We start from the raw sequence: 106757 nt of genomic DNA on the forward strand, positions 1-106757 counted from the left end.
CCAACTCCATATTGAAATTAAATGAAATGAGCAAATATTAAATAGGCAGCACCCTCTTGGTAGCTGTAGCTGCCTCTTGCTATTCAACCAGAGCTCCCACAGAAAAACAGATAGTTATACCTGAATATGCAAGACAGCATTATCCAAATGTACATCCTATCATGAGATCTGCTCCATTAAACCACTCCATGGTCGCCCCCTGCAGAGAGGCTGTGTAGTGCTTAATTGCTCTTAATAGCCACGGTTGCTCCTGCTTTCATTTGTCTGTGGTTTATGTTTTCCTTATGGGTGTAGTGGGACAAACAGTCATGTTGTTAATAATGCACACAGAATGCATAATCCATAACAGATACACTATCAAGCTTATTATTGTAATTATATACAAAATAAAGTGACCACCCTGCAATTTTTACTCAGGCAAAGTAAGGAGAAGATTTTTAATTCCTCTTGTGTGCTATGATTTGACAGCATCCCAGATGCAGCTGGTTTGTACTCTCTATCAGTGGCAAAGAAAATATTTCTGTTTACATCTTCCTCTTAAAACTTGCTCTAAGCTTCATTGTGTCCTCACATTTAAGGTCCTCCCCAACATGCAGATTGAATGGAAATTCTTCATTTTGTCTGAATATAACAAGCTACTGAACACCTTCCTCAAGGCATGAGGCAGTTCTTCTTTGTACATATATTAGAATTCATTGTATTGGTACCCATAAGAGTTAATACCTTTTTGGTTTTCCATTAATTCATATGCTACTGCAAGTGCTTTGTTTACATCTGCATCTCGATGGCTCCATTATTTTGTCAGCCAGAGCTCTTAAATGAGAACACTTGTTGATTCAAAAATTAATGTAACCAAATTGCCTCGTCTGGAGAAATGAGACTGTTGCGATTATTTTCTTCTAAAAGGGTATTTCCACATTGCAGTGGAAGGAGTTTGAATTGCATGTAAGATGACAGTTGCTAGTATTTCCCAAAGCACTTTACAGACACCTCATTTTGCAGGAGAAGTGACATAAGCCATCTATGATTTTCTCAACACGCCAAAGGGGGACCCAAGCTGGAGCAGAGATGCTCTGAGCTGTGCTTTGTCTAACAGCTCCATTGTGCCATTCTTGCTGTTGCTAACTAATGAGAAGACTCATGCTTCAAACCTGCCTCTCCAGACACACCTTACAAAGCCCAGTCTTCCATCAGTTCAGGTCAAACCTGGCATTGTGGGAATGGAGGAGTTCTGTGGAAAAGTGATGTGCAGCGATGACTGCCTTGTGGGAACGTTCCCTGGAGCATCCCATACCTTCCCCCCAAGATGCACAACAACGATCAGTGGCTATTTACTCCATGGTGCATAAATCTGTACAGACACAGCTGGATGCCAGCTGCACTTTGCATTTGTTCAGCTACCCAAGTGCCTCCAGAGAGGTTAATCTGAGCTACAGGAACTCCAGTTAGCAGCAGCAGGCAGGTGCAGAGCCTCTAGTGCATAAAGTGGAAAGGAGAAGCCCCGAATCAGAGCTGATTAGCTAAAGAGCCATGTTATTCCTGACTTTTGGATCATTCAAAAACATTTGAGATCATTAATAATTCATTTGCAGATGTAGCAGAGCTCTAAATGTGGCTGATTAAATGCATTTGACGTTTCTCTTGAGAGAGGCTGTTATTCCAGGAAACCACTTGGCATCTGCAAATGTCTTGGAATTAGTGTACTCAAAATTACAGGTTCACTCACAGCATTTTCCCTTGTAAAGAAAGGAAAGTGACCTCTGATTCCAAATGTAATGTACCCTGGTGAATAACTATAGCACAATTATTTTAAGTTCCCCACAGCCTCAGCAGATCTGCTATGTAATGATGTGATTCAACACAGAGAACTCTGCCTTCCTCTGCTAAGAAAAAACCATGCAGACATTGAGCCAGGCAGGTCCTACACACCAAGGAGAGCTTAAAAAGTGATTGTTTGGCAACTCACAGCTCCTACAATTGCTGCTCTGTGATATGCTTCCCAAAAGCCTTCCTGGCATCTGCCTAAAAATAGAGCCCATGTGTTATCCCGGCAGAGAAGCCAACCTCTCTTGGGGCACCTTGGTCCTCTGGGTCGGATGAGCAGGATTCAAAACAGGATCTAAAAGAAATAATGAGCTTTATACCACCTTTGCATTTCCCTGATTAGGTCAGCAAACCTGGGTCCAGTGGATTTGTTTGGCTTCATGCTTATGTTAGAGTAAATCTCTTCTGGTGTAGCTGTGGGGTGCATTTTGTGCCACTCCACTTAAATGTTTAATGAGAACTAAGGATTTATGCAAACTTGAGCATGCATTTTTCAAGTGGGTCACCCACATCAGGGCAGTTTTCCTACTACTCTGCTTAGTGCAGTCACCACCAACGGGACATCTCATCTACTGCAAACAGTGGGATCCTCCCCTGACAGGACTTTGCTCAGTGTCACCCTGGTAAAGCCTTTTTGGGTTATTTTCCTCTTGTCCTAAGTTCATTCCAACACACAGAAAGGAGGGACACTGCACCTGTCTGTTGAGATCTCCAGGTGAAACATACGGTCATTCTTTTTTGTCTATTAAAAAAGAATGGTTTTGTCATTCCAAACCCATATTTCCTTCAAGTGGACCTTTTTTCCTAGCTCAAATTTCAGATCCTATTTAGTTTCACACTGTAAATCTGTTGACCCTGAATGCAAAAAGAAGCTTCCCATTCCCACTTTTCTCTCTCCTCTTTGACCTAAGAAAAGGTGTGAGACTGTCGGATGAGATGCAACATATAATTTCTGCAAAGGACACATTTTCTACCATGGCTGCATGTTTTGCCACCTGCTAATAAATGTCATAGAGCACAACAAACCTCTTAGACATTACCAGCACTTGTACTCCCATATTAAGTATGTAAGAGTCAGGCCAGGAACAGCGTGTACAGACACTCAAAAAGATAAAGATAAATCACCAAAGGGGATAAATCCAAAATTCCTTGCTTGTTATTTATGTGGCATAACCACAGGAGATGTGTTAAATCCCTGCTAGTAAATTTTGGGATGTAAATGTAATCTGACAGGAAAACTGTTTTCTGCAAGGTTAAATTTATTCAGATCCAACACACTATCAATTGATTTTTTCCTTGCAAACACGGATGCAACAAGGTGGAAACTTTCTGCTAATGACTAACACACTGAAAGAGGCTAAGCAAAAAAAAAAAAAAAATCAGAAACTACATCTACCACCATATTCCACCAGTTAATTTAGGCAACATAAATGTTACTGTGCAAATTCACAAGCCCATGGCCAAGTCTCACCCATGGCCTTGGACTTTGCTTTCCTACAAGCAGTAGTCAGGCTGAACTTTGTTTACATGTATTTTTGGTTTTCTAATTTCTATTTAAAACATACCAGCCCCCGGGCCCTCTCCTCACCAGAGTGCACAGTCTGAAGCTGGTGCAACCACAGTCACACGAACCTTTAGGGATGGCTGGGGCACAGTGGCTGCTTTAACACCACAAGGTTCTGTATTCTGCACTCCTGAGCCTCCTCCCCATGGCAAAGGAGCTATTTCGTCCAAAGGATCTTTCTCTGCTGGGAAAAGCTCATGGATATTTCTATTCTAGAAGAAATATTGTTGTTGAAAATGATGCAACTATGAAAAACTTAAAAAAAAAAAAGGAAAGTTACAAATCCTCAAACTTTCTTACTTGTTACTGTCTTAGTTGTTACAGAAATACTGATTTTGCTTTATTTTATGTTGTTTCTCCTTTGCTCCTTTTAGGGTCAGCACACTGCACTTTGCTGATGCCACACAAGAGTTCAAAGCTACTGTTAGCTTTCCCTTTCGGCAACACTTTTTGCATCAATCTTACTCATATCTGACACAGTGCAGGTAAAATCCAACAACTTCCCCCAGCTCCATGCTGCATGGTGCTATTTGGTTCTCTGGCGGTAAATTTGGTGACATCTCACGTAACAAGGCTGTATTTAAGCTGAAGCTTCTCCCCAGCCCAGAGAAGAAGTGGGGGCAGGAATCAGAAACCCATCCTGCACCACGGACAGACCAATGCTTGACCAATGCTGCCTTGAGAGCTCCAGCTCCCCCTCCTGAGCGTGGGGGAAGTCAGGGACACCAGTGTAAATACTTTGAGACACAGTGACAAATGTGTAGCTAAAACATACAGTTTACTATGTAGTTAAACAAACCACTTTGCATGGGGAGCCACAGAGCAAGTCTGGTTTTCTTCAGCATTCCTGTGGCCGTGAAGTTCCTTTCAGGTTAGTGCAAGATGCCCTCTGTGGAGCTGATCACTGCTTCATGCATAGATGGCCAAATCAGACTCCAAATCTCTTGGCTCCAAACTAAGATGTTACTTATAGATCTCCCTCAGCCCTCTGCACCTGCCTTTCAAACAGGCTGAAGTATCAACTCTGAAAGTACAAAACTCTGTTCAGGCACAGATATGAGAACAAAGGGGATGTTAAGTAGTTTGGACATTAAAAATATGCTAAGATAAATTGTGGCAGGCAGGTCAAGTCCCTGAGGAAAAATATTTTGACAAAAGCCTTCCAAGAAAATTCCAAAGTACAATCAGTAAAATCAATACTATGCTCAAACACCTTTTCCCATTCATCCAATCCACAAGTAGGCAGCCAGAAAATCAGATTAGCTTTATTTCATTAACCCTGCTAAAGGCAACATTTACATTTTTAACTTAATACTGGATGCTCACTGAAGTGCTCTCCAAAGCCAGGTGATGAATGAGGCTGGGGAGGCCTCCCATCCCTGTCACTTGGCTTCCACCACGTACTAAGGAGAAGATAAATGGTAACTGGGAGCCTGGCCATGCTGCAGACTGATGGAGCTGTCTGGGGAAAATGGGACTGGTGATTGCCTGCAGATCAGCATTCCCATGGGCAATCTTAGGCTTTGGGAGCCTTCTATCTTTGAGCTGACACCTCGGTGGTTACTTTCTTGGCTAACTCATTTGTTAATCAGGTTGTGTAATTTCCTTTCCTTCCATTTACCATCCTCCTGACTTAGCTCAGTGTATGAGTCAGTAAGCCTGGCTTAATCATCTTCATTATAAATTCTGAGTCTATTTTATTGCTGATAAAGTTCTTGCTGACCAGCTCCTATAGCTAAAATATCCAAAATGGAAAAAAAGGTGGGACTTCACCTTTGGCTTGTGGGTCTTTTTTTAAAATTAACTTCTGCCCTATAGCACCTTTCCAAAGAAGCAGACAAAGCAGCAGCAGACTGTTTTATAAATAAAAAAAGGATGTGACCTTTTAAAAGTACATACTTTATATATCAAACTGCAAAGATAAAGTAGAATTTAGTCATCCTATGCCAAGACTGTTGACAATTTGGCTTTTTCCTAAGGAAATGACTTTGCTTGTAGCTCACCTTTTATAATGCACACTTTTCTCCCTGTGAAATTCATTACCCAGTACTTGATCTCCTCTGTAGCCTAATGCTGATGTCCTTAGGAAATTACTTTTTTAACAGTCTTCTTGAAGAACATGTGTTTTGTGGCACCTGAAAATAGATGTACTGTAAATCTAGGCTAGATGCATATTTTACCTATTCAGCTGTACATTTCAGTAGCTGTGGCTTTTATGTGTGGAGATGGAAATCATTTAGAGTCATTTGCTTGACAAGATATGCTTATTTGTCCTCCTACATATCCTATGAGTACAAGGTTGGATTTATAGCTTGCCTTTCTTACTTTACATCTTCCAAAAGGCAAGGAACAAGGAATGCACTACGTTATTAAGACTTGATGGGTGGGCACAGGAATTGTAGTGATACACCCCCCTTATAACAAAGACTATTGAGATGTACAAAGCAGCAGGTGCTTTAATTCAGGTGTTGCTACAGACAGGACAAAAAAGATAGAAAGCGACCAAGCAAGCCCCTGCTTGACATTCATAGGTTAGGAATGAAGTGTGGGGGACCTTTTCTGCCACCAGATCTGACTTGGGCAGCAGGAGATGGGTCTTCAGCTTGACTTTCTCACAAGGGTGGCACCAGACCTGGCTAATCAGTGCTTCTGCTACTTATCCAGGTTTCTGGTAAAACAAACTTTAGCCAGGGCTGCTATTTCCCCAAAAATACATGACCTTTGGAATTGCAGAATAATTTGGCTGCCTAAAACTGGGCATCCACATTAAACCAGCTTGTCTTTCGAAGTTGCTATGCCTTGGCAAAGCTAAAAAAACATTGAAAACATCAAGTTTTGCTTTTCTTATAAATAGATGCATTGTGTACTGGGACAACTTACTGCAGCTCTGCTGACTTCACTGAGTACAGAGCCATCTCGAGAAATGATTACATAGAGCCAAATTATCTCCCATATCTATGTCCTGTTTGAGTGTGTGACAATTACATATGCATCCAGCATCTCTGGTGAGCATCAGTCCCTGCCCAGGGACTCCTGGAGGTGCCCAGCTCACCTCCTCCCTGAGTCCCAGGGAGCAGCAGGCAGCAGATGACTGACACAGCATGGGAACATGCTTGTGACAGGACCACCTCCCCTGGCACAAAGAAGAGGAGAGAGAAAGGAGAAAATGTCTGAAGTCTCTTTGAAGACAAAGATGCAGCACCCTTTCATAGGGGCACCCTAAGAACGCTCTCACATATCTCCTTGAAACCCACTCACTGAGTATTTATACAACCTCTCTAAATGGGCAGGGCACAACTCTCCTGTGGGCCCTGTGCCATTCCCACAGGAGCTGGGCTACCTCAGGACAAGCCTGGGATCTCGGCTGGGGAACCTCACCCTTGGGTGCTGTGCAGGTGGGGAGCCCTCCCAGGGGACAGGAGCTGCTCCCAGCTGTGGTGGGCAAAGCTCCCCCTGCCCTTCCTTGTCGTGGGCCACTGCCTTTGGGCAGGCTCTGGAAGGTTCCTTTCTTCATCAGCCTGATCAGCTTCCTGACTACCCGGGTCTGGGGAACACAGAAGGTAGTGGCTGGGGGCACTTAAGGACAGATATGCTTATAGTCTATCCATGTTACATTTTCTCCAACGTTTGTATGAATCAAAACATTAACAAACCCCAAATGCTTCATTTCACACAACACAAATTTTTATACAGCTCTTGAAGTTGTTTTTAAAGCTCTTCTATAAAATGAAGTACAAGTTGAGGATAAGAACCATCTGAATATAAACTAAACTATAGTCTCTTCTGAAAATTCCCTTTCTGTTTAGCTTCTGAGGGTTTTTTCCTGTTTCAAGAATCTGCAGACTGCTTTACTCAAATGAGACTGTCATTTTTCAGCAAAAGTAATACCTTGTTTCAAGAAAAGAAAATATTACCCTCCTCTTTAACCTAGAAAGCAGAAAATAGGATGTTCTTTCCAGCGTTTCTATGGTTGACAGCATCTATAACAGGCTTTCTGCATTCTGTCTTGCAAGAGAATTAGTGAAGAATTAAATATAATATAAACACGTTGAGACAGAACTACAGCCCAGTGCAAAATATTCTGCATAAAAAATAAAGTATCTTCCCATCCAGGAAGGTACTGTGATTCCAGAAAAGTCTGGCAGGCACCATTACTGATAACAGCATATTGCAGCCATAGTTCTGTTCCCCAGAACTAGTCAGTTTGCTTCCTTCACCTGTAATTTGAAATTTGATATAATTTTCAACTTTGAATGCTGGGATAACAGTTCAACGGACTTATGAAGTTAATTTCTGGAATCCAGTTCAATTTAGCAAGTAATTTGCAGAGCCCAGCTCTGATTGCAGCATATTTTTCTGCCCATTGCAGAAAGCACAAAGAGAAGAGGAAGGCAGACAGCAGCATTAGTGACCCCAAGTAATCCTCTCTAACACAAAAGGCAATTGCAAGTGAATATATCAAAGTGTTGAGATGCCAATTAGCTACTTTAATGCAAATCATTCTTTTATTTATAGGGTGGTTCTTCCTTAAACCTGAAATTGCTGTAGCTCTAATGGAGATAAATGAATCACAGAGTCGGGTTACATCTGCAAAGAGTGTTCTTGAGTCTAACCTGATGCTACAGCAGTTGCAGGAGATCTGTGCATGTGTGCATTTATCTGTCAGTTGAAGCAAATCCCACTTTCTGGTGCTCACAGGGCTGGAGGGCATTGAACCTGCTCATTGAACCAGCCACAGCTCTGGGTTCACCAAAAGGGGGACACATCCCTCCTCTTCTCTGCTCTTTGGAAAGGCTCCTTTAGGTGAGTTCACCCCTTTCTGGGCACTTCATCATCTCCTCCAAGCCCAGATCTGAATCCTGCCTCACTGGAGCAAGCAGCACAGCAGTTTGGTGGGGCAAATGCCAAGTGTGCCTGTGTTACCAGAGGGATCCTGATCTGGGAAACTTATCCATCTATTCCCATCAGACTGGTCCAGCCACTGGTCCCCATGTTCCTTGCCCGCCTCTAGGAATCCAAGTCTTCAATGCAGCAAACATAAGCCAGCAAAGAGGAAACACGCTGTGTTATATTTAAAGACAGATAGCTGGAGGCTTTCCAGAAAAATCTAGAGGTTTTTGCACTGCTGTTTTCTTTGGGACACCTAAGATGAAGCCAAACCCACAGGGTCAGCTTTCTGCACTACAATGAAGGTTTCTCAGCCATTCCCCCCAGTGTCCCCCAGGAATACAAGCTCTTCTTGCCCAAGACTCGGCACCTCCAAGTGCTGCTCCTCCATTTCAGCATGGGCTTCCCGTGCACCCCACCTGCACCGGCCACACCACCCCACCATCCAGCCCTGCTGGAAATTAGAAAATGGCATCTGAGAGTCTGTGGGCTACTGCAATAGATCCACAGCAGTCCAGGAGGGAAACAGGTCCATTGCTGGTCAGCTTGAACAGACAGTGCTGCAGTCCACACTGGCAGCAGGAAATATCTAAGAGACAGCAGACTGACAGATGATGCTGTGCAACGTACACACAGGCAGAAACAGGCTGATCAGCTCTTGGCTGAGGTCATACAACACAGTAAATACAGAAATGGGATTATAACTGCATCAGCTATGGCCTTTTCAGTTCAGATTCTAGGAGTGGAAGTACTAAAACGTTCCCACAAATACTCTGGCCAATTAGTTACCAAGTGTTTCTGTGATACCTAAAGCAACTTCACACATCAGAGTATTTGCTGTAATTGGAAAAATATTTAATTTTCTTACATTCTCATTTCATCCTTTGCAGGGCTGTAGCAGAGTCCATTATCATGTGCCTAGCTATACCCTGCTAATAAATGCCTACAGAGAAATTTAAGGCAAAAAATATGATTACATTGAGCTCAGTGGGAGTCCACCATTGCCATCAGTGTCTCCCAGACTTTGTCTTGGTCTTGAGAGACCATGTCTGTGAAATATGCCCTGTCCCTAAGGCAAAGCTCTAAAGCTCCCTCCTGTTTCTAATCCTATTTCTAAGCTTTTAAATCTTGTGTTAAAATCTGCCTTAACTGGGCATTAAGTTCCAAACCCTTTCCACAGATCTAGAAAGGATTTCATTATGTTCCTACATTTAAAACAGAAAAATTGTTCAAGTTTTTGGTAAAAGCAACATAGCTGTAACAGGACACAGCTACCAAGTGGGAGTTGATCAGATGACACAGTCGGTCCCAGGACTGGCTCCTGGGAATCTCTCCACCTGCAGCTGGGGAGGTACAGCCTAAAGGAGGCTCATTAGAAAGCAATAGAACTGAAATCACCAGGCCTGTGTGGTCACTTCCAGGGACTCCCAGCAGCCATTTCCATGTCATGATGTTTTCCAGCGTGTGCAGAGGCAGACTGGTACTGCACCAGTCCTGATGAGATGTTGGCTCCTGTTGGCAGCAGCAGCTGCCTCTGCAACATTAGTCATTTACGCAGGCACACGCAGAACAATTCGGGGAATTTAGGAGAGACAGCAGCATAAACTGTTCTTCAATTTCCTATTTTGTTATCTCTCTATATTTGGTTTGCTTGCTTGTCTCATGTCTCCCAGGCCTGATCTCAAGAGTGATTTTTCTGCCAGGGTGATTTCTTTCTGCTGGACTATCTGCCTTTCCCAGGCTGATTGTGCAAGTGGAAATAAAATTCCATTGAAACAGATTCATTAAAAGAAGATTAGCAAGATTAGTTGAACTATAACTGGTTTGTGCCTTCTTTGTTGAATGTAAAGAATTGTGCTACAAACAACAGAGCCAAGGGCCAGCCCTTCTCTGTAAGCATCCAATATTGCTCCATCTATTCTGGCCCTATCAACAGCTAGGATGCCAGTAAATGGATGATACCTGCTGTAAGGTTCTGGTGCTATACACTCACATGAACTCATAAAAAAGGACTTTTGTGCAAGCAAAATTTTTCAGTCATGCACAGTGATTGAAACTGCTTTGTTTTGTGAAGGTGGACTCAGGGTCACAGCTCTCACTGGCACAGCATACCAGCAAAAGGGGGGCTTCATTTGTAATGCACTCAAGCTGTAGAGTTGCCAGTGACTGTTTCATGGCTTTAATCGAAAGACAGAGGTATTTCTAGCTTCCCTCACACTTTTAGAGCTGTTTTCCAAGAGCTACTCATGCCACTCTCTGAATTGCTTGGGCAATAGGTTTCCCATCCAAAAGCTCTCTGAGAGCTTTTGGGATTGCCTGTGGTACTCAGCCACGAACAATTGCTGGGACCTGTGCCTTCTCCACCACACACAAACCCATTAGTAGGAGCATTGAGCACCCTAACAGGAACCAAGCATTTTCCCTGGCACCAGAGCTGGAGGAACATCAACACAGCTGTAGCTGGGCAGAGGCAGTGGGATGTCTCGCAGTGCTCTGAAACAAAGGCAGGCTTATTACATCCATACTGCCCAACACATCCCTGCCTCTCCAGCATGTCTCATGGACTGCTCCTGCTGCATCCAGCCAGCCTCACTCACTGCCACAGTGCTTTCTGCCACCTCCTTGTCCCCAGCAGGAGAAGGACTGGCAGCAGATCCTCAAGCTCCATGACAGGAGAAGGGGACAGAGGGTGTTTCAGTATTTGGGGACTGGAAGAGGTCAGGCCTAACCAAAAGCTATGGATCTCACAAGAAAAAAATCCTCCTGACTGACTCAATTACACAGGAAACCACTACTGTGGTTGGTGCTAGACAGGCTTTAGCTCTTCCTAGAAACAGCTGTGATCTTCCCTCTTTGCATTTTCTGCTGCCTGCTTTTGTTTCCAGCTGAGGAACTTTAAAGAAAGAAAAAGAAAAAGAAGAAAAAGAAAAAGAAGAAAAAGTAGAAGACAAACAACAGCAGAGAAAGAACAAGCCTGAAGCACAGCAGGTCAGGAATAGCAGAGAGAGGGCAGATCAGGAGCTCGTGTTCTTCCCATCTCAGAGTACATGAGCAGTCAATGACATTAAAAGCAGCAAACACGGAGCTGATGGAAGGAAGGATTGTTTCAACTAACTAACACATAATTAGACAAAAGAACTCAGTGCTGTGGATGGACTTCCAGGGTAAGGACATAGCAAAATTTGAACAATTATCTGTGTAGCAGGAATAACAGTTTTAATAGCTAACAGTCTTGTGTGGACATGATGTAACACAGGGTGTTTCCCACTTTAAGCCAGTCAGGATTAGGAGAAGCGCTGTTAGAAATGTCAGCCAGGCTGCCCAGGCCTGCTGCTGCAAGGTGCCTGGAGTGCCCACTTGCTGAAGATCCACTTGACCAGATGGACCGTGGGCCTGCTTTGCTGTGGCAACACTCTGCCCTTTTCCCTGTTCCATTCCCATTATACCTCTGAGCACAACAGTGGCCATGAACCAATCCTACTCCTCAGCTCACCTACCTGCACCACACACCAGTGTCTCTGTCTGGCACCTGTGCCCATGTGCACCCACCTTTGGGAAGGAGAGCGAATCAGAGTATTAAAACGCTTAGGAAAGTGTTTAGGAAATAGATTTCATTACAGTGTATGCAAACTCCATTTGCAGCTTGAGCACACAAGGCTATTTATGAGAGGAATTTGCTGCTAGAGATAATGAGCCAGTTTTCAGCAAAGTGTAAATCTGCCGGCTGCTTGTAGAGGCTCATGGGCTGTCAGAGCACAGATCATTGCTACTGAGTGCTCTGCTAATACTGTAAACAGTGATGACATTTAGAGTATTGTTTAACTGAGGGAGGAGATTTAAGTCATTCCTATAGTAATACCTAATGGGGAGTAAACCTCTGCAGATCATATCTCACAACTCTGGCAGCAGTTTGCAACGTCTTTAAGCTACATCTTTAAATTATGAATAATGCCTATTAAAAAATCACACCACTTAATTGTGGTAAACATCTCTGGGTAAGATGCTGCCAGAAAGATTAGAGCCCAGATCATGAATGCAGGATCTGTCCTCATCCCATGGAACACTTTCTGAGATCGGCACACCATTATAATAGTTTATTGCACCTCTTAAAACCAACACACTGCAAAGTGCTTCCCACCAACAATCTTTTCACTTAGGATTTGATTTAAGCCCCTTCTAAGTCAGAACATCTGAGAGCATGAAGAATTAGTAGGATGTGCATTTTAAGGAAGTCTTTTGTAACTCTGAGAAAATTATTTCCTCTAAGCAAAGATTTACTTATCTTGTAGCAAGGTAACTTACTTTGAGGAATGCAAGATGAGCATGAATACTTTTTTCTGTCCCCATAGCAAAGAGGAAGCCCTTGGTCTGTGTCCCTGAAACCATGCTCACGTCTGTGTGGTTATTTCTGCAGCAGTGCAAGAGGTGTGTGAAAGAAAGCCTCTGGGCAGTGCCAGGATATGTGAAAATTTACCTAAAGCCAGCTAGTTTAGCTTCAAATTGTATTTAGCTTTCAAGTTAAAGTGCAAAAAACTCATACACTCCTAAAGTCAGTGTGAAAGTTGGGGCATATGTAGCCCTAAATTTCAGTAAGAGCAGAACAAGATGTATCCTTTTGTCCAAATTTGTGCTGGTCCAGCACCTCTTCCCTGTGAAGTCAGGGAACCAGGCAGAAACAGCCTCTGGCCATCTGCTCACTGTAGACACTGCAAACCTCACAGGAGGTGAAAGCTGGTGAGAAGGAGGCACTTCTTCAGCACAGCAGTGTGAGATCTGAGCTGGGTGTACAGTGTGGTGGTGAGATCACTGGGGGAGTCACTGGAGGGATTCAGGCTTCCAAACCCAAACAGGCAATCTGGTACCACAGGGCAGGGGTACCTGCATAGTGGGGCAGGACCAGGGCAGGGGCTCAACCACAGGGATATTTCTTATCAGAGAGAGTATGTGGGACTTGCAGGCACTCGTGGTGAGTGGGAAAAGCAGTGTGGTTCTGCTTGCCCTTGCCTCCCTCCATCCTCCAGCTGGAGAGAGGTGGAGGGCAAGCACAGTGGCCAAGCCAGTATTTCACTCATCACACAGACTAAAAATAGCTGCTGGCCTTAATGCAGCCTTTTTCTCTGACCACTGTCTTCTTATCAGCTGCATAAAGGCCAACCACTCTCTGTGCACCACAGAGCAAGAGAGAAATGCTGAGCCCAACTGCCAGGTCACTCATTTAACCTCAAGAGTTTCATCTTCTGACTGTCTCCATGAACAAGGAGTGGGAACAGGTAGGTTAATGCCATCAGTGAATTAGCAGCACCATCCATAGGCTTGCAGAAGGAAAGAAAACCAGAGCAGTACCATACAAAGAGAGGAACTTCTGGCAGCTTAGCAAAAGCTTTCTGGAAGTGTAGGCAGGCTGCAGGCAAGCTACAGACAAGCAGAGTAGTCACAGGACATGGCAGACACCAGTTTTTAATGCATTTTTACTCAGGGGATTCAAGTCATGTTTGCCTCCCCCCTCTCTACTCTAGCTGATAGAGACATGCCTACAGACAGCAAGAGTTTTTGAGGTGTGACTGAAGAATCCTACAAGAATACACCTATAATAAGAATATTTTACACCAATATTTAATTTAGCAGTTTGCATTTACCACACACTACCAACATTAAAAGGAGATGAACTGACAAACACACCAGCTGCACAGCATCCATGATGGCCAGTGTTCCCTTCCAGCAGATTATTTCCCCTGTAGAAGCCAGCTGCCAACAATATCAAGTTCATCTGTTTGGAACATTAACTCTCTCCAATTCCTACTTTCTTAGTGGGCCTTTGCCATAGAAACCTTCCTTAGCAACAGGGAGGCAGAGCAGCAGCAGCTTCAGCCAGGGACATTCATGAGGCAGCCCTGTGTGGTACCATGCCTTGTGCCCTGCCTCCCCAGCTTACCTTTTCCAGCAGAATCAGGGTGTGAGGCAGGAGGGAAATGGCTGAATTGGAAAGTTGTTTGGGACCACTTAAAAATTGCACTTTGATTAAGTTCTCTTGGCCTGGTTTATCACCCAGCTCACCCAAGGCAAATGGTTTGCCCCTGCACAGCACAGCTGTGCCAAGGGTGATTTCTGATGTTTGTGGCTGTGGGCACAGGAGCTGACAAAAAGAATCAACAGGAAAGCAGGGAGAGACTAAAGCTGGAGCATCATAGGCTCAGGAGCCACTCTGCCAAAGTGAGAGAGAAACAAGTAGAATGGCTCAGGACATTGAAAACATTGAAAACAGCACAATCCTGTCTTGCATCATCCTTTGTGATCCTCACTGGCCAGTGGGCAATGGTCTCTGGTGTGTCTAAGCCTAGGAGCAGTACTGCTCTCTGAGTGATGCTCAGATGCTCTACCTTATTCCTGCCACCCATTTCTGCTGTATCTTGACTTGCTGTTTCTTTTTCTGGTTCAAAAAATCAGTATTTGCCTCTCTGATGGGAGGGATGCTACAAAGAGAAGAACAGTGGCTGCATGAATAAAGGGGCAATTCCTCAGCCCTGTACCCTCATGAGCAGACGTCATGCAGAAATGCAGGCAAGAAAAGCTGGCATTTCAAACTCCTAAGCAAGCAGGGTCCAGACTGTAAAAGAAGTGGTGAAGGATCAGGGTATTGTTACTGTTGCCATTGTTACTGCTTCTATATCATCCTTCCTTCAGGCCTGTACCTTTCTATTCCCAATAGCTTTATTTTGGCAGGCAGATAAAGTGGGATGCATGTTCCTCTGAATTTTCCACTTCTTTCAGGGAAACAGCTGCTCTGCAGACAGAGGCAAGTTGGCTCTGCCTGTGTTGTAAATTTCTGAAGTGTAAATGTCTTGTCAAGGGTAAACATCTCAGCACAGGTCCAGAGTCAAGCTAAAGCCAGTGATACACACTTTGGTTGTAGAGCCTGCTTGTGTCCAGCCACCTTGGAGGCCAAGTGTCCTGACAAAAACCTTCCCAAGGACAAGTCTCAAGTATTGATACAGGCACTTACCACCACTTCCAGTCTTAGGAACCTGTACCTTTATCCTTCCGTTCTCTGAGTCATCCTGTCACAAACACACCACGCAAGCACCCTGCTGCTTCCAGCATTACACCATGACTCACTGGTAAACCTGCACTGCTCTCACTTCCAATCCTCCCTGCCAGGCTTTTCATTATCTGCTCTGCTGCCTGTGGGACAATCATCTCCGGGGAGAGCCCGGGTGGTCTGCACCTCAAACCCCCTCTCCCCTGCTCACCTGTCAGCACAGGACACAATTAACTGCCAGCAGCTGACCTGAATTCACAGGTCTGGTTTGTAGGGAATAGGGAACAAACAATTCATCCTGCTTGTCCTCTACAGTGGGAACAAATACTTTTATCATTATGGGTCACAGAATTTGTGGAACTTCTGTTACATATACAGGAAAACATTTTTGTGTTATTTTTTGTTTGCTAGTTTGGTTTCATGTTTTAATGTTTTCTAACTTTCATTCAGTGACAAACATTTCTGCTCTTAGATGAGGAAGTATTTGTTTATGCTTCTGACTAAAACTAACGTCCTGAGAGGGCTTAGATTTAGCACATTCATTCAACACCCAACTGGGGAACTACAGCCTTGACTTACATGATTTATTTGGTATGTTTGATCTTGAAGACATTTGAAAACTTGATCAAAGGCTACTATTTATAAAGTCTGTTTCTCATAATATAAAGACACAAATCTAAATTTTTGGATGAATGCTTACTGAATTAAATAGAGAAATCTAATGGTTTTTGTTACACATGCAAATATTCTCACACAGAGCTATGAGTAATTACACATAAAAAGTTCATGGAAAAAAAAATCAAACATGCTAAAGGTTGACTGTAACATATCTTTCACCATCAAAGAGAGAATGTTTCAAGACATAGAATATTCTTAACACAAAGTCAAAGGCAAACATTCCTTAGAAACAGGTCACCACCTATAACAAGGATAAGGTGTCAAGACTGGGCAGTGCCTAATTCCCAGGAATTAGTTACTGGCACATGCTCAGGTACCTTAATTCCAGTGCAAGTAGTTCAAGAAAATGGACTTCCCTTCAAATCTAGTTTACTCCCTGGGTCTGCACATGCAGGGCAGGTAACCCCAGCAGACCTTTGCTTCTGCAGAGCCACATGTGCTGATGTCAGCACTCGCTCTTGCAGGGAGCCAGGCAAAGGCAGCACAAGGCACGGACAGCAGAGAGCTCCCTTTTCTGCAGGCAGGAAAACTCCAAAGACCTGGCTTATCCATGGAATGAAAACACCTGGAAATATGATCCAGCATAATGCTTATCCTCAGAGCTTTATTCTAATCACGGCCTCCCGAAAATGTTTTTTTTTTAATCTTTTTTTTTTCCTCAAGAAACATAAACAACAAAAAAACTGTAATTCTTCGTAAGTGCATTTGGAAATAATTTCTACCATTTCAATTCTGATAAAAGAAAAACACATTACAACTTTATTCTTTATATTTTTTTGTTCAAAGAAGGAATAATTCCTGGTTTGCACATAAACTGTCAGGACAAAATCTTCCCCTCTACGAGTTCTAACTTCTCCTTTTATCTTATTTTTTCCTTTTCCATCACTACAAAGTTCTCTGAGCTTACAGACACACAGGGTATTGGCAATGGCATTTCTCCTTCACTATGGCAGCCATAAGGAGCTGTATCTTCACAGGGGAAGGGGAACAAGGTTCCCATTTATCTTGCAGGTGCCCTGTTGGAGCTCTGCAGAGGACAAACTCTTGTAAGCAGATGGCTGAAAGTCTCCATGCAAGACAGGAGAGATCCCCCACTGCCTCCTCAGACCTCACACACTTTTTAATCACAAAGTAAGATGACCTTGGCTCTCTTAGCACATTATTTTCTGCCAAAATTATGAAACCCAATTAAGTTTCACAACTGGGTTCAAGCACTGATTTCCATTTGGAGGGCTGGGAAAATTCACAGCAACCTACAGCTTCCATGCACGTGGTTCACACTTTCTCCACAGGCTGAGTACCAAATAAACAATATGACTAGGATTCCAGTGGAAACCTGAGTAGCAGGAAGGAAGTAGAAAGCGAACGGGGCTCATGGATGCAGCTATTTATCCCTATTTATCTCTCAATTTTAACCCTTTGGAAAGAAGAGATGCAAATCACAGCTTGATTCATGGTGGCACTGATGAGGCTACACAATGACTGGAGCCCATCTCATGCTGGGTGGTGCTTGCAGTGTCCCTTGTATGCACTAAACCCTGTCACAGATGGGAGTCTCATTCCTTGGAGATTTTGATAACTAGGCAATCACACCACATATTTGTACACACTAAACAAAAAATGTACACTGCTGTCTGGCTGACTTCTTCCTGCCCTCTGCACACCTAGCCCTCACTCTTTCTCAAGTACCATTTTATTCAGACAGCTATAGTTGTTGTTGCATCTGCATGAAGCAGAGCAGCAAAGCAACCAGGGCCCACGTGCCATGGCAATGGCATCAATAGACGGGCCTGGAAAGAAATCTGACCTCTCCACAAGAATTACTTGCTCGAGTAAGTAATTACCAGCTCAGTCCAGTCTGCTGCTGTTCAGCATCTTCAGCAGAGTCCATCAGCTTCTGCAACATGCTGAAAGGACACAGGTTTTCAGGGAGAGAGGTGGTAGATGTAGCCCTGAGTCTCTGTACTGTTTTGGTTAATCAGGTAGTTAAACAGAGCAGTTTGCTTTGGAAGCATCAAACAAAGCCCAAAAATCCCCTAAAATCAAACAAATCTACTAAGTGCATTGGGAAGAACCAATTTTTAAATATTATTATTTTTAGAACCTGTATTAAAGACAGGAACAACAACAGCCACTCTACTCCAAAATGCTCTGGAGCTCCTCCTAGGGGTTGAGATACCAGCACAGCTCTTCTTCAGCCTTCCCAGAGCACTAAAGAGCCGATCCCCTTGTCACCCACCTGCCATGCCTCCTTAACCGGGCTACAGGCAGCTCTGAGATAGAAAATATTCATGGCTAGCCAGGAGGCTTGCTGGAAGGCGAAAGTAAAACCTGAAGAGCACTTCAAAATTGAGTCTGACTTCAAAGAGCCCTGCTGGGGGACCTGCACCTGAAGCTTTTCATGTTTTCTTGCTATGTTTGACTGTTTATCATTAAACTATTCATTCAGCCAGATCGGCACAACAAGCCCTCTACTGGATCTTAGGCTAAAAAGAGTTCAGCCTGCAAACATAAAAAGTAAACACATAATCTTTCATGAAGAAAACTTTGATGTATCTCAAAATAACATATTTTCAGAAGTAGTTACACAGTTACCCTTTTTCCTTCCTGTGGGCTTTTCAAGACTTAATAAATCCAAGAGCTCTTATTGACCAGGCACAGCAGGTGCATACATTGGAGCATCTCGCTGGAATCCAGGATGAGAAAATTGGCTCTGAATTCCTACTACTGCTGGAGCACCGTGCTCAGGGTCACACAGGAAAGCCTTCTTCTCATGCATCTGTGAGCCTAGGAAGCTCTAAGGATAGAAACATCTGCAAAATTTTCAAGCAACCTGATTCTCAGTGAATCAGTGAAACTTCTGATTTATACCATCATGGACTTGTCTCGATCTCATTAGATTCCAAAATTTAAATTGAAACACGTACAAAGCTTTCTTGGCTATCTGCTCATCCTTGTAATATGGCGTCCATGACCATAGTATTGGAGTGCTTCATGATTTTCAACATATTTATGCTCACAGTGCCCCACTGGGATGGAGAAATGTAGGTTTTTCTTCCTTTTATAGACTGGAAGCTGAAACATAGATAGACCAAAGAGTTTGATCCATTGAAGAATACAGGATCCATAAGGACTAGACTCCAAACCCGAGACCCTGAACCTGTAAGTGTTCAAAGTTTACCCAGTCCTTAAGCAAAAGCTTGTCTCAAATGCTTGGCGTCATTGTCAGACCTTTTTCATATCATATTTCCTGCTGGAAAAATCACCCATCAGAAATCAATGCTCAGTATAGAAAAGAAATCAGATGCTCTGAAATTACGAAAGCAAATCAAGTCAGAGAATCCTGTTCAGGGCAATGAGGCACATCAACATTATTTATCCTAACAAATAGGCCTCTCTGGACCATGCAGAAATCTCCAGACTCTCTCCCTTGGCATCAGCAGCACCCAGGCCAGCATGAGTCTATTGGAATATTTTAAATTTGCCTTACCTTCTCAGACATTTAGTGGGAAAAAGTAACAGAAAGTTATAGCTGAAAGGGATATTATGTGGCTATGTGACTGTCACATAATGGAACACTCTCTTTAAGTAATTGCGTAAAGAGCAATTTTGTGGGTTTTATTGAATAGCTCAAGAAAATTTAAACCTCCATAAAAGGATAGTGAAAATAAAAAATAACTCTGGTACAGGAAGACATGTCCTCACATAAAGAATGCTAGAGGTACAACATTTATGAACCTATTTGAATTTTAACTTTTTCAGAAAACATTTTAAAAGGAGTAGCTTTTGTTCAGATAGACCAATTATTTAGTACATAGCATACAAGTTCTGAATATTGTACACATATGATATGTAGCTGCATTCAGAGCTATATAAAACATAATGGAAAGAAAAAACCCTGTTCTAAAAAATATTATCTGTCTCCTTGCCACTTTACCTACACCTACATCACCTACCTCCACTCATACACTTACCACTTTAAAAATCAGACAGATTTTTGCCCGAGATACTCCTAACAGAAGTGCCATCCAAAGAGAGAAAACATAAAGGTTACATATGGTTTTTGTTTTGGTTTGTTTTTTTTATTTTGTTTGGGTTTTGTTTGTTTGTTTGTTGGGGTTTTTTGTGTGTGTGTGTTTTGTTTTGGGTTTTTCCGTGTTTTTTGTTTTTTTTATGGGGAGCATCACCATCAAAAGATTCAGCCGTTTACCCCCATCTACCCAGAATCACTTTGGCAGATCTGGAGAGCCGGCCTTGGCCCCCTTGACTCCCAGCCCTCTGTTTAGTCAAGTGCTAACAGAAGTTATTAAACATGCCACTGAAGACAAAAGCACTAAAAACACACACACCCTGAGACAGGGTGTCAAAATTTAGACAGACAGGCTGTTTGGTTCTCTAATTTATTTCCTTTAGTTTTCCCTCTTAAAGGTAATATCAACATCACATCTTTCTCAAGGTAAGGATTTTTGCGAGCAGGGCTATTGTTAATCTTGCTGGGGAAAAAACACCAAGCAAACAATGACAAGCATAATTCAGTTCAGTTCTCACAAGAAAACATATACAGTGGCAGGGAGCCAACTTCTGATCTCATTTACTCTGGGGCAAAGCCATGGCAACGGCACTGCTGAAGCACCAGAGCCTCTTCTGCTGTAAGGGAGATGGGCAGCCAGCACAGCCTCCCCGGACAGGGGTTTGCAGCATGGTGCAGACAGCCTCTCTCAGCAAATGGGAAAGATCTAGATTGGTGCTTGGAACGAGCAGCAACATGTTTATGCATCACAAAAAGATTTTTCCTGTCTCATTTAGGCATATTGCTGTTAAGCTTTTCAAGTAAATTCTGGAAAACCCAGGCAATGGTTTGAATTAGGCTTTGATTCTGTGCTAGAAGGTTTCAGTAATCTGTTTGCACTCTTCCTTAGGAAAGCAGGCCATGAGACACCAGGGTACTTACACACTTGCTTCAGCCAGATGTCAGCAAGACTTTGCCAGGTGCTCGATGCAGAAGGAGGTCAGGGTCAGACCCACTGCCCCCGCACTCCCCAGCACAGCTGCTTGGCTAAAGGCACCACACTGAGCCATCAGGGTGCCCTGCAGACTGAGCATGTTCTGTCTTGGGCAGCAGCTGGTGCCAGCTGGGAGATGTTCTGGGGAGTGCGGCAGCGCTCAGTGCTGAGTCAGACCAAGGGGGAATGACTCACCCAGAAACGTCAATGAAAGACAATATTTATTCTCTCCAGGCTGCCCTTGTGCTGCCTTGTGCTTTTCATCCTAAAGGCCAAGGTCCCTTTGCACCTTTCTAGACAGCAGCTGAACAGTTTTTAACAGCACAGAGTTTCAAAATGCTGTTCTTTCTCGATGTTTCTCTCATAGCAGATGCTTTGTTCTGTGCCTGACACAAGACACCGTGTCCCATTGCAGCAGCAGAAAGTGCAGCAAGAACCACAAAGGAGACTAGATGTAAACCAGCACCAGGCTTGGGAGGGTGGGCTGGCTGCTGGAACAGCAGACAGACACAGGGCAGTCTGGCTCCCACATTTGCACAACAAATGGCTGCACCTCCTCCATCCCTCCTCCATCCCTCTCAATTCTACTCATCTTCCAGCCTTGTGAGGGTGATAACTTTTTTTTGAGCAGCCTCATTACATCACTACATAGCATTTGTTCACATGTGTTTCCATACACTCAAATAAGGGATACCATCTGTAGACACAGTAAGAACAGGAGAGCTACAAAAGAAACAGAAAGACCAGAACTGAAGGGGATATCTGTGTAACAAACAGGGCTGTCAATCATGGCTTCAGTCATAAGCCTACCAAAAATAGCTGAAACACCTCAGGCCCACACTAAGGTATTTATCTGGCATTGTTTCATGACCATTTTACTTGACAGGTCTGCAGAAAAATCTTTAATTTTTATCAGCCAAGTGTAAATCAGGGACTGAAGAGTAGGCGACTACAAGTTGACCCTAATTTAGGACCAAACACCATTTAGATTAGAGACACCAAATGTCAAGGCTGATTTGAGGGAAGCCTAAGAACTGGAAGCACGTCCTACCTTTCTGATAATACTGGGAAGTTATTTTGCACCAGATTTTAGAGGTGGTACAAGGAACAAGAAACTTGCTTGCGTAATTTCATCCAGAAGAGAGGAAAGCACAAACCCCAATATCCCCATTCAGGCTGTGGCCCTAACATGTACCCATGCTCTGTAGCACAAGAGACCTCCAATCTTTCCATGACAGGACAAAACCAGGCATTCAGGGAACCTTCTCTTGGTCCTTACACTGACACTGAGAGTTTACTCAAGCCTGGCCAGTCAGGGAAGGAAGGAGACAGTGTGACATGCTTCTTACATCATCTTTTCTTTAGTCTGCTGTCCTTAATTTAGGTACCCTTACAAGTGTTCGCTCACTGCAGGTCACACCTACCCACCAGCACATCATTGGGATCCAAAGAGGTGCCAGTGAGGGTGTGTGTATTACAGCATTTTCCTTAGAGAAGGCACAAGTAGTTGACATTTTAATGGTATAATTAGCACCCATAAAAACTCTGTATTCTAAGAATAGTCACAAGAAACGGAAATATTGAGTGGGAGCTTATAAAATGCTATCAGTTTTGTCATCCCTTTGGAGAAAAGCCTGCCAACTGGCCTCAATTCATCATTCAAGGGTATAGTAAATGCTGGAAAGTAGCTTTTTAGAACAGTTTTACTCCAGCCTCCTCAGAAATCTAAGCAGTTTTTTATTGCTCTCTCTTTGAACAGCAAAGCTAAAGCGTGTCACCAGAGGTAAAAATTCTCAGGCTAATGAATGAATTAGCTAATTGCACTTGGCTGCCGTACCTGAGCATTTAAGTACAATGCAGCAGTAATCAGTAATCAATAGAGCTGACCAGGGTATGGCATTTGTACATTTGTATACAGGATCCAAGAAGCTGATGAATAGTAACTGGCACTGGAATTTGCACAGGTTCATTAAACACAAAGTTTTCTGCAGACGTGGGGTAGAATTCAGGGGAAAAAGACAAACGTGGACTTCTATTAATTTGAGGTCTGCTGGCCACAAAGAGCACATTTTGCAACCAAGAGTCAAAATTTAAATCCAAACTCACTTGTCTCCAAAGCAGTGTCCTTTTGCTGCTGCCATTTGGTTGCATGTCACGGGGCTGCCCCATTACCCGTCAGGCAAACTGATGCTTGCCAGGCAGCCCTGCAGAGCAGCCTTGCCAGAGGAAGGCAAGGCACCTGCACAGCATCCCAACACTGATGGCAACCAGTCTGCAGTCCTTCGCTTCATCAATGCCTGCACAGGTCAGTCAGACCTGCCAGTTTTCCTAGGTAGCCTAACAATCAGGTACCCCACTTTCATTATTGCAATGTACACATTCCCTTAGGTCCATAATCTTAATCACCCTTCAAATATTGTGCTGTTGATGTGGGATTTAGGTTTATTTACCACTTTTGCTCTTATCTCTGCTGTTCAGAGTGGGTAGATACTTTTGGATTGATCCAAGTCGCTGTTCTTTTTCTTTGCAGCCTAACACCCATCTTTATTCTGTGCATCTCTCTCAACAGAGGATTAGATGATAGATTTGCCTGGCTTTTGCACAACAGTTAGGTAAACATAAGAGAAGATGAAAGAGCTATTCAGCTGAAATGGCTTCTCCCTTCTTCCCAACACAATGTGCATTTTTCTCAGGACTCTGTGTTTCTAACCTACAGGTCAACCCCTGGTCCAGGCCTATGCTGAAAATAAGGAGTGGCCTAAGAGAACATAAGCTTCTCAGGACTCCTACATCTGCATCTGCTCATTCTCCCAGCTGCAGAGGTAGACTCCTACAGAATAAGCAAAGCATAGGTCCACTCTGCTTTCCATTTGCATGTAAGTTAAGCAATGTAGATCACCCTGAAAAACCCCAAACAAAATGGCAAAGGAATGAATTAATAAATCTTTTTCACTACAGTGGCTTTGAATTCGCAGTAAGGGAAGAAAGCTTTTGGGAAACAATTTATTTTTATAGGTAAAAGTCTTTGATTCCACTGGGAAGCCTGAAAGATTAGCTGCAAATTCCAGTTAAAGATATTGTAATAAAGATGAGCTAATATACAGCAAGGTGTGAGGATATGATGGTAAAGCAGTAGACTATGTTTTTAACAGAGTGCAAGGGACATTTACGGGAAGAACTTACAAGCAGAGAATCAAGAGACTAGAAGATGCAGTTTAAGGCACTGAAAAAAATTAATAAGGAAATAATTGTTATTTTTAACTCTTTACTGTATTTATGAGCTTTTGAATGCTTTATAGACAGTACTTTATAAAAGGGGCTTGGAAAGCTGCTTTGATTGCTGGAGTGGGAAAGATCACCTTAATTATTATCTCATCTCCAACTAGAGCTTAGACAGTTTCAGAGGAAAGGAAGTGCTCAACCTATTCTGAGATATAAAACATCTCACCAAATCACCTTAAGTGGTACCATTTCAAGTTATCATAAATTATTGCAAAGATTTCCCAAGATTAAGAGCTTGCTCAGTGAGAGGAAAGACACTATGGATTTCCTGTCCTCTGAGACACAGGACAGCCCTGACAGTGTTCCCTAGGATGGGGTTCTTAGGAAATACATTGAGTATTAAACACAGCCCCTTCATGGAGGGCTGATCACACACTGCATGCTTACCAGAATATGCTATTTTGGATAGCAAAATTATGCTCCTACACTGGAACAAACCCAGTCAGGAAATTAAGAATTTCGTTGCTGCCGGTAGATGTTCATCATTATTAACCTTTCCCTGAAACTACCTGATCATCTATTGTTATCTTAAATAATTCTGCATTTTGAAAGAAGTCCAGACATAGCTGAGGCAGTTAATTACCCACAGAAAATGAAGGAACATAGTGCTCCTATGTAGTTTCCCATAATTCTGAGGTGTTCAATAACAAACTGGAATGGGAACTCATAGTCAGATTTCTAAAAAAATCCCAAAGCCTTCAGGTGAGAGACAAGAGAGTCTGAGAGGAAAAATGAAACACAGAGGAAAACAATGGAAGAGTACTCCACTGAAATTCAAATATCACAGTTTCTGACTCTGCTTGAAGGCAGTCATGTTTAATGCACAGCTCATCAAGCACAACTGTCTCATTCTCTTTGGAGCAGTGCATTTTCCTCCTTTTGGCAATGTGGGTTTCTTCCATTGCAGATCTCTGTGTTGCAACATGGCCCTTTGTCCCCTTGTTTCATCTTGAGAAACAAAACAAAAACACCTGTCTTGTTTCCTTTAGGGAGCTATTTTGTCACGCAGATTTTGAGGCAAACCAAAATGTGCAAACTTGCTCTAATTTAATTTTATTTGGAAAACTAACAGTAGCCATTACTGCAAATTTGTAGGGGAGAAATAAACTACACCTTTTTTGCATATGAAAATATAAGAAAAGACAGGCTCAAACTAGAGTGTCCATGGACAGCTCCAGATGTGAATACGTCCAGATTTCAAACAGTTTTGTAAGTGGGATTCTTGGCTAAGCTCACTAGAAATACAAGGGCAAGGCATGAAGATCCAGAGGAGAGGTAAACTTTTTATAATCCTCTAACCAGAAAATCATAGAATCATAGAATGATTTGGGTTGGAAGGGACCTTAAAAATCACCTAGTCCCAACGTCCCTGCCATGAGTGGGGAAAGGTATCAAAGTCAACATCTTATTAAGCAGGGCAAAGGAACAAATAGGAATGTTATATGACATGCTTCTGTTTTGTCTGCCACACAGATATTCTCTGTATCTCCCTAGGTAACTGAGAAACCAAATTGCCAGATACCTTCCGCTCTGATGTGCCAAATCCCTATCACTGCAAAAGCGCTAAATTCCACAACACCACAGCTGTGGTCAACAGAATTAGAGCTCTTAATAATAGGAAATGGAACATAAATGGCTTTTAGGCTTTCCTCAGATCCAAAAGCACGGATCCCTTCCATTCATTGCAATAGGAATAGTATGACTTTTTCTTTCAGAAAGATGACTTTTTTTTTGCTCTATCACTATATAACAGCGTTGATATTTGTCCAAGTCTTAAGTTTAAAGGTAAGTCATCTTCAGAGATATAAGCTATTAGTCCAGGAAAGATAGTGATTTAGAATTTTAAATCTTTTTTTTCCTCTCTCTTTATCGTTCCCTTTCCTTCCAATAAGTATTTGTCTGCAAAAGTGCACCTCCCAAGGGGTCATGTTAATATTAGAACAACACCTTAACTGGCCAACATTAGTTTATTTCAACACATACCAATCATTCCAGACCAGCTGGGAAACCTGTCTCTAATATGCCTCTACCCAACTGACTAAAGCACAGTTTGACCATAAAAATACATATTCCATCCTGTTACTAGCCACAGGTTGTGGCTCTGTAGGAAAGTAAACATCACAAGGTTATTAAATTTCTACCTCAAGGTACAACTGTGAAGAATGGCTTCTTAGCAACCAGAAACAGAGAAGCACCCTAATGGCACATTTTGCAAGGAACTACAAAAGCTCACATCAACCTATAACACCTAGGCCAATGCAACTGATCTCCACAAACAGCTCCAAACTTGTATTGACAGGAAATGATCAGATTTAAAAGCCCAACGTGTGTGACAAATATCTCAGCCCCCCAACTTCCTTGACCTTTCTTGTCCTTACCATCACCATCTTTTCCAATTGGATTTAAATGAGTAATCTCAGTTTTAAAAGGTTGGTTCAATATTTATGTTGGTTATTAAGGTCGAGGAGTCAAGAGATGAGAACGCTAATTTCTGCAAGCAGATTGCCTGACATTTGAACAAAATTGAAAATTCCATCAATATGGCACATTTTTCTTCACAAAAAGTTCATGTAATTTCTCAGGCATTAATCAGCAGACATCAGTCCTGAATGACAAAGAAAAAGCAACAACCTGGATCCTCTATGCCATGTCATCCAGTCTCATTGGAATGTTCATTCAAAGGGGAGTACAGATTATACAGCAGAAGGCAAATCCAACATAACCTGTACAGACCTCTGATCTGATTGGGAAAACTGTATGGGAATTTGCTTAATGGAGGGGAAGAATTCAGGGATGCAGGTAAAGCCACCACACAGGCATAGGAGAAGGAACAAATGGGTTGGGGCACAGAAGAACTGGCTGCAACAAGCTGTGTCCGTGATTTCACTAAGGCAACATGAGGTATGGAAAAGGAAGGACTATTCCGGTCTGCAGACTCTGGAACACCACATGTCTAGTGAGAATTATCATACGTCAGAGGCAGCAATGCTGTAGGAACAACCCAAGTTTCTGCCTGTTGCCAGAACAGGGCACATGAACTGGTCAAGGCATTGCCACATGAGAGGACTGGATGAACTTCAGTATTCTTTTAGCTGCAGCTTTTTCAAGCTTTGCTCAGCTCTCAGAACACCCACCCTCTCTTCCTTTGCTGCCAGCAGTTGTGAACCTTGCCTTCTTTTTTCCAGTTTCAGGACCTTCAGCCACATCAAAATAAAGCACACTGAGAATCTTTTTGGCTTGTCAGGATATGAGGAAATACACCCCTAAGTGTATATCATTCAAATAGTTATTTAATGAGTCCAGTGACTTGTGTGGAAGCTGCAGCAAGAGGAAATAAAGGCTTTTAAGGCATCTTCCTGATTGCTCAATAAATAGACCTATAGCACTAAGATGGTTCCTTATTACAGCATGTTAGAGTAACATCATCATGCTGGGAATCACACGTAAGCCAGCCAGCTCTTCAGCTGCACTGCAAACAAGGAGCAAACTGGGAATGCCAGGGAGGGAAATACATCAGACTCATAGATGAGAATAATCTCAGAGTGAAGCTGATTAGAAACTTTTAGAGACTTAAGTTGAAAAAAAGTAAGCCTTTGAAAATGCTCCAGAATTTCATGTATACATGAAATGTTGAGGACTACTGCACTCTTTTCCTTGAAGAATATTTTTCCTTTATAGGATCCCTCAAGAAATGTATGTGATGTTGGACAAATGTTAGCTAACTTGCACATGAAAAAAAAAGAGGAAGGAAAACAAATCCCCACAAACAGCAAAAAATCCCCCCCAGTTTCCATCTGCTGATTAATTACCAGAAATCATTCCCTTCAGCATACCAGCTGCACAGTCTCTCTCTGCTTTTTGGAAAGTCTTGGGCTTGTTTCTTTGGGTGTTTTTTAAAATTTCTTATTATGTGATTAAATACTGGCTATAATGTACAGAAAATATATTAGCCTAGAGTTCCTTGGAGTGATGAAACATGGGATATATGCTGCATTGCTGCCATGTCCTACTTTTGATGTCGCATAGACCTGAGGCCAGTCTATCCCCTCCCCATGGACAGCTCGGAGAGACCTGCTGGCCTGGGATAAAATCACTCTACTGTCCACCAATTAGTGCCTGGTTTTGCTGGTAAGAGCCTTCTCCTTGTGTTCTCCAGATAGTTGTTTTGCAATGCATTACAAAAGACAAAGACTGGGTACCTTTTGAGTTCTGTCCTTCCTCTGGAGTTCCATATCAGTTTAAAAGAATACACCCCCCCCCCCCAAACATATATATATGTATTTCAATTTTAGGGAAAGAAAGGTTACATGCACATGCTAAGTGAGTTAAAGCTCAATTATTAGCCATGTCTGATGTTTCAATATTTTCCAGGATTATTTTTTTTTGTCTAAGAGCAGACTTTGGTTAAATTTTAACCAAAATACAATAAACAGAATGATCATGAATGAAGCCTGAATATGGATGCCTCAACTTGTCCATTAAATCTACTAACACTTCCAGAACTTCAAGAAAAAAAATAAACTTAAGAAAGGGTAAAAGGGGCTGTTCTGAATTAAGAAACAATCAACGGTTTTCTAAGAACTGAATTTAAAATACCTGTGTTGGGCCATTTCCATACAGCCTAGTGGCATTCCTGGGATTTGTGAGCTCCCTCTCGTGGCCGCGTTAACAATTCTGGGCTGTTTTTTATCAGATCATCACTGGCTGTAGATTAATGCGGCACGAAAGGGCAGTTTGTCGTTCTCCGAGGCAGGAATTGATTTTAATCTCCTCGGCAGCTAAATGAGTCACCCGGGCTCCTGCGGAATCACCGTCACAGCCGGGGAGAGATGGATCTTTGCCGCATATGGGAGATGGGCAGGATACATAGACAGTGCCTTGAGGATGCAGGGCTTGGGAAGTGCTCCAGAGTGGGCTCCTACAAATCCAGGTTGGTATGGCACGGGCTACCTTGGATGCCAACGGCTGTGCTGGCCCAAGAGCAGGACGGCCTCCAGAGGATCATCAGCTGCCATTACAATGTGTGATTTCAAGGCTACTCCAGCAAAGATGTGCAGCACAGCACCAGTGAAGGGTGGGGGTGATGCAGGACAACCCCTGTGCTGCTCACCCCGGCACGCAGCAGAGCTTGGGGTGGCTGACAGTGGGCAGCACCAGCCTGGTTTCTACAGGCCAATTAATGAGTAGAAAGTGAAATATCCAGCTACCACACCTGCCTGTAGAATGGGCTACAGGGAAGTAACGAGCCAAGAGAGCAGCAGAGATTTGCAAAACAAATCTTACACATTTCTGAAACCAGAAGCCCCAGAGTTTGGAGGCTGAACTGAAAACTACCTTTTTAAAAATAAAAGGTCATATTGTGCAAGTGTACCATATGAGTTCTGGCAATGGATGCCTTTTAAACTGGCAGAACACTATTTACAAACTTATGGTATCAATTTGCAGACAGTCATTAAAGGCATGACTGAGATTTCCCATCTATTTTTAACGCAAGCAAAATGGAAAGACAAAAAGAAGAAAAGTTGTTGCTTCCACCCTAGATTTATTTTCCCTTCAAACCAAACACGTTGTCTCAGAAGACTGATTGTCCTCTTAGTATTAAAAGCTGGACTGCAGATTTAGTAACTCAGCTCTAGACAGATTTGGGTGGTACACATGGCAATAAATGAATTATAGCCATTGAAATCCTACAAAATTGCTAATTTTGGAACCTTATTACTAAGATTTATTGCAGGCACTGTGCCACAAGAAGAAACATGCTGTCCTGCAAGCATTACATAAATCCTCTATTACTACCTCTTAACACAGGAGTTCACCGAAGAAAAGTTCACTTATTAAAAAGAATTAATTAAAATTCATCAATGTAATTAATTTTTCTTGTAGATCAATACTATAGATCAGCACCTAATAACAAGACTATCAATATCTGGTAAAGCTCTGGGCCATATGTACCATAAAAACCCACACATTTAGTTTGTGCAAAAATATGTGAATTTACTCTCAGATCATCTGCATCTACAGTGCCATGGGCAAATAAGATGCTAAAATGCACACACAGCTACAACTCTTGCTGTTCTGTTTGAACTGGCAGTTATCTAATCGTGATGTAAAATTGCTTTTTCTAAGCTTGATCTGATCATGACAATAGTAGTTGTAATGGTTAGACCTCAGGCTTCTTAATTTAAAAAATGGTACCCCCATAATCTGCCCCCTTCCCCTTTCCTGTCTGCTGCCCCCCATCTCCCTCAGTTATCCCCAGGACTGCAAAGGGCTTCTCTCATTGCATTGGTCAGACTTTGGACCCAAGCTTTGAGACAAGTCCTTAGTCACAAGACTTGGTATCAAGATGCTGCAGTAACAAGTAGCTGGGGAAGTTAAATGCTTCACTTACAGAGATAGAATAACAACAAAGCTGCCTCAAAAGGCCCCACAACATAAGCTGTTGTACACACTACAGTACAAGCTCAGTTCCTCCTGCAATTATTTCACATTGAACAGCATTTTCCTTTTTCAGAGGTCTCAAAGGAAGAAGAAATAAAAAAAAAACAAAACCCCACAACCCAGAAGAAAGCCCAGACCTCTGAAAGGTGGACATCAGATGGCAGTCCTGAAAGCTGCAGTACCTAAGGAGCTGCTGCCTGCAGAACGGGCTTCAGCACTTCATCATGCCCATTTTCTGGCAGTTGAACATTGCATTTCACCATGGATCAGCTCCCCATCCCTGTGCCTGGCATGTTCATCTGAATGTTGGATCTCCTGCGTGTTGGACCAGCTCAGGAGCACAGGATGCAGTGCCCAGGAAAGCCTTCTTTAGGCTGTCTGCCCTGGAGCTGTATCAGAGGGACAGGGCTGGACCTCTCACAGGGGTACCTGTGCCCCAACACCACAGGTGTGCCCAGCCCTGCCTGAGCTGCACAGAGGCAGCAAGGGGAGCTCAGCATCACCACAGGCACCAAGGAACCTCTTGTAGAAAGCTTTCCACAGCCACATTATTCCTGTCTGGAAAACATCTGTTGATGCAAACAGAAATTGAAGGTTTCTCCCGTCACTCCCCCACCTTCCCCTCCCTCTATGCTGGTGTTTGAGAGGGAAAACAGATTTTAGAGATTACTCCCACCACCAGATCCTAACACAGATAATTCTCTTAAAAGGTAAATTTTGAGCTGAAAGCTCACACAGCAGAGAAGAGTTTAATTCCACGATAATTTTAAGGGAAAGGCAGATCCAAACCAGCTCTCCAAAGTACTCATTTCACCAGACTGTTTGTCTAACTCTGTCCTTGCTGAGAACACAGTCTGCAGAACAGGCTTGGAGCAATGTGATGGCAGTGATAGCTAGCACTGAGCAGGGAATTATGAAGTGCAGATGCAAAGTTTGGCTAAGACTTTCAAATGCTAAAAGGTTACAGTTGGAATCTGGTTTTTGGAATTATCAAAGTTGTAAGCTCTTCGAAATGTAACCATTTTTGCACATTTTAACACTGCATATGTAGATTAAATATTTTTTCCCACATTCTCTCTCAAGCAGAAAGAAATTAGGCAGACTAATAAAGCACACATTTTAGAGATGATGCCTTTGGGGAAAAAATAATACCCTATAGCTAATTTACTGAGAGAGATAAGTGATACTCATCTCCTTTACTACCTAGTATGATATTTAAAGATGCTGCAAAAACCTAATTACCTTATTGATGTGAAGCAGATAGAAGACTAAAACCTGTTTAATAGTTAAGCCTGTTGCTATAACAACCACATTTCAAGGACATGGATATACAAAAAACATACAACAACATCTGCATTAACAAAATGTCTCACTGCAATTGAACTCTACCTGGCAAAAGAACCAGTTAAATGTGAAACTTCTTCGTTCAAAAAGAGAAAAAATTAAAAGAATCCCATTATTTTGTTATTGTCAGTGGAATTCCATCTTTAAACACCAACAGCCTCTCCATGGGAGATTTGCTATTTAATTCATCTGGTTTTGGATTCCTCCCCAAATGTTTCCCCTCCAAGGACAAGAAGTGAACTTCAGTGTTTCCAACTCAGTCAAGCAGACATTTAAGCCTCTGGTTGTTTCCATTAAACATGTAGGAAGATTGCTTTGGATGTGTATTGCACCACTCTCAGAGATATGACTTCTTCCAGACTTCGCTCACGAAATTAAGAGAATAAAGTGCAGAAACAACTGTTTCACTGTAATGTAACATAACAGGCCAGGCAAGGAATCAGCAGAGTTTTTGTTTGTTTGTTTGACAAATTGAGTAATCAACTGGCACAACTTCTTCCCTTATTAGACCATTATTTAGCAGTCCAGGATAGAAAATGGCTACAGAATAATTTTTTTTTTTAAAGGAAGATGGTCAAGTTGAGGTCAATTGAGATGTGTTCAGTGATGTTCAAGAGCGTGGTTTTTGCTTCTCTGAATAAATATGAACAATTTTTACAGGCTAGGGAAGTTCAGCTCTACTTGAATATAATAATGCAGAAAGGACTGTTATGCATGAAACATACTAATAGCCACTGATTAAGATGCCAAGATTGTTACAGCAAAATGAAAAGTAAAGAGAAGCAAACTTTTGCATAATACTTTAAACCACTTTAAAGCTACCTAAATGGTTACAGTAGAAAGGAGTGGAGCTCATCCTGCACAGTGATTATTTCCACAGCTTTGGAAGATTTCGGTTTACCCATAAAATATCCCACAGCTAGAAAGACCAAAAGTGAGTTGGATCTAATTTAGGAAATAATTATTTGCAGCATAAAAATTATTCATCGTGCAAGTTTCAAATACATAATAAGGGCTTCATAATCATATTTCTGTTTGAAAAAGGATGAATACAGCTTCCTCCTAGTTAAATCTGTGCTTTGCAACACTAGGCATGAAACATGGCAGTGGAGAGATAAGAGGTGGTAGCAGTACTTGTACACCTCTGATTTACAAGTGTCTTGACATTTCTGTGCCCTGTTTCTCTGATCAGAGCATCTCAAGCAATATAACTCCAACAATAAACGCAAATTGCTTTGACTTTGTTCCATTCCCCTCTCCTCTTTTTCGGTTTCCTGGATTTACGCAATTGCATATTCTAGGAAGACAGCTTCAGAAGCAAGATTAAATTCAGCACAAGTTTCACAAAGCTTTCCAGAACTGTGACTTTGTTAATAATAAACACAAAATAGAGGTTTCTCTACAACTATCTTTTAGTTCTCTCTTGAAAATAGCAGCTGTTTACGTTATTGTTTTCATTTGACTGCACACCTGTTAAAGAAGCAATAAGAGCACTGGAAGCAGAAGTCAACAACTGCATTACATTCAAGGTTCAAGGTTTCTGGTTTCAACACAGACTGCATACTAGGAAGGCAGCCTGCCAAAGTCAGACCACAGAAAGAGATTTAGCAATAAAACTCACACTTCTTTTTTTTTCTTAAATGTAAACACAAACTCTGACATTAGAGCAAAACAGTAGAAGGCAACAAGAACATCATGCCATTAATGATGGAACAACACAAGTTGCAAACTTAAACAAAACTATTGCCATCCTTTAGATGAGCTTTTTAGCTGGATGAATTTGCAATCACCATCTTGTATCTGTTTCTAAATTCACTTTTAAAAACCAAGCACTTTTAGCAATCTGCTTATCAATTACCAAACCTACTCGACTCTTCCAATTCAGAGGTCTAATGGCAGGGGAAGGAAAGGTTAAATGTATCATACAACATGTTACAGCAGCTGTTAAAGCCAAAGGCTGAAATCCAATCCACTAGTGCAAAAGGGACAGAGCTGATTTATTAAATCATAAGATGAAAGCAGAAGGTGCTGCTGTGATGCTAACCACCATAATCAAACACTGCAAACTAGCAGCTCTTTGCTAAAAAATGTGTTAAGTAAGATTAAGATCAGAAAAGCTAAATGTAAGTTATTAATTTGCAAATGAGATCCAATATAACCAAATAATGCTTGTGGACAATGTCTGATTCCTATCATCTAAAGATCATGAGCACCTAAACTACACACGGAAAGCAAGTTACAAAATAGCTTCTAATTACGGGAAAAGGCTGACAAGAAGAGAGGAAATCACCTAATCTCTTCATTGACATGAACTGGTGTCACACTCATACCTCTATCCAAACTGTAGCCATCATCCTCCACACCTCACTCTTTTCTTCTTAAGTGTGAGAAGAGGTAAACCCTTATTCAAGCCAAATGGTATAGCTGAAAAAAAAATACAAGCACATCATCATTAGTTCAGATATTTTGCAGCCTTAAGCATCTGGAGGCCAGTGAAGAGCTACCTCCTCTTCAAAAGAGCAATTTCTCTAAGAGGAACTCAGACACGGCTGAGGCATGCTGAGCAGCCTTGGAGTCCCTGCTAGACCCTGCACAAGCAGTGGCAGGCTCCCAGCTGGAGGACAAGCAGCCCTAAGGCTATTCTGACATGTGCTAGACACATTATTCTATCTTCTTCCATTTCAGAGAGCTGTATTGGTTTCCCCAGCACTCATTTTCCTATTGCTCAGCCCTTTTAGCCCCCAGCACAATTTTCAAATTACAAACAATGATAAGAACAATGTGCACAAAGTGACTGATGTTAAATATTGTCATCTGTCTCCACTAAAACCTCTTGGTTATTCAGCATAACAACTGGCGAGAAGACAGATGACATCCTTTATATATTTCAGCAAATTTGCTCTATTATCAATTATTTATGCTCACTTTTGGTTAGAGACGTGCAACACAGCCCATTTCTCATTTTCCAAACTGAGGCTCTCAGGACTGGATTCAATTACAGCTAAATTATGAGATAAGGTTAGGGATAAATGTTGCCACCCTCTGACAGTCTTCACAGACTCTGGTGAGGCTGAATGTTTGCTTGTACGACACGAGAACAGGGCAACCTTCAGCTTCAGCCTAGCAATGCCATGATGAGGGCTGCCTTGGGGCCACACTGTGTAGAATAGCTGTCACTTCCACACAGGATCACAAACAATCCTTTCGTTCTGCCTGTACTGCCAGCAACACCAGTAAGTGCTACATGTTTCTCATGAAGAGGGAAAATGCTCCATAAAGAATTGTTTCACAGAAGCATTTGAGATGGTCAGAAATTTTAGTGCCTTGACTAAAAAAGAGAAGCGCACACCTAAAATATACATCCTAAATCATCACATTTCTGTTTCTAATGCAATGGTTGGTGAGAACTTAGCTTAGGTACATCATGTTCTCCTTCCTGAGCAGCCTTAGTCAAGATGCTCCTGAGGGTAGGAGACTGTTTCTCATGGATGTTAAATGGCTTAAGAGTATCATGGGCTACCACAAAAACAAGTTCATGGAGGGCAAGGAGAACATGAAGACAGAATTACAGCCTTATAGTATGTTGCCCTAGAGCAGACAGCTCCAACATTTCATGTGGAAAACAAGTACTTTCTGGGAAAAAGTCCCCATAAACCATCAATAGATTAAATGCAAAATGTTTGCTTTCATCCAGGTGTTATCCTACAGAAAGCAATGAGCAATGTATCGGGAGCGCAGCCGTGCTGCCAGCGGCAGGTTTGCTGTCAGGACACGCTGGCTGGAGGAGCAACCCCAGCTCTGGCAGAGCCGCGCTGGCTGCACCCACCCCAAGGTCTCCGCTACAGCCACTAGAGGTCAACACGATCACACGCTTGAGAGCCCCCAGCTCAGCCCGGGCAGGAGCCCGAGCTCGGCTGTGGCTCCTCAACATCTGCTGTTTGCGGCCGGCGGGGTCCGAGGCGGGCTGGGGTCGCTGCTGACCTCTGGGAGCAGTGAGGCTCCACCTGGGAAGCTTTAGGCACCTCCAGACTGCGCTGCTCCAGTCAGGACCTGCACCAGAACCATCCTGGTAAATAAGGGGATGCGCAGCCCTGTGGAGAGAGAGCAGCAAAACAGCTCGTGGTGCTCGTCAGCAGGTGAGGACTAACGAGCTGCGGCTGATGGTCTGCTTAAACCCTGAAATACAAAACCAGGAAACCCTTTTATAGAGAACAGTGACAAATACACTTCTTGCATATTCATATTCTCCATGATTTCCTGAGACAACCAGTATTTAGTTCAGGAATGTTATTTATTTTGTCTGCCCTAGGAGCTTGTTTAACTATCCAGCATTTTGGATTCTGAGAAATCAGTGGGTAGAAAAGGCATACACATTCAGTGGAAAACAGCCCTCCAACCATATAACAACCTCCAAAATACCATTTTTTTTCTTGCAAGGACTGACACAACTGAACATTGTTATGAATTTTTTTCTCTCTCATTTCCCCAATTTTACTGCTGCAACTTGATTATTTCTTCCCTGACTCAATGTTTGCTTTTCATAATCTGTCACTAAAGTTCCCATTTTTAAAAAGCAATCTGTTATTCAAACATAGAAACATTAATAACATCTTCCCAACTTTCTGTCCAACAGCATTTACATCTACGCTGATTTCCCCCATCCCAGTTAATTGTCACCTTCTTGTATAGTCTTGGGCAATGTTCAGCCTCATTTGAACTTCCTTCATTTGCTGCCTCTGTGAGATGAATGCCCTCTATCTACCACTGTATCAAGGGAGGGAACCAAACATGGGATAAGTTTTAGCAAAAGACAAACATTACAAAGTTTGCCCACACCTTTATATTCCACCCACCTCCAGAAAAGAGCAAGTCTTCAACAGATTTTTCTCAATAAAGATGGTTTTAAAGTGCAGGTAACAGCAGATTCAAGTTATTGCTGACTTCTGAAAGCTTCCATACTAAAGGAAAAATATTATTATGCCTTTTTATGTTTTCTCCTTATTGACATGCAAGCATTATAGATGAACTGCTATCTGAATTGTGGCTTATTGTAGAATGCAAACTGAGACCTATGGTTATACTAATAGCTTTTCAAGGTCTTTTTATAACAGTAATTCCATTTTCCTGGAGTAATTACATATACTTATTAAACACTGCAAACCACTTTATAGTTTTAGTAACTTTTAATTCCACAATGCTTCAAAAAATAAGAGTCCATATACAATTTTTAAGTCTAGAAACGTAGGATAGTTAATTATTAGAAATTTCATAAAGAGCCTTGATATTCTCCCACCTATTTGAAATTAAAAATATGAAATTATTCTATTGATTGGTAAAACATGTCTTTTTAACTTTTTTTTCCTTTTGCTATTTTGCAGTTTATTCTTGTTGAAGAAAAAACTAGGAACATGTATCTTAAGAGACCACAGCAAAAGTACACACTTGTTTCTAGAAAACAAAATGTGCTTTTGACAAGGAACTGTTGCCTACCCTGCCTGCTGAAGGTTTTGTGCTGTGCATGGAGAAAGGCTCTTGGGGCAGCAGGATGGTAGGCACCTCAGAAGGAGGAAAGTTGGGCTCCCTGCTCCATTGCTGCACTCCTTCCTTGGAACTTTCTAGAGCAAGATCTAGAAAGGAACCGTGGGCTGAGAACTCAAGGGTTAGAGTGATTCCCCAGGAGTATGTTCCTATCCACCCAGTATCCTCCTGTTTTGCTGTCCAGTCCTGTGCTGGGCACACCAGTGTCTTCCAGTGTGAATCACTATGCCATCCATAGCCCCTGAATGCTTTCCTGTGGCTTCTCCCAGCTGTGAAAGTCCCCACTTGTAGTGCTGGCAAAGACAGTGAAAATAATGAATGCAACTCTAGCAAGAAGAGGCACAGAGCGTGGAACGGGGAAGATCGTTTTTGAGTCCAGGGTTCACATGTATTTCAGGCATGGGTTTAGCTACTATAAAGAGTTTGAAAAGTCTTCTCAGACCTCATGAATCATTCTCAGCTAATGAGAGCACAGTGTGGCTCAGCTATTAAATAAACATGCGTTATCTGCTCTTAGCCCTGGCGGACGTGACTGCGGGGCTGAAACGAATCAGCAGAGCTCCCAGCTGCTTGAACACGCAGGTAGGGATTAAGTTTCACTTTGCTTTTTTGCTGTTGTGTGCACTGATTTATTTGGTAACAGAAAGACCTCGGGCAAGACAGTGCCAAAAGCACTGCTGAGTTCCTGTAAGGTTAAATTCATTCTTTTGCCAGTAAGATTTTAGTATGTTATAAAAAGAAAACAATGTGGCCTTGCAAACCTCTCCAGGTTTCTCCCTACTCTAGTTTTGAGCCATTAGGTCCTGAAGGGAGGACAAACCAGAACTATATATATCCCAACCAGAACTATATATCCAACTGTATCACATTTAGAAAAAAAAAAAAAGTAGAAAACCCCACCAAAGCTCTGCCATGTTAAAGGTTTTCTTTCTCACTTTTTGTTGTTTGTTTTTTTCTCTTCCCCGCTGCCTGTTCATTTCTGTCTGCAGACAGATACTGAAGACTTAGAGAAAGACATTTCAGAAGGTCGTGGCTGTGAAAGACAGCAGTCAGTTTATCAGAACCTTAACACAGCCCTGGTAAGACGTAGCATTCACAAATGGGTTGAAGAGCTTCTGCAAAGATCCTCTAAATCAGGCAGAATTCCCACTGACGCCACCGAGACTGCTGCTTAGATAAAGGCTGATGTCTCACGTCACTGGAAGGGAAAGCACACTGGTGAGCAAATTTCATGCCATCAAAATACAACCTCAGTCATGATACTTGAAAATATTTAGATGCGTGGCTTTTGTTTGCTTATAATTTTAGCAAAGCTCCACATTTCGTGTCTTTACACAAAACAAGAGATCTTATGCAAAACTTTTCAGTTTCACATGTAAACTGGGAGCAGGGTGGGCACTTTCCTAAATCAATAAATATTTTCCAACACTTCTGTATTCATAAAACATTAAATAAATCAACATGCATTATCTAAACACAACTCTCCTGGCCTGTAGTTGTGGGCAGACAAAATCAGTCAGCCCAATTATTTGCCTGGGGAAGCCAAAGAAATGAGTATTTTGTACCTTCTAATACATCAAATATTACACAGGGAAATGTTTACCTCTCTTCTAAATGTAAATACAACTTCTGTTCTACAGATATGTGGAACTGTAAGCAAACAACACTTGATAGATCATTATCAAATCCTAAAAACATGTTGAGGAGTCTACCTTCCACTTTTAACTCATTTACAGAGAAATAGGTGATCCTACACTTGAGATTGATTGGTGGTAGCATATCGTATTTGTTATCTTTGTGGAGTGTAGGATTTGAATGTCTTGCATTCCATCATCACCAAACCATCCAGGATCCAAGGCTCTGTCCTGGATCAGCCTTCCTGCTCTGACTGTGCTTGCAGTTTCACTGGCAGTGGTGTTAGGTCACAGCTGAGACAGACGACCGTCCTTCTTCTCTGCACTTCTCCTTCCTCCTGTTCCTGGTCCCAGCTACACAGCCCAGTCCCTTCCTGAGACCTGCCAGGTGCCAGCAGCCAACTGAATTTGTCTCAGCATAAAACTAGTTCTAGTCAGTCATTTAAATCAGTTCCTGCGTGGGTTGAGTGAGCACCAAAAGATTCAGAGGCAAAGCAGTGGGATGTACGGCTGGAGTGGAGCAGGTGGAGGTGGGAGAGAGGGTGAGAGAGACAAACACCTTCACGACAGGATCTTCAATACCTGTGGAGCCATACCTTTTATCTCCCATGCTCTCCTATGGTCTTCAGCCCTGCTGAGCCACCTGGCAGTACCAGTACCTTCCTAGCAGCCTAATGGGAAACAACATCACAGAGGAAACTCTTTTCCCTAGGGTGGGAGAGCCAGGTAGGACACAGGACTGAAAGCTGAAGCATTTGGAAGCTACTTATGGCTTTATTATAATATTCCCAAATACTTTATCTCTTAGTTTAGGTTTAGGCCCAAATTTTTGGCATTCAAGGGCAGGATGAAATGTCTTCATGCTATTTCAGTCAATATGTATCTGACTGCAAGTCCACCACCTGATTTGGTTGTGTGAAAGGCTAACAGACTTTCACTTAAAGTAAAATTAAAACTTCTTGCATCTTTTCTTACAAATGGCTTGGGAGCTGCTCTGCTATGACTAATGCTTTTTACACCAAACAGAACTTTCTCACCTAGTGCTCAGCTCATCATGGCCACCTGCTGTTTCCTACATTGTTCTGAGACTGCATAGGGAGCAACCATCATCTTCCACTATGTATTTGTTTGTGTGCCTCAGACTGGGCTCCGGCTGGGCCATCAACATGATAAAAACATTTAATAACCACACATAACTAGAACAACTATCCAGAGGAAAATGTGCAGCCAATTATTCTCAGACTGCAATGCACTGTGAAAACCAAACAGGCTAAAAAAGGGTTACTTTATCCACGTAGTCGTTCTGGGGTAGTGAGGGTGAAACAACAAACGGTTCCATTTTTATTTCCTACATTGGCAGCCTCTCCCCCAGCCACGTTTCAAAAAATTAAACAGGACAGACAAGTGATGCCACTGCAGAGGTTTGCTTATTTGATTGATAGTACTGTTGCAATGACCCCAGGGAAGCACTCACAGATACAAATAACACTGCTGTTGCCTGATCTCTGTAATGGGGTGAGAGCCTGCAGCAGTTGCAGCCTCTCCTCCCTGGCAGGAAGGTTTGCATTCCACAAGCATGCAACTGATGCAGTGGATCAGGCAGCTTGCAGGCCACTTGTTTACAAAAACAGTATCAAAGTCTCACAATCCTGTACCTGTATCTCTGGAGATACACATAGATAGATATACTATGACCTTAAAACTGTTTGCTGTCTGTCAAACCCTGAGCATTCAGGTAAAAACAGTGGGCTAAGAGGTTTAATGCTTCATGTGCTTTCAGCAGGGTGATGTGTATAGTTCTAGCAAGAACATCCCTGGATGATGAAGCAAACTAAAATGTTCACATTAAAAAATAACAAAGGGAAGCTATTCTTGGAGCCATTTGGGCCACCAGATTCTTCCTAAATGATGCAGAAATATCAACTTTGAATAATTAATGCCTGAAGTGGGTGATTCTTACTCAGGAAAGGAAGCAGCCTATGCTGGTCCTCCAGTAGTCATTCCCACTAGAAGTGAAAGCCAACTTTTGTCCTGTCATGGAGGAATATTCAGCCTCATAGATGGCAGCAGCAACAAGACACTGCCCTCCTTGCCTCCAGAGATCCGGACAGCTCAAGGTCTGTCAGAGAGTCTATTGGAAAGAAGAGGGCTCAACCCTATATATGACACAGTCCTCCCATTTTAGGGCCTCAACTGCCCTACAGTTTAACCAGCTACCTTGACACAGCTGAAAGGGTTGTGTCCTATCCACCCTCATGATCACCAACTATCACATGTCCAGGCAAGCAACATAAAAACGTGCTTTTTCCTCAGAACACCAGAAGAGAGAGTGGCAGCTTTAGATAAGATTTTAGGAAGAAATTCTTTACTGAAATGGTAGTGAGGCACTGGAACAGGTTGCCCAGAGAAGTTGTGGATGCCCCATCCCTGGAAGTGTTCAAGGCCAGGTTGGATAGGGCTCTGAGCCATCTGATCTAGTGAGTGGCATCCTTGCCTATGGGGGTGTGTGTGGAACTAGATGATTTTTAAGGTCCCTTCCGACCCAAACCATTCTGTGAGTCTATGATTCTATAAAGGTGAGGTTTATGGTCCATTCCAGGCAAAAGGGGGTAAATTTGACAGATGCTCTCCTCTGAAGGAAGATTACCTTAAGGCACCTCAAAGGTACCTCAGAAAAATTAGCAGTTTTTCTCTGCAAAGCAGGTCTGTGTGAGCCCTGTCAGCTCCAGCCTGCTATCCTGACTGGTCCAGCACTTTTAGACCAAGCAGAATCTTGCTTTGCAGATTTTCAGATAGTTTTTGGTGTACAGCTATTTGTGGGCTTTGCAGTAGCTGAGATTCCTCATGAACCAGGAAACACTGAGACAGTACAAATTTTATATCCCAGTAGCATGAAATGGAAAAACCTATTCAGGTCGAGGAATAAAGTATGTAGATTCAGAAATTCTACATATTCCTTATCTCTTCAAGGAGACTAAAGCTGATCAAATCCTCAAGGTTTTGTTTTTTAAAACACAATCTCATGCAACTTTGGGTGCAGGTTGGGACATGAACTCCAGGTTAGCTAAGTCTATTCAACTCAAAGGATAGTTGAAATAGCAGGACACATGTCCTGGAAAGAACAGGGCTGGAAACAGGAAAATAACTTCACTGATGACTAAAGCCTTCAGGCAAAACAAATGACCTTTATCCTTTGGAACCCAAACAAAAAAATAAATCTTGCTCCACATTAGTGGCATATAACGAATAAACTAAATAATAATGATGACCCTCTGTAATTTCTTGTAATTTTTTTTTTACAGAATATTATTTCTGGCTTACCTCTGAATAAAAGAAAATAGTGGCTGGAAACAAAGGGCTGATATGAGAATGAAACACTTTCTTCCTCTTCTCCTTTTGAAACTGATTTAGGTCTCTTTTACACAGCTGGGACTTAGCACTTAGCTGTAACTAAGAGCAAGTGTAAGAAATGAGTCATATCAAAATTTCCACACTGATTGACTGTGAGTAGCCCACTTACTCGACCAGCCTAACACACTATTATTTTTAACAGGGCTGACAGGGGCAAGTGCTGGACTCTGTTGGGATTTGCCATGTTTATGTTGATAAAACCCCTCCAGCTAAGTCTAATACTTGGAATTTGTTGGTTCCTGCCAGTAGCGCTGTCAGCCCAATCATGCCTGGTCCCCAGCTCAGACAGCAGCCATAAACAGTGTCCTGGAGCAATCTGGAGTGTCAGAAGTCAGCCAAGAAGCAGGGGTCTGCTTGGTCTAAACACACAGTGTCAGGTTCATCTCAGTCTATATGGGAAACCATAAAGGGCTTCAGCTTCCAAACTTAGGGCTGTAACACAGGTATCTGCTCTTGCTGTCTTTCGCCAAAAACCCCCTAACCCCCTCAGAAAGAGCACCAGATGGGGTCTGTGACAAAGGCAAGAGTGTAACTGCCCATACCATGAGCCACTGAGCAGTGCTGAGATGAGCACAGTGCCCTGGGTATATAACACAGCATGGAAATACCACTTAACCTGGCCAGAGCATTCAAGGAGCAAGGGTAGAAGAAACACCACACAGTCTAATCCCCCTTATTTGCTCTGCAGTACAATCCATCACCCTAAGACCTGAGCCCTAGAGAAAACACAAGGGCTGGAGCACTCTGAAAGAAGGTGTGCTACCAGAGCAAGGTCATCAGATATTAAACCACTTTGTATTAGCCAGAACATACGCACCTATCACGCCACCTCAATGGTTGAGCCTTCATGATTTCAAGACAATATGACAAATCTGCACTTATGGGCCCTTTTTAAAGGCTTCAAACTATGTCATAAAGAAAATGGTGAAAGGGTGGTCAAGGATGGATGTACTTGCCCATGACATAGTCAGTTAGACTAAATTAGGCTATTGCAGAGTGCTGGTGCTGACAAGAAACAAAGACAATTATTCAGGCAGTCCCAACAGGAACTCAATTAATTATTAATAGGGACTTGTTATAGCTGACATGTACTGCATTAGAGGAAACCCCAGTGGTTTAGTGTGTGGGTGAGATATTCACTTCTGGTTAAATGAGCCAATCTTGCCAATAAACTTTGGCAGCTTTTCTGGGTTGGCCAAGAGCAGGGAGAAAAGCAAGGAGAAAAATCAGTCTGTCTGAACTACTGACCTTCTGACAAAAAGTCTAGACTTTCATTGTCTCCAATACTTAAAGTCTTAAAGTTTATTAAGCCAATAAATATAATCCAATGGTTAAAAAGAAAAAGGGACAAATCTTGAATACTTCTGGAAGAGTTCTAAGTGAGTATCTCCTTTTCCTTTCTTTTCTTTCTCCTGCTTTGGGATTTTGATAAAGGGTGGTTGGCTTACAGGCTAGAATATGTATTTTTCTCTAGTTTTTCCTCCAGTACCATGAACCTATTTGGAACCTGGCTGTAGAGAAACATCCTTATTCACAGACAAAAAGGTTTAATTTGGTAGGCCAATTTCTGATATGGTAACAATTGCCAGTCACAAGCATTCAGACAGTTTTTACAAAAACCTCTACAGATTCAAAAATTTTCATGCATTGTAGCATGGGGAATTATTCAGGAGAAAATTTGCAGCTAGAGATCATCATAATTTATTCTCCTCTATGCAGAGCTTCAATGACTCCAATGAGAAGTGGAAACAATAAGTCAGGGAACAAGAACTGGGGGACCAACATAGGTGATTAAAAGTTACTTATCAATCAAAGCAGGAACATGCAACCACAAAGCCTTTGGGCAGCAATATATACAAACACACCAGCAAACAAGAGAGTGAGATCAGAAAAAGTGTGCTAAATGGAAAAGGAGCTAAAAAGAAACAGAGTCTGTAACCAATGTCTAAACAAGCTTCACCTGCTCCTGGATGAAGTGCCATTGCACAGGCAGGTATTTGCAGACAGGTGACCAAATTTCCAAACGTTCTACCCCACAGAAGGGCTCCAGACTTTGTTCTCTAGACACTGTCTCCATCTCACAACTGTAGCCAAGAATATAAAACAGGACATGCCTAGAGAGAACAGATTTCTATTTTAGGATGAGGTTTTCCTTTACATGGAGAATCCTTGCAATTCAAAAGCCCTTTAAGTAATAAACATAACTGAGGCCATAGTTAGCTGGAAGCGGCTTCTCGGAGGAAGGGGGGTTGGTGCGGGGCAAACATTCTCCATCAGCTGCTCTTGTGAATGCTTACCCCTCTGAAGGGATGTAAGAGTTACTCCACTGATTTTACTTTTGAAAAACACCACATTCAGCTTTCCCAGTCAAACTTTAAGTCTTTCATACAACCTGTGAACTGGGCACCCACTCTGTACCTGCGACCAGGCACGTGCAGTTTTGACTTGGAGAAGTGTGCAGGCATGTGTGTTATTTCCTGCTGTCTTTTCGAAGTACCATCCTTAAGCTTTTCCTCAAGGCTAGGATAACTACACATTTGCAGTTTCTTAAGGTTGAGATTAGCCTGGGGCAGGTGGCAGGCCTAATAATCACCTTTGTGGTTAGATTGGTGACCCTTAAGGATTTCTTTTAATTACAGATGTAATTCCCTACTATTGCACCTGCAAGTAGTTCAGCTTCCCAGAACCTAGAAATCTAGAGGAAGGAGACTCCAAAAACATGTTTTCTTTGTAGACACAGTTGGAAGTGTCTCTGACAAATAATCAGGTTTTTCCTCAAATACTGAAGCTCTCAATGATTTCTGAATACCACAAATATTGGCATGCTGCCTACTGCTTCCAATTAGCTTCTAATTACACAGGGTAATGTATGGAATATAATGCAAGAGGCAAATTTGTCCATTAATATGAATGTGATGAGACCACAGAGAATGTGTCTGTATGAGCTGCTAAACTGACTTGAGAGTGATTGATCGTCTTCATTTCAGTTTTATTCCCAGTGTTCAGTGTTGCTTGGTTTGAGGTTTGGAATTTAATAAGATTTGCATCTAGAATATTAGATCTGAAAGCTTTCATCTTATCTGGATTTCCTGGAATTAGTTTAAGATTTTAAATAAAAAATGAGGAGGGGGAAGAAGGCGAGGGGGAAGAAGGCAAGAAAGACTCCCAAACATCCAATGCTAGAGCTGTACTATTTTGAAAGATTCTGAGAAAGATGTGTGGAAGTTGAAAATGCAGACAGGTACAGTATCTGCTAAAAAACAAAAAAAAATACCTTGCCCAAGCTCATGGACACCCCTAAGAGTGAGAATGCATGAACAACACGAGGCATGTTTTTAAGCAGAAAGCAAGCTTTGGGAAGAATTAAATACAAGTAACCTTCCACTGCCATTAGGTTGGTTTCCTATGGGAATTAAGGAAAGAGAATGTACAATCCAGGGGCTGAGTCACAGGATCAAGTCTTTGTATTCTAACCAGTAATCATGTTCAGTGGGGTCAGCAATCAATGGATGCTCAATCCTAGGTCACTGCACACAGAGAAAACAGAAATGCCAGAATTCCCTGAGTCATGAGTGATGGGAGCCTGGGAGAAGCATAGGAGAGATATTCCTGTGTGATTCTTCTCGTTCTGCAGGCACTGGCTGCCAGGGCCAGCCCCCTGCCCCTGTACAGCTCCACACACACCGTCCTGCACACTGATGGCACAGATGCTCACCAGTGTGGAGGGTGGGGTGGAGAAGAGACCCCAGCGGAGCTGCCTGCAAGGCTGTCCCCCAAACAGCCTGTAGAGCCTGCTCCAGCTCCCCTCTGTCCCCTCTCCCTCCATTAAAAGCATGCAGGGAGCTCAAAGCTCCCTCCAGGGTTCTCCATGCTCTCCTCTGAGAATCTGCCAGCCCAGGAGAAGCAGCTAGACCCTCAGTGACCCAGTGTCCCCCACTCACCTTTGGGGCCACTGCATGTGCCTGAGCTCCATCCTACACCCTGCCCCTGAGCTGAGGGTCAGGAAGGGACAACACTGTCTCCTGCCTGGAACAGCTTTTGCAAGGAAATGCAGAAAATATCTCTTAAACACTGCTTTCTGTCAGAAAATCTTCTGCAGATGGCAAAGGTGAAGCAGAAAATGAAGTGACTTTATAGAAGTCACTGAAGAGGATCAGTTTGGAAATGATTCTGTGTGTTCAAACTCTCTATCTATAGACACAGCAATCAAGTACTCAGGAGATTATGAATAGTAGGTGAGAGGGTGACATTTCTCCTCTAGAAAGAAAAACATATTTTGCCTTACCTATGCTGCCCTTCATAAAGTTATGCTGAGAAAGATCAATTCAATGAATTTCTCCTGCTGCTTTCTTTGAAAAAAAGTTTGAACGCACAGAGGTGCTTGGGATTATTTCCCCCCTCTTCACTCAGTACTACTGAGCCTGTTGAAAAGACTGAAGCCTTTGTCAACATGCTCCAGGTTCAGGCAGTAAGAGATTTTATTTGGAATTAAGTAATTTCATTTCTACTTGAGCTGAGGTGCATGGTTATTTACCTACCTCTTGTCTGCAGAGACCTGTTTTTTTGTAGTCTAACTCTCATATTGGTTGCAGCAGTGCACATAAATTCCTCTTGTTCAAGTTTCTCTTCCTACTTTTTTCTCTCCTCCCAAGCAAAGCAAATACTTTCAAGACAACACCTTTTATAACTTGTATTCCTGTAGCAGCTGGCAAGGTCCTGAAGTTTTGGTTTGGGTTTTTTTTGCGTCATTCACAGGTCACAACTGACATACTCTGTGCAATTTATTATGGCTATAACACACCCACTGCAAGTCACACTGCGACTGCAGTCAGGTCACATCCCTGAAGATCATTTACTCTCCAGTACTAATATCAAAAGGTGCTTTGGGAAATCTTTCCCGCAAGTCCTTTTCCTTTGACCGCTGATATTACACTTGTACAGATGACTGATGTGACATTCCCATCTGTGCTTCCAGTACCCTCTCTTACCCCCAGTGGCATTAGTTCTGACAGACCTTGACACGCAAAAGAGACTGTGCTCAGGAGTTAATGAATCTGAGTGCCTTGCTAGAGGTGCTTTCAAAAGAGGGCAGACAGTGAGATGAAGGAGAGAACAGTCACTCTGCAAGGGCTGAGCGCCCTCTGAGTGGAGGATACGAGACACATGGGCCCTTTTGGCAATCTCAGTCAGCGCCTGTGCAGCCCAGCTTACACAGCTGGGCCCCGTTTAGAATTGTGAAAGGATTTTTTTTTCCTTGGTTGGTCGGCTGGTTGTTTTACTTTCAGATCACTTAACAAACAGGAAATGAAGAGGACATCAAACAAAACGCAAACAGAGCTCCACACATTACACTGCTCAGCTGGGAAGCTCAGTGTGAGTCTCATTGAGGGGTGGGAGTTCCAGGGGCTGTACATCCCTAGCTGTGACCCATTTCTTCTCAGCCCTTCCCTTTTATTCTGTGACTATGAAAAGGCTTTTTTATTTTACCAGCATGGGGAATCCTTTGTTTCAGCTGACTAAAAGCCAGACCACTACTTAATTTAAAACACAAATGGAAAGAAAAGAGAGTAAGAGAGAGTTAATGAGAGCATTACAGCCTTCATTGCCTCTGTGGACCAAGACAGCAGGTGGTAGGATGCAACTTTCAGCATACTGTCACCACTGCAATTAGCTGAGATTTGCAGGAGCCCAAACCAACTGCAGATTTTTTTGAAGCCCAGGATAGAGATCAGATTTAAGGATCTGGGTTCATCTTTGGTTACTTTTAAAAGGATATTTCTCAAACAAACACCAGAAATCCACACAAGCCATTCATGTTTCCTCTGCACCCCTCCCATTCACCCAACTTTCTAACAGCTCAGCTCAGTCAGACTTTGAAACCACTCAAGAGGAAAATCATAGTCACACAACTCCCAGACCAACGAGAAGTGGGATGGGTCATAATAATCATGAACAATCTGTTCCCAGGAGATCTCAGCAGTCCCACTAGTTCATATTGCCCCGTTATATTTCAGACAGACAGCATGGAATATGCCATAATACTAATGAAAGGAGTTGGTACAAGTCCTTCCTGTCTGTGGCACCTTCAGCAGACAGGCATCTCCCTACCTTAGAGTACCACTGAGAGTCCATGCTTGGAAATTGCTTTCCCTTCTCCAGTTCTGTTCTCCTGGCCTGAAACCTCTGTCAGAGCACAAGCACATTTGTTAATGCAAGGAAAAGCAGAGTGCATGGAAATATATTCTTACTTTTCAGACTCTGATTGCCACATTTTTGTGCTAGCTTTAAACCTGAGGTTAATGCTAGCAATTGAATAAACCAGTCCTATTACAAGTGCACCATCTTGGTATATTAAATTAATAAATCTATACTTAACATTATTGTTTAGTCATAGATATATATATTAGTATTTTAAGCACATACTGTATAATTCACCATGGAAGGAATTACTTAATATTCATCATCAGAGTGAAAGGCAGAGCAGGCTGTGATGCCAGGCTTTAGCCTTCTCTTCCAGCTGAACCTGCACCACAGCATGGAGGGCCAGAATTTGTGACAAGCTTTTCTAAACTTCTCCTGAGCAGTAAATATACTCACAGCTTGTCATTGGAGAGATCTGAGAACAGGAGCAAAATGTGAGCCCAGAGTAAACACAGCACAACATCACAGCAGACAGGCAACACAGTATTTATAACCTTACCTGCTCTTATTAACAACACCAGAAAACTTCAAGGGTGTTTTTAGGTTTGGCACATCCCAGGCTGCAAAGCTGGTGCTTCCTTGGGCACACTCAGCTCTCACTTCTCTAAACACACACTGGTTTTACAATTCAGCTTCTTGTGAAGGCAGCCAAGCCACCTGGGTGTGAGCAAAAGCAGACTTTGCCTCACTGTACAGTATGCATAGCCTGTGTAGCACAAGAACATGACAAAGATTTCCCAAAAGGCTTTGTTGTGCTGCTCCATCCTCATGGCAGCATGACTGGAGCCACACCTAGGCAGACAGCCTTTCCTTATAATCTATTACGTGCTCTAGGCAAGTTATCAGTGTCAGAGCTTCCTGGCATTTGTGACATCTTTGAGGGATTCTGCAGCACTCAGACTATAAAGAAGGTAGCTGGGATCAGAACAATAATAAATTTAACAAATGGATCCCCAGTTAGTCTTTGTTCTAGGCTTAATGAGCTGTAATAGGCACTACAGAAAGCACTGAAGTTAGACATCACAGAACACAGCATTGACCTCCCCACTACATTAAATGTAATATTTAATGGCCTAAAGATCTATAATCTAAGCTTAAAGATCTATATCATTATGAATGATATCTTACAAGGTTCTGGTTAAGTGCTCAAACATGTCATCAGCACATATGATGAACAAAATCACATTATATCACAGCATTCCTTACATGTGAAAGGTATTTGCCTTTAATGTAGCCAAAACCGAACCTGAGCTCTGTTTTCTCATTGGTAGTGCAGTTTTAGGTTTAAATCTGATGAAGACTTCTTCATGTGAGAAACCCTCTGGAAATCAATGGAGTTACTTGGAGGTAAAAAAAAAAATCAGTACAGAAGGATGCCTAATTTGCTGAAACACTATGGATGGCAGGACTGGGGTGCACACTCTGTCAATGTTCCCATCTTCACTGTTTTCCATTCACAGGTTCAATGTCAAGTGGAACAATTACAAGAATCTAAAGGAAAATAAGGCCAACTCTCCAGTATGAGCCCTTGCTTGTTTAGGTAAACTAATTAGGTATAACTGACATTTCTTTGGCAGACAAAGCTCAAAAGTACAGCCTTTTAAAGTCTTTTTGCTGGCATGGTTTATTTCACTCAACAGAACTGGTAAACTTTATTAGCAAATGCACTTTTCCTTCAGTAAAAGATGAGTCTACACAAGGACTGTTCTGTTAGCATAGCTGTGCTGGCAAATCTCTTAAGCAGAGACCGATCCCAACAGAACTGCAGATGAAGGCCAAAGTTCAGATTCATAAATCAGAAATCACTGGGTACCAGCTGAGACCTAGTAGCTGCCTGTGAGCATGCTTTTGACTAGAGACAATAGTTTTAACATCTTTTACTGTAGCTTAAACTGGCTTGCTGTGAACCAAGTAAAGGTTCACAGGCAACTTGCTGCATTATAACTTGTTAAACCAAAGTAAAGTGACCCAAGCACATGTAGAGCAGTCAGGTAAAGGGAATACTGCTCTTCCCTCTTCTCAAACCTGACACAGAAACAAAAAAACCCAACACTAGCATGTACTGACACTGCCTGAGGTACATATTCCATTTTCCATCACTCAAATCCTACTAAATCATCAGACCAAGATGGTTTCATTTTTTATTTTGTTGGTGTTTTCTTAAGCCAAAGCTGTTGCAGCCTACATTTTGGTCTGATTTGTTCTGCTGAATCTGATTATAACTCTCAAGTGACAGAGACCAAGTCTTCCCCAATGTTTATATTTTACCAAGCAGACTGTAGACAATCAATAAATCATAGATCATCTCAATAAAAGTTTGTATACATTTTATTAAGTCATTTAAGTGTGCATGTAAGTAACTGTATGAACAGTCTCCAAGTGGAGCACTGTGAAACTCCATAGCAACACTAATGACATCAGGGAAAAGAAAGAGCCTTTGAAAAAATAGATAGCTGGAGAGGTCATGGCTTTGAGCCACACTCGATCTCTCAGCGTTCAGCATAAAACATACTGTTCATTCCCCCAGCTGGTGAAGAACTCGATAGACAGAAGACAATTTAAATGAGGGGTGATGCTCTCCTTCACATTGATGTCATTTTTAAACACACACTTGCTTCCCTTGGGGTTCTTCACCTGTGGTAACTCTGGGAGAATACCTGGGCAAGGCCTTGGCTGGCTGCTCTTAGAAGCAATGATTAGGACAGCCAGTAACAACAGTCAAAGAAAACCCAGTACATAATGTTGGAAACAAGTTCTTATTCCAAAGAATCACTCTGTGCAAAAGGCCTTTTCATACAACACCACCAATTATTTCAAGAGTTCAGAGCCACAGCTCCTTAACTTGAGCAGAAAAAAGAAAACAAATGTCTGTAATCCTGTCCTGGCTCTTGTCAACCTCACATCTGCACCATGGGCACCTCTGTCCTTTTGGTGCAGGTATCACCCCACAGCTGTGTATAAGCCCTGACTGGCTCCAGATGTGAAGAGCAATTGAGAGGATGTGGAAGCACAGGTTGAAGTGGGGCTCAAGCTTCCTGGCATTCCGAGGCTGCTTGCTCTTGTGTGGACACTGAGGAAGAAGGATCTGTGTAACTCAGCTTTTCCTGCTCACCCTGAGCTGCCTGTGTGTCTGGGAGGCCCTTGGATGGCTGATTTGCAGGGAAGCCAAGCACTACATCAGCACCACAACACACAGGGAAGCACACAGGACTGAAGTGTCACTGCTGTGGACTCAGGGGTGACAAACTCAAAGTGTTCAACAGCACAGGTGCCTGGAAGGGACAGAGTCTGCACAAGAGGGTCTGTGCTCCAGTCACCTCAGGAAAGGAAAAAATAACTCAACCAGGAAAACACTCAATCAAGCTCATTGAAAAATCCTTCAGACATTTTAAATAGTGCTTATTATTTTTAATATCTGTATTTCAGATTTTCCTGTGAATAATGTTATTATTATTCCTATCCCTTAAGAAGTAGAAAGGGACATAGAAGAGCTAAGATATTTCCTGATCTATTTTGTTTCCCTTTAGATAAATAAACCTGCAAACATTTCAAAAGATACTCTGAGTTTTGTTTCCAATACACATCATCCATGTCATTTCCTCTCAGAAATATATTTGTGGAATGCTCAACCAGTTCCCATATTGACATCCATAACAGACAACTTCTGATTTCAAATTAAAGCAGTCAATGACCAGCTCTGCACATGACAGGACCTTATTGACACACAGGAGATACTTCTTTCACTGTTATAAATTCATACACTTCTCTTCTGCAGGCTGTGATACTTCTTCTATGCTACTGGTACCCCTTATAGAAATTGGTTTGCCCTGGTACAGAGCTCTGTCAGTAAAAACCCAGAGTACAGGCTGAGCCATACTGGCAAAAGAGTTTTTCTGATGGCTCATTTTGCCTTGGAACAAACAAGTAGCGGAGCACAAGCAAGTCCTTGGGACTGATTTCACCTATCTAATGGAATAAGTACAACAGCAGCAGCAAACCCAATTAGCTGTTTTACCATCTGTCATCTGGATGCAAAGATTCGACTTCAGGATGTTCTGCATGGCCACACTTTCCAAATGGCTCGCCCAGGATGCACACAGATGTCAGCCAGGGCAATCCTCAGTCCATCAGCAAAGCTGATCTACTTGCTCACAAGAGCAAACAGCCCAAAGATCACACAACTCAATGCAGCAGCACACCCTGCTGCTGAAAGGCTTGCCCCTCCCTTCATCTTGCCCTCTACTGATGTTAAAAAAGCAGTTATTGCCATGAAACGTGAGAATCAGAAAAGAGAGACAGTGTGCTGGATTTGAAGCGCACAGTCTCAAGTTAAAAAGGCTATTGTTAAATTTGCAGACAGTTTAATATTTCTGTTTTTCCAAGGCATGTCAAAGGAGGGGATGTGAGGTCATCAGTCCACATTGACAGATCTCTGACTGAAAAACCCAGGTTATTTTGGCATGCTACCTGCTTTTGTTCAGTAGGATACTAAATTTATTACATATTGAGATCAGTTTCTTTGTAAGAGAAGGATTCCTTCAGGAAAAAATAAAAAAGAACATAACCAAAAACCTCACTTCAACTTTGAATTTCTGGAGTGGTTTTGGTTTGTTGGTTGGTTTGGTTCTTTTAAAGCCTTCTATATAACAAAATCAGGGGACAAAAGGTCTACAGTGCTCATAAGATGTGAAGGTAACCTTCAAAATGTGAGTCAAATATAACCTATGCAGTAATGCCTACTCAAGCTGCCAAAGAGCTCAAAGCAATAACACATTAACTGTCCAGTTCTGCTTCCATAACAATTATCCACACCAAGTATTTCATAGCTCAACAAATACCTGTAAGAGGAACAGGGTAATTACTCCAGGGATCTGTAAAATGCAGTGTCGTCAACCTCAAATACTGAAAAATGTCCCACATAAATTCCACTTCCCAAAAAAGACAAAGAACCAGGTAAAAGAGATGAAATAAAATACTTGTGGGCACTGCTTTATGCTTTGTAATTTCAGATCTCTTGTGTACACTGAGGTCAAAGTTTCAGGCTTTTATCTACATTCAGAAATGTAAGAAAAAAAATATTAAAGTCATCTTATAGCCATTTGAGTTTTAAGGGCAGAGAGAAATACATCACTCTCAGGCTCACAGTTAACTTCTGAGAGAGATGACAAGGTCAGCAGCCACATATGACCAGTATCTTTTTTCTGGTGCTGAGGACAGCAGATTCTTGGGCTGTAAATCAAGCTGACAGATAGCATCACTTCAGCATATGCTAAACTGGTCCTGAAAGGTTAAATCCTACTGAAAGAATGTGAGGATATTTTGATTGCACAAGTGCTCCATTTATTCATCACATTTATTCACTTACTCTGGTAAAGACTCACCCCTGAAGCCCAGTCTGCTAAAGATGAAATCATTACTGTAAGTCATCACCTCTTCCTTCACATCGCAGGACCTCATTCTTGTTACCATATATTTATGTCACTGAAACCAATGACAAATGTGCACTGTGTGAATAAAGCCAAAATGCAGTCCTGATAACCAATGTAGGAAGAAATACAATCACCACAACACAAAAGAGAACCAACCCATGAGTCCATAAGAGGACACAGAGAAGCCACCCATTTCCTGGCTTACTTTGGTGAAAAGAAAAAAAATCCAGACTGTTAAAATACATATTGTACTCCTCAGCCTTTCAGCCCAAGGGAATGAATGCCAGAAGCAAACAGCGAAAGCAGAAATGTCAGCAACAAGAGCTGTGTTACAGCCCTGCTTTTAAGGGCAAGCTTTGATCCTGTGCTGAATGTGGGGAGATGAGAGGACAGGGTGGTGTTCCCATTTCTGAAGCACAACATGGTGCAAGCTTCCTTTGCACTAAGCAAGCTCTAGATTTGTGTCCAGCACAATGCACTGCCATGCTCAGAACCATACAAGGTTCCCACCATCCTCCCCTCAATGTGGCCTTTACCTCAGAGAAACTCTTGAATCCATAAACACAAGCAAAGAAAAGGCAGTCCTTCTGGCTCCTCTGCAAGATTTCCTCCAAGTCAGAACCTGGTTTAATTTTCCTTCACAATAACATAATATGTGTTTCTGCCCCTAGTTATTTAGGAGTGCAGGGAAGGGAGAGGCAGAAGTGCAAGTCTTCATACAAGCAATGCTCTGAGCAATGTTCCTCACTGCCCTTCTGTGGCATCAGGCATTCATTAAAAAGTTTTGGCTGTGCTCTCTTGGTTGTTAATAAAGTGTGCTGTGTAAAGCTGTGGAGTCCTGCTCCAGGCACAACCCCTCCTACAGCTTGTCTTTATTGAACTCAGTTCCACTGTACTTGTTTTTTGTTTGCACAAGGACTTCTGCAATTTCAAAGGACAAAACCTGTGTAGCTTTTGTAGCATGGTGGCTTTCCATTTGCTCTCCTGAGCTATCCAAGTTCAAGCTGGATAGACTTGAGAGACAATCTATCTGGTTACAAATTATTGTGTTCTTCATTGGAACAGCTCCCAGTGGAAAAATTTTAGCTGGGATTCAACAGTCTGCTGTAATTTTTCCTTGATTTTATGGCAAAAAAGATGAAGGAACCAAGCTCTTCTATTTTTCCACAAAGGCTTCTTACCATTGGGATTATTCTCACCATTACAACAATAACAGCAGCATGGTAAAGAACTTTGAGGCTTACAGAAAGTAATTTTAGATTAACCAAGACTGGAGAAGTCTGGTGCAGAAACCCTGCCACCACTGTCTTCCTGTCCCTGGCATTGTGCATTCCTCCTGCCAAACCTCTGCAGAATACCTTGAAGAGAAGGCAGAAAATGGCAAGAGGTTGTCCTGCCCACCCTCTCCCATGCCAATCCTGGAGCAACATGGAGATGCTGGCTTCTTGACAGGACCCTCACACCAACGCTACACACACAGCAAGAGCTGACTTTTGCCTCAAGAGCCAGCTCTAGCTAAAAAGGAAAGCAAAGAGCATATTACCCTGCTGTTTCACAGAGAACCAAAGTTAACACCATGTATCATCTCAAGATGAAATGTTTGCAGCCGTGGGATCCATGCATCTTCTCTGGGAACAGTCATTTTTTGCCAGTCTCACTTGTGTTGGTAAAAAGGGGCAGCAAAGAGTCTTTTATCTGAAAGCACGTTTCCCTGGAGATCAAAAGTATATTCTTTAGTTTTCAAATCTTCCCTCTTTATCCTCACAGTTCCCATATACGGGAAAAAAATGGCAAAACGTTAGTGAGAGTATATATAAATCACACCAACCACTGATCCTCTTATCCAGTAACCATAACACATCATACATTGAAAGTCTTTCTCAGAGAGAGTAAAATAAATTACATTTTGCTTGCCAGCATACAGAACCTTATGTTGGTTATTGTAAATTACTGAAAGCACAAAGGTATAGTCTTTGTGTGCTCTTCTTAGAACATGGAATATGAACATCAAAGGCAGCAGTTACTGAAAGTGCTTTTTCTCTGCCTCTGCCAATAGGCTGATTTTCTCCCATCCATCACCAAGTTAAAAGAAGCAGAATTAGACAAACCATCTGAAAAAAAAAAAACCATTTGTTACCAAAGATAGTAAATTATTTGTGCTATAAATATCACCATAACCAAATAGTTTGGCATTCATATAATTAATTATAGGATAAAAGCCTAAATAGACTTAGTTAAAAAAAAAAAAAGAAAAAAAAAGAGGTGAAGAAAATTATACGGAATTTTTTCAATATTCAAGTTTTTAAAAATTTTATCACCTGCAGTTAATGAAAAGAATCATTACTACCATCAAAATTTCCTTTTTAAACAATAAGAGATCATCATTCTGCATATGAGAAAATTAGTCAATGTGAAATCATCCTACCTTAATACAAATTTTTTTTGCCAATATGTTGTTAGTGTAAAGGAGACCTGTCTCTTACTCTAAAAATGGGATAACAGACACCAAATCACAGAGGTTTTGTCAAGGGATTCTAGAATAAAACTGACCTTTTTGCATCCTTCACTGCAAAAAACTTGAGAATTTTTCTCTTTCTTAACATGAAAAATGACACAAGCATCACCACCATAAGTGTTTGTCCCAATCAAACTCACAAATTTATTTTAATTCTGGGGTTTTCACAAAGCTGCTCACAGTTGTACCCCACCTGTAGTTCCAGGGTGGTCTCAGAAGACTCGCACAACTAAGGCTCAGGTAAGAAAGCAAAGCATCCTGAAGCTACTTCATGAATTAACTTGTATGGACTTTTTTCATCATAGCAGAACAGAGAATGCCTGCAGGTTTTGCTTTGGAATAGATTTTCCAGACCAGCTGTACTTTTACTTGTGGGTCTCAATCTTCTCCCAAAACATGAACTAGATTCAGTGCCAGCTGAGACTCTCTATCCTGTTAAAACTTCTTTCAAGCAACATGTAGAACTCATCCACTCAATAATTACAACAAATAAACCAAACTTCTGATCTGTGTCACTCTAAACAGAGAACACTTAGTATCAGTGCTTACAGATGCTGCTTTAAACATGGTACAGAAGTCAGAGGAATGAGGAGTCACAAGCCACGCTGACCTCTTGGTGTAGAGCAGGACTTGCCCCTGCCCTCCCTGTGTGCTCAGCAGAGAGAGGGCAGATAGGAAAGTCACTCAAATGAGAAAAGAATGTCTCCTGTCCTTGTCAAGAGAGCATGTTAATTATGTTTCTCAGTTTTAAAATGCACCAAGATGACTTTGTTTTATAAATGCTATGGAGCCTGAGGCACATTTGTATTACAGTTGGGTGCTTTTATTGCATATTGTACTTTTAATTGTTCCTTAGAAGATCAAGCATTTTTCCACTGAGAAATCTAATACATTATTATTATTTCTAATTCCACAATTATTTGCATCACTGTGGTGCATGTCAGCCACATGACTTGTGTGTATCTTTCTTTTTCTTCCTCTCTCAAAGGATTCTGTTGTTTGGATTATGCAATCATTTTGCTAATACCAGGACAGATGGCCACAATGAAAACACACAGGGTACTCTCTCTGATAGATACTTGCCAATATCAACAGGAAAGAGCAGAATTAAATTCATGAACTTCAGAGAGAAAGCACAAGCTTGTTCTCGAGCAGTGAATAGCATAATGCTTTCATGTACACAGCAATAGCCAGTGACAATCTACAGATATTGCAGGTTGCAAGACTAGAATAATTCAAAATAGGGTCTGAAGTAACCTTTAGAGGTCATGTCACAGAGAGCTGCAAATGCCCTGTTTGTCACAAATGGCAAAAAGGTCAGATGTGGAAATGATGCAGGGTAAGAATCCAGTGCTTTGCTATTCCAGCCACCCAAAAGGTTTCCCAACATCAAACTTAAATTGCCACCCATCTGCTGCCGTTCAAACCCACCGTCTCTCACTCTGCCCACTATTTATTCACCTCATTTTTCAGCAGACTGTTACAGTTTGGAAAACTGTTCCTTTATCTCCCTACTGCCACCTCTAACCAGGATGAACCAAGCACACAGTGATTTAGCTGTGTGTCCCCCCCCCAGCAACACACCATCAATACTACTCCATGCCTTGGGTGCTGAGCCCATAACTTGCAGGGGAGCTCCAGGGCACACAGCTAAGCCTGCATGTCTCATCATATGGTAGGAGCAGGGGAAGATGGTTTCCTACCCAGTAGAGAGACAATCCAGACTTCAGCTTGAAAGCTTGCAGATTTGGCTGCTAGACTCACCAGACCTCGAAAGGAAGTCTAATACATCTGGAAAATTTCCATCCTCCTGACACTGCCTGTTCCCATGATGTCGCTGCTTGCTTTCAACCAAGAGAGGCTCTTAGATGTCCCTCAGTAACACCAGGAAATCCATCTCCATTGCCACAGAAAGAACTTATGGCACAAAAGGTCACTAAAGAACAGGAAGATTTAATAAGACACCACCCCCAGTGAAAAATATTATTTTTTTTTTTCAGAGACTGAAAAAAGAAATGGAAAAGTTAAAATTTCCATCTGACACTTCTGTTACCAGCTAAATTATGATGTTAAATGGGGTGTAATGGAGCAAGCTACATTTCTTTAAGAATGAGTCTATACAGCAGTGGGGGAATATAATGGCAAATTCTTTTAACCTTAGCACTATAGTATATCGCCCCTATATTTGTGGTTAATGCTTAGTTTTATACCGTATAGTGCTTAGTACAAATGCCAGAGATTAGTGTGGCCTTGTGTTAACTGCCTGGATCTGTGACTAATAACTCTTGTTCAAGCTAATGCTTCCTTATTTATTTATATCAGTGATTAATCTGTCCTAGTAGATGTCTTAGTTTTGAGAACAAAGATAGAGTGCCGGAGTAGAGAATGATTAGAGAGGTGCATCATGACTTAAACACATATTTGAGATACTGTCAGGGAAAGAAGATTCATCAGAAGATCCAAGACCATAATAAGGAATTCTGGGGAATGAGATGTTCCCAAATGACCACCAAAGACCCTCAAAGCACCCCTACTCATATTCAAATAAATTCACTAAAATAATGAGCACATATGAATGTATTCAGGAAAGCTAATGAATATGTAATAGACATGTGATGAATATGTATCAATTTATTGACTATAACCTGGTCTGTTAGGTTGCTGCTCATGCATGCTTTGAGGAGTAATCCCCATGCATCCAGAGCTGCTAATGAAGTAATGTCAGATTTCTAACCTAGTAAATTGGTTAGAGAGTTTATTTCCTGGTTTTCAGTGACAGGGGCACTGTTTATATTGGAAAGCTGAATGCATGACGAAATAAAAAGATAATCTTTGCTTTTTTAAACACGTGGTCTCTGACACCTGGGAAAATTTTGTCAGAGTTTGCTAAATCCAGAAATCTCAAAATAATAACTGGAGGAAAGTGCAAGAAGAGAACTAGTCATTGCTAGAGAACCCTGCATTTCTTTAAACCAAGTGACTAAGACCAGATCCTGCTCAGGGCAATATTCCTTGTCTTTACAATCAAAATGCAGATGCATACAGTAAGCAGACACTCTACCAAAGCTTACACCTATATATTACATGAACCTAAACCTCAAGATGAAGCGTGAGGTATTTCCAATACCTCAAAAATCTCAATATAGATCTCCCTGGTGTTAAGCCCAGTGCTCACATGCCCTTACAAGTGTACTCATATGGTATTTGTAATATGACTGTATTGCTCTCAAACAGAAATGGGTAATACAGATTTGGGCATAGTGGAAGTAAAATTACACTGTATAAATTTTCTGCTAGCAGTCATTCAGGGAACTGTCTTTGCACTCAAACACAAGTCTTTAAAGTTTTTTCTTATACTCCTTAGCAGTTAAAGCAAAAAGCATTAATACAGAGGAGACTCGTCCCTGATTTCTGTGTGAACTGGATCAATATGTAATATATTTTTCTGAGATTACAGTTCAAGAAATAAATAGCATTTCAAGTTGTAAATAGTGTAAGGCAAGCTGGGTGTACCAGGGAAGTGGTGAGATCCAAAACAAGAACTCCTTTGCATACATGACTGTACTGCCCCACATACAAATTCAATACCTAAAATAAAAATTTGTTTCAATTTGAAGTAAGACAAGGGAGTACTTCTGTGTTCATTGAAGTGGATCACATTAACTAATGTCAACTTTTCATGAACCTGATCTTCTACTGGAGAAATCTAATCACTGCCTTTTGCTATTCACAAACAGGGTAGATTTTGAAGAGCAAGTATTTGCCAAACCCAGAGACCAACCTCTGGTAAGATACATGCAAAGATCAGGGTTAATCAAAACCTTTTCTCCAAGAAAATGGGAACGACACAGCCTGTGTTCATCTCAGCAGGCATCTTTCAATACTGGACTATAGCTAATCCTGTGGCAAACACCTACAGAGAAAGGTAAAGTCCTGAATTCATATGGTGTGTTCTCAGAAGAGCTCAGCCAACTTTCCAATAGGATCTAAAGTACTTGTGCGGTGGTGATTTATTGCTGACCAGGAATACTTTTTCCCAACTTGACATTTTAAAACAGATTTATTATATTAATTTCCATGCCAACCCAAAGAAAATGTCACAAACTAAACCAAACTAGAATCTTGAGAAAAATTGATTCTGGTTCCACATTTAGGCCCTTCATTCATTTATTCCAGCTGTCATTCCATTGTTTGTCTCATTTTTCATTAAAAATGGTTTTGATGAATGCACATTTTATAATGAAAAAAGTTGCAAAAAAATGCAGTGGTATTTTTATTCATATTACTTCCAAATGATGTTGAGTAAAACAGAAGGATGACGTCAGCTGAGTTTATTGTCTCCATCTGACTTAAAAGTGTTATGTTAGAGTTCTTTAATGGAAGCACATGAAAAATCAAGACAACTGATATGAGTGAATACCTTCCCTAAATGGACCACTTCATCACAGCTGTTGAACACTGACAGAATCCCACTCATTTCATTTGAACAAGCAACTCCAAAGATTTCGATCATACATGTTGAATACAGCCATAAGGATTTACTATACACCTACAACACCACTGCTGGCAGTAGAAGTGCAATTTCCTACAGATCACACAGTTCTTCTCCCCCAAATCTATCAAGAGAAGATTCCCATAAAGGTACTTGCTAGCACTGGGTCTCATCTCCCTTCATCAAGTTATAAGTAGGACAAAATGAAGATGTATTTCCCACGTAAATTAAAATTGTTCTTATGATTGCAATATTTGTGTCCCCAAGAGAAGAAGTGTTTGAGGTGGGTGGATAAACAAATATTCTAATCACATTCTTTTGAAAGCTGCAATTTGATTTCAACATCATTATGTTTTTTTCTTTTTAATTTCTTCTCTTAGCTCAGTGGGAACTATAAAAAACCAACAATAACATGTCCTTGTAACTTACCGCTGTTCGATCTGTAATGATTTATTTCTGTGTTTATTTTCCTTGTAATAATGATTGTTTAATAATTTTTTTTGTTACTGTTTTCACAGTGCATTTCAGGGAACAACATTCACTTGATTTCTGGCTGATGAGTGATTAACCCAAGGGGAGTGAATCTGCAAACCCTACAAGGCAACTGAGTTACATTCACTCATGCTTCTAGTCCTGGCTGTATTCTTACCACACTTCCAGTATGGGTTCCAGCCATGCATCTTAGAATACCAGTGGTGAGGAGGATGGTTGCAGATTAATATGTCTCTGTGTGCTGCCCCAAGACCACACTGATACAACACAGACCACGGGCTACATCTGGTTTAGACATACTGAGCCTGGATATGGCCCCATGTCCTTCATACGAATCCACCACTGTGCCATATTCATCTGGCTGGTGAAGGACAGACAAGTTGGCTTTCCAGAAGCTACAAAACCTGTTATCTAAGCCTGGACTGTGGGAAAGGTGAGAGGGCTGGATGTGGGCTCAGGACATGGCATGCAGTCTAGAAGCATCGTCAGGCCAGCTGCACAGTGAAAAGGCCTTGAGGATGCTGCGAGACAACCACCTGCTCTCTGGCTTACCAAAGTAGTGTAGGTATCTTCATTGACTCCTGGGGGACTAAATGCAAAGGGATTTAGGAAAGAAAAAAGCTTTGGGAAAATTTAAGAAAAGATCTCAAAGCAGTGTCAACTTGCATCTTATTCTGGACGCTGCACTTACATGAGGGAAGTGCTTAGGGGTTAATTTGGGAATGTTAAAGTCATGAAAACAGCATCTCTGGACTTAGCTTCCTATGTAGTGTAGCTACTTTAAATATCATTGATTTTGCACGGCCAGATTGTCACTTCAGTGACAGTGACATGTTAACAGAGCTTTTAGTGGCAGCAGAGACAATCTCTGCAGTTTTTTAACTAACATGACCATATTAATTTACTAGATTTATGGCCTAACCATGCAATTGCTTTTTGCTTTACAAAAAGTCATTACATTTTATCATCTACACAACCCGCAAGGGTCTGATGCCTTCCTAATGTTTCCCTCTCTCAGTCAATGACAGAAAAAACACAAAAGGACTTGAGTAGAGCTGGGTCCTGGATCTGAACTGAGAGAAGGCAGCAAAGAGAGAGAAGGAACAGCAGGACACAGTGGGACTGTGAGACACAACAAGTTGTATTTCTCTAATCTGATCACAGGTGCCTGCCCGTCTGGTCAGCAACATCCACACCTGACAGCAGAGGAGAGCCCAAGGCGATTAAATCATCATGTTTTATGAATCTAGGTAGCTGGTGAGAGATGGAAAGCCCCATTAGTGCCCTAAGAGCAACACAGCCACCTCTTGGGCTTCAAAGGACATACACCTGTGATACCATCCTGCTCTAGGTCTCTCAGGAAAAGCTTCAATTTAGTCCTTAAACAGGAACTACATGTTTTCAGAACAAAACTTTAAGAGGGTTCAAGCTGCTACACAAACTGAGAGCAACATTAAGCAGAAGAGCAAGATTTACAATGTTTGGAAGTGAAGAAATCCTGAAAAAATGACCAGAGGGAACATGGGAATGTCAATAATGAGCATCAGGCCAAGAACAGCAAGCCCAAGACTACAGAAATGAACTAAGATTAAGGCACTCAAATCATCACAGGCAAATGCACAGTAAGTAAGTAACAAGCAAGTAATGCTAGGGTGACTGTTCACTCTGCATATTTATATTTGTCTTCACTCTGTATTCACAGAGCTCTTTGAAATGCAAGAGTAAACTTCTGGGAGGCTTAAAGGATTTAGCCATCAAGCTAAAACAAACAAAACACTCCTGTCTGAGGAGGAGCACTAGATAATACTAGTTTCAAGAAATGCTTAAACTAGTTGTTACAAAAAGAAAAAAAAACATAATAAAACAACAACAAACCCCAAACATCCAAACCCAAACCTCCATCCAAATCTCCATATCTTTTTCCTTATTAATTTTGTGAATATTGCTGCCACTCCACCTGTTCTGTGGGGCTTGGTGTCCTAAAGAGAAAAGAAAGAATTGAAAGAAAGAAACACAACAAGAACTGGGGAGAAAAAAAATCAAAAGGGTACTTCTGGTCATTCAAGCTGTCCCTTGCACTCCAGTCACTTTCTTTGTGCTCTTGCTCCTGGGAATTTTTAGCTGCAGCTTTGAAACACACAGGAGTGCTCAACATCAAACAACCAGACCACATGGACACATCCCAGATATTACCACATCACTATATTACAAATATTCAAAGAAGTTTATTGGCCCTCCTCACTTCACCATTATCTCTGCCCTCCATGTTTCCAAAAAAGGGCTGGTGGAAAAGATTAACAGTGCTGAAAATATTCCTCATCCAGAAAAGATATAAGAGAGCTTGAACTCAGACCATCCCTACTTGATATTTTTGCTTGTTAGGAGCTGGCAAGAATCTGAAATTTTAGATGACAAAAACAAACAAAAAAGAGATATTTGGAAATTAATCAATACAACGAATTCTTCAGATGAGAAAGTTGAAGAGGAGGGGAAATAGGTCCTAAATAAGCAGAACCAAGAGAATCATAACCTGGAGGCATGCAGAAGTCTCTCTTTTAATTCTGTGAATAGATTTTTTTCAGCACTAACCATCTACAATAGTGCCCAGTCTCTACCAGACAGAAGGAATGCATCCATTTTTCAAAACTGTACTTATGAGTATGGAGAAAAAGATCATAGTGGACAAGTCCCACATGATAGGAACTTTACATTCGGAAATACGGATGGTGTACAGCCAGATTTCATTTCCTCTGCCCATTATTTGTGTGTAGTTAGCTCTTTTGTGGGGGGAAAAAAAATAACAAAAAAAAAAAAGCCCACTTGAAACACACTAAGATTTGGAAACAGTGTCTCTGCCAAGTTTAAGGACACACACAGAATGAAAGCTGGATTCAAGCCTGTTTAACAGTGGCAAAATTATTTACCAATAAATTTCCATTCCTTTCTAACACCTCACCCGAGCATTGCTTGAGCTGCTCTGTTTTCTTATCACATCTGAAAGATCCAGTTGTTAAAAGACCCTTGACATCTTTCATACATCCCTTTTTGAGGGAATGGAAGGAAAATCTATTTTTAAGACACCTAGTTATCTACTCTTCACTGTCCCCAGAAGTGGCCTAATAATTCCATTTCAACACAATGCATTTTGCATGTTGGTGTTATCTGATAGTTCTTCCCATGTGTTTTAAAGACTTGTTTTCTCTGTTTACTGAAGACTGGCAAATGCCACATGAGGGACTGGGGAAAGCAAGCAGTGCACAAAGCCAAGGCAGAGTGACATTCAAACTGGTCACATACTATCTCTCTTTTAAGGCAGGCACCCAAAATGCACCCTCTTCTCAATTGTTTACTAATCTCCAGGAAGATCTGTTTCAAACCCCTAAAAATAAAGAAATACAGTAAGTTCACATTTGCCAAAGCAGAGCATAAGAATACATGGTGTTATTTTCTCCTCCAAATGGAAACTCTGGAAATTAATGTTATAGCCCAATGGTTTTGACAAAATATTTTTCATAAAATCATATGTTATTTAACAACATTTTCAGTTTAGTTAGGGTAGGTATCTGGGATCTCAAGTGAAGTCATAAAGATCCCAAATTTAAAAAGAAAAAAAGTCTGACATTGGGAATCTGAAAATGGATGTTTCAACAGCTTTACTTCACAGACAGTAAAAGGTTTGATCTCGTTCCAATGGAGAATTTCAAACCTTAGAGGCTGTTGCAAGACAGAATTTCTTGTTCCTCAGCCAGCTCTTGTTAGCATAGTCATAATAACCATCATCAGAGATTTATGTAGTCTTTTATCCCCATAGAACTTAAAGCAGTTTGCAAGTGACTGTGATCATAAAAAGCATGTATGAAACAATCACACTCATACTCCTCACTGAGCAAGTTAGTCTGCACTGAAGCATGGCAGCTGTTGAAGAAAGCACAGAATTATGGTCTAAGAATAAGTGTGAGGAAGATACAGCAACTAATTGAACAGCAGAAGGGGTTTAAGTAGGCAACTTCTATAACTGAATTTAGCTACAAGATGAAAGCAAACAAGCAAGAGGTCTTGACTGAGAGGATGACATGTGCATCATGTATTATCTCAAGAAAGACTCTTCCCCCAGAAGCCCAATTTCAGTCCCTAAGCTAAGTACCACGGGCCTGGTTTCACCTGACACAGCAAAATCTCAGTCAGACAGGTTTGTGCACACAGCTCATAAGTGTCTGGAAGAGTTACTACTTCACCACAAAAGGTTTCTCCAAGACCACCAAAGCAGAAGTGCAATGTCATCATAGATCATTTACATGCTACTGGATTTTTTTTTTTTTAAAGTACTGTAAATACCAATCTGTGCAGCTATTTACACAAAATTCGAGGCATAGTTATCATATCTATGAAGTTAAACAGCAAGAGAAGATGATGCCAATTGACATGATTCCAGATAGGTCGGAAAGGCATTTCTCATTCACACAGCTTTAGAGGCTCCACTCTCTCACTTATGCCAATCTCATATCATTTGAGGCTTAAATTCATGAAAAACTCCTGTGAGAACATTACGCTTTAAAGATTATTGTGTCAAAGAGCAAAGCAGAGACCTCTGACAAGGAAGACATTTCCAAGAACTTGGTGAGACAAGCTTCAGCAGAATGCACAGCTGATGAAGCAGAGCTTCTGCAGAGAGAAAAACAACTACCTCTGTTAAAAGCAAAGACAAGAAGCTTGTGAAGTGCTGCAAAGGAGAAATACAGTACTTACCAAAGTGGCAAAGTGCTGCAATGAAGATTGACAGGAACTTTGCCGTTGTCATGGTTGTAGGATATCATTATCACTACAGTGAATGTTTGTGCACTGAAGGCAAAAGGGACAAAAATAATAGGGTAAAATATGGCAGGTTTGGTGAATGAGATGCTGTATCTTCTGAATATGTCTGAATTTATCAGAAATAATTAATTTTTTTTTAATTTTAGAAAAATTACTGACAACTAGAAACCTCTCGCATCAGGTTTAGTTGCAATTATGGAGTCACATGCAAGCTAACAAATAAAATCTACTAAAAAAGCTAGCATTTACATTTTAGCCTTTTTTTGTTACTATACCACAATAAAGGGCACAAACTAGTTAGATTTGGTCATCTCCCCAGTGTCCTCAACCGAAGGGTAATTTTTAAGAGATTTAAAATCTTCTCAAATAGTGGAATAAGCTGGGGTCATTACAGAGACAAAAAGCCACTGCTGCTCCCTAACTGATGCTGTCAGGTGTACCTTGGCAGGAACTGAGGCCTGAACCCATAACGTGGGGTTGTTCTGCTGCATCCCCTGCCACACACAGTCTGGATACAAAGGTCAGTCAGTCTGTCATGGTGTCATTACAGCTGGCTTTGCTCATACCTACCCAGCAAAGTGTCCTTGGACTCACTCTAAACCCCACACTAGAAGGCTTCACACATCTGAAATGGAGAAAAAAAGAAACAGTTTAAGCAAAGCTGAGTACTGGTAGCACCGGTAGTCTCTGAACTCAGCCAGGTTCCAGAGAAGGGTTCCCAGGTGAGAAGGGAGCACAGAGTACAGCAAATGGGCTTAAAATTTCTTGATGCAACTCAATGGAAAGAAGACACTGAGCAACATAAAAAATGCTGGGTGTTTTTCAACTAAAGGCCTCTCAGAGAAAGGAGCACTTTAAAAGGACTGCCCCCTGGAGAGTTTGTTCAAGTTCCTTTACTTCTTCAGCTTAAATGAATGAATTTCTACTGTATATTTTGCCCACAGAAAAACCTGTAATCCAGGCACTGTTAAAGCTCTCTCCAAAGCACTTCCAAAGATGATTTCTCTTTTTTTTTTTTTTTTTGACTAACAAGTATTAGATAAAGCTATATAGCAAATCTTGAGAACAGAAGAAACTTACGCCTTTGTATCAGGAATGGGCATCAAAACAAGCCCACTTCCTTTCCCTCACCTACAGACAACTTGAACCCAATTTCAAACCCTTTCTGATTCAGGAGGAAACCTGAGCTTCAAGTGCAGAAAGAAAATAAAAAAAGAACACCACTATTAAAGAAAGTCCTGTCATATATAGTGACTTCAGAGGGAACCTGTCTTGTGATTAAACTTCTGTTTCAAGTACATGAAAGAGGAAAGCACTACTAAACTCCAGACACTCCTACAGGGGTTTGAAAGAGATTAGAGTCCTCAAATGACACTGTGAAGCTAAAGGGTGGAAGTGGAGGAAGAAAAATGGATGTACAAATAAACATACAGTTACCAGGGTGGCACAGAACTTTTAGAAGACGATGGCAGTTCTGAATTGCTTGGCTGAAAAATAAAAGAGACATAAGAAAAATGGCATAAAGTTAAGCAACAAGCAGCAGGAGAAGGTGGGAGATATCCAAGTTACAGATTCTGTGCTTGCTATGTTACCCTTGCCAGCCAAAGCCAGTACTGGTAAAAAATTCCAGGCACCCAAGGGATGTCTCAGAATCTTTTAACATGGGAGTAGGGCCTGGATATCCAGTATCTGCTCCTCAATGTGAGCAGTGGGGCATTTTGGGTTTCTCCACTGGTACCCCATTTTTTCTTTGCCTTTGAAACAGGAACAAATTCCTGGAGGTCAGTGAACAGTTTCACATATTCAGGGACACAGACCTTCACCTTTAGTAGTCTCAGTTACACATGCAGCCCTGGGTCACGCAGGGCTGGCTGGGCTGGCTCCAGCACTCTGCCTTCCATGTGGCACACACACACTCCCAGCCCCTCCTGATGCACCCCAGGTCTCTCAGGTGTGAGCCATTCTGGCAACCCAACAAAGGCAATTGGCCTTGAGGCAAAAATGGGACATGAAGGCCTTCACCTGCCATTCATACACAGATTACTACAGTGATATTTCTGACTTTACAGTTATTTATTTTCAGATTAGTTTTTCCAGTTTCACCACGTAATGTGGGGTGAGGGTGACTGCGGCTTTGGCTTTGAATTCATTAGAGATTTTGCTCTCCTATAAAAAAAAACCCAAAACCCAACCCATAACCCTAATCCTCCCCTCAGAAATACCCAAAATAGAGAGTAAAAAGTAGTAACACCACCCCTTCAATCTAATTTTCATTTCAAGACTGCCTTCAAGACTTTTTTTACATAGGTTGTATGATGCAGCATTAAACTTTATTTGGACAAAATTCCTATCCTTTCAACAATAAAGAACTGTGCAGTAGACACTAAGTGCTCTTCCCCTGTGGAAATGTTAACACCCAGTAACACCCAGACAGTTTCACCCTGATCATTTGGTTTTCTTTCTGCTTTCCAATGTACCAGCACATTGTGAATGGCACACAGCAATCTACCTTCTTGTCAGTAGCTGAATGAATTATAATCATAACCCTCAACAAATAAAGCAGCCTAACTTCAATTGCATAAACACAAACTTGCAGTGAAGTAATTTACTTGCACATTACACAAGATCAAACAACAAACAGAATACATGGAAACTACAATGATCCTTTAAAAGCTTAAAGAGGATTTGGGCTGAGTTGGAAGCAACAGTGATTCTCATGTGAAAATCTTATTTATTTTGAAAAAGTGCCCTTATTTTGACTTCCTATAACCCAAGAACTTCTCCTTACAATTTTTTTAAAACTAGAAACAATTAAGTGATAATCTTTTACAATGGTGTGGAAGATTTAGATGACTGTTCTATATCTGCACACTCTTTGGCTGGATAAATAGTTTTCCATCTCTGCATGATTTCTTTTTTTTTCCTGCTTATAAAAAGACCTCTCCCCAGTTGAAACAGAGCAGATGTAATAAGTCTCCTGCAAAGCTACATATTTCAGGATTTTTTTTTGAAGTTGCATATTTTGATAAAATTATATCAGAATTATGAACCTATTATCAGACTGGTTTTCCCCCCTAGAGCTAAAAGTCAGGTATCACTGAAGAAAGTACATGTATATGCAAGTCTTCTTCATCATTTTTCCACGGTAACTAGATTTAGAACAGATGAAAGTCTTAATCCTAAAATGAGGCAATTAGGAGAGTCTAGGTGATTCATAGCTGATCTTTAGTTTGAAGGTTTGGGTGAGTCATTACTTTTTAAAAATTCCCTGATTACTGAGCTTCTCAAGGTACAGATCAGCATTCTGGATTATTTATCAATAACAGCAGAAGCACAAGAGAAAAATCCCCCATTTTTTTCTGAGCTAAAGTAAAAAATAAAGTTCCTGCCAAAACCACCCCCAAGTCAATGCAGAATGGCTAGTGGTTCTTTAAAACATTACTGGATGTAATTTGAGTTCAGATGAAAGTAGGAGAGGAAAAATAACCAAAATATTAAATAGCAAGCACTTTTCTTTACAAACTTATTCCATCTTGTGTATGTATATGGCTTTTTCTCTATCAGTCTTTTATTACTGTCCTGTTCCTCACATTGCCTGGTTGGAATTACATGAAAAAGGCTTTGAAGCAAACACTGTATATGAGCCAAAATTATTAAACCTTCTGTATTCTTGCCACTTATACTATATATGAGTATCATATGTCTGCTAAAAGGAGTAAAAAATTTTTCTTTGCACACAATAAGTTCTTTATAAGACATAACATCTCAGTGATTCAGAGACAGGGCCTGGGTTGTCCAAACAATGACAAACCCTAAATGTCACGTCACTGTTACATTTAGGCTGTAGCACTGTGTGTCAGATCTGCATCTTATTCATATCAATCCCATGGAGCCAAACCAATTTATAAGCTGACAATTTTGGTCTGTGTTATTTTTTCCTTCACATTAATGCTACAGTATGGAAACATGACATGCTTAACTTCCAGAGTAGTAGTAGTACTGAATTATATCCTTTTGTGATTAAAATTGCATAGCAAGGGACTGGCCTTTCATTGCAACATTAACCACAATACCACACAATGGGGATGTGAAATGCTTACAGACAGTGCTTGCTGGTGCTTCAACCTAATGTGGCACTTGAGGAGACTCTTTGACCACCTCGTGTTAATAAATAAGTTAGCCAAAAAAATGCTAAAGAAAAATGCATACCTGGCCTGGCCAAAGCAAGCAAAAGGAGTGTCGTGGTCTAAGCAGTCATCAGAAATCTACATACTACACGTAGAAAAGGTCTGCCCTCTGGCTACCTTACAGGATGACAGATTCCCACCGAGTGCCTCAGTCAGAAGCCTGGCTGTCCTTAGTCAGTGGGGAGAGAGGCAGCTGTGCAGGGTGATGCAGAGCGAGTCACACTGGGGAGCCACTTGCTCTCTCCATTAACTATATCTGGGACCTAGGAATCTCTGCTCCAAACTTCAGCACCTCCTTTAAGCCAACTGAAGGAGTTCTTCCTCCCCATGTGCAGACACTGAAATGAACTTATTCAGAGCCAGCTCAGAGGCAGCTTCACTGCAGCTCTGCTGGTGCAAAGCTCTGTCCTGGCTGATTCACTCTGCATTATGCAGATCCCCAAGACACCCTAGAAACCAAAACACAAGATTTTTGACCCTTTCAACAATTTTGCCCTGGAACCATGTACATAGAAATACTCAACCCTGTGCAGAGCAGTGTAGACAAACAGAACCATTATCAGACCCCTGCTAGCACAGATCCCTCACCCCCAGTACAAGGTAGGGGTGCAAAGCACTGTGCAGCAAAGTACCCACAGCAGGGGGGTGCAGGACTGAGACCCTCACCTTCCTGCCCAAAGAAAATTGTAGATGTGGTTCCAGAGGGTACAGATACTCTTATTAACCACAATAAGACCCCTCTAAATATATTAAAGCATCTCCTGTGCTTAGAGAAAGTGGCTTTGAATTTCTAAGCTGGCTGCTGGATGTACTCCAGGGAGTTCTGTCACACATTAATTTGCAGCAGCTGATTCTCAGCACAGTTTTCTGTCAGGGGAGATTGATCAGGTTAAACACAGTCAGGATGCAAGGTCCCACATAGCAGTGTGGAAAGGAGCACTTGTGACCTGACAGGTGTCTTTCTGAAGGACATCTGATGGTATCTAGAAGTGTTCTCTGCATAAACACATTAGGATAATGGAGATGGGACACTGGGGAGGGGAAGAGAAAGCTGCAGCTTGTGATCAAGTCTTTGTAAATCACAACTTCATACAGAGAAAATAACTGAATGGATTATAACATGCCAATATTTTGTTATAAGTGATCAGACCAGCATAATATCAGAGCTCTGCTGCAAAGACACAGTCCTATCTCTCCGAAATGCCTGTGCCTTCTCTTCCCCCACTTCTCACTTCCTTCTGATGCTCTTTCCAATGCATGAAACAACGCAGAGAAGTATCCACAGACAGCCTGCTTGCTACACAAACTGCTTATCTCAAAGCCTGACTATTTTCTGCACAGAACGATACCAGAGCCCTACAGAAATCTCTGTGGCAGCTGTGGAACAGAATATCTAAAGGCATCAGAACAGGGAGGTGAATTGAGGTTGTACAGACCTAGTTATAAGAAATAAGAGTATTCAGAAATTGAGAGTTGACAGTACTTAAGAATTAAGTGCCAATATATAATAATAAAATTATTGCCTAACTTTCATCCTACTTCCTACTTGCAAACTCACCACATTTTCAGAGAAGAGAAATAGAAAAAAATAATGGAAAAAATCACAGAATATTCAAAGTTGGAAGGGACTCACAAGGATCATCAAGTCCAACTCTTCAGTGAATGACCCATATGGGGATCAAACCCACAACCTTGGTGTTATTAACACCATGCTCTGACCAACTGATACAACATTAGTCCATTCTATTGTGGGGAAACTGAGAAACAAAGCAATAAAAAGATTTGTCCATAATAATCCAAAGGACCTATGACAGAAGTGGGCATCATCCTGAATCCAACTTGGCCCTTTGGACATGAAGTCTAGACCAGACACCCCAGTAACGCTCCAAGTCTCTGGGTGTTGGTGCTCAGCCAGTGAATCACAACTCCAGGCCAGTGCAGGACCCCACAGCAGCCACCCCACAGTGTTCTCAGTGCCAACACAGAAGCATGAATGCATTTCCTCAGGAGCTGCAGGGCAACCATGTGGTGAAATCTCCAACACAACACACCCCAAGTAAGCAAATATTGTCAGTAATATCCATTTAAAAGAAAGCAACAAAAACCTTATACAGGTGGATAAAAAAGTGACATTTTCCCCCACATGTTGACAGCCAAGTGCTGTTGCTCACCCAGGTAAAAATATTACTCCTGTCTAAATGGTGGTAGAAATATACCTTATTATTAACAGTTGCTGAGAGGCAGCTGTGTAAACTTTCTACTGACTACTGATGGTGAGTTGAGCAATAATTTGATTTACAACATTCAAATTCCCTTTTGGTTGTTCCCTCCATTATATATACACATCAGAGAACACCACAGAAAAATTCTGGCCTGTCTTCAATTTAAACTATTAATGTAATACTTTGACTCATACATCTCTCACACTATAAATGTTTTGCTAATATGATACAGTGTTCAAGATGAGGATAAATTGTGGCTGTAAGAAGAATTTTCTTTCCACTTCCAGAACCACCCTTTGAGTACCCAGATAGAATACTAACCTATGACACAAAGAAAGACTAGTAAAAACTAATTTAATAAATGCAAATCTATTAATAAAAGCAGGCAAAATGTGGAATGAGGATGTTCACCTTCTCCTTAGTTTTTTCATTGTGCTAGGACTGAACAGAGGATTAAGGCTATGATTACTTTTCTGCTGCTCTGTATAGCAGTTCATTTCACACGTGGAACATTGGGACTTTGCACACCCATGGAATACTAATCATCAACTTATATTAGTGATTTAAATACAAAATTGAAGGGGTAGCAAACCACTGAAAGCTCAAGCTACTATTTAAAGCTCAATCTGAGTCCATTCTGAGCTGAATAAGAAAAGACAGCTGGTTCTGGGACCAATTCAGGATAGCTGGGCCCAAAATGGTGCTGGAAGCAGGAGCTGGCTTGCTAACAAATATTTTTTTCCACAGAAAGAATAAATTGTAGAAAATTTTCCAAAACTTCTTCCTGCATTGCTAGAATAGCTGGATTGCTTTAAAACATTTCTACTATTAAAAAACTTTCATTAATTTCAGAAAACAAGACATTTTCTAAAGTATTTAACAACCAGATATACATATGAAAGAGGGAAAAATATTCCTCCCTACTTAGCTACTTACTATCCAATCATAAGCTTTATTTCCCTCCCATGAGCAGTATAATTTTTCTACAAGAAAGGAAAATACTGATGTCTGGTCACAACTTGGGATTTTGATAGCAACAGAAGTCCCCATTAAATCATCTGAAAGCACTTCAACTGATCCATATTCAACATATTCATTAAGGATTTATATAAAACCACCTGCACCCAAAACTTGAGCCAAAGGTTCCATTAAACTGGATAAAACCAAAATGTAAGCTTGATGTAAGTTACTGCAGAAAAGCAAGTTGAATGATCACTTATGAACAATGGATGTGGCTCTTTTTGGACCAAAGGTAACCACCCTGAGCTAGGAATACCTGCAGTATTTGCAGCCTACAGAAAATATGAAGAACCTGGTTTGGATTACAATGTAGGCATCTTGGACTAATTTTAAGAATATCTATATTCACACAAAATTATTACTACATCAATTTATTAAAAAATATTCACATATATAATTTTGCCAATACCATGTGCTGGTTTTTTAAGAAATCTGCAATGTTTTTAGCTCTTTGGGAAAAATCAGCAGTGTGCTTCTAGCTGTGTTATGCTTCAAGCCATTATAGGCCAGCAAAGCATGTTCTGCAAATTCTCCAGCCAACAGCGGCTATGCTGAATCAGTATCTTCCAAACTAACCAAGTCTTTATCAGAGAGCCTTAGTCCTGTAACAAGATGATCTTAACTGCATCAGAAGTTTTGAGAGAACTTTTCACCCCATAAATCAGCTCAAATTGTGTTTTCAACCAGAGATGGAAAAGGACCCTTTCCTCTAAGTAGGACAAAAGTAAACTTAATCCTATCCCTGGAAATTTTTCTAGTAATATTGGGTTCCTTCTGTTCCCCAAAAGGCAAAAGAACTTCATCTGTGTTTAAAGAGTGCAGAGTACAGAATTTTGGAACAGTCTCTTGAGGCAGGTGCACTTTCAGACACACTAAATACCTACAGATGTAGCCAAAGAGAAGCCCCATCTTTTTGTGATCCCATGTTCTTCTGTCACTCCCATGGCTTCATACAGCTGTGTGCTTCTCCTTTAGGTAGGGTGTTTACCGGTAGGTCTTATTGTCACCATGGCTTGTAGCATGTTGTCTTCCTAACCAAGGTCTAAAGAAGACACCCAACATTCAGCTTGGTGATCTTTTGAGCTCAGAGCTTAAAGCTGAGTCAGCTTCTTTGATGGACTCCATGTTACAAATGCTGAGTCTCTTAGGAAATCTGAGTACTGGTTTTGGTGCTGAAAGTAAGTTCTTTAAATTATATTCTATTGGACTTCTACATAGGCAAAAAGTCAGTTTTAGCTCTCTCAGAATACAATCTTCTAAGTAGATGAGTCTCCAGTTAGAGAAAGATAGAAATCATTCATTCTGAATCTAAACGTGCTTATACTTTGGGTGACTGATCGGAAATTAATGCATCAAATTTATTTCTAATTAAATTAGGCTGACTAAATTCCACAGTTTACTGTGTTTATTCTTTCCAGATCTACATACAGTGACCAAACAGCTACTTAAAAATTGCCAAGTAGCTGTGCTATATTTATGATTGGCTACTGCTGCTCAGAACCATAAAAGGTATACACACTTTTTTTCCCTTTTTCCACTTTTCTCTCTCTTTTTCTTTTTCTTTTTTTTCTTCTTTTTGGCACATGTCAGATAAAAAGATTTTATCTTGCTGTTGCTATTACTCATTTTTCGGATGCATCCCTGACCCCATCACAATTAACTAGGTTGTTCTTCTGCCTGCACACAGCATAAACAATAGGGTAGGCCCAACAGGAGGCATACAGAGGAATAAAAGAACATCAAGCAACAAACTATTCTAAGTGTGTGAAGGGAAAAGGTCTCACCTGCTGCAAAAGTCTTGTCTCAAGGGATGGCTGGTTGCAGAGGGGATGAAATCTTGCACCTCTAGAAGTTGCTCTCAGCAGACTTGCAACCAGCCATTGAAACTTGCACTGCACTTGCACTTGCAACTGCACTGCCATTGAAACACGATTTCTGCATAGTCACAGACCAGCTCACCCCAGTTCCAGTCTGTCTGCAATTCCATACTCCTCAGACACAGACCATGCCTCTTGCAGGGGCATCTCCACTGCAGATGCAACTTGAGGATCTCTTTTCATTGGATAGCACAACTATCAAGTTGCATTGCTTCCTCTGCCTGCAATAAGAATGACAGAAGCAAAAGTTGGTCTCTGAATTGCAACTTGTTTAAGTGCTAAGTGTTTCCCTCCTCAGTTTTATTAAGAGAGAATCTTCACAGATGAGGTTGTGTGCAGAGTTCATCTGTCAACTTCATCTGCTTAAGAAGAGATGCCAAAGCTCACTAAATCACCCTTAACTTGCTACCTCACCTTAAGGCAAAAGGATTATCTGTGGCTTAGCTGAGTTCTAGGTAGGCAGCTGGCATGGACAGGAAAAGATCCTGTGCAAATCCTGTAGACCAGTAGAAAGGAAGGGACTACACTAATTACACATACAAGCAAACAATATAACTATACTTATTTTAAGGGAATTACTAATTTGTGAAATAAGGATGTGCATGACAAGTGTACAATTGCTTTCCCACAATAAGTCTGAGTCAATGGCTTAATTTCACACCTACTGTGTCATAGAGGACAAGAGAGAAGGGTTGTATTTAGTGCTACTCAAACACACACTGATTTATGACCGTACTTTTTCCAACAGCTTGAGCTGTGTTTTGGTCCAGGACAGATAGCCAGGAGAAACACAAAGTCAAAATCTACCAAAGCTGAATATAAACTTATGTTCACAAGTGTCTGATCAAATTTATGATTTTCATTAATACGCGCGTAGATTTAAGTCTGTTTTACAAGGAAATTGCAAAGCAAATACTGAATTGTTTAAACTATTTTTATTTTCCATGACCTCTGATATTGCTGCACTGCAAAATAAGGTCTCAAAATTCACCATTTCGTCACACAGGAATCTGAAAGAATTTTACCTCCTTTCCAGGTCCTATATTTAAGTGTCTATACACTGCATAATCTTTCCAAAGATAGACATGCTCATTATAAATACCTTTAGCAATTATATTTGAATCTGTTTATTTTTTTATTATACAGAGAAAGCAGTAAAGTAAAATTGCTTATAAGTACAGCTAGAGAGAATAAATCCTATTCTGGAGGGATTTTGCAATGTGTTGAATCTGGGTTTCACTCTGACTGGAAATTCTCCAAAGGAATGTTTTTCCATAGGAAAATGCTGATTCATCAAAACCAAAGCATTTAGCAGTAGAAAAGGCCAACTACAGTGGAAACCTATCTTCTACTGGAAATATGCCCAGGCTTCTGCCAGCTTCCCTGAGCCTCTGTGCTGCCCAGATGGGAAACCAAAGCATCCTGAAACTAAAAATAAGAGGTTTGACATGGAGATAAGATCATGGAAGTCTCATCAGCTCCTGTTTCCAATGTCCTACATTTCCAAGGTTTCTCATTTGAACACAATTCACCTGGGGAGGTTGCTGGGCTGGTAGAGAAGGATCCAGTGAACTGAGAGGGTAATACTTATGATCTCCAGGGCCAGAAGATCCCACTGCTCCCTGCCTGCTCTCTCCCCATTCGCCAGTCAGGATGACAGAGCTCAGGAGCTTTGATGTATGAGAATACTATAAAACTCACAAAGCTTATATGGAGTACAAAACTTATTACCACTGCTTTTGGAAAAAAAAAAAATTCTCTAAACCTTCTTTTGCCCCCAAACCCAATATCAGCTCTGTAATACTCACATGAAAATATGTTTTGTATGATACTCCTATTTGGACACTCAGACCCATTCCCTTTACCATTAAATGTTTAAAAGGGCCACAGAATGATCTTCTCCCCAAACTCACATTTTTTTTTCAAGTGAGGAAATTTTATTATATATTAAATTAATGAAATTAATTTAAAGGATTGTTCAAAAATACTGAGGTATAAACATAGATCAAACTACCACAAAAATCCCCAAAATCATACATCTGGGAGCTGCAGGTGCTAGGACATCCTGAAGTGGGCCTTGAACTTGCCACCCACATACCCAGAAGTATGTGAATCCACCTCACTGCTCCTGGGAGTGTCGGTGCCCTCACTTGCATCGATAGGAGCAAGAACAAGACTTGGCTCAAAGTCCCCACTCGAAGTCTGCAGTCTGGGTAACAGCAAAGTGTGGGATGAAACTCGTAGGGAAGTTCATGACAAGACAGCTCTCAAAATCTAGCTGACTCTATTAATGTACATACAGACCCATGGCAAAGGGCTTGCACTGAAGGATGACCACACCTTGCTAGTGAGCACGGAGGCAGTGCCCATGCTATGGGCTGTCAGGCAGTGCCCAGGTGAGAGCACACACACCTGCTCAGCAGACTGTCAGAAACAACCTGCTTTTTACCTCATCAGGTCTTCTGATGCCTAAGTGCTTCTCAGGGCACTGGGCCACCACGGGCTGCTCTGTGGTCATTGCTCCCTGCTCCGCTGGGAAGGACTGAATATTTCTCAGCATGCCAAGAAATCCAGCTCTATCTTCTAACTTTATTTAATTTGGACAATTCTATTCAGAGCTGGAGCCAGCAACAACAGGGGACTAAGGAGTGCCAAGTGGCTGATGCTCAATCTAAACAAGCCAGAGAATGCAAACTCCTTCAGGAGTAGGATTGCTATAATGGGCATAAGTGTTCTCAAATCGCTGGTGACTTTAGATGTTTCTGTAAGACAGGCATTCAGTGCAGCTTTTGGAAAGTGGAGTTGACTGCTTGCTAAGCAAGTCCTCTTGCAGGGAGCATGTAACTGGTGCCCCAGAGTTCAATCCAGCTGCCCATTAGCCTTGGTGAGACAGGAGAAGTTTAAACTTTCAAAACAAAGCTTAAATTGAAATACCAACTAAGGACGGCATGCTATTGACTTAAATCACTGACATTTATTACAAAAATAGCTGTTTCTGGCTTTGTTTTGCAATTAGATCATGTTTTATCATCTAAATGCACTAAGATATGTAATAATAGGAATTACTGCAATGGAATTTCATATTGTTAATAATTCACTAGCCTGCCTTTGGGAGAGCATCCCACAAATATGCAACTCAGCATGCAGATGGAATGTCAACTAGAAAATATTAGTAAGTCCATTATATATCTGAAAATTACCATATGGAGTATCAAACAACTAGTTGCTTGCCCTAGCAACAGGACCTACAACTTCTAATATGGCAAACAAAATACAGTGGCTTACTTGACAGTTCCTCCTTTTCTTTTGTGTCTCTTTCCTGAGGCAGGCTTTCAGGCTTGCCCCTTTCCAGTATTCTGGATCCTCGCCTTTCCTCCCAGACTTCAAAGACATTTGCTTATGGCTGTCTCAGATGGGCTAGAGCAAAATATTTTGGAGCTTTTAAGACACTGTGAAACTTTAGACCCACAGGATGACCATTACATGAAGAATCACAGTCTGACTATAACAAAGAAAAATACCACTGCAGTGTCATGAATCCCTTCAAACCAAATTAGACTCCCCTGTGGTCACAACGGATTCCTCTAGGAGACCCTCCTCCTCTCCATCTTCACCATGCAGTCTAAAGAATGAAGAAACCCCTGTATTTGCTCAGCTATAGTTATTCTTGGTCAAACTTATAGAGGAAAGGAACATTTCAAAGCTTCAGGGAATCTTAACAGTATCTTGTGCAGCCAGAACCATATAGTGAAAACTACAGATCACCATTTTCAGAAAACTATAGGACCTTTTATGAGAGTTACTTGCCGCTGAACTCCACTAAGAACACTGCTGAGCACAAAATTCTGGGAGATGAAAGGGACAAGAATCTAATAAAATCATTATGTAGGATTTCCACTGCTCTCTTCTAAATTGGTCTTATATCAGAAAGTTTGACCTTTGGAGGATTGTTTCTTGGAACAACTTGTTCTGGAGCACACAGGGGAGAGGATGTTCTGACCCTTGTCCTGAAAACACATGAGCCTGGCTTGGCACAGCTCAAGAAACAGCTCTAATGGAGCTGCTAGTGAGAGTTACCACCATAGAACCAAATGCAATGTCCTTGAGGAAGAAATAGCATGGGAGGGGGGGAATACATAAAAGGGATTTTCAATCTAGTAAAGTTACACTAACCTCTAGAAAGAGGAATTTTTTCAAAACTTGATTTTGTTAAACACACTCTGAAATGTAAATATACAAACTGAGGTATTTAGCAAAGATATTGCTTTTGATTTGTTTAAATCAAAAATGCATCCTTAGAAAAGAGAAATCCAACCCCAGCCACTCAGTAACCTTAAGTAAACCAGGAACAAGAAATAAATTGACTGAAATTAGGGCCAAAGTGTTCCACATGACTTACAGGCAGCGATCAGAAGGACATGACTATGATAAAAATAAATAATTAAATGAAGCTCCCTCTTTTCCCATAAAGTCACAAGTGCCAATACCTCCTTTGCTTGTTCAGCTATGTTGTCCAGGGTGTGGGAGAGTGGAGCTTGGTTTTACCAGTTATAGAGACACAGAAAAGAATGGTCTAGCAGGTACTTTAGTCATACATGAAATTAAAAATAACATAAAAATGAGATGGTTGTCAATAAGTTTATGGACCTCTCAGGTATACAATCTGAAAATACACAGTCTAGTGCACAAGAAAATAGTTTATTTTCTAGAGCAATGAAATTTTGTGCAAAATAAAACTATATTATAGCTATCTACTAGAGGGTTCATAGTGTCTTCCTTTGGAAATCCTCAGATGGTCCTACCATTTGAGACAGGGAGCTAATTAGGTGTGACTATAGCTACCGATGCATAGATGTGCCCCTAGCATGAGTTTTTACATGAACAGCAGAAGGCCAAAAAGCCACACTATCTTGCAAATTTATGCAGGATGCTATGGGACACAGTGCCAGATTTCTCAAGGCTCCAAGTATCTCCTGTGGAGTACAAGATACACTGATGTCTTGAGATGCCTTCATAATCACATTTCTCTAGAATCTTTTTCTACAGCTTCTTTCCTTCTTTAAATGAACATTTAAAGGTTCATTTGCTTGTGTCCAGAGGTTGCTCTAATAGCACACAGCTGTATAACCTTGAAACCATGTTCCATTAAAACAGGGAAGGTGTGAGAAGCAAAGTTGTGCTGTCCCATCTGTCTGTTCCACTCAGTCACCTTCTGCCCTTTGGATTGGGAGATGTATCTGGTTCTTCTCTGAAGTACATGACAGGTTTACTGCACCTGGTTGAACTTTGACTTTGCCTTGACTTCTTCTCTTCACTTTGGATCTGTCTTGTCACCAGACTTGTCTGGTGATCACTGAACTCTTCTCTGGACCTGGCTATTCTCACTGGACCTGCTGTGCCCTCGTTCAGGTGCCGTTGGATCCTTGCCAGAGAAGCTGCTGTGTCCTTGCCACACTGTCACCCCCAGCTCCCTCACACACGTGACATTTCACCATGGGCATTCCAAGCACCTCCTGAGCAGTACCTGTGTACCAACTCATGTGAACAGACCAGCACTGAGCATCTGTTAGATCAATATTTTAAATTAACTGCTACAAGTGTCAATGCAGCAGTTGCTTCATCTTGGGAAAACTAGGGAGAGCTGAACTGATGTTCATGTTGTGATGGAAAGTTCTTTGGCTGACTTTGTGGGGGGTGGTTTCCATCCCTTTGTGGAGACATGGTTTATTTTGTTTCTTGTTTTGTTTCTTGATAGTTTGCCAGCATCCTCTGGGATAGATTATTCCTCAGCATTTTCTGAATCTCTGTCAGTGCAGTCCAATGCCTCCTCCTCCCAGCTCTCATACATCCAATGACTCAGCCCTGGCTCTCACTTTCCCTTTGTTGAACTTTGTGACAATTTTTTCAGCTTCATTGCTGTGTGGCCAGAAGAAGTATGTATACACTGTGCCAAAAAAGAATTTCAAACAACGGAAAGAAAAAGCAAGACAACTATTTGTTTGCTTTGTGTTAGAATATTTCTGCATTTTATATCTCAAATCTATGTGCATAGGGACACTTACATTTATCTATGCAGGACTAGTGTGACACATAAGATGCTCAACAGTTGCTAACCCTGCAGAACATTTTACCTGGGAAAAGTTTGGGATAATGCTTTTTTGTTTCACATTATCATCAGAGGGCACTAACAAGACACATCTGAGACTTTAAAAAGTTAAGTGATGGAATGAGCTGCAGAGATGGACTTATGGACATAAAAGGTTGGTTAAGACACAATCTCTTTGAATTACATGCCTAGAATGGGTTGCAAGCAAAATAACCCATTATTGTTATTAAATGCAAGGATGACTGAATTAATGACTACAACTTCGTAGGGAAATACCACAAGGAGCCAGTGATGTCCCCAGTAAAAAGAAGAGGATAGGATAGCTAGAGAAATTGGGAGTCACTCTAAGGTAATTTTCAATTTGACTTTGAATGGACAGAAGTGGATAACGAAGTTCTTGTTCAGATAAGCTTGATGCTTTTTTCACAATTCAATTCCAATTAAAAACATACAAGGAAAAAAAACTCTTAATGAACATGGTACTGTGAGAGTCAGGGAAAGCAAACAGGTACTGAATAAAAGAAATCTTTAATCCCTGTCACTACACATTCCCCAAAGAACATTCACATTTAAAAAAAAAAAAAAAAGTCTGTATTGCACTCTATCACTGCATACTTACTGAAAGCTTGATGCACCAGTGTTTCCTAATTCATGGAACAATTAACTCCTCTGTGAAAGGGGCCTGAAGCACAGTTAAATCCCAAACTGAAATCTTGTCTCTGGCTTACTAGAGTAGCCTAAACTTTTTCCAAGTTTCAAAAGTTAGGGAGAAACTCATCAATTAAGTGGAAGAATCCAACAAGCCATGCACATATTTTCCTCCTTTTTCTCAGATTAGTTTTGTTACTGTTGTGTTCTGCTACAATATTTTACTGCAGTTGCTAAAGAGCAATAACTTATATTGATCTCCCAGTCTAAGCTCTGTCTCTTGATTCTGTGTGAACTCTCAAAAGCACAGATCGAGCCTTTGCCTTGGCATAAGAGCTGGAGGGTTTTTGTTTATTTAAGAATTGTTTGTACCATTGCTGCTGGCCAAGGGATAACCAAGGCTCCCACCTCTGCTGGATTCTTTTCAACTTAGTTCTCCTGTAAAACTTCACCAGTGTTCAGATTCCTAATTCAATGAAGATTTGTTGTAAACAACTCCTCCTATCTCCATCTTTTCTAGGTCACAGTCAGGCTTTCACAGGCATCTTCTCCGAGAGGGATGTGCTGTTGCCATGGCCTTTCCTTAGGATATCACTTATATAACAGCTCTGTGGTGACGCAAACCTCGCGCATTCCCGGCTACAGCAGGACAGTGTGTGAAATGTGCACCCTCTGGGAAATAATGGTTCAAGTCATGATAATGCTCCACTTGGGATCTCAATCTGGAGATGGGTCTGAGCTAAAACAGTGGTCAGATGCACGTGTTGTCTGCAGATCATGCTTCTTTGTATGTACATAAAGAATTACCAGGGTTGCTGCAACACTGGAATTTTTTTTCTACCTCCATAACTATCTGCTCCCATCTTGACAGAATCCATTTCTGTGCTGTGGTTTAGGTTGCTCAGCCTTGAAAACAAGAACTTTTCTATTAGTTCAAATCTGTCCTTCAGGTTGGCTGTAGGGAAGGGCTGTAACTGTGGAGGCACAGGAGTCCCTCTAACATTATTTCACTGGAAAATTGTTTATAAACCAATAACTATGGAATCTGTTCCTGCCTGCTAACATTCAAAAAAAGTTAAACTATTTAAAGTAAATGAACAAGAAGGAGGAAAATAGAGGCAAGTCCTTCCCATTCTAGCAGCTAGCTAGCAAACAAGATCACATTACTGTGACTAAATGGTATGGTTTCTGTCTCCTTCATATAAACATTAATAGTCTCAAGTGGAACAAAAAAAAGGAGGTTCAAGAAACTATAATGTTTATACCAAAATGCCTTGCTCTTGGTAAAGCATGTTGATTTTGATAAACAGAGTCATTTCAATAAACTTCAATATTATATAGAAGCTTTTCTGTTTTTTTTTAAATTATGATTTATAGCACTCTATGAAGTCATATTATAGCACTGTAAGCTATGGTTTAATAGTTCAAATTTAAGGAAGATAAGCTGGTGTTTGTTAAGCTATGGATGGGCTCATCCACATTAGGCAGGATTCTCTAAACCTTGTCTGATTTTAGGAGTTTAATAGTAGTTGGCTTGGAGATTCCTAAAATCCTGAGTACCCTATGCACAAGGGAAGCAGGTCAGCAGCTGGCAAACACCACAGGAGTCAGATGAGCTGGTGAAGTCTACTCTGCCTCGTGGTCAATCCTGAGCTAATGGAGGAGGAGGCAGGGGGAGGAGAAGGAGGAGGACAGGGACTAAAGGAATGCTTTAATTATACAGAGTGCACAAAGAAGAGATGCTTGTCCTGTGACATCAGAGGTGCTGAAAGGATACTTAACACTCAGTGTGGGAACTTCTTGACTTCACAGGAAGGATTAATTCTAACTCCCAGTTTACTCATTAGGAGCATTTGGGGTATGTTGTTACCTGCAGTTTCAAGGGAGCTGGTTTGCTTGCTTTTAAAAAATTCTGATGCATCCTTGCAGTTTCTATTAAATGATATGAAGGGACAGCAGAATGAGAAAATATGAGAAAGATATAAGACTAAGGGTACAAAATGGTGCCATGTCAGGGAAATTATTTATCTAGTGGAATAAATTGTTTCCATTTAACTTGAAGGTAATTTTCCCCCAGTTCTGCATAAAAGACCTAAACTACATTTTGTGTGACTGTTCCAGGGCAGATTGACATCATTTTTAAGCACAACAAAAAAGAGAAAGACAATTGTGTTCTATTCAGACATGAAAAAGTTAGAAAATGAAATCCACTAAAAATTTACAATTTGCTATATAAGATGAATAAACCAGCAAGTAAAGTAACATGAAAACTAATCTATTATCCCTCTAAAGGAAAATTGAACCAACTTGACATTTATACTGAGGAAAGGGGAACTTTTTGCAAAACAGTGAGCCATTTCTATTCTACTCCACAGATTTCTGTAAGGAATCAGTGAAACTGCAACAGGTTTTTTCCAGCACAATGGAGAGCAGAACCTGTTCTGACTGCTATTGTTATTCTGATCATTAGCTTTATACTCATTCTCTTTCAGAAGTGACAAACAGCCTTTAAGACTTTCACACAGGCAATGCATCAGTGGTACATCATTCTACTTTGTAAGGGGGCACCTCAATTTTCCACATATTTATATTTGAGTCTGTCCTGCTTACACATAGGCATCAGAGTTTTGAACATAACTCTTATCACATACAAGCCAGGAGACTCTTTTCTGTGGTCTGCAATCCAGAGAAATTCAAAGAACATTTGAAAATCCAAACTGCAGTGTTTTTCTTCTGGTTCTGAAAGTGAGTTTTAAAAACCTGGCAGCACTGGGAGCATTCGAGCGGCTGGTTTTCTCATCCCTTGCCAGATCACAAGAAGGAGTGTAATGCATCAAGGAAAGGCTTTCTCAAAGGCCTGTATGAATGCAAAGTGAAGTAGTGACTCCAGGTGATCTAGAGAGGCATCTTCCCATCTAATGCTTCCTATTATAGCTAATGGGAAGGATTGTGTGGCCACAGAAACAATCAAAGGCATTTTACATTTATTTGTGAAGTCTCCCTCAATAGAGACCTTTATCTAGTCCCTCTCATCACCACCTTCTCCACAGCAGGATCACAGAGCTCCCCACTACTATACATTTGTTCTGAGGATGAGAATCCATCAGCTTGCTTACGTTGAGTAACTTTGACGACTGACAAAGCCAGGAAAAATGGAATAAATCACTACAATGACTTGCCATCCTCTTTTAGTAACAAAGAACCACAGATTTTACTTTGCTGTGAGAACTGGCAACCGGGTTGCAATGGCCCTTGAAACCTCTCTAGACACACAGGGCCCCACAGCAACTGGCATGGTCGATAGGGAAGGCTGTAGAAGCCACAGCGAGAAACTCTTCTGGAAATTTCAAGTCCCAGCAAATCTGGGAGCCCCGGGAACTCTTACTGCATTGCCAAAGCTGTAATTTAATGTTCAGACCGAATTCATTGCACTGTGCATTGGGGAGACACTGTGGTCTGGAGGTTACAGAAGAGGGCTGGGAACCACAAGTATCCTCTTGGGATTCCGTCCAAAATGAGCTGCTCACTGCGTGACTTGAAGGAAGTCACTTAATCTGATTTCTGTATGCCTTAGTCAATTTAGATATAAAAGTGGATAGAAAGCAGAACAAAGCTAAAATTTCCTGTTACTGCAGGCAGACCTTATCTATGCAGAATAAATAAGTCCTTTTGACATAATTCGCTATGGAAGGGAATATCAGACAAGAAAGGTGACCCAGAAACAGTCTGGTTTCTTAACAAGAAGCAAAACCAGGCACAAAGAGAAGTAGTATTTTCAAATATTGAAGAAACGTATACAAACAGCACAGCAAACACATCAGTGCTCACAGTGCCTGCAGAGAGTGGATTTTGGATAGGAAAAAAAGTCTGAGAAGTCTCAGTGTCATCCTATCATCCATTCATTAAAAAGATGATACCAGAGCAATCAGGTTGGCTTTGCTGGTGCTGAGATGAGGGTACACATTTTGGAGTAATTTGATCAACAGTTTCCTGTATCCACTTGTGAGAAAGAAGCAGAGAACAAAGATGTAAGTAGATGTAGTGGTCCCCTGATGATCTATGGAAGTGGACAGAATAGTCCTACAGGGTCATATGCCCACACAGGATCCAAAGCCACTTGCAGCTAAGGAAAGTGGAGCTCTTTATACACTACTGCCAGTTTGAACATCCAGGATTTTCTTACTACAGCTGGAAACTGAGTATTAGAGTTCTGGGCTTACCACATTCAGGGCTTTCTAGAAGCTTTTAATCTGTTTCATCTCTGAACTTAGAAGATCATGAGAGAGAAGTGATCTCCCCTCAGGATGGAGACCTAAGATAACTGCATGATTTTAAAGCAAACAAACAAAGCAACCAACACTGGCTACCCACAAAGCAGCCTACATACTGAAACTTCAAGTCCAGACCCATATCTCAAAATATTCTGAAAGTTTAAAGGGTTTTGCATGGAAAACTACTGAAAAAGAGGTGTGGAGGCATCACTTCAAATACAAATTCAAGGAGAAAAGTCAAGTCAAGCAGAGGAATTTCATGCAGGTTCCTGTTTGATACAAGAAGCATTCTGAACACATCAAAGTATACCAGCAGTTCATCAAGAGACAGAGATTTTAGCCTGTAGGTTCTAATTTATGAAACTATATTCTATGTAACTATGTAAAATATATATCTATATTTTAGCCCCATTTTTTTTCTCCAGACTAGAAGCTCCTCAGCAGAGTAACATATGCCTACCCATGAACAGAGAATGTTACAGTAAAGCTGTGGTGACTGCCAGGGAGATGTTCAGTTATGAAGGTGTGCAGGAGCCCAAGGCATCGTCCAAGGAAGTTTTACTCAAATAAAGAATCCTGGACAGAGCTTGAAAAATACCAAATCATTCAGTCCATCTAACCCAATATTCTCTGAAAGCTGCACCAGGATCCAACCAAATTAATTGACCATACAGTGAGCCAAAAAAATAAAGAAAAAAATTCATAGCTACAGCAAGATTTTCCCCTCTCAGTTTAACATGTAACATATTGTCACCTAAAAAAAAGTGTATAATATATTTTAATTTCATTGTTACTATTTCTATGTTAATTGCACACTTTTTAGTATTTCCTTTAAAAGCCATGGCAAATGAATATGATGGGAAAACATTCTGCAACAAGTATGCGCTCTCCCTCTGCTCACAAATGGCTTATAAAATTCAACAGTAACATTTTGGCAATCAGAACTATTTACATAGGAGACAGATGACTAGGCATGGGAAAGCAGCCTTTTGTTCACATCAAAGGACCACATACAAATTCTCACATGGTACTCTCATTTTTAAAAATTCTCATTTTATTTACATAGAAGAAAGATTGAGCAACTTGATGCAAGCATGAATGGTGAGAAGTACGGTATGTAGAAAGGGGGAGAATGCTGCTTTACTAGCACAGCATAAGGAAAAGTTGTCTTGCTGCATCATATAGGAAAGTGTTGGCTCAGAGTTCAACCTGGGGACATGAAAGCATGGCTCCTGCGCCCTCTGCACTCTTTAAATGTCCTACAACATAAAGGAAGTTGCTAAGTTATATTTCTTACTTTGATTACTTCAAAAATAGGTCCTACTACATAACTGAGGATTTCAGTACAAAAGAAAACCCACAACGGAAACAAAACAACAACCTCCAAAAAAAACCCCCAAACAACCCAACAACAAAACCCCCAAACAACCAACTAAAAAACCTTCAAAAACAACCCACAAAAAACCCTCAATAAACCAAAGAGCCTGAAACAGGAGACTGGCTACAGCTACCTGCTATAACAGCTGTCTCACATCAATGACCTTCCTCACTACAAAAAACCCCCTCAGTTTATTTAAGAAACAAAAGTGGGCCTAGAATCTTACTTTTAAATGTTTGGGGGAAAGTATCCCAAGCAGGTATAGTATGTTTAAGACATGAATTCTGCAGCAGCATTGAGCAGAGGCAGCTAGCAGCAACAAGCTTACTAGTTCACACCATGGCAATCTCAGCCTTACTGAAGAACTGTTAGGAACCTGGATTTAAGTTCATGTTGTATCACACAAGGGCTTTTAGTGATGAATAAAAGAATCTATAACATACTACCTTATAATACAAATACTGTACATGGTACTCAACTTTCCTACTACTATTACTTTATTTTTTTTTAACCTCTGCCTGTTTTTTTTTTCCTTCCCTCAATGGCTGCTGTCGTTTTTTGAGTTTTTTGGTCCTCCCAACTCCAACATGGATTGAATCAATTTCTAAACAGCTAAATAATTCTTTCATGACAACAGGATATAGCTTGTTGTTCACAAATTGTGAACCACTGAGGTACACTGGCAATTAGTGAGTAAAGACAGTTCAAAATCCATGGTATTTCAACACTAAGCTACCATTCCTGCAAGTGCATGCACGTACATATTAGTGTGATGTTTAACTGACAAAAGTACATTAAAGCCTTTATGGTCTCCATACATGCCTTAAGACTGTCCAAAGCTTATGATTAGGATGTCTAAAGGGCTATTTTGCTCGTGTAAGAAGGACTGTGGTCAACATATTCATTCCTTGGACATGGTGGGGCTCACTACAGTAAAGAGTTCATCTTCTCCAGAGTCAGAAGTCGGTCAGAGACCATGGTGAAAATTCCCCCAGGAATGCAGGATCATCACAAGGCTCCCTCCTTCCTATTTTGACCACTTTTCTCATTATTCTTTTTTTAACATATTTATGTGGCAATATGTATTTAATAAGGACAAACACAACCAAGACACTTCTCATCATAGATGTTTCCCTTTAGAAAGATGGTAACAGACACACTTTCATGTGACAGATGGTAGTTATATCATTTAACACACTACTGGAAGACAAGATATTCCTACATATGGTAGGATAAGCTCCCTATGAAGGGAAGTGTTACTACCACGTGAAATGAAAGAGGCAGACACTGTTACTTCCTGCAAGACCATTCATTTTTCCCTCTCTAGATCTGTTTTAGTCCCATATGCTCTTTTCTACTAACAAACCAGCACACATCAGCCCCCAGAGAACTGATTTTAAGGGAGTGACAACTCAGACTTCTTGCCCACTGAATTGGTAAATTCTCTATGGCCTTTCTTTGCCTGGTGTGGATCTTTCCCAGCTACTCAAGCATAGTCCAAGGCTACTGAACTCCAAACAGTTCACAGTCTGTCTGATGACAGCAGTTCCAATCACTGACACCTGCTGTAAACAGTCTATACACCAACAGCTTACTCACTAACTCATTTGCAATAGCCATTTTGACCCATTGTTTTACTTATTTTACCAACTGTAAAACACCTTCTCAAAATAAGGTTAAAAATAAGCTGTGGCTTTAAATTCCACCTAGACAATGCACTGATATTGTTTCAGACAGTTTGACTTCTCTGATCAGGGATGAGTGACTTGTGGATTGGAGGAGAATGTCTAAAACTAAGTAGCAACTCATACAAATTGTTTACTGACAGAAGAGATGTGTTTACAGTCAATACTACTTGATCTTCTTAGAGGAGAACAGCTTGTAAGGAAGGAGATTAAATATGCAATATGCATTTTTTCTATTCCCAGGGAATAAAAATTTCTCTTATTTTGTAACTGAAACACAAAGTTCTAGACATGCATACTTCTTTGTTGCTACATTTTTTTTCTTCTTCTTTAATGCAGGCTACTTATCTGGGAAATAAATTTTCTATCTTTACTGCATAGATATAAGTGTTTGGAAACAGTCAAACAGTATCTCAGTTCCTGATAAACAAAACCCTCAGAAGTAGAGCTTTTTTCCAGGTATGAATTGCAGTAACAAGGTACAACTTGCTACTTGATTCTTGCTGTAGAATCACTTTCATCAGACAGAAAATGCTGCTTTATATGCAAGTCTCTTATTTGCAGAACAGTTTTGACTGGAAAAATGTTTGGAGAAGGTGGAATGCTAAACTTGCTTTTTACACATTGGTGATGTTAATCAAGGATTAACTAGACCATTCTGCCACCATGTTTAACTTCTTCAGCAGACTGAGGGGATCTGGAAGTCAAAAAAACAGTCCCAAAACTTCAATGACTGCTATCACACACAAGAATGTCCCTTACCTGTTTGAGATTGTTCTGCTACTGGGGCAGCCCATGTGCACATTAAACAAAATTTCCTTAGCCTTTCCTCTAGAGTTACAGGAAATCTAAATTTGTTCCTCTCTTCACTTGGCCTGCAGGGTCAATACTGTTGTCTCCCAAGACCTGGATTTGGGAAACCTGTGCTATTAAAAGTCTGGGCAAACTCGTAACAGTGAGGGGAGTTAGGCTGGTCAAACCAGCTGAAAGTCTGATGCTTTCTCTGTACTAGTAATTTGAATTGAGTTTAGGTGGCGAAGGTTGAAAAACTTTAAGTCCAGAAATAACACCTGATACCATGTGAAACTGAGGAGTTATGACTTGGTGCATTACTGAAAAAAAAAGATTTGGAGATGCATCCAAATTCAGTGTGAGAGGATGAACAGGTTCAAGAGTCTTGTTTTCCCTTAAATGTCATAAACCTCTCAGCTTTTGGCATGACACCCTTCAGTAATGCAGTGCTTCAGCTTGCTTGCCCTCAGTAGTTCCACTGGCTTCTACACAGGTGGAATAAGGCACTTTTGGCAGCAGCAAATATTTTCCTGGCTGAGATAGATAAGTTTATGACAAACCAAATTTCTCTTTACCTTTCGTTGAAGGGTTGGATGTAACAAATTACAATGCAAAAGTTCTCCTAAACAGAGAGAAAGGTTTCAAAATTTTGACAGTGAAAAATGGTATCATTTACTTTCTCGTGCTCAGTGAAAACATTTTATGCAAGAAGCAATCAAAATAAAATAACTACAGCCAGGAAAACAAGCGTTAAATCATGCTGCCAGTCTTGTCAATTTTACATATTTTCACTGAAAACAAAGACACGAGCTACTTATTTAATTCTATGTTAAAATATGTGAGCGTGCTAAATAAGAAGTGCAGCCTAAGATAAATAAAATATAAATAGAATTTCTAGGATGGCCCAGCCATTTTTTTGCATCATTTATTATTTTTATTGATTTCTTTTTTTCCCCTGCCAGCTACTTAGTTCTGTTGTTTCTTCAAGCACTTGTTTCTTAGATTCTTCTTAAGAAAAACACTTCTTTCTTGGGTAATTGCAAACAGGGATTTGAAGAAATTTGCTGACAATCAGATACCAGTAGACCTTATGTGAAAATCTTTACTCACTTGTGTCTTAAAAAAAAAAAATATTGTGAAAACATACATATACACTTAGTCGATCAAGAAACACGGAAATCAAACTCTGTTATTGATTCAGAGTTAGACAGAACTGCAGTGTTCTTGCCACAACTGTATTTAAATAATAGTTTTAACCAAGCCTGAAAGCAGATAATGTGAATAAATAACTAGCACTGTTTCCGTAGTGTTACCCCATGTAACCATTCCCCTCAGTTAAATTCTCTTTCACACATCCAAGCCTATGCTCTGTTGCCAAAGAAAATATTCAAAAATCAGCTGGAGTAATTTCTTAATGAAGGTAGTTTCCCCTAACTGATTGAGCCATGAAGTTCTTCTATTTTTTTCCTTATTTTTTTAGATATTGTCTCTATTATAGAAGAAAAAAAAAAGATATCAAAAAAGTCTATGTCATCCTAGTTAAGTCCTCTGAATACAGTAAGCCAATTAACTCATGTTAAATATTAGTTAGAACAAAATCCATGAGTTAGTGGATTGCATTCAAGGTAGTATTTTAAACACAGGAAATTACCTCCTCTGCTAGTTTATCAAAGATTTTTCCCCTGTGTAATGTGGATATATTTTTTCATTCAGATTCCAAACCAGCAGAGAATATGCAAATTAACTCACTGTAGGCTAGCCTTTTTGTTGTTGTCGTTGTTATTTTTTATTTTATTACTAATTAAACTTAGAGTCTAGCCACAGACCATGACTCTGAGTGGGTTAGGTGCCACTACTCAGAAGAAATAAGTCTATCCAAAGAGTTCCAAATCGACGAGCAAGTCAAGATCCAACAGCAGGATTCAGAGAACCAAGCACAGAGCAGCAACAAAACAGCTTGTAAAGAACATCTACAGGCAATCATAAGACACTAAAAACAGAAGAGAAGGTATGTGGAAAACAACTGGTTTCCCAAGTCTGCAGAATGTATTGATTTCCTGCCATACAAAAATTTGATGACTAGTCTAATTCAAGATAACATAAAAATAATTCTGCTTTCCAGCTTCACCTTGAGTATGTGAACTTTAGGACTCCAGTCATTCTAACACAGATACAGACATGCTGCTGAGAGGTCACTGTTTTGGAAAATACATCCCAGGGTTTTCCTCCATAGATTAAACAAAAGGAAACTGTTCTCACATGAAGAATAATTAAGCTGAGGAACTCCAGTGTGGGATATAATGGATGCTAAAAGCTTACAACTATTTAAGGGAAAACTGGATGTGTTCATAAGAGAAAGATTAATCGAATGTCACTAAATACATAGAAGTTCTGTTGGCTGAGGACATCTGAGCTGAAAATGGGAGCCTGGGAGAGTGCTCACAGGGAAATTGTGCACATTCATTCTGCTCCCACATTCTTCCCTACACTATCATCCATTTTCAGTCACCATCAGAGACAAGATGCCAGACTGGGTAGGTCTTCAAAATGAAATGAAGGTTCTTATGTTCTTGTTTCTTGTAGATTAGGATTTTATCACTTGCTGGTTTGTTAAGTTGTTTACTGTTATTATGCCCTGTTTCAAGAACTGTATTCCTCACAGTTCCACAAAACTACTGGATATGAGATGACCAATGGGTATACAATGACTGCAGTATATTATCAAACAGTTTTACAAACCTATACACAAGTCCTGACCAGAAAATAATGAAAAGCAGGATCGACAAATCTTATTCCTGGACTCTACTTCCCACAGTATACAAAATACAAAATTATTCTTGTGCTTTTCCAAGACTACAGAAAATTCAGCTTGCTACTAATGAACAGTTCAGCTGCACAATGTCTGCCATAACACCTAGACATGTTGTTTTGCACATTACTTCAGTTCATTATGCAATTTTCATCACTATCACCGTAATTCTGCCTGAGAAGTGACAAAGTTCAGTCTAGTTATCCATGGCAAAATACACTGTTCCATTCATTTCCCAACAATTGTTTGTTTTTTTCCCTAATAACATCAGCTGCTTTCAGCTCTGTTGAATAAAGTAAATTAGTTATTCTACACCAGAAAGTCAGCGATCCTTGCTCACAGCAGCCTCTCCAGCAGGAACCATTTGCCAAGGATCATAAGATGAGCAGCTAATTGTGGCTTTCTAAAATGCCTTTCACATTCTCCACCACAGAAGTACTATTTCTGCCTTATTTAGCTGACAAACTCAAGCAGAACTGTCACTGTGGAAGTGGGCTGAGCTTCACTGCATTGATCTGAGCTTTCTCAAAAGCTCAAGTATTTTCCAGTCTTAGATTTAACTTTTTTCCTTTGCAGACATTGAAGTCTGCTTCAAAACTTCTAATTTAATATGCAATATTTATCATATTTCAAGCAAAGCATTACATTTCTGAAGCATTTTGAGATACTAGAATATTAAGTGACATTAATGTTTTCTAAGGATGAAAACAAATCTTCCTAATGGAGGAGTTCACAGTATATTTTAAACAGTTACAGAAATCACATTAAATGGATGTTTGAAACACTATTCCTTTATAGATTTTCCTTTCAGTATCCACCTAAAGTAGAGGTCAAACCCAGACATGATGATAAAAGTGACCACAAAATGGTGCTGATGATTAGAGAGACCACAAAGACTGACAAGATCAAGAAGCTTTGGCTACCTCTGTACTGACTGCATAAAACTCATAGTGGCATAAGCTTTAAACAAGCTTAGAAATAACCTCAGAAAACACATAAACAGTGATTCTGAAGCACAAGATGTTGCTCAAGATGAATCACTGAAAAACTGCTGTTTGATGACAACATTATAGTCAATTCTCATAACATTACAAGACAGAAAACACTTCAGAATTCCACCACAGTAATATTAAATTTTCTAAAGGAAATTACAGAAAAATGGAAATCATAGTTAAAATTTCAAATAGCAACTACAAGAATAGGGCAAATTGCATACAGCAGGGAGGTTGTTCAAAGTATTACATAAAGGCTCTCAGTTCACAGCCATCTGAGAAAAAAAAAGACTCCAAAAGTAGCAGTAAAAACAACAGTGTGGTTAAACATCTGAGTAAGGACTGTTATTAGAAAAAAAAATAAATTTCAAAAATATGGAATATATGGCTAGATGGAGAACACAGAAAAAGGAATTAATTCTGTCAACTTAAAAGTAAAAGCACATTTAAAAAAATTCTTAATCGTTGGCATAAAGTACAACTTGCAATAGGTAGAAATACATACTAATAAAAACTTTTTCAAAAATACTGGGAGCCAGAAGCCTGCCAGAAAGTTTCTGAAACCAACAGATCATAAAGATATAAACACTTAAGAAGATAAGCCCATTTCAGAAACACCAGCGAATTCTTTCCATTTGTGTGCAGCACAGGGAGGTCAGGCAGGTTCACCCACTAAGCCAGTCTGCCCAAGGAACGAGTCTGAGGAACTGCCTCCAATCAAAGTGTTAAAAGAGGCAGCCTTTTCCCAGCTCTGTAAAGTGAACAGCCATAAATCGTCAAGACCAGGGAATATTCACCCAGGAGTTCTAAGGAACTCTAATATGAAATTTTGCCAAGCTGCTCTGGTGCATAACTTGTCATGTAAATCTTCCTCACTTGCAGAGGGGCACAGCAGGCAAACATCTCCCAAATCCTGTAAAATGGATCAAGGGTGTTCTTGCAAACAACAAACCAAAGAATTTAACTTCTGCTTATGTAAGTGAGTAAAACATACAGTAAAGGTCAGAATCAATAAATCCTTAGATAAATATGATGTAATGATGAAGAGTCGATGAGCTTTTCAAACACAAAGTGCTGCTTAGTAAATCTACCAGAATGCTTTGAAGTGTTCATCAGTGTGTTAATAAAGGCAAACCACAGTAGACAGTGTACTAGGATTTCCCCCCAAAGACACTGACATAGGCTTCTGAATGGCTTTGACAGTCACTGCTCTTCTGTGGGCTCTCTGACTTTGCTATAGGAAAAAGCAGTGTCTTTCAAGAATTAGTAAATTGTCAAATGACAGATACAAAGGTTTAATTTTCAGATTGAAAGAAGTTATAAGAGGGGTACTCCAAGAATCTATGCTAGGACCTGTGCTACTAAACATTCTCTTAATCTGAGGAGATTAAGAACAAGAGAATTTGCCAATTATAAAAATGGGGGAAAAACCAACCAATATGAAACCCCTATTCTGGACAGTTAAAACCTAAGCCTAACTATGAAGGTTCAGAAATTTCCCAGTGTTGGTTAATTAGGTCATTAAATGAAAACAGAGTTTATTGTCAATAAAAAGAAAGTAACACACACAGGGAAAAGCAGCTTAACTGTTCCTGTGCAGTGCTGATCTAGTTTTGCCATTAGTATTCACATCTGTTATCCAAATTTTACTGCAGGTAACACCTAAAATAGCAGATAGATTGTCAGAAAGCAGCTAAAAATACCCAATCAAGTGATAGGAATTGTTTTGACATTAAGAGGTAGAAAATGTGTTCTATTCAAAACCCACTGTTCACATGCTACACAATATCTTTAATTCAGTATTTCCTTTTTACTCTCCTCTTTCTCAAAACACAACAGAAGAAGTGGGAAGTAATTGGATAGCATTTCAGGCACAGGATCACCTAATATATGAATTGGGAGGTGGTGGTTTCATTTTGGTGTTGTTCTCTTTTTTTGAAATTTTTTTTGTTGGTGGTGTTTTGGTCTGTTTCCAGAGACATTTATTCTTTGCAGTCACCAGAGGATATCTGGCAAGGGTTCTGGCAGTTCCTATGCCATGCTTTCAGTTTTCCAGATCGTCCACACAGGTATGGCCAAGTCTACAGTCCTAGTTTGGCCAAATGCATCTTTCAGGGGGAGATGTGGTCTGTAAAGAAAGGAATTCCTCTTTTTTTCCTTTTGTTAATGCATTTTTGCTATTTAGCAGATTGTTAATGTTAAGGGTGACTGAGCAAACTGAAATATGAGTTTCAGTACAAGGTCTCTCTCTGACTCAATGCACTTCGAGCAAATAAATATGTCTCATCTACTAAAAGATTCATAGACTCTACTGGCATCACATTTAAATAGGTACTCACTGCTCTTTCATATAATCTGGGAATTTGATTATTTTTAGCAACAATAACAACAACAAAAAAAAGATAAATTCTCTCATCGTATATTAAGTTTGTACAGGTTCTAAAAGCCTCTTTTCACCACACCAAAATTTACTTGTAACTAGTACAGACATTCAGAATCTGTAGCCTTGTGAAAACATCTCTTAACATCTCTCTGTGGTAGCTGAACTGCAGATTTCACCAGGACATACAAATTTTTTTTCATGAGGGAGGTGAGTGGGTGGATGTCTTTATATGTAAACAAAGATTTTCTGAGGGGTCCTCACCAACATCAAAACCAATGAATTTTGTCAAAGGTTTCCATCTTTTATACACAGACTGCAGCTCACAGAGCACAGTGCCAAAAGCAGTTAGCACCATCTCCAAACAAACCAGCTCCTGGAGCATTTTGGTGTAAATAAACAAAGCACTGCATTATGCCAGCCAAAAAAACCCAAACAAAAACAAGACAAAAAAAAAAAAAATAAATAAATCTTAGAAATTGCAAGAGCACAGCCCACAAAAGCTCTAGTTTCCTGAACTAGCTCAGTATTTCTAATTCATAAGCATCTTTGGACAAGGAACAAACAAGCAAATATTAAGCAGGGGAAAGGGAACTCAGTCTTAATTTTGGAAAACCGCAGCAGTACAGCAGATAGCTTGCACTTTCCTCAAATAACCTGGCAGCAGGATTTCTAGCTGTACACAAGAAGCTGCCCCTGAGCCACACCACACCCCAGTCTCACCAAATCCCACTTAGAGGAGTACCAATCCATGCAATTCTTCCTAGCCCCAAGACAGCCATTTGACCACCACCAAACTGAGCTGAGAAAAATTAGGTTTATTATGGTCCTCAGAGACAATTACAGCCTCATTACCAGCCTGTGAACTCTTGTGGTGCTGGAGCCAGAAGTGCTATGAAGCAGCAGCAACAACACGCCAGGGGCTGCAGCTCTTGAATTTAAGACACACAAACACAAAATGAGATTGCTTGACAAACAAAGGAGAGCATTACCTTTTTCCTTTACCTTCAAACATGCAGATTGAAGACAGACACAAGGAAGAAGCAGTTGTCTATCTCCTCTCAAGGCACACTTTGTACGGAGACCATGTCTCAGTACAGCAGAAGTTTTATGCCATAAATACACCTTGCTAAGGAAAACAACCAGCAATGTAGATATCCTCTTAAATAAGTAACATTCTTTACTAAATCCTGTCAAGTAATTGGTGGGGAAATATCTCTTAGAGATGCTGTATAAACAAAAGCTATAAAAACTAGAAACGTCTAAAGTTTCTTTTGCTTCCAAAAGGAAACTCTGATATTTGTAAGTTCAGTTAGAAACCAGCAAGTAGAGCTTTTCAATGCTGGGTCAGTTAATTTCTGTGCTGAGGATACAGTCAGGTTTCCTTTGCAGGAAGACCGACACAGCTTCCAGGTAAAAGCACCTGAAAGCTGGATCTGAAGGCACAGTCAAAAAGGTATTCTTTTACCAAACAATATTACCTGACAGGAATGTGGGGTATTTGCCCAGGGGAACTTCATAAAGAACAGCAGTACTACAGATTTCCTCAGCCCACCTTCAACCAAGGTAACAAATTGCTCCCAAATCTCCTGGGAGAGCTGCTACCAGCCTGGAAAGGCGGCACAGCCACCATACTCATTAAAATTCCTGCTCGTTGCCTTAGCTGTGTTCCCTTCAACACCATGCTGAGCATTCAAAATGTATAGAAAATTGTATTGGACTCTGTTCCCAAAGATAGCACATCCAATTACTCATGTTTTTTACTTCCACAGCTGTTCACCAAGTGTCTAACCAGAGCACAGATTAATTTTAATCTACCAATCTAAACATTTTCCATATAGTATCCAATTATGTAGCTTAGATTCTTTTAGTTTGAAACTTGAACATTTGAATATTACTAGTGCTTTTTAGGAATAGTACACAGGAAATAAAACTAATTTCCTCAAAAGCCAGGACAAAAAGCAGTCTAATAGTCACCCGCCTCAATGAATCTGCACAACCAATCATCACTAGTGTGTATGAAAACATGAAAAGTAATGAACTCTCAGAAGTCCCCTCTGTGTTACATGCTGCTATCAAATGTATAAAAACACCATATGAAGATTGCAAAATCCCTGTGTTCACTGATAATTAACTCTGTTCAAACAAATTTTTTCTGAAATTTTCCATTTTTAGATATTGAGGTGGATTTTTTTTTTCTGAAAAGTCTGAGAAAATTTCTTCCAGCTGTTTCAGAAACATGTGGGAGTTAAATTCCCCTGCTATAAAAAACCCCCAAACCCTGCCAAACAAACAAAAATCACCACCAAAACAAAAAACCCAAACTCACACTCACTCAACCACCCACAAAAATCCCCCTTTTAAATTACACTGAATAAAACAGCAGCAGCATCAACAACTGATATATCTTGCATACCTTTCAGTTAATACTCTCCTTTTAAGACAGATGGCAAACTTTTGGCAAGTTTGTTTTACTGGGCCTCACTCCTATGATATATGTCTCAGAAAATCTATAATTTGGGGATAAACAAATGGAAATTTCAGCTGGTAGGATAAAACATTCTCATCTTGCAGGAGCAAGATGAGAAGTAAACAGGCTAGCTGTGCAGCCACTGGACTAACAGGAATCCCACCAAGTTTAGTTTATCCATTGTACTAAGAAACCAAGAAGTGAGATGAGCTGCCTTCTTTTGTCCTGATGTGTTAGGAGACCTAGCAGAGGACACTGATAATGGCTTTTTTGGTCTTGACTTCATATACTCCTACAGGAGCCAGACTTCCACAGGGCAGAAAGCTGGATGAGGACAGAGGCTTCCTTGGAATATACCAGGGAGATTCCACAGCAACACTGCATGTACAGGGTCAGGTCAAAGATCCATCTAATCTGTTGGTTTTCCCCTGCAGCAGCTGGGATGCCTAGTGAAAGTAGCACAAGTATACAATAATATTTCCCTTGTGTATCCTCCCAGCTCTGAACTTCCTCAACCAGAGACTGTATCTACTGTTCAGGAGCCCTTTGTGGATTGTTTCTTCCATTGATTTGTGTAATAATGGTTTGAAACATTTGGCCTTCAAAACATCCTGTGGCAAGGCGTGCCATCATTTAATTACGTTTCTGTGGAAAAAGTAAGGGGGGTTTTGTTTATCTTAAACTTGTCAGCTGGTTATTTCTTATGTACTTATAGTCCTCGTGTCATGAGAAATATTGAATATGCCTTCACTAGTCACCTTTTCCATACCTCCTCTGATTTTATAAACTGCCATGATCTGCTTTTCCCATCCTCTAACTCACATCATATCTTCCAAGTTTAAGACTTGCATGTCACCACTTCCTACATCTTCACATGAACTTCTGAACACTGTGAGAGGTCCAAAACCACACACACCAAGCGAGACAAGAACAAACTATGATGATGCTTTCTCTTTTATTTTCCTAGTATTTGTCCCAATATTACTTTTCTGCCTTTTTTATTACTGCCAACCACTCCACTGTGAAAAACTAATGCTTTATTTCCAACTCAATCTCTGTGAGGAATTTCGAGTGTGTGTTTTGGGGCTTTTTGCGTGTTTGGGGTTTGTTCTATGTTTTTGTCTGGTTGGGCTTTTTTAAGAAGTTTTAGAACTCTAACATAAGCCAGATGGAGACTTAGCCCCTTCATTATTGAGACCTTACAAAAATATCACAGTTGTAAGGCATGGTTTCTTTGTGTAAAGGCTGTGTGAACCACCCTTCTTAAACGTATGACTACTAATTCTATTGTTTATTATAATTGTTTAATAGTTTTCTCCTGTAGAAAGCCATTCTTACCCAACTTAATCTTCCCTGACCCCCTTAAGAACCAGCATCAATTTCCTCTCTGTTATTCCTTTGGCATCAAGGCTAATTTAACTTGTATGTTATTCACCACAGCTAATGGCTCAGTAATTTCATATCTGAATTCCTTCAAAACACCCAGGCTACACCGTTTGGCCTTGACAATTTGTTACTACTCACTTTTATGGATTTGCTCCAAAAACTTCTACTGACATCACAAAACTTCTGTGTGAAACAGTCCAAGTAAGTAAGAGCATGTCACACCAGCACAGACACATGAAAGAGTGGAGATTGTCCCACAGAAATGGATGCACAGAGAGGGTTTGGTGCTGTCACAATGTATTATGCAACTAAAAGACAACATTAACCTTAGGAGTGTAAACGCCAAATTTGGAAAGAGACAAAGATGTTTGCCTTCATCACACAAACATTAATGCTGACACCATTTATAACTCACCACAGGAAATTTCCAAGCTGGCTGGTAAAACTTTTTGCTGGTCTTGTGTGCTATAAAAGTCTGAAGATTAAACATTACATTTAGCTGTATGCAATACCTTTTAGGATCACATTACTTGAGGCCAGGGAGAGTACAGAACATCAAGACTGAACGCAATACCTTCCAAAGATAAGCAAACAACAAACTGCTTTGTCCTGGGGCTCCTTTTGTTCTGTAAAAGGTTGCTAGGCTTAAAGGCCACGTTACCTAAAACAATGTAGCACAGCCAAAGACCACACATTTTCAGGTCTAGGCTCATGTTGTAATATAAGTGTCTTATGAAAGCAAAGTTTCTTAAGGTTATCTAATGAAGGTTATTTGAGATAGGGGAAAAAAAGTAATAAATTGAGCTGTGTTCCCACAGGCATTTTTCTTTTCCTCACACCTTGTTTTTTCCACTTCCCTCTATTTTTCATTTAAGTTCCTTCTGCTTACAATCACACCTCAAGATGGTTTCTTTAGCTTAGTAGTAGACACTTACTAAAACTGATTTTTTAGTTATTTATTCTGGTAGCTATCATGCCCCTCCTAGGCAAGCACAGCCTTTATCTCTGTCTTTGAACTACAACAAAAGCAACAAGGAGAACTCAACTAACAAATAATGGTTAATTATCTAGAAGCAAAAAAGAGCAGTGGCTTTCCTCCCTTAACCTACATATTTGTTTTCCAAATGTCACAGTATCCCTGCACAAAGCAAAACCACTTTCAAGTACCGCCCCTCTGCCCAATTCCAGAGCCAGCAATGTTCTGGAGGTGTTTTAGAGGAAGGTGACAGGAAAGGCAGGAAAGAAAGAGTTGCCAGCACTGAATAATCCCTTCTCAGTAGATCACCTCAAGGATCACAAGCAGATCCCTGTAAGAAAAGCAAAACAAACAAAAAAACCCCACACAAACAAACCCCCAAACTATCTCCATATGCAGAAAACCACATCATTTTGCTAACTCTAAAAGTCTCAACACCTGATGAGAATAACTTTTCACTCAGGTGAAATGACATCTGTTTGCTTGCAGAAGAAACTGGGAAAAGGGAGGATTTCACATCCTTTGACTTATTTTGTCAGGTTGAATTTGATCTTACCCACATCATCATTTCAGACAGTGAACACCAAGAGCTCCAGGGAAAGGGAACCAGACAGTTCATGAGAAGAAATAAGATCTTTTGAACATGAAGATCAGTGAATATCCCATCTTATCAGGCATGTACATGTGCTAAAGATATTTACCATCCTCAGCCTGATGTAGTTTTTATCTAAATTGTTGCTGCTTAAGGAGCACCATTTCTCCCCTAATTCAAACACCTACAATTAAATCCTGATTGAATTAGGTGATCTGTAGGTTTTCTTAAGATATTTAACCAAGTCTCCAAGTTATAATACAATAGAATAAAGAAAGGAAAACATATTTGCAGAGACAGTTCAATGTTAAAATGCAGCAGGAGCTAGCAATCCTAAAAGCAGCATCCATGCCAATGAAATAAGGCAGCAGTGCTTCTGCCCACATTAACACACTGCTCTTTTCCAGCCCAAAAGATAAAGCTACTGGGGTTTTTCAGGCTTTTTTGCTCAACTAAGAAAAAGTCAGAGAGGTATAAATAACAAGAATCTTTAAATTCTAGCTACACCAGGTACAGCTTTGTCTCAGGACACAGAGATCACACCACACAGGTTGGCAGGACGTATATATACATATAGAGAGAGAGACATATACATACTCTGTGACTGCAGGATTAGCCCATGTGAGTCATTATTAGGAATAAAATGAACTGAAGGATTTTGCATAGTCAGAGAAGAAATTACAGAAATGTAAGTAGCCTTAAGAGTCTGGCATTCAAATTTATAGTGCTTTGGGATTAAACCTGAGTTTTAAGATTAGAAATCAGTTTATAAGATCTGTTAGTACTGAAGAAAATGCATGTTAGTGTTCCCTAGCACTGGAGAAAGCAAAGCACCAAGAAAACAGAAGAGAGTCACTCCCTCAACATCATCCTTACTTTTAGCAGGTCTGGTCTCCCAATACCACTTACTTATAGAGAATACTAGAGACATCTCTAAGAGGGAATGGAGTATCCAGTGTCACACACTTGACAAGTTATAAAAGTGCATGTGCAGTGAGCCCAGTGCACTCCAGGAGCCCTGGATGTCTGAAGTTCCTGCTCTGCTACTCATGTGCAGTGACCCCAACCCAGAAGAACAGGGAAATTTGGTCTTTGTCAGAGGCATGTAACCACTGGAGCCACTCTCATCAGGCCCAGCAAATGGGATTCTTCAGGACTGCTGCACATGAGCAGAGCAATTTCACAAATACTGGCTTTGGGGCAATTTTAGAACTACTAAACCAGTACACCAGGAACCTACAGCTTAAGCCTTAAGTTACTATTAGTGAATACACCAGTTTGAGCAGCCCTTCCCCAATTCTGCCTTGTGCTTACACAAGGCACAGCCAGTGCATTCTGCTTGTTTGACACCATTTATACCCACAGAACTATAAACTGTTGGAGTTAGCCAGAGCTTGTAGAGGTCATGGACACCTAAATGCAGACCCTTTGCTCACCTGAGAGCCTTCTCAGAGGATCACACAGAGCCTGCCTCGGCAAGTCCTGGTTTGCAGTGGTGCCAGGACACACCAAGAACTTGGCAAGCAGATCCAGACATGTGAAAGTTGTGCCCAAGGGCAGATTTTATCAGCACTCATTGCTATGGTAGTCTGAGCAAACCAAGACTTTCTAAAAATAATCTGAACAGCAATTTCAGAGCCTTTGTGAAGTCAGAGTTCTTTAGCTTCTGTCCTTAAGTAGACTTGAAGGTTTTGACTGTAGTGACATAAACCTTCTTTACAGCAAAGATAGATATCCAAGCCCTATATTTACATGCATAGGTGACACACAAACTCAAAGAATCCTTCTTCACTTTTAAACAATTTTTTCAGTCACACCGAGGGCAATAAGCTTCAGCTACTCCTTATCCCTTGCATTTCTAGGAACTGACCCATTTCTGAAGGTGGCATATCACAAGGAACCACATCTCTTTTTGGAAACAAGTGGCTAAAAAGGAGCTTGACAGTTTAGGCAACCTTCACACTATAGACAAGCTAAAAATCAGTTCTTAATTTGGACAGTACTCTTCCTAGCTCTAGAGCTATCTATCTGAAAAACTCACCCTCAGGCCTGCTGGTGGGCTAAATTCCAGCAGTGTCATGGACTACCTGCTTTCACTGCAAGAGTGACTAGCTTTTCTTACCCCCATGACTTGTTTTTCCTTGCACCTGTATTTCTGCATACCTTTGAAAGGTCACAGGGTCTGAATGTCATGGTTTACTCACTCATTTGCAAAGCCGGTAACAGCTTGCAGGTCTCTGGCTGATCCACAGCAGTGTTTGCATAAGCTACTTTCTTCTCCTGGAGATATAATTTTACAGTCTCACATCTGCTGAACCTGCAGCCTCTTTGAGAGTGACTCTAAAGGTCATCATTCTGTGTTTCCATGCATAACAGCTCAAGGGTTTCAGCCCCCCAATTTTGCTCAGTTTAGCTGTACAACAGGAAGAATAAGTGCTTCCTTCCACTTTTGCAGAATAAAAGGATGCAAACTGCCTTAGCTGAGAATAATCCCTTTAAAATCTGACTATCACACTATGATTATCCAAGAAATTTCAGCAGCTTACAACATCAGTAACACAATATCTTGGTATATTATTGTAAATACATTAATAAGCTTTTTTTGTGTAAGTAGTTATTTTTCCCCTAGGTAAAGTACGTCTGTAAAGCTCAGAAAGATAATAATGGCTGTTAACTGATAGACCAGAAAAGCCATCTAGCACAGTATCTCCAAGAATACCCTATAATGGATGCAAACAGAAAGGAGTAGAAGCAAGGAAAACAGAATAATGCTTGCACAGAATAGTCCCTCAGCATCCTGACACATGTTGCTCAGCAAGAGACCTCAGTGGTCAGTTCAGTAACTTCAAACCTTAAAAAAGCTCTAATTACAAGACTAAAAACAAGGAATGTGCCTCTAAGAAAAGGTGGGATTATGGTTCCCAAAAATGATGCATTATCTGAAAACAAGAGAAAACCTATGAATGTAAGTCAGGAGGACCACCAGGACCTGCATCGTACCTGACCTCTGCAAGGATCAGCAGTTTCCCAGACTGCGAAGTCCTGATGGCATGTCCTACTTCAGAGAGAGAAAAACACCAGCCAGGGCTATGCTGCCACGACTCAGGGAAAGGGACAGAGGACAGGGAGGTGACAACAGCAGCAGAAAATTTCACAGAATCGTCTCTGGCACACCTTCATGCAGCTACACCTGCGTGAAGCAGCAGCTCCCCTCTCTGCAGGGACTCTGGGGCATGCAGGGGCACTGCGCTCACTCACAGAGACAAGGGCAGCACAGAGTATTCCTTTTACCTCCACAGACTGCTCCAGTGCCATGGCAACGTGGACAACAAATAAAAAGCAAGACAATATGAACTTTGAGCAGAATTTGCCATTTTCATAGCTTCTGACGAAAAAAAAAAATAAAAAAGCTTTGAGAATTTTTTAGTGTTTTTCCACATTTCCTTGAGTTTCTTCTGCCAGTAATTCACCAGATCCTGAGATCTGGTCTCTGCTGACACTTTTCATGGGCAGATCCCCAGGTAATAATTATCCTTCAGCAGTTTTTTTCCAGGGAACTTTTCCCCATATCTTTTATAAAAGCATTACCCAAAGGCCTATCCACTAATGATGACTGTTCTTTGTAATTTCTCCCTCCAGTTCCCAGTGGCAGCTGCTGCCCTGAGACAGCAGGTCACAGAAAAGTTTGGAAAGAAAGGCAAAAGGAAGGACCCATTAAAATGCTCCATAGCTTTCAAGAAACAGATACTTAAAATATGAATTCTTTCCACTTTGGTTTGCCATGCTTTGTTGGAAGCAAAAGTCTTCTGGAGAACAATGGAGGTTCTCTCTTGAGCAGAGAACCTCAGCTGTTCTCCAGAAGACTTTTGCTTCCAACACCTCCCAAAGGCAGTGTGTACTAGAGACTCAAGGAACTTGTGCTCTGGTGCAGAACCAGGATTCTCACAGACCATTATGTTCTATATGAAGTATCAGAACAAAGCAGCATAAAGAAATTGCCACCTTGGTTCTCAGATCACCCTTCAGCTTTTTGATGTAGCCTTCCCTGCTTTCAGGGGTTTTGTTCTTGCACCATATGACCACACACACATACAGATGAGCGCACACACACGAGTGCACAAATGTATATACTGCAAATCTACTGAAGAATCTGAAATTCAACTGTAACACCTTTCACTGACCTTTCTGCTTAGAACATTTAATTGCCTTTTAAAGACTATTGAAATATTTATCCACAAAGCCTCTGTCCAGGTTTAATGATGATAGCAGGGATGTCAGTGAAAGGGAACCCTTGTCAATGAGTTTGCACATCTTTCTGGCCTCGCAGGAAAAAAACCCCACATTAAAAAAAACCAAAACAAAGCCACACAAACACCCCACATT

The 106757-nt window shown here is 40.8% G+C and overlaps 1 long non-coding RNA gene across 3 annotated transcripts; it reads right to left on the reverse strand.

Annotated features, from left to right (window-relative positions):
- Nucleotides 1–36296: 36296 nt before the first annotated feature.
- Nucleotides 36297–105521, reverse strand: LOC135419751 (uncharacterized). 3 transcript variants are annotated; one of them, XR_010433132.1, is made up of 8 exons: nucleotides 75972–76109; nucleotides 67154–67208; nucleotides 66518–66610; nucleotides 56297–56383; nucleotides 49343–49500; nucleotides 48751–48825; nucleotides 44603–44756; nucleotides 36297–38795 (listed from the first exon to the last, which is right to left on the reverse strand). It is a non-coding gene; the product is annotated as an uncharacterized LOC135419751 (long non-coding RNA). The 3 variants fall into 3 exon arrangements; XR_010433134.1 differs by lacking the exons at nucleotides 36297–38795; nucleotides 75972–76109 and adding an exon at nucleotides 105375–105521 and having other exon boundaries at nucleotides 44045–44756; XR_010433133.1 differs by lacking the exons at nucleotides 36297–38795; nucleotides 75972–76109 and adding an exon at nucleotides 68015–68993 and having other exon boundaries at nucleotides 44045–44756.
- Between the last annotated feature and the right edge of the window lie 1236 nt (nucleotides 105522–106757).

Source organism: Pseudopipra pipra, chromosome 10 (assembly GCF_036250125.1).
Source record: "Pseudopipra pipra isolate bDixPip1 chromosome 10, bDixPip1.hap1, whole genome shotgun sequence".
NCBI lineage: Eukaryota > Metazoa > Chordata > Aves > Passeriformes > Pipridae > Pseudopipra > Pseudopipra pipra.